This window comes from Anser brachyrhynchus (genome assembly GCF_964034855.1).
Source record: "Anser brachyrhynchus genome assembly, chromosome: 17".
Lineage (NCBI taxonomy): Eukaryota > Metazoa > Chordata > Aves > Anseriformes > Anatidae > Anser > Anser brachyrhynchus.
In genome coordinates this window covers 15,133,190-15,277,368 of record NC_137710.1, presented here as the reverse complement: position 1 = coordinate 15,277,368, position 144,179 = coordinate 15,133,190, and the positions used below count along the sequence as shown (strand labels likewise).

The 144,179-nt window shown below is 44.0% G+C and overlaps 1 long non-coding RNA gene across 8 annotated transcripts; it reads right to left on the bottom strand.

Moving 5' to 3' along the window:
• Nucleotides 1-76,535: 76,535 nt before the first annotated feature.
• LOC308179697 lies at nt 76,536-130,263 on the bottom strand. Of its 8 annotated transcripts, none has more exons than XR_013940496.1 (7): nt 122,389-122,524; nt 119,451-119,541; nt 113,725-119,084; nt 106,265-106,431; nt 97,837-104,824; nt 97,182-97,323; nt 76,571-91,581 (listed from the first exon to the last, which is right to left on the bottom strand). It is a non-coding gene; the product is annotated as an uncharacterized lncRNA (long non-coding RNA). The 8 variants fall into 8 exon arrangements; XR_013940498.1 differs by lacking the exon at nt 122,389-122,524 and having other exon boundaries at nt 76,572-91,581; nt 113,725-118,609; nt 118,962-119,084; nt 119,451-119,588; XR_013940491.1 differs by adding an exon at nt 129,604-130,263 and having other exon boundaries at nt 76,536-91,581; nt 113,725-125,104.
• Between the last annotated feature and the right edge of the window lie 13,916 nt (nt 130,264-144,179).

Genomic DNA, 144,179 nt, shown 5'->3' with positions numbered 1-144,179 from the left:
ATTCAGGTCACAACCCTGGAATTAATATTCCCAGAACCAGTGGGAAGTTGAGCATCTCACTCCTTCCTTGTACCATGTTGCACATGATAATTTTTCCAACCAAAAGCCAAACACCAAAAATGTAGACGATTTCTGCAAGGTCAAAGAGAAAAACAACACCAGAATGAAGGGAAAATGTCATGGTTCTGATCTCTTCATCAACATTTGTAGCCTTTGGTGTGTAATTTTTTCCCCATGATTTGTGCCCATCTTTGGGGACTCCTCTGGGAACCCCATTGTTGCCTACAAGATGCTGAGTCAGTCACAGGCTGGCTGATTGAAATTTTGCATTTGCCAAGAGAAAATAGATTGATACAATGGGATGGATGAGTTCTGCGTGATGTTAAATGATTCAGCCGAGAGGGAGAAAGACAAAGATGAGATAGGGCAGCTGGCTTAGTTGAGGGCTGCAGACAATGAGGGTCACATTTGTTTGGTCTGTTCTGATAGGTATTATTTCTGAATAATAGCAATGTATCTTTCCAGAACTTGAAGGCTCAGCCTTCACCTGAACCTTTAAAATGGCCTTTTAAAGTACAGGGAAGAAATAAAGATGACTGGAATGAAAATTTCAGTTCAGTTGTAAAGCAATTGCAGAAGATTTGTTTCATACTGGCCCCACTTTGCACAGTCTGCACAGCTGCTCTTAACTCATTAGAGCAGAGGAAGAAACTACCCCATCACCTTGTTTCCCACCAGTTTTGCCGTGGCTAAACCCCGTGGTGATGGACTGGGAAGGATCCACTCCTGTGTGCTGCTCTGAGCTCTCCAGCACACAGAGGCACATGACTGCATGCAAACAGGTTTGCAAAAACAGCCTGCACTGGCTGGATGGGCAAGTCTCCATGCCCCCAGGGCAGAAACCAGCTCAGACACCTAGCAGAGCTCTACAGAGGATGCAGAACTTGCAACTGGCATTTCCAAATGTGCTGGTGCTTAGCACATGGTGACAGACTGGAGGCAGAGCTGCTTCTTTCCGTCACTGATAGGGCATCAGCTGGCCTGTCTGCAGTACGAGTGTTCTTCCTCCTTTATTGTCCAGCTGTTTGGGAGCGATCTATCAGACTGGGATTACTTATCTGGGTCGAACAACCACCACCACATTCTGGTATTTATTGAACAGTTCACAGGCGGCGATAATTCAAGTTCAGGCTAGCTTTAAGAGCTCTTTGAGACAGACAGCTATCCCACCAGTCTGCAGCACACCAGTACTGGTTGTGTGACAGTGGGAGACATTACTGGAGCTCTGCAAACACTGTCAGTCAACAGATTGCCAAGGAAGAAAATGCAGGCAAAAGAGGTGATAGATATTTAATCCAGGCTAGGCTGTTCCCTGGTGACAAACTAGACCAGTCCAGTATAGACACATGTGGATTACCCCATCTTCCAAGCACTGCATTAGGGTTGTTCAGGTTAAAACAGTTTATGAGTCGCAAGGGCCTAGGCTTAGACTGACACATCTGAGGAATGAACAAGATGGAATTTCTGGCAGAGATGTTTTAAAGCAGAGATGAATTCCCCCTGTCCAGGGAGTCCCAGGCTAGATAAGGACAAATCCATGAATAGCCTGCAGAAGATGTCCTGGATGCATAAGCCTCAAGGAATCATGGTGATCATGGAGGGTGAATTTGGCTCACTCACCAAATCCACTTCACAGTTCCAGAATTTCATTCAATGTGTGATAAGGTAGAGTGCACAAATTTCACAAAGAATTGGAATCTTTCTTCAAAGGCTCCAGGCAATCAAGAAACTACTTCTCACTTCAACCCCTGATCTCCCTTACAGTTCCTTGCTAGCACCTTATTTCTGGTTTGATTCTGTCTGCTTCCAGCGTTTACTAACTGAAACTTAAGACTGTATTTGTTAGGTAGACCAAAAGCCCCCAGCTACCAGAAATCTTAGTCATCTGTAGGGACTTAGAGTCTATGATCAGTTTTCCTTTCAGGCTTTCTAAACAGATTCGAGACTTTCTGCATGCTTTCCTGAGTGCACCTTTCTAAATAGTTCTTTCCTGCACTGGGAATGTTAGTAGGGGAATGCTCTATTTATCCTGTAGGTGATCAGCAAGAAGATTTCATTGTTTTCAGGAAGAGCTCATCTGCTGAGGATTGTATAACTCCAGTAGCAAACACAATATTACACAGTCTATGTGCATCTGTGCAATCTAGGCAAGGCTATTTAAAATAAATCAGTAAATAAGCCAGAAAAAAAACAACCAACCAACCAAACAAAAAACCCTATTTTCCTTTCGTAATACTCCATAATGTGAGATGAGGAACTGGTTCTAAATATTCATGGAGAAGTACAGATTAACTACTCCTTCTCAAGTTAGCCTCTTTCTTTGTCCTTGCTTTTACCAAACCTTCACTTACTGTGCTTTGTCTTGGACTGATATTCTCATAATACAAGTATGTGGGCAGCTAACTAACATGCTTTCATGCGGAAAGCTTGGTTCAAGCACCTGTGGGGTGAAAGAAGGGCCAAAGGTGGAGCTGTTTCCTGAAGGTAAACTACAGAGTTGGTTCACTGCAATGTGACAGATTATGGTTTTGTTCACTCCAAAGCAGACATGATGTGCACAACTGATGCAGACTTAGATTAGAGGCACCGTGTTCAGCACAGGGGTTTCACGTGGGTATTTAGCCTTTCTATTGTTGTTTTTTGACCCTGGCTCTCTGAATCCAGGTAGGATGTAAACTCAAGCCCTTCCAGGACAGAGAAGGATGCTACTGCCCAGTAGGATGCTGTCACCTACATCAGCTATGACAATCTTCCAGCTCATCTCCAAAGCCTGGAGAACAACTCCATTGATAATTCTGCCTTTTTTCTTCCTTTGCAACAATGAGGAACTTCCCATTGCCTTTCCTGCCCTTCAGGTGCCTTCATTACCTCAAGACAGGACTGTGTCATGGTACATGACTGCGTCATGGTACATGACTGCATCAGCCACTGCACAGATTAAACAGAACAATCCTTGTCTAAACTGTCCAACCCTACCCAATTTACAACTGCCTCCTGACCACCATCAGTCTTCCAGAAATCTTGCTGTGAGCCTGACAAGTGCACTGATCCATGAGATGACATTGAGAAGGTTCCTACCACTTCCTCCTGCCGCGCAACGATTAATTTTGCCTTCAGTGTCCTGAGTTTATTCCTGACCTGCACCTCTCAGGCCCTGCTCTTTGAGTTTGCCCTGTCAGTTGTGCTCCCTGAAACTGTAGCATTTAGTGGCTCTCAGACTTCAAAAAACACGTGGTTTTTTGCAAGTTCTGAGCCCTTCGTCTGCAGTGGGATGTTAAGACCTCTAGTTTCTCTTCTTGCATATGTAGAGGTAGCAGTTAGACATACTCCCTCCAGCTATTAGCATATTTATACAATGAATGCTTTTGGAGGCACCTGTTAAAGAAAGATGAAATATTTATAAGCTGAGAGGTGCTTAAAATATCACTTGTAAGCCTGTTCTTCATGAGAATTGTCACTTGCACAGTAGTGAAGGGCTTCTTTGCTGATGAAGAAGGTGCTAACCCATTTGGGACTGTCCAGCAAGCAAATGTGTTTCTAAAGCATCTTTGCAGAGAATGCTGCACTTCATTACCAGGGCTGCTAGATCATCTTGATTAACTACTGAGGTTCAAATTTATGAGAAAATACAAGGGATATATACATATATATAAATATATTTGTACATATATATATGTATATATGCACATACTCTGGAATACCTGAGCCTACAGCTATAACATGCTGTTCTTTGCCCTAGGTAAAGTCATCTAATGGGGGAGACAATTCTCAGGGAAGATGGTTTGTCTCACATATAAGGCCCCAGACTCTCTCAAGCTGTGAAAATTAACCATGCTCCCAGATGAAACAGAAAACACTCGAATTAGAATAGAATAGCCTCGTCAAGTAGTAACTGAGGTGTATCATTGTGCTTATTTTTTAACACCTCCCTCCAAATCTAGAAGTTTGTTTTCTGGCTGTGCATTGTATTGAAATCAACTTTGTGTTTTCCTTAATAATCTCTGATATGAAAAGTGTTATCAATTTTTGTGATAGATAGCAATCACCCCATCTTCCAGGCAATGGCAAGACTACTTCAGTAGTTCTGAACGTTTTGGGGACTTCCACAAGCCTGAGACACCCATGAACCACACCACGAGGACCTGGATGTAAGCAGATAACTGTGGGTGCTCAACTGGTGCAGAAAGCACTTCTTTGGAAGTGTTAGCACCTGCTTGCAGGGGGCAAGAATGCCTAATGGGTTTCACTAGATGTTAACAAAGCATTCTTCTGCTCAAAAAGCAAAAGGAGAGCAAGCACCATGTCTGACAGACCTGGTATTGGCAACAAAACCATCTTCTTTTCTGTTGTTGTGAAGGAAAAAATATTCTACACATTTTATTAGAGTTTTTATGGCAAATCCAAATGTTCTCTGAGAATGACTGCTGTTTCTGAAGCATGGGAAGGCTGTTTCATCAAAGGAAATGTATCCAAAGAATAGGTGGGAGAGGCAAAAAGAGTGAGAAGGGCGCATCTGGAGCAAAGAGCATTATAGTGCAGATAAAGTCCTGTCCAAAGTTCAGAAGCTTGCTGCCCTGAGTAAAGGTTATGTACTATGGAGAAACTGATCCTGTGGACCCTGGAGCCCCAGACTTGGTGTCCTCTTTGCACACTGCATGTACATTTGCAGTTACTAGTTTGAATTAATATCATGGTGAGCACTGATTTTCCACTGACCTGCTTTTTGGGGATTTAGTCTTTCTGGGAACTTTGCATGGGACCCAGATCCTGGTGCTCTTCAGCAGAGAGAGATTCCAGGTGGGCCCCTGCACTGCTTTGAGGAGCTGAGCACACAGTATGTAGTGAGTAATGCTATTCAAACAGCTGGAATGCAGGCACTAAGCTGAGAGATTCCTATTGCTCTGCTGAAACAATACACTAAGAAAATGGCCATGCAGTCAAGAAAGAGCAATTAAATATTGAATGGTTTGCTAGTATGCAGAACTGTGTGAAGAGCTCTCAAACTCTCTAGGAGACGGGATCCTGTCTATCACTGGCAAATTTTTCTGAGCAAGCATAAGAAATGGTGTTTGAGGATGCAGAACTCATGCCTGTTGGGCAGGCATCAGTTAGCTTTAAGCTGAATGGGTAGTCCTAGAAACATCGGAGGCAGGGCTGAATATGCTTAAAGTACGGTGATTATATGCCTTACAGAGGCATTTTTTTAAGTGTGCCAAACTAGCCACTAGCACTTAGTGTGCAGTGGCTAGGTAATATTTTCAACTTGGTCTCCACCTCACTGAAGCAGTCTTTCCATCCTAGGTTCTAAAAACTTTCCTCTACTGAGCACTTCAGGACCGAAACCTAGGTCCTTCAGGATTCAGGTGTCCAGCTTTAAATGAAGTGTCAATTTGAGTGATGTGACTTAGAAGGAGATGCTGCTCAGGAGGTACTGCCAAGGTTGAGATGTTGTGCTAAGGGAGCCAACTAGGAAAGGTGCCCTCTTAGATCTCTTGCTGGAGAACAGAGAGAGTCTTGTGAAGGATGTGGCAATTAGTGGCTGTCTTGGTCATAGTGACCACGAAGTGTTTGAGTTTCAAAATTTTGGTGACAGGAGGAAATATGCCACCAAAACCTCAGCCTTGGATATGGGGAGAACAGAATTCAGGCTGCTCAGGGAACTAGCTAGTAAGGTCCCCTGGGAAACTGCTTTTGAAGGCATCAATCAGTGCTGGTCAGTCTTTAAGCACTGCCTCCTAAAAGCACAGGATCAGGCAATTCCAAAATATCACAAGTCAAGCATGCAGGCAGTAGGCGGGCTTGGCTGACCAGGGATCTTCTTCTGGAGTTAAGGCATAAAAAGAAAGTGTATGGAAAGCAAGGTCAGGCAACGTGGAAGGACTACAGGGACACTGTTCACCTTTGTACGGAGAAAAATTGTGTGGCCAAAGCCCAATTAGAGATGAAGCTGGCCAGGTCTGTGAGAGACAATAAAAAGGGCTTTTTTAAAATACGTGAATAGAAGAAGGAAGACCAGAGAAAACATAGGTCCGCTACTTGATGGGGAAGGTCACCTCACAGACAAGGACATAGGCAAAGCAGAGACGTTTAATGCCTTCATTGCCCCTGTCTTCATCGCTGATGATGGGCTTCAGGACCCTGGGTGCCCTGAGCTGAAGGACCATGACGGTGGGAATGACAAACTCCCAACCAACCCTGAACGTGTGCAGGATTTGCTGCTCCACTTGGATCCATACAAGTCCATGGGTCCGGATGGGATTCATCCCAGGATGCTCAGAGAGCTGGCTGAGGTCATCAAGGGACCTCTCTCAATTATTTTTCAATGGTCTTGGGAATCTGGAGAGGTCCCAGTTGACTGGAAGCTGGCAAACGTTGTACCAGTTTTCAAGAAGGGCAAGAAAGAAGACGCTGGCAACTACAGGCCTGGCAGTCTCACGTCAGTGCCTGGTAAAATTATGGAGAAGATTATCCTTGAGGTTATTGAAGCACACCTGGGGGACAATGAAGTCATTGGTCCCGGCCAACATGGGTTCACAAGGTGTAGGTCCTGTTTAACAAATTTGATTTCCTTTTATGATAACATCACCCATCTAGTCGATCAAGGGAAACCAGCTGATGTAATCTTTTGGGATTTCAGTAAAGCTTTCAATACAGTTTCTTATAGAATCCTACTGGACAAAATGTCCAGCATACAGCTAGAGAAAAACATCATACGATGGGTGAATAACTGGCTGATGGGTAGGGCTCAAAACATTGTGGTAAATGGGGCCACATCAGACTGGCAGCTAGTCACCAGTGGGGTCCCCCAAGGCTCCATTTTAGGGCCAGTTCTATTCAATGTTTTTATAAACGATTTGGATGTAGGACTAGGTGTTTTGAGCAAATTTGATTACGATACTGTGGTGGTTTTACCTTGCTAGGCAGCTGAACTCCACCACAACCGCCCTCTCAATCCCCCTCCTCAGAAGAGGAGGGGAGGGAGAAAAGGAAAGAAACAACTCCTGGGTTGAGATAAGGATAATTTAATTAAAGGAAAAATATTTATTAAGGGTAAATTATTATTATTATATAAATTATTATTATCATATAAATAATTTAACTAAAGGGAAAAGGGAAAGGGGGAAGGGGGAAAAACAGAGAAACAAAAAAAACCACCACAAGGCCATGTGGAAGTGCAGAGGAAAGAAATTACTCTCTGCTTCCCACAAATGGGAGATGGCTTGACCATGTCCTTGAAGTAGGGCCTCTACCTGCTTGTAGCCATTGTTCGGGCTACAAGAGCCCGCCCCTCCCCTCTTCTTCCTTTTTCCACCTTTTATTGCTGAGTGTGACACCATATGGCATGGAATATCCCTTTGGTTGGTTTAGGTCAGCTGCCCTGGCGATGTTCCTTCCTCACCTTTTGCCCACCCGGAGCCTGCTGGCCCTTGGGGGGCTGGAGGGAGTCCTGATGCTGTGCCAGTGTTGTTCAGCAGTAGACACAACACAGGTGTGATACCAGTGCTGTTCTAGCCACAAGTGCAGAGCACGGCACTGTATGGGCTGCTGCAGGGAACATTAAAGACATCCCAGCCAGACCCAGTACAGATACTAAACTGGGAGGAGTTATTGACTCTGTTGAGGGTGGAAAGGCCTTGCAGAGAGATCTGGACAGATTGCAGATCTGGGCAACCAGCAACCTCATGAAGTTTAACAAGAGCAAGTGCCGGGTCCTGCACTTGGGGTGGGGCAACCCTGGCTATACATACAGACTGGGCGACGAGATGCTGGAGAGCAGCCCTGCAGAGAGAGATCTGGGAGTTGTAGTTGATAGCAAGCTGAATATGAGCCAGCAGTGTGCCCTGGTAGCCAGGAGGGCCCACCGTACCCTGGGGTGCATCGAGCACGGCATTGCTAGTCAGTCGAGGGAAGTGGTTGTCCCGCTCTGGTCTGGGCTGTACAGCTTCACCTCAAGTACTGTGTGGAGTTCTGGGCACCACAGTACAAAAAGGACGTGAAACTGTTGGAGAGTGTCCAGAGAAGGGCTACAAAGATGGTGAAGGGCCTAGAGGGGAAGACGTATGAGGAGCGGCTGAGGTCATTTGGCCTGTTCAGCCTGGAAAAGAGGAGGCTGAGGGGAGACCTCATCAAGGCCTACAGCTTCCTCATGAAGGGGGAGCGGAGGGGTAGGCGCCGATCTATTCTCTTCAGTCACCAGTGATAGGACCCAAGGGAATGGAGTCAAGCTGCGACAGGGGAGGTTCAGGCTGGATATCAAGAAGAGGTTCTTCACTGAGAGGGTTGTCGTGCACTGGAACAGGTTCCCCAAGGACGTCTTCACAGCACCAAGCCTATTGGAGTTTAAGAAGCGTTTGGACTGTGCTCTTAGTCATATGGTCTGAATTTTTGGGTAGACCTGTGTCGTACCAGGAGTTGGACTCGATGATCCTTATGGGTCCCTTCCAACTCAGGATATTCTATGATTCTATAATTCTATGAGTCTGTGAGCTAGTGCCTAAAAGGTACTTGCTTGTTCCCTGAGTATCCTTCAGGACCTTCTCTGCAGGGCTAATTGCTCAAGCCCACAATTTTGCTGAGGTGACCCTAGTCCATCAAACTCTGGAAATGCCAAAGGGCTCCCTGTGTTGTCAAGTAGCTGAGTCAATGTTCCAAGAGGGCACTGGAGCCTTGGGTTATTTACAGAGTAGGAGACCTTGCTCTATGATAAAACAATCCCAAAGTTCTGGGGTTTAGCCCAAGGACCCGATGATCATGTCCCATCCAGCGGCCCAGCACATGGGGAGACATTATGGTCTAGTAGCTGAAGGTCAGCTTTGATTGCATTTAGTTGGTGGACACAAAACCTCCCACCAAACACAGCACCCACAATACTTGTGGGATTACCACAAAAGGAAGTTTAATCCCTCTCTCCACATGCTGTGCTCCAGATCCTATACTTTTAGAGCTATGTCTGGGAGATTCATGAGGCCAAGAGGAAATCAGGCAAGAAGAGAGAGGTCCTGTTGCTTGCTGAGTGGAAGTCCAACCAGGCTGTACAGACCCGTGGTTTAGCCTCTTTTCTTGGATTTATTTCTGTTTGTTCATTTGTTTGTATGTGTGTGTTCATACTGAGGACCACTGAATGCAAAATATGTGCAATAAGTGCATTATAAACCTGCAACCCACAATAGTCAGTGGAAGGATTCACACTGTGTAAGACCTTATCCAAGTACTCTTTTTAATATGATGTAATCAAATAAAGTATGTGCTAAACTATGAGCCTCTACCACCCCCTATGCTGAATGAAGATTCTTGCTGAATGTAAGATCCATGCCTCTCAGGATCAGATCTCTAGGAACGTTGACTCCTTCCTGACATTAAGAGATGGCTGGGGCTTTTTCAGAAAAACATCTACCACTAACAAAAATGGTATCTTAGTGCCCCAGTTTATCAGTACAAATGATTGTAACTACCCAGCTGACTGTCAGTGTCTCTGCAAGGGGAACAATAATTTGTCCCCATTAGTGTGCAGTCAGAACCTGTGAAAGAAGTCAATGCAATGAAATGAAGCCTGGGCTGCCAAAGAGCATGGGATCTGATGGGTCACGTCAAGGGAAAAGATAACATGCAAAGGGTTGGGGAAGTGGTTGGCTACAGGGGCCCTGCCCTTCTAGACTGGGGAAGAAGAACATGACAAAAGACCACTTCTTTCTTGGGACTCCAGACTGTACTGATCATGTTTGTGGAAAAGATAGAAAGTACTGGTTTGCCATGTCCTTCCAGAGGTCCTTTGCCCAAATCAAGTGGGATTGGGAAGAAGCTATTAATTTTCAATTTAAGTCCCAATGAGCAATTCATTAGACAATGCTCAAAACTGCAGCTCACCACTCCATAAAATCTCTCTCTAAATCATAATGCCAAAAAAAGATGGTTTATAGAAGCAGGAGATATGGGTGGGTTCTCAGTGCCTGGAGGATCTCTGCCAGCACTAGGGAATGCACTGAAATAAGAGTCTAAAAATTAACATTCAAAGTAATTTTAAGCTGTCATTTTCTCAGATTGAAACATTTGCTCTAGATCAATAATTTCTTCCACATTTTTTTTATCTCAGTAAAACCACATTTCTCATAATAATAAAATTAAGCTTTTTTTGTTCAAAGATTTTCAGCCAGCTCCACCTACTGCTGCTCATAGTTCTGATCCTATCTTCTGTAAAGCTTAATGAATCCGTGCTGTTTCCCTTCTTCTCAGTGGAGAATATGAGGGTACTTTACAACAGTAGGCCAGCACTGAATGCATCCTCACCCAAGCCAGGTCTGTGATAGTGTTCTGTAAAAGATGAAGGACCAGATTTGTCTTCTTCTTTTGCTTTGTGGACAGGAACAGAGGACTGGACAGACTGCTGGAGCTGTTCCTGCATGGAAGAGATCAACAGCAATAGTGAGGTTGTTGCTGTCACCACTTCCCAAATCACTTCCCAAATCACTTTGTAATTGTCAACATCCTCACCAGAGCAGCAGCAGACAACAATGATCCCTGTGCTTTCCACTCATCAGATCACAAAGGAGCAAAGGACAGCGTGGGCCACAGCTGCCCTTCCCACCACTTCAGTGCAGCACAGGCCTACCCCTCCCTGCCTTAGGACATGTTCTAGCTTGGCTCCATACTCCAGCCACAGATGGCCTGCCACCTACTGTTTAAGTCAGAAGCTGTCCTGTTCTAGCGGTTGCAAATGTTGGCAGGACTGCTTCACATCAGGGAAGAGTCCTCAGGACCATCCTCTCTGGGAATGATCTCTTGCCACATGGTTATTCTCCAGGGACTTTGGACATATTTCAGAGGGAACATTTCTGGCTGAGGTTGCATTGGATCTCTGCATGTGTCCCATGCTTCCTCCTGCAGCAAGAGTCAGGGTTTTATCTTTCTTTACAGACATCTTGCCATTTCTTTTGCCATCCACCAACTATGAAGTACTGGTAATCCAATACAGGGCACACTGGCACATGCCTTTCTCAATTTTCGCCTCTGTCTTCATATAAACCTCCATAACTGATACTATTACACCCCATAGAGCAGTCTCTTCCAAGCTGTCTATTACCCAACAGAGCACTTCAGAAAATTGAGTCTTTTTTTTTTTTTTTTTTTTTTTTTTTTTTTTTCCCCAAGGACCAGAGTAATGCAGCAGTTTGGGGAAGAGTGTCCTTCCGAGGCTCACTCTGCACAGACCCAATGTCCACTGGCAGACACCCTCAGCTCTCCAGAAATTGTTCCTGGCAGACATTACCAGTATTCGACACCTCTTGGACTGCCCTTAGTGAAACTGGGTGTGTTCCATGATGCTCGTATACCACAGAGGATGGCTCACATCTTGTACCTCTCTTGCAATTTGCTCCAGAAGATGAGGACTGCCTTACCTTTCTATCCTAGCTCACACAGATGCATGGAAAGGCAGTCCTTGCTCCACTGAATATGAATTCATTCTCCACCAACACCTCCACTGTCTCAGTCTTTCTGTCCAGCTTAAGTCCTGCCACCAACACAGAGTGAGGAACTCCTTTGTGACAGTCTCTACTCAAATGCCATGAGCAGGGCATACACCACTGTTGTTCTGCTGTCCTTCTCTGTACTTCTGTTGTTTGTATCTTCCTGTTTAAGAATTAGCAGCCCAAGTGTAAGGCTCTGATGGCTTTAACTATGAAAAATTGGCCATTTTCAGGCCTGAAATGAGTGCATGGGCAGCCAGATGCACAGGTGGTTCTTTTCCTTCCACTTTATTAAAGCAAGAGACTCAAAAGGCCAAAGTGCTGGATCCAGGTCTTGGAGGCCATAGTGTTTGATCTGCTCCTTAAGATCATGGAAAAGGGATTTGCTCATGGGGTAGCCTGCTCCTGTGCAAAATCATCCTAGTAGCTGGGTAATTTTCTAATTTCCAGATTAAATCTCCTCTGCTGTAAAGCAAGACAATTACCACAAGAGGAGATGGAGAGCAGTTACTCACTCCATGGTTCAGAACAACACAGTGCATATTTTACACATCCTTATTCGTGCAGCTTTATTCTTCTACAGGGAAAACAGACCAATAGAATTTCTTCAGTCTTCTTTCATATAACCTATTTTTTTCTTTCCCCATTTTCCATTTAAGCTCTTTTTTGTCTCCATCTCTCTTAAAGTGCAATGCTCCACGTGGGCATCATCTCCCCGATGAAGCCTGAGGATCCACTTGGCTCCTACAGCTAAGACAGGTCAGTGACAAAGCCTACCCATCTCCTTTGTGGGACACCTACTAATGCTGAGATCAGTCTCTGTAATGCTATTGCCACTCATTTAACCACACTTCAGTTTTCACTTTTGTTTTATCCTTCTGCGAAGTGTTGATTTCTCACTTGCCTTTATGGCATTTCATCTGGCTGGTTTTGCAAGCCCTTTCCAATGGAATCACTCCTCGCCCCCAGGTTTATCCACAAAGCTGATAGTAGATTTATTCAGTTGCCTCAAAGTGGTTGTATGGTGCCACTTCAGATGTGCTGGATATTTAAGAGAACCTGGAGCATCTGATAAACACAATGTGGGGCTCACAGGAGAGCAGCACCCTGCCACACTGGCAGCTGGAGGCCAGATGGGATATTCTGGGTTGTCTAAAATTGAACAGATGTCCAGATTTAGGCATTTAGCTGTGTCTGATCCATTTCATCATCTAAGCAGTTAATAAAAGGATTGAAAAAATTTGCTGTGTTTCTAGTACCTGTAAAAACGTAGCACTACAAAATGTTGTAAATTGTACAGTTGGTATAATCCTTTGTGAGGTCAGAGATCTGGAAAAGAAGTAGAAGTTTGAATAGCGTCAGGAAATACTGCATTTGTCCTTCAATTATGAGAACAGACATTTACCAGACAATAAACTTGTGTCCTCATTTTTACAATAGCAACGAGTAATTTTATTATTCATTAAAATTAAAATGGTGTCTTATATATGCAAATATAGGTATATATTTGAATGAGACAGAGAACGTGATTCTTTCTTGGTACAGATTTTTGTATATTTGCTATCTGTAAAGCAGTCTTGGCATCAATTCCACAAAATTCTTGTATATTCTCTGTGTGGGTTTTGGTCTGACTTTCTGTTTTAACTTGCCTGAATTGTCAGAATTTTTTGGAATGTACTGAGACCAGGACAGATGCCTGAGAGACTTAAATCACTTATTCTGTCTCAGAACAGATTCCTGATATTAAATTCAAAGTATATATTTTTTAAAAATGGTCCCATCTGCGATTTGCTTTCAGTCCTATTTCCCTGCTTGTAGGAGACTCATGACAGACTGTGTCAAAAGCCTTATGAAAGTCAAGGTATATCATATCTATCACTTTTTTTTCTGTCCATAGGCCAATGACCCCATTAAAGAAAGAGATTAGATTAGTTTGACATGATTTGTTCTTGACAAGTCCATGTTGACTGTTTCTTACTGTCTTTTATCCCCTAAGTGCTTATAAATTGATTGTTTAATAATTTCTTCCAGTATTTTTTTAGGAGATCAAAGTCAAGCTGACTGGTCTCTAGTTTTCCAACTCTTCCTCTTGCCAAATCTGACAGAAGAGACTTGTAGGTATGGGAAACTCCCCTGTGTGTTGGGAAAAATAGTGTCCATTTCTGTTTCATGATTTATGAATGGTAGAAGTGTTGTAACCCATTTTTGTAGCAGAAGAAAAGGTGGTTTTGGCTTAGAGCAGACATAGGGCACTGCTAGTAACAAGGGCAAGTAACCAGGGGACTTACATGCTGCTCAGTGACAAAATCAGTAACATTACATTACATTACATTACATTGCATAACATAAATAAAAATTCCTGGCTCATCTAGATACTCAGTTGTCATAGTGTCACTATGATGCGCAACTGGCATATAGATGTGTGGGAAGAGTTGCATCTGGGATTCACAGCTGCTATGGGATAACCATGGCAGAAGGTAGCACTAAGTGAGGGCTTAGTTTTGAAAAATCTTTTTCTCACCTGGGTCTTGAGTAATGATGAGCTGGGCTGTCTGCAACATTTGTCTCCAACCTGGAAACTAGCTTCTGTTCTCCCATGTCTATAGGACACTTAAGTAGCTGGGTGACCTTGCTCTCTGCTAAATCCCCAAAGAAGAAAGATGTAGAGTCCATTTTGTGCATGCTAGCTAGCTGCAGGAATCCTCATTTAGGAACAGGAACAATTGGGATCCAAGGTTCTCCTCCTCTACCAGAGACATGGTCCAGGAGCATTGTGCTAGACTGTATGCCCCTGGGAAGCTGAGGAACTGCCTATAAAAAGTAACTGTAAAGCCTCCCAGCCTACTGGCGTTTTCTGTTCATGTTGCAGGTTGAAGCTGTGCATCGGCAATGGTGAAATCTCCAGCATTTTGCAAACAGGAGAGCGATGAGAAGCAAACAGCATCTGCTATCAGCATTGATAGTTCAACTAACTTCATGCCAAAAGAACTCTTGCTTCCTAGCTTTAATTCAGTGTCATTGCCCCCAGGTCATTTTGGAACAGAAATGCCAATCCTGCAGGACATCCCTGCATGTTGATTTCAAGCTACAGGAAGAAATGGGTGACACACTGCAACAGCGTCCTTCACTTGGGGGAGCAGTGAGCAGCAGGCATTTCAGGATGGTGTTCTGTGTGGCTGTTTTCCTCCTCCACACATAGAGTAAGGGATGCTTTATGGCCAGATTTTCTCTCAGCTCTTCTTAATAGAGAAAAATAGCAGGTAGAGAGCATCTGCAGTTGCTGGCAGAGGTGGTAACTGATGAACAGATAATGAAGGCTTTATTCTCCATTTGTTTAGCTTTTTAGGAAGGAAAAAATGAGCAAAAGCTCATAGAGAATCAGTGACGTGCTTTTGGATGTATGATAAAATAGATGCTATCAAATTCCTTCTCAGAAGTTAATTTGCTGCAGCAGCCAATTGAAACAACAAAGCTTGGAGCACCCTTTTTTGAGTTATTTAGTCTCCAGGAAACACCTTGTGAGCCATATACAAATCTCACCCTTTTAATTGGAGTGCACAATAAGCCTATGAGCTACAAAGACATTTGACTGGTTCATGCTGTTATCAAGTTTAGTCATCATTATGCAAAACTAATTAGCAAGTCAGAATCCTTTTTTTGTCATCACTAAGCCATTGCTGCTTTTAGAAATAAGATCCCAAGACCTTCCCTTTCCCTGCCCTTTCCAACTGCTATTCTGGAATTAAACCTTCTCTTTCTATCACGACAAAGGATGTGGGGAATGTAAAAAATTCTTCAGCTCCTTCCTAAAATGTCAAAAACTGAAGAATACTTGGGTTTCTTTCTCAATTATTGTGTTCTTGGAATTCATTATTGCAGAAGAAGAAAAAAAATGTTTTGAGTAGTTTACATGACTTCTGAAAAAAAAGAAAAACTTATTTACCCCTGCAATCTTTGGCAAGCAGGGTTTCCAGTTTGCCAGAATTGTTTGCTTAATATTTCTGTTTCAAAAGTGGACTTTGTGAAACAAAGCAATGAAACAAGCAATGCTGTTTGTTTGTTTGTTTTTCAATTCCTATGAGTCAGAAGTATTGTGAAAACATTTTACAAAGAAAAAAAAATCCCTTTCAAAATAAGATATACCCTCAGTGCTGGCTCAGCAAATGTATCTTTCTAGTATGCCAGAGACAGCTGATAGCCTGAGGTTTTCAGGTTACCTGCTCCATGGCAGTGCTGTGCTCCAGTATCTTGAGTTGTGTATTGTGAAACTCCATGAAAGTCTGTTTGAATGACTAAATGCAAAGTGTTTCATGGGTCCCTAACTCTGGTATAACATGCCTTGCACGTGCACTGAAAACCTGGAAGTCTGGAAACCTCAGCTTCTTTATATCTAAGTTGTGAATCAACTTAGTTTCTTCAGACCCTGTAGTATGATATCTTCACAGGACAATCCTACTGCTTTTCTGCATGGAGATGGGAACTTGCTATGTCAGGCTCTGGAGACTCTTTTGGCTGGTGTGTCTTTCCACAGTGGGGTCTGTTGGTTCTACCCAATTTCCTCACCTCTTATTTTCTGGACTGCTTCAGGATTTGCAAGGATTTCTCCAGTTTTCTTCCTCTTAGAGGGTATGGTGGTAGAGACCTTGCTGCTGTCACTGTGGATTCACATACTGGAAACCATCACAGCAAACAAAGCAGAATGATCCAGCATCATCTGGAATTTCTCTAACAGCCAGCCTCTATCTGATGGCCTCAGTCTAGGTAACGGTGTGTGAAGCATAAACATCTTTCTAATCAACATTTTTTTTGGAGGGAGGCAGGAATATAGTGCAGATAAAGATCATAGGATGTCCAAAGTCAGGTTGAACAGGTCTGTGAGCAACCTGATTGTGATAGTTCAACACTGATGGGCAGCTCAGCACCACCATGCCACTCTCTCACTCTCCCTTCTCAACAAAACTGGGGGAGAAAGTAAGATGGAAAAAAACTTCACGGGTTGAGAAAAGAATGGGGAGATCACTCAAAAATTACCGTCATAGGCAAGATGGACATAGACTAAGGGAGATTAGTGTAATTCATTGCATATTGATAACAGACTACAGCAGTGAGAAATAAAAGCAAACTAAAAACTCCTTCCTGACCATCCATCTTCTTCTACCTCTTCCCCAGAAGCAGCACAGGGACTTTGGGAATGGGGATAGGATCAGTTCATGGCAATTCATCTCTGCTGCTTTTTCACCCTCACTCTTTTCCCCTGCTCCACGTTGGGTCCCTCCCACGGGACGCCGTCCTTTCTGAACTGATCCCTCATGGGCTGCCCACAGGCAGCAGCTCTTCAAGAACTGCTCCCACATGGCTCCGTACCATGGGGTCCATCCCCCAGGAGCAAACTGCTCCAGCACGGGTCCCCCACGGGCGGCAGCTCCCCCCAGGCCCCCTGCTCCTGCGTGGGCTCCTCTCCACGGGCTGCAGCTCCGGCCCGGGGCCTGCTCCTGCGGGGGCTCTCCGTGGGCCGCAGCCTCCTCCAGGCCACATCCACCTGCTCCACCGGGGGCTCCTCCACGGGCTGCAGCGTGGAGATCTGCTCCGTGTGGGACCCGTGGGTGCAGGGGGACAGCCTGCTCCACCAGGGGCCTCTCCACAGGCCACAGGGGAACTGCTGCTGCCTGCCTGGAGCACCTCCTGCCTCCTGCTGCACTCACCTTGGTGTCTGGCTGTCTGCAGGATTCTTTCTCTCTCAGTTCTCATTCCCCTCCCAGCTGCTGCTGTGCAGCATATTTTCCACTTCTCCAATGTGCCCTTCAAAGGAACAACCAATGTCACTCTCTGGCTCAGCCTTGGCCAGTGATGGGTCCCTTTGGAGCCAGCTGGAGTTGGCTCTGATCTGACATGGGGCAGCTGCTGGGCTCTGCTCACAGAGGCCACCCCTGCAGTCCCCACACTGCCAAAACCTTGCAATTTGAGCCCAATACACTGATCTTCTGAATGATATCCCAGCACATTGCAGAGGGTTTGGGTCTTTAAGGATCCATTCCAACCCAAACCATTCTATAGTTCTATGCTTCTATAACAGGATAACTGAAGTTCAAAGTGTTCACCGGAAATCACCAAGTCTACTTGCCCACTCAAAGTGAGATCAGTTCTGAGGTCAAACTGGGTTACTCAGGACTTTATTCATCCTGATCTTCAAAACCTCTAAGACCACACAGCTTCTCTGGGCAATCTGCTCCTATGCTTGACTGTCCTCATTATAAGGTTTCTCCTTGGCTGTCTTGAAATGAACTGGCTTGATACCAGAGACTTCCCACATACCTTAGGGTGTACAAGCTTAGAACTCACCTCATGTAGGAAAGGACCAACAGCTCTTTGAAGGACAGAGCTGAAATTCTGGGGGATCCTGAAAAATCAGAGGCATTATCTGGAAAACACTACACACAATTCAATAAAGACAAATAAGGAGCTTGCATTTAGATGCACCAAGCCAGAACAGGGAATGTCTGGCTACACAGTACTGCGGAAAAAGACTTGAGTGTCACGAGCTGAACATGCTAATGTAAAAAGATGTGAATACTGTTCTGGCTGTGTTGACAGCAGAGCCTCCAGAGGCATATGGCATCTGGTCTGGAGTGTTGCAGTTCAAGAAGGATGAATGAGGAAGCAGAGCAGTGAGAATGAGAATTATTAGAGGTAACCTGCAAAGAAAGGCTGAAATAATTGAAGTTATTTAGTCTAGAGAAGGCTTAGGGGAAACATAATAGTCTGCAGTTACAGAAAATTTTCTGCAAAGAGGAAGAGAATAATTTGTTCTACATGTTCATTCTGGTTAGGAGATCAGGTAATTAAATCACAGTTAGGGAAATTCGGGTTAGTTATTAAGAAAAATCTTTTAACATAAGGAGAGTTAAGCACTGCTATATATTTTTCCTGGGTTTGTTGTGGAGATTCCATTGCTGGAGGCTTCTAGGACAGGTTCATCTCTACAGACAGCTTTCCTGAATGCTGTTCTTTTCTTGGCTTTTCTTGGGCCAGGTAGCTGGAAGAGGTGATTTCTTCAGATCTGCTCTAGCCCTATTTTCTCTGGTTCTCTGATGCAGGTTAGTGAGTCCTTTACAAAAAGTGTTTACGCACTCAGTGAAACTCCGAAGATCTTAGTACCTTTTATAAATTGGATATTAAGTCCCTTCTGAAAAAAAAGATGCTTGGTCCTAAACTACACAGGTGCTACGGAGAGTGCTCTGCCTTGTTTTCACCAGCTTCCTCTCTGATCAGCTAGATCTCTGATACCAGTTTAGTAATTAAACTTTAAGGAAATGGGGTGCTCACAGGTTAAGAAGTCCTGCACTGTCCACTGTCCTGCACCACAGGCTGCACTGTTCCTTCACACTCACTGTTCTAGACACTTCAGTCTCATCCTGCCATACCCTTGGGTGCAGCCTCCTGCACAATCACAATTTGGATGACTCCAGCCTTGCCTGGCGCGTGTTCCTGACTGCATCCCTAATGTGGGGGGTGAAATGTGTCAACTTTCATCAGAGTCACAACCAGTACAGCCCAACTGTCAAACAAGTCTGCATATTCTGCAGAAGAGAAAAAGGATAGGAAATGTTTGTTCCCCCGTAAAATATATTTAATCTTCTTTTTCTGATGAATCTCTTCATACTCATTGCCTAATTTATCTTTGCACTGTTTGGGCAACTGACCACCATTTTCCTGTCATGAAACAATTATTATAGCATCACCATGAGAGCCAAAGACAGAGATGAATACATCTATAACTGTGGAAGAGAAGTAACCAAGGCAACTCATACAGCTCTGCAAAGTAATGAGGACTTTCAGTTCCCATTGCCTTTGCGTGGCAGTGGTAATAACCACGCTTTCTGGACTTGCTTTGGTGTCACACAAGATTTGATTCAACTAATTCCTTTTTCTCAGTGAGTGCCTCTCAAAAAACAGATGTAGGCCTGCACCAAACCCTCCATGCTCAGGCTGGATCCAGACCCAGGCCTCTTACATCTTTAATCAGCTGAAAATAGACCTGACAAATGGAGCAGCAAATGTGTTTCGTGTATCTTCCTTTGACTGTAAAATAAATGACCTGAGCCAGGGCTCATCACTCTTCTCTGCAATTCTGCCCGAGCAACAGAACGATATTGCTGCTCTGGCTCATGACACAGCACGTGTGGCACGTGTGGTCTGGTCAGGTTTTCACTAGAAATGGTGGGGTTTGGGTGTGTTTGGAGGGAGATTGATGTGGTTTTTTTTGTAGCTGGAGTCCCACATATGAAAAAAAGCCAAGGGCTGGCCTGGGATCTCATCAAAGGTCCACTTCAGTAAAGCTTGGCTGTGCTGCACTGGTGCTTGAAGACAAGGTTCCACCCACAGCTCCATGACCAAGCCTGAGGGAGGTGTGCAATAATGTGTCTGCTTTCTAGGTTATAAAAAGGAATCTTATGATTCAGTGTGAAAAGGCTCTGAATACAGATTTATCTCTAAATCTGCCCTTATTGCTGCAGTATCCACCAACCCACAAATTCCATAAGAACTGTAGCTTGGCCACTTATTTTAAACACTGAGTTTCACAGGTTGCCTATTTCCCAGCATGCATTGATGTCAAACTTTTGATGTGAGATATCTAACGTGGAGAAGAATGGCATGTGTGAGATTTGCTTATGGTGCATTTTTCAGACTGCCATTAAACTGATCTATTGCTGGAACAAACAATAAAAAACTGATTAAAACTCAGCCCTTCATAAATTAAACATTGTTGTCTCTAGCTGGCAAGCCTGCCACTTGGCAGAAAGCTGGAACAATTGAACTTGGTGCAATGTGTATCTACAGAGTGACAGGCTGGGGCGATTTATTCCCCTTCTATACTACATTACCAAATAAAAGGTACATTGGCTAAATCAGAAAACTCCTGAACCCTGCTTGGCTAATGGCATTTGCAAAATACTTGTCCCAGGTGAGCTACTTTTCAAGCAGATAAGCTATCAAACTGCCCATTTTTTTTTTTTATGAATATGGATATTTTAGTTAGGGTGATTTTTATTAACTGCAAATGTTCTGTTGGGTGAATACTATGATAAACCCTTCTGCCTGGGGCCTGGGGCCCTAAGAGACATCCAGAGCAGGAGTCTCTGTACTAAGCAGTGCAAGCACAGGACTAAAACATAGCTCCTTTTTAACATGGTTTTATTATAAGAAAAGGAAGAGCAGGGGCAGGGAAGGACTGAAAGGAGGTACGTAGATTTGTTCCTGTTCTGATGGGAATAGTGTACTGCATCCCCACCAGGAACATCACAGCTTCTGCTCTGCATTTGCATGTAGATTGAGCCTTGGGTAGCATGCAAGGACTGATTTAAACACAGCCCTTTCCCTCATTTTTCTGTTCTTCCACTCCCACTCTTGCTCCTACTCTGGGAAGCACCAAGAAGAGAACGAGGTATTTTTCAAAGCTGCCTTCTGTGCTTTTTCAGGCACCCAATGGCAGCCCAGCTCAGTGGTGTTGCAATCCTGACACCACAGAAGTCAACTTTGATGTTTCTTCCAAGGGCAGTGCATAAGGTATTCCTCTGCAGTGAAGATCCCCTGGGCTTCAGTGTTACTTTCTAATTGCCAGGGGCTTGATTCCCAGCTCAGCCTTTGTACCTGAATTTTCTTACAATGCCTTTTCTCATTCACTCATCCTTCTTCCTGCAGGTTGTGCCATCAGGATTGTCTGTTATCCTGCATCTCCCATAAACTGCTGCTTGTTTCATCCTCTGAATCCTTGTGCATTCAGTCAGAATCACTCTCTCTCCCTCTCTCCCTCTCCCCCTCTCTCTCCCTCCCTCCCTCTCTCTCTCTCTCTTCCAGGGGCTTTTTGGGCTTGTAATAGGCATAAAAATACAAAGGTATTGTAGTTAGCTGACAGGTGCTGCTGATGTGGTCAGCTGTGAGGAAATGAATAATTTGACTTGGGTCTGACCCTTGGACTCAAATATAGAAAGAGGGGAATATGATTTAAGATGTTCTTTTCCTGAACTAGACAGAGTATGAATTGTCCATAACTACCTTTCATGCAGTTGAGGGAGGACAGGGTACACACTTGGGAACACTGGCTCAGTCTCTCTATTCATCTCTCCCTTTCTTTACCTTGCTTGTCTGATGGATTGTATTGCTGCCCTCTATCAGCACCTGGACATCTTCCACATTTCATAAATGAACATGGGTTCAGCACTAGGCTTCTCTCCATTTTCAGGGTACAGAAAACTCTGCTTTCTCTGTGAGTGTGATGAGAACAGAGATCTTGAGCAGTTCTGCAGACTGCAGATCTGATGGTGGCTTGCAAGAAGGAGCTTCTGAGTAGTTTCCAAAATGCTCTGCTTCTGGATTGATGAGATCCTTTCTGACCAATATGACCAATAAAGACAGTTTTGTCTGAAGGCTTGCGAAGAACGTATTCTGGAAAAAAAAAAGAAAAAAGCAAAAAAAAAAAACAAACACCGACAACCAAACACACACACACATACACAAGTGCTTTGAAAGTATCTGGAAACAAATCCAGCACTGAAGAACAAACGTAATTTTCAGTGGGAGTAGCCCTGGCATCAGTGGAAAATGGATATGGGAGTGCTCTGTTTGTTGTCTTAAGAGTTCACAGGCTTTAAACTGATAGATGTTCATTATCAGTATCTTAACCTGTTTATTCAAGCTAAAGCTTGCTAAAGCAACAATTGCTACATTTATTTTTTTTCCAGCCTGTAGTGTGACATCATTAGCCATACAGACTCCATTTAGGAGAGCCCAGTGCTACTCTCTCCCCAGGGTGTTTTTCCAAGAGATTCAATAGCTGGAAACTAGAGCCACAGACATTCAGTTGGGTGCACTTTTAGAGAAAACTGTCATAGATATCATAGCCATCCTTTCAAACCAGCTGCCACCTCTCAAGTAGGATCATGATAAATACTGCAGTCTCACTCCTAAAATTTGAAACCTGTTAGTGTAGAATTGTATTTTGTGTTATTCTACAGTCACAGCATCTTGTGGATCTTTTTCCTGCTAAAGACGTGTTTCATGTTTCAGTGCTACCTATCTACAGCCAACTCATGGCTAAGTCACCTACTTCTTCTAATGTCCCAGCCATAAAGGACAAAGTCTTTGTTGTCTAGTCCACGTGACTTTCTATGTGCAGGCAAGTACATTAAGATGGGACAGTGGAGGAACCCTTTGTGAAACTCACCCTCTTCCAGCACCACCCTAAACAGCACTCATCATGGAACTAGCACTGGTGCCTCTACTGGACTTTTCCTCTCCTGAACTGTCTGCTGCTTCTCCAGGTACAACGCATACCTGTAGAAGTGTGTTGGATCTAAAAGAAGTAGATTCTCTATTGCAACCAGACATAACGTGGGAGAACACACAATTCCAGACCCAGCTGAGTGGAGCCACTCTAATGGGAATGATGGGAGAAGCCAGAAAATAAGGTACTACAAGAAGCAGTATCTTCTCTCCAGCCACTATTCAAGGAGAAAAATTATGCCTAGTTTAAAACACTTACTCCTATCCTGCCTGACAGCAAAGTGAACCTTAAAGACTAAAGAAAAACTTGGCACCTTTTTATCTGTCCCTGGACTCCTCTGCAGCACTGAAGCTGGACTGCAAATGTGTCCATCAGTTTACAATTAAAGCAAAGGATTCCCAGGATGGGCTTGACAAAGGACTTAGTGAAATGATTCTGCATGGTGGAACTAACAGCAGAGCTGAGGTGCCTAAACATAAAGAGTGAGACATGCTGTGGATTGCAATGGTTAGCCAAGACCTTGTTCTTATGATCTGTGAAAAGAACTGATTCTGACCTTGTGGACATGTTGAATCTGTCTCCTCACATAATGGCACAGGCAGGCCGTTGTGGAAGTCTGCCAGATGGAGAGTGCCTTGCAGCCTGTGCAGAGCTCCTCTGGGCACATGGACATACTCTCTCTACCCAGGAAAGGGGAGCCCTGCCTCTTGCTTCTCCCAGGCTCATCTCAGCATGGGAGCAAGGTGCATACATGGGGCCAGGCTCCACATCTAGGGCTGCTTGTCATTCCCTTTCCTCCTCTTGTCTGCCGTTGCACCTTCCGAGCAGAAACACACCGCTTGCCCTCCCCATGACATTGTTTATGCAGAGCACTGGCAGAGATTCAGTGTGGGGGTCATATGAGCAGCCACCGTCTAGCCATGGTATAAACTTACATTTGTGCTAATAAAGAGACCTTAAAATTCATGCCCTTGTGTCTTTTCCCTGCTTCTGTGCAATTTCTTTTTCAACCTTGATGCTATCTGGCTCAGTTAAATAGCTCCAGTCTAAAGGACACCTCCTCAATATTGATTCTGACTGCTTAAACTTTGTTATTTCATTCAATCTTTTGCTCAATACTGTACCACACATGGACACCCTGGGCTGCATATCTAGTCTTCAGCTATTATTGGTTTGGTATTAAATGGTCTGTTTCAACATAAAACACACACAATATTCATCTTCATTTTCAGAAGCTAAAAAAGTATATAAGGAGATGACATTTTCGATCAATTAGCTGGCTCCTCTTTCTTCTCCAAATTAACTTTCCACAAAGGATCTCTGCAGCACACAGAAAAGCAATGATGTCTTCAGGGGGAGAGGGGAGCTCAGAATAGAAACCATGTCACTGAACTGTAGGCAGCCCCAGCCTGACATCAGCAAGTGGCTGGTATCCAGAGCAGGACGAAACACAATGGCATGTGTGTTTGTACAGACACAAAAAGGCACATTCCTGCACGAGAGAGCTGTTTAGCCTCTCATCTTTGAGGCTCCAGGTAGGCACAATTTGGCCATAGCTTTCATGCTGAGAAACAGGAAGGTTTTGCAGAGCTTTTGCCCTGTGTCACAGGCTCTTTTTTCACTGAGTCACCAGTGGGTTTTTTTGGAGCAGCTGGTGAAAAAGCAATACTGATGGGGACAGCAGCACTGCAGAGATGCATTTGCAGCCACTTTTGTCCTCCCTCTGGGCCAAACAGTGGTGAAGCTCTGGTAAAAACGACAGATCTCCTATTGCTCAGATCTCAGGGTACAGGGGAAGGCTGTGCTGTGGTGTCCCGCTCTCCCTGTGGTTGTTACCCAAACTGGGTCACAGTGGCACTGCCTCACATGCCAAGGGCAGTGAAAGGCCTTCAAGGTGCACCACCAAGTGAAGTTCCTCATGCTCTCCTCTCCAAAGTCCTGACACTGAGCCCCAGTCCATGGGTATGCACCATCTTGCAGAGCAGCCTCTGTCAGCCAAGCAGTGTGGACCAGTCTTCGTGGGAGATGGCTTCCGGAGCCAATTAGGTATTTGCACTGAAACATCTAATTTTGATTGGAAGTACCTGGGCTTTCCCCAATGATAAAAACAAATAACCACCACAACAACAGAGCAAACACACACATATAAAAATGTAAATCTTCTTCCTTCCCTCATAAAATCAGTGTTTTTACACTGATTGGTGTTTTGAAATGGCCAGTTTTGTTAAGTTGTTTTTGTTTTTGTTTGTTTGTTTGTTTGTTTTTTCTGTTGCCTGTGCTCCAAATCTCTAGGGCAGAACAGGGCTTGTGCACAACTTGTAACAATTAACCCAGTGTTTGGGTGCCACCACTCTCCTGTGGTTGCTGTCTTGCATCTCTGCTCTTCATTAATTGTCCTCCCCTATTCTGAGACAAGTGGACATGTTTACCACCTAGTTCATTAGCCTGTGGCTTCCCGTGTAGGTGGGGTAAAGTGCAAGCCCAATGTTCACGTTATCATAGCTTCACTGTGCGGACAGCTTTCTTCACAGCTATAAGACAGTCAGCTGATGCAAATTCTAAATGTCAATAAATCTGCTCTGAATCACAACCGTGCATCCCCCCCCACCCACACCCTTTGATCAGTCAGGAAGGAAAGGAACTGCTTGGCATAAACCCCTCATCCTGAAAAGTCTTTGTATGTTACTTTGTGTCCCGGACACCTGTTTCTGCCACTCTTCTAAGTTCCTTCAGGTGATGGCAAATGTTCCAACCCTGTCCGTGCTCAAACCCTACAGATGCTTCATTTAGGTCCTCTGCCCACCCCATAGACCAAGGCTTTGGGGACCTTCCACTTCTATAGAGACCCCTGTAAGTCACATACCTGGTGACTAGAAGCAGGCAACACCAAGAGGGTCTTTCATCCCATCCCCAGACTGATGTCACCACCTATAGAAAGTGATGATGAGCTCAGATGTCTAAGGCTGGTGAGGTGTACATCACCCCTACATACATTGACACACTGTAGTGGCTCTAGTTTCAGATCAACTGAACAATATCACGTATGAGTTACAAACTCCTTAAAGAAGTCACTGTGCTGCACTAACATGGTCGGAGATCACTGTATCATGGCCTGAGCCACGGGTCTGCACCCCATCAGCATTCTGTATCAGTGAGACGTGACATCATGGGGTTTTATGGCTGAAGACCTTTCAGGGGCTATCTGATCATAGGAAGCCTGTTTGCTGGTCACAGTAAAGAATATAAAGGTTTTGCCTGTTTGTTTGCTTTTAATTAAAGAAAAACATTCTAGGACTTTTCCAGTTTTGGTAGGGAAACTAGTCTCAAAAAAAATATTTAATTTCTGTTGGATTGTTTTTTAAACAGATTTCAGACTCAGAAGAACATTCTCATGGATCAGTTTTAAAGTAAAATACTTGTCACTTAAGTAATGTAATGGTTTGGGGGAGATTATGCTTCCATAGCAGGTGGTAGACTTTAAAGAAGAGAGCAATGAACAGTACATAACAAGCTATTATAATGAACTTTTAAGCTAAGAAAATACTGCTGCTAAACTATGACATTTTGGATGGCACAAGTATTTTCAGCCAGACTCAAGAATTTTCTAGGAAATCTCTTGTTGATTCAAATGTATTGAAATAATATTTGAGAAATCCTGCAGAGATTGAGCTCTGAAGATATCTTGAATGCAGCTTCAGAACAGGGTCAGAAACTGACTGTTAAAAGCAAGGAGAGCTGAACATTTATCTTAATGCTTTAAAATCCATGCTGTCAGATGGAGAAATTCAAGAAACTGAGTTGGATGTGGGAATGCTTCAGTCTTGTCCCAAACACTGAACCTCACCTGGAACATTGAGGCACATCAGAAATTAAAGAAAGCAGCTAGATGTGAGTCTTAGAAAAGCTGTCATGTATGTTGGCATTCAAGCACTGCAGTTGCAAGTGGGGATTCAGTCCTGAAGCTTGAACCTGAAACAAAGACAAAAAGGAGTTATGAATTTGGTATTTCAGGCTGTGTTCTTGTCAACAAAATGTTTACCATGGATAGTGCCAAACAGAACTTCATGTTAAATCTTAAATATACTGAGTGGCAATTTCAAAGCTAACATTTTAATCATGTTTTATTGCTGTAATCTGTGCATAGTCTTTTGTACCGTAAGCTCAAAATGTCAGGCATCAGGACAGACCATGTGGAAATCTAAATTGTATGTATCTAGGCATTAATCAAAGCTAATTAAAGCAATATGACATCTGCAAAAGTCCTGTGTCTCAGGATGAAGGCATTTTCCTCAATCAGTTCGTACAGAGAATGGCTGCTCACTGCCTCTTTAAACGTAAGAAACTGTGTCTATCAATGAAACCGAGGAACGTATGTTAAAAATTCAGTGAAGGAGCTATTTTACCACATGCACACATACAATTTACCTGTGAACCTCGCTGCCACAGAGCATCCATGCTGAAGTCTACACTGGTTCAGAAGAGATTCAGCAAACTCTTGGAAGGAAATCCAGATAAGACTTTCAACACTATGGTACCAGGACTTTCCTATGCCACCAAGCCCATGGCACGTGGAGAGATTTTTCCGTGGGGAACTATCATTACATGATTTTCTTGTGTTCCTGTAATCTTTGGCTATTGGCTATGGTTCCTGATAGGAGACGCAGTCAAACGAGCCTGCGGCTGACTGAGTACCACCCCTTTTGTGAACTGAGCTTGCCAGACACTAGTACGTGACAGCCCAGAGAGAAAGAAGCTGTGCTGCTCAGTGCACTGTAAGTAAGGAACAATTTCAATGTAATGCCTGGAACTCTGCCTGCTGCTGAAATGCACGGATATAAATTAGAGTTAACTCCCCCGGCTACCCTGGATTTACACTAAAATGAGGTGTTAAGGTGAGAGACTGCTCCTGCTTGCTTAACTCAGGTTCCCATATTTCAACTAGATATGAACAAAAAGTGTAAAGTGTTCTTAATAGCTACTAGACATACTGACTACTTACCCTGCATATTTATTTTGCCTGCATGAATTCATTACACCAAAATTAAATATCTTTTCTAAATTATTAATATTCCTAAATGTTTATGAAAAGACAGAACAAATAAACATGACAAACACTGTGATTCAGATGAAAGAGAAGATAATGATAATCCTCACGTATTTGCATATGGAAAATGAAGAATTTTAAGTTAATAAGATTTATCCTTCTCTCTCACCATTTTAGTGGAATATTTTTAAAAAATCTATTAAACTTGAGATTTCCGCATAAAACAATACAGAATACTACAAGAAAAAGACATTAGAGTCAATCTATTCTTCATGCTGGTCACAAAATCAATTGCATTCATTGTTCAGAAAAATTAAAAACCATTCTACATTTTATTAAAGTGCACATCTCAACCATATAGGGAGATAAATAATTGATACATTCCAAATACATGACCTACAAAATATTTATTGGAAAAAAATAACTCTTCTATCACCCATTTCCTTCAATAGCAGTGCTATGCTTTTATGATGTTTACAACTTTAATGTGATTTTTACAAGAAAACATACCAGCTGCTTATTATTTCATTGTGCTTAACATTATTTTATAACAAACCATCAAATCTGCTGAAGATAAAACCCATTATCTGAGGAAAACAGTTTTACGCTAACAGGTAGGGCAATTTGGTTCTCTTAGTGAGACAGTATTTCAGCGTCTTCACACTGAGTAATGTATTTTTGCTGTGTTGAAGAGCCTATCGGTCCTTAAATCGTCACTGGATATCTGTATAGGTTCTATAGGAGAACTATGGGGCTCTGTGAGTTCCTTGCTGTGAAATGCAAAGGTGGGGCTGGGAGATCAGAGAGGTTCTGCGGGGGCAGTCCCAGCAGCCACCACAGCCTGTGGGCAAAAGAGGCAGAAGGATGCTCCTGCTCCCCAGATGTTCTCTGGTTTTCTGTGTCTGACTCCTCTCACGTGCAGCTTCCTGCCCTCTCCAAACACACACATCAGGCCTTGAGCAGGGTGGGACAGATGAACAGCCTTGCACTGTGGACATGAAAATCTTGTTATGTACTGCTAGGAGCCCAAGCAATATATCTCAGGCATATCTGAGGTTCTGTCTCACAGTTCTCTGCAGTCCTGCATCACTCAAGCCCCCCAACAGCCAGCCTACCGTTTATTTTCCTTTAGCTTTCTCCACTAACTAGCCTCTAATTCCTCTGCTGGGCAGACATGCCAGCTCTCCTGGAATCTGCAGCACCACTGCCCAGACTTTATCCCCATGCACAGTACCTATCAAGGTTATTACATGGTCTTCACACAGGATTCTTCCTCCTCCTGCTGCTTTCTCTATGGTTGAGGGGAAACTGATGTGACAGACTTAACAGCTTTTCAAGTTGACATGCTCTTCTTAGCACATCCATACCACCACACTTCATTATGTTACACACATTTATCCTTCCACCATCTCTTGGCCTGAGGCATTGCTATTGCTGATGGTTGATGGTGGGAAAGCAGACCGCAGAGAAATCATGGTATCCAGAAGAACATGAGCCTGAATAATTTGGCCAGGTCATTACTTATCTGAGGTCTTCCAAGTTATAATATTTCCTTGGTAATGTTCTTCACATAATTTTGTTAATATTTATTTTCTTAAGAGATCAAAAGGATTGGAAGGATTTCCCAGTCCCCGAGCCCAGCCCCTGGCTTTTGGAAGGTTGCCATTTCTCTTCTGGTTAGGAACTTCTTGTTTGCTAAACTGCTCATATTCATGACCAATTTGTTCACAATTGCTTTTATGTTTGTTCTGTTTAAAATTTCCAGCATTAAAGAACATGTTTGAGAAAGCAAAACTAAACTTATAATTTGCTGTGTCTCTGAAGGCTTTTATAACAGCAGATTTTAGACTCCTACATGTGCTTATTAAAAAGCTAAATCATGGACTGTAAGAAGCCATGGCATGTTTATTGAATGTAACAGACAATTTATAAGTAATTAATGGCTCAGCTAAGTTTACTATGTTGAAGTGAGTTTTGAGGAACAGGGAATAATGTTCTGGCATCAGAAAATGCAGGAACATGATGCAAATGTCAGTCAGAGTTGGACCTCTTGAAAAAGGTACTGGGGGCAAAGAGGCAAAGTTTCTCCTGTCTTTCAAACAAAATGAGAACAGGGAAAGATCTGTAGCTGTGATAATGGAGAAGTAGAAATGAGATTAAGGACAGGTTCAGGTAATATGCAAAATGAAACAAGTACTTGATGTTCAAATGTTGTAGAAATTGCTCACCGTGGGCTGGCTGAGGGGAACAAAGTCATGGGTGTGAAAAGAAGTCACAATTAGAGTGAGAGTAGATATCAGAGTAACTGAGATAATCAAGTCCAGAGAAGGGTATTCAGTAATCCAGCATATTGGAAAGACGTAGCATGCTAAACAGCACTTCTTGTAGCAAATGCAATCAGTAGATTTAGTAGGTTTGGGGTGACTGGGTATGACTGCAGTATAACAAGTGTAGTACCTATATCTGAAACAGAAAGAAAGTGTCTCTGGCTTGTTATTGTGACCTGAGTGTTAATAAAAACTGTACAATAAAGGTTGAATGAAAAATATCAAAAACGGGGAAGTGAATGGCAAATGAAATTACATGTATCATGATATACCACAGGTAAATTGTACCAGAATAACTCGATGTAGTTCTCTGAAAACTGTTTCTCTAGGTGAAAGAATTAAGGATGCCTCTCCAGACACATTACTGGGCATAGAAGCAAACTTTCTTCTGCAGTAGCAAGATGTGACACATTTACCTTTCTAAGTCAAAACAGACAGCTTTTATTTCACATGTTCACAGCTCCAAATAAAGGTAGACTGAGGCTGAGTTTAGAACTTTGTAGATCAAACAACTTCAGGTTCAGAAGGGTCACATTAATTCATTGCCTTCTTTACAGTAAGATTTTTTTTTTTCAATCCCAGATAAATAAGCAAATAATTAAAATGTATTCTTCTATTCAGAGAATTGCTTGATACACAAAAGGCTCTTAATTTCCTAAATGGTACAAATCCCTACCAACAATGAGAATCTCCCTTTGTTTTCTGCAGTGATGTTGAAAACATTTGCCAAGAACCTGGTAAAACAGCCTATATACACAGGCTTCAGCCAAATTAATTTATTATTTGTAGCTCTTATTATTTGGCTAGTATAAAACAAGCTACTGTATGCAGCAACAGGGAATCAGGACACCTTGGGTAACAAAATGCAAGGATGACACCAGCACACTGAGGACTTAGTGCAGAGGTACTGAGACATACAGGCCCCAGACTGCAGGGTCACATCAGTATATCTGCAGCATGTTCCCCACAACCTGTGGCTCCTGGAGCCCTTATATCCTTTACCGCTGTATCTGTGTGTTCACAGTGCACCAGAAATGCGCACCCAGAGACATGGGACATGTTTTAGAAAAACCAGTCACTGCTTCTCTGCACTGTGCAGAGAAACACATACAGTTCTCAGTGAAGCTGGATGCAGAAAAACACAACTATTTGGAAGAGAGTTGTGCCTGGAAGCACTGTGGCCAACCTAACACTTATAGCTGTATAACATAGAAAATCTGCTTATGGATAATAGATTTTATGTTTATAAAGTCAGTTTTAGAAATGCAGCCAAAACAAAGTGTTTAGATAGTGCTAAAATGAAATATTTAAGAGATTTTTTTTAAACTGCTTTGTAACTTAATTTATGGCAAAATAAAATTTTGGAATCTTGAAATTTCATGAACAATAGTGATTTAACTTTTATACCAGTTTTTAGTATAGTTTCCCCTCTGTGTTTTGTACCTCAACTTGGGGTTGATTTAAAGCAGACCTTTACAAAGGAGAGACACATTTTAGTTTTAAAGGCTCCCATTGATCCACCACGTGCTTCAGTGAGTTACTGTTGAAAATGTATACCTTATCTCTAACCATCATATCTCTGTCTGTATTAAAGGGTAATCCATGATCAGATAGACAGAGAATTTCTGTGTATGTCAAAGGAAACGATTTTGCTATGAAATAACATGATTTGGGAAAACAACTTTTGCTTCAAATGATTTTTGGTACACTTTTAAGTTCAAAAATGTCTTTTGGTTAAATCATCATTGACGGTGTCATTAATCTTGACTATTGTTAGTTATTGAGTGCTATTTCTTATGAAAGTTTTCCTTGCCTTAGAAGCTGTAGTTAGCTCCTTCCTAGAACCAAAATAATTACATGTGGGTTTAGAGTTCAGAGCAATGGTCTGTCATCATCCTACGTAGCTCTTGAATATCATTAACAAGTTATTTGATAATTACTTCTCAATACACTTTGAAACATTTGTTAAAATCATTTATTTAATGTTCATAAAACTGTCATACAATCCATGTCCTTTAATGACTTTGTTTCATTTTCATGAATAAAACATACACACATTTAAGAGTTCTCAAGTCTATACTTTAAAACAATTAGAAATTCAACAAGTTCATTAAAAATATGATCTAAGTAACTGTTCAGTTAAAGTGAGTTTGCTGCTACCAGCACTCCTGGATTTCTTCTTGATGTTTTCATGCATTGCATGGTAGTTTTCAGTGGATGACAAATATAAGCACCCTGTGAAGAGTGATGAGTAGTGTGTGTGTGCTAGTAGCCTGCATTTCAACTGCAAATCAAAACAGGCTCTACAACAGGAGAACTGGGCTGTGCCCACATATGTAAATGTAGCATACATGTATAGCATATCTGAAATAGCATGAGAAGATGGGTTTCTATTTGTACTGGCACGTTCAACAAAACAAAAACAGTAACAGGTTGATTTAAAATAGCCCTTTAAAAAGTAGATGCCTGTCCATAACACAACATAATCAAGAGAGAACATCAGGATGAAGTAGCCTACATTTAGCCTGAGTAGCAATGGGAGAAGTAGGTTTTCACAACCTGCCTATCATTCTTCATATCAAATTACTGAAGCTCTTCTCCTGCAAGTCATAAATGTTTCTGTCAGACAGAACAGACCTAATAAAAATAATGATGACTTTCATTAATGAACTATTGAAAACACATTCATTTATGTATGTGAGTCATTAGTTCAAATACTGCTCATTGCCATGATCTACAGAGAAAAAGTGGCAGGAATGTACAGGTTTCTAAGGAATGATATGGCTTTCACAGCAGTTTCTCTATCGCTCTCCCACCCAATGACCATCGAAGTAAATGGGCTCAGAACCAAGGCCCCTTCTGAGGTAACCAGTGGCTGAAAACTTAAGCTACCTGTATTCTAACAAACAGTGCACAGTTTACTAGGCATAAGTAGCCAAAAGAACTTCACCACTGAGAAATTCTTCCAAAACATGCAGTGAAAGGACCCCAGGGTTCATGCATAGAGTGCCAAAGGGACAAGACATGGCAGGCTTCCATGCAAATATTATTTCCACAACTAAGGTGGTACAACATCCTTTCAGAGATGCTTGTTCGTGAGCCTCAGCTCTAAGAGAAAAAGAGCTTTCTACTTTCCTGTCCACTGTACAATGTCCAAGTACACATGGACATGGTCTCCAACACCTTTCCTGCTCTTCTTTTAACAGGCCCAGAGGACACCTGATTGCATCATAGAAATGAGGGCTTTCTATCAGGGCTTTCTGCCTTAGTTTTAGAGCCTGAGATGATAAGGTGGTTGTAGTCCACCCATGCAGGATTGGCTTAGTCAGTGCAGTAGTATGTCATGGCAGGATGGTTGGTTCTAAGATTCACAGTGAGTCTGTTCCTTCGTTCCCCACATTAAACAGCCTGTATGCCAAGCTGTGATCTACAGGAGAAAGTGTCATGAGTGTACAGATTTCTAAGGAATGACAAGGCTTTCACAGCAGTTTTTGAGACATCTTCTCAGTCCCCAAAACGTGAAAGTTGGACTGCATATGAAAAAGAAACAGTGACCTGGTAGAAACATTTCACTAATTATTAACAAGATACCCCTAAAAGGCTGAGCTCGCTGTAAGCAAGGGGACAAAACATGTCTTCCTTGGAGTACTTTATATGGAGTATTTCTGGACAAAATGGAGAGCTGGGCAATCACCAGCAATATGAAGTTTAACGAGAGCAAGTGCTGGGTCCTGCACCTGGGACGGGGCAACCCTGGTTACACATACAGAGTAGGGGACGAGACGCTGGAGAGCAGCCCTGCAGAGCGGGATCTGGGAGTTGTAGTTGATAGCAAGCTGAACATGAGCCAGCAGTGTGCCCTGGTAGCCAGGAGGGCCAACCATACCCTGGGGTGCATTGAGCATGGCATTGCTAGTCAGTTGAGGGAAGTGATTGTCCCACTCTGCTCTGCGCTGGTGCGGCCTCACCTCGAGTACTGTGTGCAGTGCTGGGCACCACAGTACAAAAAGGACGTGAAACTGTTGGAGAGTGTCCAGAGGCTACAGAGATGGTGAAGGGCCTAGAGGGGAAGACGTACGAGGAGCGGCTGAGGTCATTTGGCCTGTTCAGCCTGGAAAAGAGGAGGCTGAGGGGAGACCTCATCAAGGCCTACAGCTTCCTCATGAAGGGGGAGCGGAGGGGTAGGCGCCGATCTATTCTCTTCAGTCACCAGTGATAGGACCCAAGGGAATGGAGTCAAGCTGCGACAGGGGAGGTTCAGGCTGGATATCAAGAAGAGGTTCTTCACTGAGAGGGTTGTCGTGCACTGGAACAGGTTCCCCAGGGATGTAGTCATGGCACCAAGCCTGTCAAAGTTTAAGAAGTGTTTGGACTGCGCTCTTAGTCATATGGTCTGAATTCTGACTTTTGGATGGACCTGCGTGGAGCCAGGGGTTGGAATCAGTGATACTTGTGGGTCCCTTCCAACTCGGGATATTCTATGATTCTGTGATTCTATGATATCCCTGAACTCAGCATCATTTCTTCTTTTACTTTTCCTGGGAAGCAGATCTCACCTTATTTATGTGACCACATTGTGGGTTAGTTTCCTTTTGACCATGACTCACAGAGAACAAACAAAGCTGTTCAGTATCTGCCTTGTGCAGATGCCACAGGTGTCAGCCCCACCATTTGCAGAGCCCTACATTGAAAAACTCCATACACAATTGCTGTATGTTGCCATAAGCAACTGTATGGGAGGCTGAGAGAATTGGAGAGCCTGAAGCCACATCAGATAAAAACCTTTGTTCCTGGAAGGTGTGTTTGTCTGTGGACTCCTTTGGATGAAGCCTGGTGATGTTTCACTTTACTGCCAGCTTGAACAGCTCTCCATGTTCAATGCATCCCACGCTCTGTTTTATTACACTTCAAACCCACTTTGTTTGCAAAGGAGGAAAAGCTGTCAGAGGCCATTAATCCAAACAGAATTTAATCTCTCAAACAGCATTTACTCAGGCAGAGCTGCTAAATCTATATATTAAAAAACTGTTGACAATTAATTAAAATGCTTCTCTGTTAAAGTGTGAATGGGGCTGCTCTGCAGGGCATTGTTGTGTGTATCAACATCCTCTCCCTGGGACACACACCTGTGCTTGGATTAGAAGCAATGCAACTGCCTTCACTCCAGGCATTTCTGTGCTGGCAGCTCTGCTGTGTCCTGGCAGCAGGATGACTGAAAGCACAGTCATGGGAAGACAAAACCAGGAATGAGACAGATGATGAAGAGCATCACAATACTTTGCAATGTTACAGGGTGGCTGCTTGGAAAAGATGAGACAGGAGCCCAGAGGCTTAAGACAGCCAGGCTAAGAGGTGTTGGAGGTACTGAGTAGTGGGAACTGAGAGCACTCAATTCTAGGGTAGCAGAAGGCTCTGTGTAGTTCTTAATAAGGTAAAGAAATGAGTTGTAAGATGGATTTTGGGGAGGTCGCTGAGAAAGGAAGAAGTAGTCTGCATGGCACATGCAGAACTGCCCTAAGAGTACATATGAACATGAAACAGAAATATGACATTTCCAGCTGGCCAAAGTTCATCTCCGTGGTTGTTCAGTTATCATCACGAGGATCAATTTTCTCACAGTGGCCTGAGGAATATGACATTTCTTATAAGTCCAGGTCAGAACTATTGTAGCTTTATTATGAGATGGAAGCAGCCATGGAATGATTACTGCCTGCATTGCTGCTGCTAACAAGATGTTGCTGTCTAAAAAGAGCAAAGCTGCAGAAATCAGAAACACTCCAGGGGCTGTGAACTGGAGTTGCAATGGTCAAAGCAGTGTCTGGAGAACAAGAGGGCCCAATACCTGACCCCCCCTCTACCTCCTTTCCCCATTCAGCTGCCTCCATAAGCACATAATGCTGGAATCATCTACAACCCACTGTGTATCACTCTTCTCACAACTGCTGCTGTGGCTTTCAGTGAGAGTACAGCAACACAGTCTCACACAAGACAACCCATTAATGTTCCACTTACTCCGCCATGGACTTGTTTTCTCAGCCGACACCAACAGCTTCAGCACCTTGCCTGAAGTCATCGCTTTATAGCACTGAAGTTCTGCACTTCAAAGTAACCTGTAATGGCCACAGGTAAGGAACTCAACTGATCTCATTGAGGAAGAGCTCTGCCACTCCTACTAAGAGCAGGCTGGTGATTAGGTTATATTCATACATTTAGTTACCATTAAAAACTGCAATAGAAAATGCTTTAAATAGATGGAAGACCTCAAAGTCATTGTGTCTGGACCTCTCCAACTTCTCCTTACAAAGCAACTTCCTTTGCACATATTATGGAAAACTATTCAGGTTTCCAGGGCCTCCCCAGTACTTGCTGCCTTGAGAAATCTATGACAAGCAATGGGTTTACGTTTCTTCCCTTCTTTGTTGATTGCAGTACCCTTGTAGGAGCTGAAAATGAATGCTTCTTCCTTTTTGGAAGTTTGCCCTTCAGCTGGCAAGTAGAGATTCATTTTGTTCCTGGGGGTTGTCAGAAACTGAAATGAAAACAGCTAATTCTAATATTAGCAAAAATTTCAATTCATTAACACCTTTCCCTGCCAAAACATCTGTGCTGACCAGCACCATGGTTTGCAAGAGCAGCCAGAGGAAATGTGAATTGGAGTTTTATTGCAACAACGCAATGAGCAATGTGGATGAGAAAGTTTCTTGTTGGGTCTACACAAATACCAGTGGTACTGAAGTTTTATCTTGGGAACAGAATAATTGGTCCTAAAATCTCCTCAAACTTGATCTTCATAGTCTAAAATATTTACCTCATCATGTTAAGCTTCTTCCAACTGTGTCTGTTTATAAACCTCACACAGCATAAGACATATGACTTAAATTTCATACTAATATTAAAAAGCTTCTTCAGCTTGGAAATCTGTTCCATTTCTGTTCATGCACATAGGGCCGTATCCAACATGTCAGGCAGGATTGTTTCATTTGGAGGGATTTTTATTTTTAAATTGTTGACCACTTTGATTATTATCGAATAACATACACCAAAAGCGATCTGTGGCTGGGTGCTTTTCTATCCTGCTGTCATACAATCTAAACTCTACACAGGGGAAAAAAAAAAAAAAAAGAGAGAGAAATAAGTGATGTTTCTGCAATGTTTCTGCAAAACCTCATTATAAATCCATCTTAAGCTCTCCTGAGGCTGGGCACATCTCACGAGTCTTCCTTCAGAAGTGCTGAATCCACACCTATGTTACTTTCCCTTCATCTTCTCTCACTGGGATAATCACTCTGTTGTTTCAGGGAGACAATTAAGCTCATTAACAATTTTTTCTTCTTAAAAAAGATCAAGAAGTACTCTCTGCTATGAGCAATTCAAGCAGACGCTGGCAGCCTATTACCCAAATAGACTTTATCCAGCCATATCACTGGCTGTGTTGTGCAGGCAGTGAGGTAACAGGAGCATGTGGTGACAATGATGCTCACCTGCTTAATGTCCTGCCATGTGAGGCATTTTTGTAGGCATGGGGCTGGCTGCAGGTGAGCCCAGAGCCTCTGGCTGAGGCCGGGACACTCAGAGGCCATATCCTTGCTTGCTGGGGCTGCACGCTGGGTGAGGAGCTCCATAACCAAGTTAGAGAGATGTGGGAGGAGGTGAGCAGACCACACAGTGTCAGGAAAGATGATTTATGGGTGCTTTATAGAGACACTGCAGAGCTGAGAGCCTGTGGTTTTCAGGAAGTACACATAGCCAAGTCATTGAAACTTGCCAGCACTGTGCAACATGAGCCTTGCACGATGGAAGTCATTTGCAGTTTTTTTCTTGGATCTACTTTCCGGTTTGTTCCTTCTGGTCTCTCCCACCAGATATACCATTACCTAATAGTTGACATTACACAATTCAACACTGCCAAACACAAATTTCCCATCAGTGCTGCAGACCTCTGGCAGCACCACACAGGCTTGTGAGATCCTCTTTCCCATCCATTTGTGACTTCTTCTGATGCTAAGACATATAATTCTTCTTGGTCTGCTCCTGTCCAAGATCTTCTCAAGAGACACAGATGACCAGCTAATGTCATCAGCTGTTGGCAGGGAAACTCTCACCTGGGACAGTATGGCTTCAATCTGCAGAACGCTCATACAACCCATTAAAATGGTTCTCCTAGGAAGCAAAATCCTATATTCCCCTCCCTGCTTACACATGATATATTGAAAGATCATGGTAAGATACACAAAGAGAGTCAGGAACACAGCTCAGAAGCATCCCACTTCCTAGGGTCTTCTCATCATCTGGAACTCTTTCTTCATTCTTTCTGTGGTACTATGATTCTCATTATACTATTTCACACTGAAGCCCAGCTTTGTCCAGGAGGTACTGAACTTTAGCCCCATCTCTATCTTGTTTGGGTCCTGGGAATTATGTAGGAATCCCATCGGATCTAAACCTGCATGCCTCCTTGCATAACCTTAGATTCTTTTGCAGAATATAGCTGACCCCTTCCCTTCCTTCACTCATCAGACAATAAATACAGTACTCAAAGTGGTTTCACAACTTAACTGCCAATGAGAACCACCTCAGTGTTGCCACATTGCCTAATTTTCACGTCCTAAATAGCTTGGAGTTTGGATACAGATACTAAACAGGCAGTTGAGCCACAAGGAATGGTTGCTGCTATATATACCAATGGACTTCAGTTCCCTATGTCATGTATCCATTCCAGCAGCACTGATAAAGCCTGCTGAATAATTTTCCCTGGACTGACTTCACTTGCACTAGCTGAACATAGAACTGTGCTGTCTTCTGTTAAGGCTGTTGCTGCAAAATCCTTCCGAAAGCCTTCCCAAGGTTTCAGCATCAGCCAAGGTGTCTCTTCAAGGCCCACTACCTCCTAGAAGTGCTGGCACAAGGCAATCTCATTCCCCAGCCATGCAACGGCTGCATGAAAGCAATGAACCTCCAAAGCTTTAACTGCTGATCCAGGGTGTCTGGAAAACTATCATTAATTAGGAACAGTGCTGATTATACCTTGTTCTTTCAAGGCACAAGAGGATCTGAGTAAAAAATTTTAAAACTAGTCATTCAAATAATTAATTATTTTCAGCACAGTTTATGCTATCCAAACGCAGCGGAAAGGTCAGACTGATGCCACATCCAAAATTATGCAGTTATGGTTTCAAGTTCTACAGTAACTTTATTATTCAAAGCAGGATTCAAGCCCTTATGCTTTGCTGGGACTGGTTACATAGCTGTGACCTTAGTGAAAGTGTTTTGGCTTTTTCACTTCTGGGATTTCTATTTTTACATTTTCAGTCTCCAAATGAATGCATTTATTTATTTATTTAGTTAGTTTGTATGTTTGTTTTTCTTCAAGATCCAAACCGAAATACAAATACACTTAGAGAATGAGTTTGTTGTTTTTGTTTTTGTTTTTGTTTTATTTCCAACATTCCAGTTTAGAACAATTTATCATTTATTTCCTACAGATTTGTGACCCACATCCCATGATCTCTTCTTTCTAGCATTCTCCTGATTTCCTGTTATTTTGCTGTATTCTCAGCTCTCTATCTTCCTCTTCTGTCAGTTTGTTATGGTTTGGTGTTTTAAGTAGGCAACTCCTTCTGGAAATTGGTAAAGGATGAATTTTAACAGTGTTTATGGATAACTGCTCTGGGTCCCTCTCAGCTTCTGATGTCTTTGAAAGCTCTGCTTCTGTCAAATGTGTTCAGTTGATGCATGTATTCTGCAATAATCAGGAAAAGGAAGTAAGAAACTGAGAAGTGAACAGACATCCCTCATACATAAAACTCATTTCCTCTGGAAACAAGGCTAAATGGTGAGGGTTTTCTCACTACAAGAAGTCCATATCTACCAAAGCAAATATTTGCTGACTTCCCTCCTGAATGAGTTTGCTGATCGTGTGATAAAGCGGTGGGAGCACACTGCTCACCAGCGTTAAATAACTAAGTGCAGTCTTCATATGGGGGAAGGTTTCTGCAGCTTCTGAATGCCCTTCCTATTTTACCCACAACCCTTGACAAACAAAGTGTGGCAACAGCTACTGTCAGCCTCCAGTATGGCATGGAAATCTGCTCTGCCCACAGTCATGCCTCAACAGTCTCAGTTTTCTGTAATTTGCTAGGGAAGCAGCACTCACTCTTGTTAAATCGTGTTGGAGATCTGGGTTTATATTCTCAGGTTTATTATTTTTTCTTCTAAGTGGGCTCTTACAGTATGAAGACAGTGGTGTTTGGGCATGCTCTAGGAATGCATTAAGCCGCATGATTAATAGTCAAGTGTTATTTATTTTCTCGCCTATGTGGATGGAAATGTGTGTACTTTGGAGTATATTATTTTTCATACAGTCTTGCTTTAGTCAATAATATGCATGCTTGGTGGGACTTTTAGTCTTCCAGAGCCTTGAAATGGAAATTCCCTATATTCTCCTTAAAGTCAGAAGACCAAAAATACCAAAAAGTCTTCGAGTCTCTAATGCCATTTTTTATTCAAACACAAACTCTAAAGTAACTTTTGAAATAGAGAGCATTCAGCTCTGCTGTGTGAGACAGAATTTTAATAAAGAGGCTTGAAAACAAATCTGTTCTTGTGTCATGCTGATAACCTGGGAAATCTGATCCCACCCCTGACTGGGAGGTAGAGACCCCATCAAGCTCTTTATTGACAGGCTTGTGACAGGGAAGCAACTACTCAAATTTTGGAGCTACCTCTGGGAACTGGTGTCCTCCTTCAGCTTTTTGCATGACTGTAGATGCTGGGAAAGGAGGAAGGAAATATCAGAGGGGGATATAAGTAAAAAAGAAAGCATAAAATTGAAGAAGATTTTAAAATAGGCTGGAGCAGTGGGACATGCAAGCACTTGGCAAGGGCCTGTGGACAGGAAAGCTAATGTCACTGTGTGACTGCAATGGTGCCCAGAGAATAGGAAACATATTTCTGTGATCAGCTTTCCAAATAATATTAAATTCCTTAATATATTTCCCCACAAGGGGTGAAACTAAGGCATGGGAGCCACACAGCTCTCTAAGGGGAGTCCAGAGCTATTATATCCTTAGGCAATTAGCACATAGGCTTCTGCTGGGACTGGCACCACTGCATTTAGGAAATGAGGGAGGAATTATAAGCTGATTTAAGGCAGTCCTCAGAGCCCAACTGGCATTGAAATTTTATTTTATTTTATTTTATTTTATTTTATTTTATTTTATTTTATTTTATTTTATTTTATTTTATTTTATTTTATTTTATTTTATTTTATTTTTTGGCAGGATGTTCTCAGGCATGACTGCTTGCAAGCAGGGGAAGGTGTTTCATTCTTGCTGAGGATGTCTTCTGGCAGGTCCCAGAATGAACTCCTTCTTCCTGGGACAGGAGTGCTGCGTGTGGGTCATAGCCAGCCCAGCACATGTTGCTTTGGGAGTTCATCTTGTGCAAAGGGCTTGCCAGCATGTCTCCTAGTCCTTCACCTCTGATAATAGCATTTTGAAGGTGTGGGGCAGTTTAGAAGGGCCTGCATCAAAATACTCATGCTACTGAAGTAAAGGGTCCTCATGGGCCAAGATTTCTCATGCGCTCAAGCTGATTGCCCCTCCATGCATGCAACCTGGTCTTGCCAAAACAACGTTGTTCTCTTGGTCTTATGTCTCTGGACCTTATTTTTGCACAGCTCAGTGCAACCCACATTTCTGTCTTGTTTCCCTGCTGTGTCCTGGGAAGCTGGAGCAGGGAAGGTTTTCATCTGCTCTGCTGGGAGCGTGCAGTATCAGCCAGACTGGATTGGCCAGTCCCAGAGTGGTGGCATAGGGTGTTTCTGAGAAAAGTGAAAGCAAAGAAAACATAGCATTGTTGCACTTACTGTAACTTTGATTTTGAGCCCTGGGAAATCAGGACTGTCTGGCTTGGTCCCACACTGCTGCCTCTGCCCCTTGCTGAAACTTTCAGTTACAAGATTTGAGAAGAGTAACAGGTAGCCAATATAAAACAGCTGCTATTCTTCCCACAGATTCTTTCTGATAAAAGTGAATATGGGCACTGAGCCAAAGCAAGCTCACTCCTGAGAGCTCATGCAGGAAAAGCTCCAGGCTCCTTGTGATTATAAAGAAGGAAAAATCAAAGAGATTACAAATGAGGTAAAAACAAATAATCTTTTAAAATTTAGATGAAAAGTCAAGATCTCTGGGCAAGATTTCATCAGCCCTTAGTTCTGTCTCATCAAACATTTCGAGAAGAGGGTCCAGACCAGCCATGTTCCAGGACAGCTTCTCCCATCACATGAGGGGCCTGTGAAGGAATGAGGAGTCCGGAAGATTTGTAACAATTACAGTCCCTAGTTCTCAACTTGCCATTCTCAAAAAGCCAGGAGGAAACTTCTGCTGTGGAGCCAACTTAAACATTTTGTCATACAAGTATGAGCACTGTTTTCCAGGACAACCTCTACCTCTCACTCTCACACAGTTACACAGGGCTAAAATATATTCTTTTCTTTCTTTTTTCTTTTCTTTTCTTTTCTTTTCTTTTCTTTTCTTTTCTTTTCTTTTCTTTTCTTTTCTTTTCTTTTCTTTTCTTTTCTTTTCTTTTCTTTTCTTTTCTTTTCTTTTCTTTTCTTTTCTTTTCTTTTCTTTTCTTTTCTTTTCTTTTCTTTTCTTTTCTTTTCTTTTCTTTTCTTTTCTTTTCTTTTCTCTTCTCTTCTCTTCTCTTCTCTTCTCTTCTCTTCTCTTTTCTTTTCTTTTCTTTTCTTTTCTTTTCTTTTCTTTTCTTTTCTTTTCTTTTCTTTTCTTTTCTTTTCTTTTCTTTTCTTTTCTTTTCTTTTCTTTTCTTTTCTTTTCTTTTCTTTTCTTTTCTTTTCTTTTCTTTTCTTTTCTTTTCTTTTCTTTTCTTTTCTTTTCCTTTCTTTTCTTTTCCTTTCTTTTCTTTTCCTTTCTTTTCTTTTCCTTTCTTTTCTTTTCCTTTCTTTTCCTTTCTTTTCCTTTCTTTTCCTTTCTTTTCCTTTCTTTTCCTTTCTTTTCCTTTCTTTTTTCTTTTCCTTTCTTTTCCTGTCTTTTCTTTTCCTTTCTTTTCCTGTCTTGTCTTGTCTTGTCTTGTCTTTTCTCTTTTCCTTTCCTTTCCTTTCCTTTCCTTTCCTTTCCTTTCCTTTCCTTTCCTTTCCTTTCCTTTCCTTTCCTTTCCTTTCCTTTCCTTTCCTTTCCTTTCCTTTCCTTTCCTTTCCTTTCCTTTCCTTTCCTTTCCTTTCCTTTCCTTTCCTTTCCTTTCCTTTCCTTTCCTTTCCTTTCCTTTCCTTTCCTTTCCTTTCCTTTCCTTTCCTTTCCTTTCCTTTCCTTTCCTTTCCTTTCCTTTCCTTTCCTTTCCTTTCCTTTCCTTTCCTTTCCTTTCCTTTCCTTTCCTTTCCTTTCCTTTCCTTTCCTTTCCTTTCCTTTCCTTTCCTTTCCTTTCCTTTCCTTTCCTTTCCTTTCCTTTCCTTTCCTTTCCTTTCCTTTCCTTTCCCTTCCCCTTTCCTTTCCCTTCCCCTTCCCTTCCCTTCCCTTCCCCTTCCCCTTCCCCTTCCCCTTCCCCTTTCCCTTTCCCTTTCCCTTTCCCTTTCCCTTTCCCTTTCCCTTTCCCTTTCCCTTTTCCACAGGACACATGATGAAATCTTTCAAAATCACTATATCAAAAAATGATGATATATAACACAGCAGCCCATTCCAGAAACAATAAAAATAGGTAAAATTCAATACACAGCACTTCCAAGTAATTTCAGAAGCAATTCCAAATTTATTGTCCTGTTTACTTACTCAATTGATGTCAATAAACATCACCATTTTCATTTGCTGACAAATCCCTCTCTGGAGTAGTGTTGTGTTCCTCCTCTCCAGAGACTTGCAGAATCTCCGGATGCCTGGTGGCACTCCACCAAATCCAGTATGTAGCAGTGTAGGAGCTGCCACACATTTATCTCTGCACCAGATCAAGAGATGTGCTAGATCTAGATCAATATGCAGTGTACAGCACAGCATATTGTCAAGATTCAGCATGCTGACTCTCTGACAGATGGGCAGGGGCCTATGCTAAAGCATTTGGTAGGATTCAGTCCAGTTATCTGTAGACATAAAATAAACTACTCAGCTCCCTTCTTTCTAATTGGAAGAGACCCCAGGGAAGGGCTGGATTAGAAAGGTGAGTTACCATGGCTGTTGTGATGCTGAGATGTCTGTGTGAACACTACCATGGTAGGCAGATCTCTGGGCTTGTCCAGAGCATTGTTAGGAGTTACAGCAGACTTCAATAAGCAGGCTAAGGGATGTTCACTGAGGAACAGTCTGGGCAACACTGAGGCTTACAAGGAGACATGAGCATGTCCAATCTCATCTAGAAAGGAGAAATTCTCACTAAATTCCTTTGCAGGACACTATCCAGTATTATCTGGGGCAACTCCCAACAAAAGTCAGAGAATCACAGTATCATGGAATCATGGAATGTCTTGGGTTGGAAGGAACCTTAAAGACCATCCAGTTCCAGCCCCCCTGCTAAGGGCAGGGATGCCAACCACTACAACAGGTTGCCCAGGGACACATCCAGCCTGGCCTTGAACACTTCCAGGGGTGGGGTACCCACAACTTGTCGGGGCAACCTGTTCCAGTGCCTCACCACCCTCATAATGAAGAATTTCCTCCTAACGTCTAATCTATATCTCCTCTCTTTTAGTTCAAAAACATTCCCTCCTTCTCCCACCACTGTCTACCTGTGTGAAAAGTCGCTCTCCATCTTATTCGTAAGCTGCCTTTAAGTATAGAAAAGTCACAATGAGGTCTCATTGGAGCCTTCTCTTCTCCAGGCTGAATGTCCCCAGCTCTCTCAGCCTTTCTTCATAGGAGAGGCGCTCCAGCCTTCTAAGCATCCTCATGGCCATCCTCTGGACCTGTTCTAACAGATCAACATCTTCTTGTGCTGGGGCCCCAGACCTGGACTCGATACTCCAGGTGGAGCCTCACAAAGGCAGAGCAGAGGGGGACAATCACCTCCCTCCACCTGCTGCCCACTCCTCTTTTAATACAGCCCAGGGTGCATTTGGCCTTCTGGGCTGCAAGTGCACACTGCTGGCTCACGTCAAGCTTCTCAGCCACCAGAACCCCCAAGTCCTTCTCTGCAGGGCTGCTCTCAGTTTCTTCTCCCAGTCTGTACTCATATCAGTGATTGCCCTGACCTAGGCGCAGCACCTTGCATTTAGACTTGTTGAACCTTATTAAGTTTGTGTGAGTCCAAATCTGAAGCTTGTCCAGGTCCCTTTGGATGGCATCCCTTCCTTCCATTGTCTCAAATGCACCACTCAGCTTGGTGTCTTCTGCAAACTTGCTGAGGGTGCACTTGATCCCCCTGTCTATGTCATTGATAAAGATATTAAACAGCACCAGTCCCAGGACAGACCCCTGAGGTACACCACTCATTACCAGCCTCCACCTGGACAAGAAGCCATTGATTGCAACTCTGGCTGTGGCCATCTAGCCAGTTCCTTATACACTTTATATGACAGTATGCCCTTCAAATCCATATCGCTCCAATTTGGAGATAAGGATGTTCTGTGGGACTGTGTCAAAGGCCTTGCAGACTCCCAGGTAGATGACATTGGTCGGTCTTCTCTTGTCAACTGATTCAGTCACTCCATCCTAGAAGGCCACCAGATTGGTCAGGCACAATTTGCCCTTGGTGAAGCCATGCTGGCTGTCCTGGATCACATCCTTTTCCTGCACGTGCCTCAACATGAAGTCACCGGGGACTTCACCTGACTGCCAGGACTTTTCAAATATGATGGAGGGAGGCTTGGAAACTCTATCAGCCAGTTCCTGCAGGACCCTGGGATGCATGCCATCAGGCCCCATAGACTTGTACATGTTTAGTTTCATCAGGTGGTCTCGAACCTGCTCTTCACTTACAGTGGGTGGGACTTTTCTTCCCAGCCTCCATCTATGGGTTCAGGGAAACAAGAGATGTGGGAAGCCTGAATGGCAGCGAAGACAGAGGCAAAGATGTTGTTGAGTGTCTCAGCCTTCTCCATGTCTGTTGTTACCAGTCCACCCTTCACATCCATCAGAGAGGGGACACTCTCCTTGGCCTTCTTTTTCTGAGCAACCTACCTATAGAATCCCTTCTTGTTATTCCTTGCATGCCTTGCCAGGCTCAGTTCCATCCATGCCTTGGTTTTCCTGATCCCATCCCTGCAAACCTGGAAAGCATCCCTGTACTCTTCCCAGGCCACGTGTCCCTGCTTCCACTGCCTGTGCATTTCCTTCTTGTGCCTCAGTTTGACCAACAGGTCCTTGTTTGGCCATGCTGTTTTCCTGCCTGCCCTGCTTGCTTTCTTACACATGGGTATGAAAGAGTTCTTGTGCTCTAAGAAAAGTGTCCTTAAAGAGTTACCAGCTCTGCTCAGCTCCTTTGTCCCTAAGGACAGGGCTCAAGGGGATCTCAGCTACTAGGTCTTTAAATAGCTTGAAGTTCGCTCTTTGGATGTTCAGGGTCCTGACTTTGCTCTTTGCCAGGCCCGTGTTCCTCGAGATCACAGACTCAGCCAGGGTGCACTGCAGCCCAGACTGCCTCTAGTCTTAACCTATTTGATGAGTTTGTCTGCATTGGTACGCACCTCTTCTCCTCTGGTTGGTTTGTCTAATACCCGGATCAGGAAGTTATCTTCAGTGCACTAGAGGAGTCCCCTGGATTGCTTACAGCCTGCTGTGTAGCTCTTCCAGCAGACATCTGGGTGGTTGAGTCCCTCTGAAAAGTTTTCACCAAGACTTGACATAGGGAATGCTGGAAAAACCTCAGCAGAACCTTGAGGTTGCTCTGGCAGTGACTGGTCCTGAAATAAGTATAATTCCATGTCCCTTGGCTTTTGGAAGTTTCCATGGAAGTCAAAGGGGCCAGGACCTCTTGCTGCGAGAGCTCATTTAGCTTCACTTTGGTTCTGCAAGAGCTCATTCATAGCAGAGCTTTTTTTTTTTTTTTTTTTTTTTTTGGTGCACATGAGAGAGAGGAGTCCAGAAAGATAAATGTTGTACATTACAAAGAGTGTTGGAATAAGAGGCAGCAGGACTGCTCCTGCATTGTCTGTAAACATCCATACTGGTAGGATGAATGCAATACACTGCCTATTTCTCTCCCACAGCACTAAGCCTTCAGACAGTAATTGTGGGTACCCCAGAGCCTGCACATATCGCAGTTACAGCCCAGAAACACTTAAATTTGCATCCTACTAGATAAAAAGATGGCAACTCAGCAGCTGATTCAGCTATAAAGTCATTCCCAATAAGTTATGAAAACAGGACTGGGGACCTACATTTTTCTCATTCCTTCCTTTTCTTTTCCTTTTTTTTCCTTTTTTTCCTTTTTTTTTTCTTTTTAATAAAACCATGTTTATGGTGGTGGATAAAACATTTCTGTCATCCTTACTAAAAGCCTTTACTACCAATCAAAAAATGAGTGGTGAATGGATAAGCTGTATGTCAAAGCATAGCATGGAAACTGGGCATTTTAGCAAAGTAGCATTTATGAGAGCTGATGATGAGAGGAGATTACATTTTATATCAGAACATATTTAAATTTAGCTGGAATTAACCCTACATCTTCACTTTAAAATCTTCCAAAGCTATCAAGGCTATCTGATAGCTATCAAAGGAAGGATTTGATATTTTCCATCAGCAGAAGAGAAGTGATAGGAAAAAAATAACTGAAGGAAGCAAATTTTAGCTGAGTCTTTCCTATGGAAACAAGCTGCAAGAATTTTTACTGCATTAGGATTAGGATCTGATTTTTTCCTGTTATTTCTTGGTCTCAGGAAGATGAAATGCCAGTATTTTAGGAATCACACAAGCTGTTTATTGCTATAATGAAAACACTACATTTATTTAAATATTTTTGAGTATGTCATAAGAATATCATTCTACATCTTGCCTTTTAGACACAGCCATGAGCTGAAAACTGTTTGTGTAAAACTGCACTCCACCCTGCACAGAATTACACAGGCTCCAATGGGAAGGGAACTGATTTATTATCTTTTTTATCGTGAGGTTGCAAAATATTCCTGTGAAGCCAGACAAAGTTTGACACCCAGAAACAACTGGATAATTTATGCACCTTACAGTCGAGACAGGAGAAAAGGCTAAGGGCTATGTTTGAAATCCACAACCAACAATTTGCAAAGTGTCCTTTTCATAAAGGACTAATTCTTCAACCCATGCTCCATCAGAGTCTTGTGTATCTAACTCCGATGAACAAAAGCAACAGTGAGCACAGATTAGCATGACCCTTTGTACAGTTGTGTTGTTGGACAGGTTTGCAGGTCGAAGGCTGCAGGGACACATCCAAAAAAGAGACACCCCCCCCCCCCCCCCCATTCTGGGGTGTCAGGGTTGGGCCATGAGTCATCTGCAGAGGACATTTGGTCTGAAATAATTTGTAGCTCATTGATTTTCCTGATCACTCACAAATCATCTCTCCTTCCTTCAGGTCAATAACCCTTTTAAGCCCTGATTGTTGCTTAGGGAGCACTTGCAGGCAAAGTTCATTTCCCATCACCAGCCCTGGCATTTCATGAATATTTCTGCTTTCACTGGAAAAGTGCTGAGATCCGGGCAAGATCCTGGCAGGCCTTGTTAAGCTCAGACGAACCAGAAGATTAACCTCATCCTCCTTTAATGACTCTGGGATTCCGTGCCTGATAATTAAGCCCAGTGCTTCCTTCTGCCTCTGCAATCCTATCACTGCCATTGGCACTTGCATGCAAGAGGCAGCATCTCTGTTCATCCTTTTGATGTGTTTTAGCTGCAGCAGGAGAGCCGGAGTGTGAGTCAGAGGGGCCATCTCCACTCTCCTTCATTACACCACAGCCCTTATCAATAATTCATTCCCCTCTCCTGCGCCTACTCTGTCCAAGGCACAGACGAGTCTATTTGTAACTCAATAGTGCCCCAGTCAATAAGCACCTGTGGTTATGTATTATTCTCCTTGCAAGGATGTACAAGCCTGTAACTACAGAAGTGAAACCTCAGAAGGAGACAAAACACATACTCAGCTGAAAAATTACCTCCTCTTGAAGCAGCACAATCCATTGCCTGTGCCACAAGTGGGTGCAGGAGAAAGCTTCACCTACTACTCTGACTTCGGACTGTCCAGCCAGAAAAATGCATCCTCAAATGAAGAAACAGAAAGGATCATCCTGTCTGAGCACTCATGTATCACAGCCCTTCGACCACATATTTCAGTCCTCCGCTATTTCCTTGAATAATATCAATGCAGAGCAGGGTGTGCAAAGCCCCAGTGCTACCCCTGCACCATCAGGGAGCTGATTACATGCAGAGAAAGTGAAACCCACTGCTAGACAGATTCTAGAGACACTGATTGCGGCAGAGCTTCTCACATAAATAAGGGTTGAAAGATCAAGCACCTGCTGAAGATTAAGTTTTGCATCTTGAGTGTGAGCAATTTAAATAATTCTAAGAAGACAGTAAAGGGGTAGATAAAGATAATTAAGTGCTACTGTTGTGATCCATTAGACATGCAGAGAATAAGAAACCAGAGTTATTTTTTAATAAAAATAGAACTCCTTCTGGATTCGATCTCACTACCTTCAAAACCTTAAGACAAATATTGTTGGCACTAAATTAAGCTACAAAGTCTTTCATTAAGCACTGCCCATGGGAATGTAAAGATGTTCTTGGAGAGGTGAAGGAAAAAGCCTTGTTCTATGAATGCAATAGAAACAGTAGTGAAAATATGGAGAAATATGCTCAGGATATATAATCCATAAAACAACAAAGACACTCTCAGCGGGTCCAAAAAACAATCACAGGCAAAGTATCACATAACAAACTCAGTGCTGCAACATTCTGATGTAAAGACAGTGATTGTCTTCATTAAGGAGAATATATGTGCAGGTAAGAAAGGAACAAAGCCGTGTAAACAATGAAATTCACTGCAGTAGCAGCAGATATGAAGATTTTTTTAAAAGAAATCAGGCCTAATGAAGATGACTGTCTAGGCATTAGAAAGCACTGCTGTCAGGGTTCAGTTAGCCACCACAGCCTTCAGGAAACTTCCCCAAGTATCTGAAATTTGCAAGAGGAAAACGCCAGTCATAAGACATCTGCAAAGTAGGGCGGGGGGAAATCTAGTGGTTAGACAATGAGATTGTGTGCCTGGCTGTAAGTCAGTGATTCATATCTGTTCTCCATGGTGAGAATAATATCCAGAGAAATGCCACACAACTGGTGGCCACTTGCAGCAAGGTACTTTCACATCCATCCTACTTTGATGCCTCATTAGGACACAACATTGTGGCTCAAATTATCTAGATTTGCCTAAGGAAATTCTCCAGGCTAAGCAGAAATGCAAGAATGTATATATTTTTTTCATTTTTCTGATAGAGGAGGAGAAGAAAAAAGTGATTTTTGCTGCATGCATTTTTGAAAATAGATAGAGTGGCACTTCTGAAAAGTGTCCTGTGTCCTGTTTAATGAACCCAAGTGTGCAGAAGAGGAATGGTACTGTTTCGTAAAAAAAAAAAAAAAAAAAAAGAAAAGTGTGTCTTTTAGTGTCTTTTAGTTTTCCTGCTGACAGTGGGTCTTGCTCTGTTTTGAGCTGCCTTCAAGAAAGTTCCAGCCCATAAAGCCAGAGAGCTTGTTACTGAAACCTGACAATAAAACCAGATAACTTGTTTGGGTCTGAAAAGAAAGCTGGTCAACAAGCACTTCTGACCTAAGGAGCTGACCAAAAAGGTCTCAACAGAGCCCAGGACTGGGCTCAGTTGTGGCAGTAGCTTAAAGTGCTTTCCAGTAATGGTCAACACCTTCTTCCTCCTTTTCTACTCCCAAGAAGACCAGAATAAATAAGCAAAACTGCTTGCAAATAGCACAATTCCACATCAGCTGAACCCACACTTAGTGCTGAAGGTTACAAGGTGGCTATTGTACAATATGTCATATGCATTTGTATGTATTTGATCTCCTCATTTTAAAGATTATCAAGAAAGACTTATCAGCAACTATAGTAGAGATAGAAGTAGGAGGGCTGTTAATCCTCAGGTAACATCTGTTTGAAGAGTTTTAGTGTGCAGTAGGATGTGTCTTCTTGATTCAAACCTGTGGTACACAAGCCCAACACAGCATGGAAGAAGCCATCTAAAACCACAACCATAGCCCAGCTGGGGCAAGTTCAGCTTTTGGTGCAGATAACACAAGACAGAGCTCTTTATACTAGGTGTGTAAAGGGATGAGGACACTGTGGTGGCCAGCACGGTGCCCCACTAGTGTGCTGGGTTAAGGCAGGTGAACACTGCAGAGACCTTCACCTGCAGTGCTTCCCTGCTCTTTGCTGTTGCCACCTGGAAGGTGTAAAGAACCGAGCTGCCCAGAGACAACAACCTTTCTCTGTTGCAGATGTTATCAATAGAGAGGTGTGTGGAAAGCTGAAGGGAAGGCTGAGTGTGGAAAATATTTCAGACCAGTACCTCAAATGTGGAAACACTGAGAAAGTATCAGACCAGATATGGGGTGTCATTTCAGATGGGCTGCCTGGGTGTATTTGCTAAAAATTAGATGATCCTGCTGGAAATGTTCCCACTGATGGATGCTTCCCTGCTACTGATTCTGCTTTCAGTCTGTTCCCAGGGCTGCCTGTGTCCCTCTGATCCCCAGCACACACACAAACAGAGCAGCACTTGCAACTCATTTGCATTGTCTTGCACACCACCATGCAGAGGACATCAAAAATTGGCAGCCTTTATTTTTGTATTCAGCATTCCAAATAATAGTCTGACTACTCTGGATCCACCTGCCATCACTTGCCTGATAAACATCAAAAAAGCATTTCATCCAAGAAATATGAAATGATAACTCTGTTTCCATTTTGCAGGGTTCAAAAGAGACCTCGTTGCTCTGCTCATCACATGTGCCACCTTATTTTTACATCAATCTTATCATGATTATTGCACAAAATTGTGAAAAATCCTATTTTCTGCTTCAAAGTAAGAAGCGTAGATGTTTTGTTACAAGACAGCAAACTGGAATAAAAAAGACTGATAAATTTCTAAAAATATACAAATTTGAATAGTGTTTAAAATTCCCTGAAAAACATATTTTCAGAAAGTGATTCCTAACAAAAAGCTCTTCTTTGCAATGGTTCAGTATTCTCTCCTAGAAAATTAAGAAAAAATGAGGTTTGGTCTCTGCCCTTTTTGCAGACTTCGGCAGGATTTTCTGACAAGACTTGAAGTTCATCAGACTTCCCCAGTCACTACCTTAGCACAGAGGAGAAAAGGCTGTGATACACCAGCTAAGAAAGACAGAGTACTGCTTTCTGAGATGCTGAAGAAGTTAATGTTTAGAAGCTGATGTTCATACCCAGAATCAAAGAACTGATTTAGCATTGTTATCCAGTGCCCAGAAAGAAGGAAATGCCTAATTATGTCCTCTAGTAGAGAAGCAAAGAGGATTGAGCTTGGGCTCTCCTTTCTGACCAGCAGCTGCTGTTGACACCAGGCAAGCTGGCATTGAAACTTGTTTGTTTGTCCTCTGCTGAAAGCACGTGTCTTTGCTATTAACTGAGATTTAAGCAATCAAAAGGAAAATGAGAACGGAGGCAGGATATGCAGCTCTGTGGTTCAGAAAGATGTGCAGAGTTGAGCTACATGGATGTCCTTTTTGCTCTGTTGGATGAACAGGAAAGGAATGACTTTCAGAACTGGCTGGCAAAGCTGGCTGCCTTGATCAGCTCATGCCTCCTCCAGCAGGCAGCAGCATCCCTTCTGTGCATGCTTCTGTTTTCACAACACATTTGTGGGTCTTTTTCTCCAACTCCACAGAAGCAGGTTGGTGATCTTATGAAAAATGCAGCAAAAATTTTGCCTCTAGTGCTATAGTGGGATGCCTTGCTGTATGGTGTGATTTTTGCTTTTCATAAAAATCACAGAATAATTCATGTTAGAAGGGACTTCTGGAGGTTGCCTGGTCCAACCTGCCACTCAGAGAATGGCCGTCTTCAAAGTCACCTTGTGTTGCTCAGGGTCTTGTCCAGTCAGTATTGTCACCAAGGATGGAGACTCCCACAGCTTCTCTGGGCCCCTGCTCCAGTCTCTAGCCAACTTGCTCTTCCTTTTCTCTTCATTTTCCATTAGATGCAGTGTCTTTTACAGTACAGCTTTTTAAGCAACTCTTTTTGTGAGAAGACAGAAGATTTAGGGTGGACTAACCATAATGTTCCTTAACTTACCAGCATTCTACAGGACAGCAGGTGCTTAAACCAGCCTGTGCATCAGCTGCAGGAAGTCTGTGTTATTGTAATATCCATCAGTCCAGGCATGAGCAATGCACAGCACTATAACCAGTACTCTTTAGCTTTCTGAACTACATGGTTTTGGAGAGCTCCCTTCATCCAAAATTAATAGTCTTCCCCTCTGGGTTTTCTTGGTGAGAGCAAGTGTTATGCCTGCAAGATGTTGACAGGTATCTTCTGGGGTGCAAAGCAGATACTTCAACAAAAGTTCTTGAAGCTCAAAAAATTAAAAAAAAAAAAAAAAAGCGCAAAGCAAACCAGCCAACCAACAAAAAACAAACCACCCACAGCTTAACCAGGATGTTCTGTTGCTGATGATCTCTGCTAGGTAGTTTTCTGGTTTATGGAGACTTTTAAGGTTACAGGAACTTCCCCATGTAGCTACTTCTTCAGGCATCTACAGCCCTTTGAAATTCTTCAAAAGATGGAGGATGAGGCCCTGAACTGGTTGGCCCCAAGACAGCTAATTTCACAAGGTGCATCTGGAAATTTGCAAGTCTTGCTATTTGTAATAAAAAGCCTTGGGACATTTGAGCTCTTGGTCATCCCCTCCCTTGACTTTTTCTGAGAAATTTGCCAGAAACGGACCTAACTATATTATTTCATGCATCATTCTGATGCATGTTCAGTATTGAACATAATAGCTAGAAGTTCCCTTGCTCAAGGGCAAATTTATTTCCCAGCTAACATCTGGCTACAGACTAATCTTTCCTGCAATTTGCCAGTTGCTGGCATGAGTGAAAAAGAGAATTATTGAGCTCTTTACCTGCTTGTATCCAATTAGGCAAAGGAAAGTTGCTGCAAGTAAAAAGAGATGCACAAATGAAAGATGCAAATACCTTCCTCTGTGCTGTCTCTTTTTGGCCAGGGCTTAGTAAAAATGTTGGCCCTCATATGAGCAGCAGATAGTCACTAAGATGACCTAAGATAACCCAGTCCAGAATCTTATTTCCCTAAGCAAGAACTCAAAGAAGTACAAGAAGCACAACAAGCACAGATCACAGTCATTTGTGATACCCTCTCTGTTTCTGACAACCAACAGCTGGGGGATTTCTGAACCAGAGGTTCGATTAGATATCGAAGCCTCCTCCTACAATAAAATAGAAGGCATAAAGTAATGCTATGGAACTACTGAAAACAAACAAACAAAATAACACAAAACAAAACAAAAACCAAAACTCTTATTACGTGTTATGCACAGCACAAGGACAAGATCATGGGACAAGCACACATTGACCCAGCGTAACTGAGCAGAGGTGAAAACAGTATGACAACTCAACAAAGTATGCTATCTCTGTAAGACCGTATTATGATCTTACGGAGTATAAAACTGATTTCCTTCTAAACAGAAACAGACAGCAGCATTCACAGCCAGGCAGACCCATTTACACCAGCTCCCCTCTGGCTCAGACACATGGATTTGTTGTCCCTGCCCGCTCATGGACAGGCAGGCCCTGGGTCACATGGCACAGCCACAAAGCACCTTGGAAGATAAGGAACAAGTCTTCAGACTTGTAAGTCCTGCATGCATTGCCTTCTTGCCCCTCTTAATGTCCATCTGCCCATAGGTTTATTAGGAATTTTTACTGTCCAAGAAAGAGCTTAGGAAAGAAAGACGCTGAAGCTCAGGGAACAAACACAGCTGGTGCTCAGTAATGCAGGTATATTGCTACAGTGTGCATGTTTTATAACTTCCTTCTGAGCCCTGCTCCCCATAATCAGATTATGAAACCTTAGAATCAAGTTAATGCAAACAAACAGATCATGCGGAGAGCAATAAAAATAAAATATCATAATAAAAAAACTAAATAGAGAACATATTCGGTAAACAGAATGCTGTAAACAAACTAATGTGTCTCTCTGCGACAATATTCGTCGAGATATGGAAGAGCCCCAAGAGATGGCATGAAAACACAGCTGTTCTCTCGTTGCATGAGTTGAAGAGAGGGAGGAGGGACACAACTGCAGCGCAGAGGGGTCACGCAAGGGACAGCTCTGCCCATACTAGTGGATCAGGAAGGTGGTTTCTCTTGGTGCCTCCTCCAAGTGATGCTCCGACGCCCCTTCCAGCTGAGACCCACGGTGACATGATCAGCTGGACAAAATGGAGTCCAACAGCCAGGATGCTCTTTGTGCCAACTATATGTCCACGCTGTGGACACAGCATGGTGAGGGGCACAGCCAGTCAAATTATTGCAGGCAGAGGCTTCAGCAGCCTTTATGGATTTGAAAGGGCTCTACTGATGGTTTGGTGTGTTCCTGGAAATCAGTATTAACTCCCTTTCCTAGCCAGGCAGTATGAAAGCTTTAAAGCCCACAGCTGGCATGAATTAAACCACTGGAGGCATATCTGGTGCCTGCATAGCTGGAGACAAGTGCACCCATCTTTGTCAGTCCCTGTAGTCCTGCTCCCTCTGCTGAGCACCAGATCAGGCTGAGTGCCAGCTCCAGGACCGCACAGGGGTGACCATTTGTGCAGCACAGTCAAGAAGCTCAGCAGGAATGGGAGAGAAACAGACATTGCATCTCTCATAGCGTCTCTGAAATTTTTCTTCTCCATGACATTGTCACTCTCACGACAGTGTCAAGCATTTGACACTCTCCCCCATGATATCCTTGTCTAAATTGGAAAGACATGGATTTGATGGATGGACCACTCACTGGATAAGGAGTCAGCTGGATGGTTGCACTCAAAGGGTTGTGGTCAACGGCTCAATGTCCTGGTGAAAATCAGCAATGAGTGGTGTTCCTCAGGGGTCAGGATTGGGACCAGCACTGTTTAATATTTTTGTTGGTGACATGGACAGTGAGATCGAGTGCACCCTCAGCAAGTCTGCCAATGACACCAAGCTGTGTGGTGCAGTTGACATGCTGGAGGGAAGGGATGCCATCCAGAGGGACCCAGACAGGCTGGAGAGGTGGGCCTGTGTGAACCTCATGAGGTTCAACAAGGCCAAGTGCAAGGCCCTGCATCTGGGCCAGGGCAATCCCAAGCACAAATACAGGCTGGGTGAAGAAAGGATTGAGAGCAGCTCAGAGGAGAAGGACCTGGAGGTGTTGGTGGATGGGAAGCTCAACATGAGCCAGCAATGTGTGCTTGCAGATCAAAAAGCCAACCGTATCCTGGTCTGGACCAAAAGCAGCGTGGCCAGCAGGGCAAGGGAAGTGATTGTCTCCCTCTGCTCTGCTCTCATGAGACCCCACCTGGAGCCCTGTGTTCAGCTCTGGGGCCCCCAGCACAAGAAGGGCATGGACCTGTCAGAGCAAGTCCAGAGGATGCCATGAGTGTGATCAAAGGAGCACCTCTCCTATGAAGACGGGCTGAGGGAGTTGGAGATGTTCAGCCTGCAGAAGAGAAGGCTCCAGGGAGACCTTATAGAGGCCTTCCAATACCTAAAGGGGGCTACAAGAAAGCAGAAGAGGGACTCTTCTATGAGGGAGTGCAGGGATAGAACAAGGCATAATGGCTTTAAGCTAAAAGACGGTAGATTTAGATTAGATATTTGGAAGAAATTCTTCATGATGAGGGTGGTGAGATACTGGAAGAGGTTGCGCAGAGAAGCTGTGGATGCCCCATCCCTGGAGGTGTTCAAGACCAGGCTAGATGAGGCCCTGGGCAACCTGATCTAGTGGGTGGCATCTCTGCCCATGGCAGGGGGGTTGGAACTAGATGGGCTTTGAGGTCCCTTCCAACTCAAACACAAAATCTGTGATTCTGTGATTCTGTGAGCCACATGGATGGACTGTGAAACTCAGCTGGGTACTGAGCTTTGTCTCTGCATAAATGGGGACAGCACTGAGTCACCACCCTGGGCTGGGACATGATCAGAACTGGGTAGGCAAAGCATGTATTGCAGCACCTCTTAGAAAAAAATGTAGGTTTTAAAATGACTAAAAGCAGAATCATCTTTATTGTCATGACTGCATGAATACAAGCCTGCCAAAGTAGCCTCTTTCCTCCAGTCATGCTCCAGGCCTTAGGGGTTACCTCTCTTCCTTTGCTCTCATTATAAGGAAATCACATGCTGAAAACCAACTTAGACAAAGTGTGGCATTCTGATAAACTTCTGCTGTAGAAACGCCTGAGGTCACAGACTGTTTGGGGCAATGCATTTAGCTGCAAATCTACTGATTTGAAAGATCCACAAGAATTCATGGCAGTTTCCTATTCCACAGATCTTTTTCTTCTACTCTGGCACTCCAAATCCTGTTCCCTTTTTTTTTTTTTCTTTTCTTTTGGCTGCTCCAGTGGAGCTGCTGTCTGTACCAGCAGCGGGTACCAACTACTTAATTATTATAGTAGAACACAAAACTTCTTCCCAAAATTGTTTGCTTGGCCTAGGGTCTCCTCAATGCTTCCCTGCTCCTGAAAGTAGGCCTCTGGCTCTGAGTCTCCTGGAGCACATCCTGTCCTCCCAGATAAGTGCTGTGCCTAGACAGTATCCATATGGATCAACAGAGATCAGACCAACTGGGGGTTGATTCAGGTTTAATGCTTACCCATGTGTTGTTTATTCAATTAATTTGCCCCTCTAGCTCTTTTCAAATCATCTCTCTAAGAGCTCCATGAGTTTTACAAATGTGTTCATGATTCAGAGTTGCTTGACAATTCAGTTGTGCTTCCCAACAGTCAGCCTTAAGGATGCGTGATAATTTTCCAGATTGAGTATTAGTCTAATCACTCACTAAAAGTTCATTCATTATCTGCCTGTGTTACAGAACGCTGCCACATTTCACTGTATTTCTGCTGGTAGGGCAGCCCTCCAAGTCACTACCATATGTCATGTCCAGGCCTCTTTACAATCCTGACTGCTGTAAAGACTTCTGCAAACATAATATATATGCTTCCGTTGGGGTCATCAGGCTGGTGTGGTGTTCAGTGATTAAGCTATGGGGCATCCTTTCTGCAAACAGTTTTACCTTTTTGCTAGAAAGTCCAGCCACAGCAGTCACTCCTGGAACGGACTCCTGCCTCTCCTAACACTGATGTATGTGAAGACCGCCACAGTGTCCAGTCTCAGGTTTCCTTTTAGGATTCGATGGCCCCAGCTCTTCAGTCCTCCCTTGCAGGCTGTGTTGCCCAGACCTTTAATGATTCTTGATGCTTTCCTTTGTATTTAGTCTGGCTGATCCACATTTCCACAGTATGGTGCTGAGTGACAACACTAACAATGGGCTGTGATTCAAAACTCCCTGGAGTCACTTGGTCTTTCTGGTGGTACTGAATAATTTATTTTATTTTGTAGGGTTGTGGGTCTGGGGTTTAGGGGTATTTTTGGCTTGTTTATTTTCTTTCTTTTTTTCTTTTTCATTTTTTCATTTTTTTTTTCTGAAAGAATCTGTATTTTTATACGGAACAAGGGATTTCTGTGATCACTGATGTCCTATGTTCCCATGTAGGGGAACTTCTGTGGATAAAAGAATTAAATGCTGCTGAACTACTGGATCCTGGAACAGCCTGTTCTGCACAGGAGCAAAGAAGAACAAGGTTTGTAAAGTATATAAACAGCATTACCCCAGTCGAAGATGAGGTGGAGGCAGACACCCAGAAACTTCAACCATCTTCAATCATCTTGGGTCTGCCAGAAGGGTGGAAGAGGCTGGGACTTGGAACATGTCACTGACTTCCCGCCATGCCAGGAAACCTCCTGCATTGCCCGCTGCTCATTATCAGTTAAGCCTTGATATTTAGGGCAGAGGAAACCATCCACTTCCAGCACTTTTGATTGGCACTTATAAAGACAGTATTTTTATAGATGAGCCTTTACCAAACCTGTGATCGTGTGTCAGTTCATTTCAAGCCTCTCTACAAGCTAGGGTTTTGCTCTAAAAATGTTCACTTTACTTAGCCTACTATTACTGTTTATGCTCTTAAACTTTTATTGAAAAGCAGTTTACCACCTCCTGTAAGGGCTTTGCATGCCCTAACAGGCACTACAAACACAATTTGCATGTGAGCTGGGTACTAGGTTCCCACCAGGCATCTGATGTATGACAGGGAAATTTGTATTTCTGTGCCTGATGCACATCTGATGCTTCTGCTAAAATGAAGCTAAGAAAACTTATATAAAAAACCTACTTACAAACATCATTTTAGAGCTGACCAATTTTCTGTAAATTCTAGTTTGATTAGGAAAAAGGGAGAAGTTAAATGAGCAACCCTGCTAGCAGCTGGTCTTGGGAGCAGTACGAAGCAAGTCTGCCGAGCAGAGCAGGGAAGGCTGGAAGGGAGGCATCAGGCACCCAGGGCTGTGCTGCTCCCACTGTGATGCGCTTACCCTCAGTGTTTATGCTGAGCATTTCCAAAACAACGCTGCAAAGAGTGTGCGTTCCTCAGTCAGAGCTTTTCCAGAGGAGACTTCAAATGTGGGTCAGGTTGACAATGGGGTCCCAGCTCTGTGAAGAGCTGTCTTTGGGGCCATGCACAAGCCACTGTCAGGAGACTCAGAAGTACCCTGAGCTTTGAATTAGGAAATTTCTACCGCACAGAAAGGGCTTGGGGCTTTGTGGAAAATGCTATCTAAGGACAGCTTGGATAGTGCATGGCAAGATCCTCCCACATGTACAGGACATTTCTGTTCTCGGGAAGGCTTGTTCTGCTCTATGAGCACTGTTCTGAGAGAAACCTCTTCTCTTCCCGGATGCTCTGAGTTCAGATGAGTAAGTAAGTAAGTGCCATTCCTGGTAAGTGGTGTGCTGTAAGGACAGAACTGTGAGGGGCCAGGAGTGAGTGAAGTATGGAGTTGGCAATTCTCACTCAGAAGATTGCGCATACGTACAAAGCATGTAATCCATCTGTCAAAGCTCAGGAACTGGGGAACTCCAGCCATGAGTTGCATGCTAAGGCCTATTTCTAATTTAGTTATTCAGAGCTTAATGTGGCCATGTAAAACACGTCAATAGTGTAGGCCAATACAGCTGAAAAAAAATAAAAAATGAGGTTGCTAAAAATGTTTTCCAGGGGCTTTGTTGCTGGAGTGCTCTAGTTGGTTGTCCTTGCTGTACTCATCACAAGTTGAGGACTGCACACACCTCAAAGAAATCAATATGAAACCTGAGTGAGCAATGCTTTGAGCAGGCCCTCAAGTGCCAAGTGGATCAATGTAGGGCGTACAGTTAACTAGTCACTCCAGGTGTCTGCTTGCTGTCAGGAGGAAGAACCAGGGTGGATAGCAAAGAATATGTCATTTTCTGTGATTTTCTTCAAGTAGAATCTCAAGACTAAGAGCAAAAGCAAATTCTGATTTCAGTTGGGTTCTTGATTTCCCTTTACTTCCAGAAATCAAGATCCTAGAAACTGGGCTTATACTTTGGAAAATAGAAAAAAAAAAAAAGAGAGAGAGAGAGAAAATATTATTTTTAGTGGTTTTTTTTTCATCTAGAGATTATAAAAAAGTGGAGAATGAGAACAAGTACATAACAGATGTTGCCTCATAATTGGTTCTGAACTGGAGAAAATTTTGAACTGGAAAGGTGGTGCTACTTTAAAGTAGGAAAAATATATTTTGTAAATATGAAAATAATATTTTTTCCCTCCCACTTTGTATTATCAAAGCAATATATTTTTTTTTTTCATACAGGAAAGGGTGCAATTTTAATTCCTTTCATTATTTCTCTGGAAACTATATAGTTTTTTTTTTAAGTGTTTTTCTGGGAAACTTTTCATGCTGGAGAGGAAAGAGAGCTTGAATCCTTTCTCCCAGTGCTTCTCTGAGCACAACCATTTGAGCTCGTAACTTGGAAAGAGGATGGAAAACACTGGTTTTACCTCAGCTACCAGCTGGGCTCCCCACACGTACATAGGCAAAGAGACTGCTCCTGCAACAAGGACTGTATTTCAGGGTGAAGCAACTGAACCTGAGGTGGAGGCCAAGGTGTCTCACCCTTTCACCCCTCTTAGTATCTGCATTTGGGGCTCCCTTTGTAGGCACCTGAGACTGACAGGCAGACCCAAGGAGCTGAGCTGCTCTCTGGATGTGCCTGCTCCTTCCTTTGGTTGCACAAGAGGACAGCTCAGAAGTGGATGTCCAGCTGTGTGAAGTGGTGGGCCGGAGGAGATTGCTTTCACCATGTCTCCTTATGCATAAATCTCAAATCTCTTCTAGTAGGCTGATGATGTTCTGCTTAAAACATCCTATCTTCTCCCATCCCCTGGGGCATTACAAGAAAAAGGAGCAAGAGGTGCTCGTAGATGCTTCCCAGCCGTTAACCATCACAGGCTCCACTGCCTCTCTGGGAGCTGGCAGGGTAGGGATGCTTAGATCTTTTCCACCATCTAGGAGTGACTCTCACACACAAGTTTTGTTAGTCTTATAACTAAATATGATCTGGCATTGTTGTAATTCTTTCTCATGAGGATGAATAAGAAAGCGGCATATAAGATGATGGCAGATTTATTCAAAGGGAAACATTTCAACAGCGACATTGTTGCTGTAGAAGTATCAAAAAATATATGTGGCTTTTTTTTCCCTAAATGCAAGAATTTTTCCTAATAAGACCAAATTCTGTCTGTTCTACTCAGAGAGAAATGTAAAAAAGACTACAGAGAAAGGAAGCCTCTGAAATATCAATTTGTGGAGTAGGTTTGTGTGGTATTCTAAAGCTTTTAGTATTTCTAAAGGAAGATCAAATTTCTGTTCAAGCAGCTTTTCCAACAATGAAAATAATTTGCTACAAAAATCAACCCCTTCTGAACTTTCTCTCAGTTCTGGAGTTCTGTGATGACATGACTCAATGCTATTTTCAATTATCTCCCTTTGACAATGAAGCACAGCATTGTCCTTTATATCAAGGTTTTGACAAGAGCCTTCACGCTTTCATGCAGCAGTTGCAATTCAGATGTTTTCTTTTGCTCCTAATGTTTTAATAGACCCTTCCACTGAGCCCATCTCAAAATGAAATGAATTTAATTTAGATTAAAAGGAATCAAAATGGGACTTTAAAGTCTTTTTTTCTGAAGAAATATAGTATCAAGAGAATCTTTGAACACAAAGGAATCCCCAGGTGAGGAGATAATTTGGGCAACAGATTGCACCGTGCTCAGAGGACAAGGCCCTGGGGATGGGACAATCTAATGCTTCACTCTCTGCTGATTGACGTTGTGGAAATATCCAAAGCAACTGTCATTCTTTTGATCTAGGAATAATCACCTTTTTTTTCCAAGAAGGCCTTCAAGTGAGATAGACCAGGAATTTGTGTCTCTGATTCCCAGTTCCAGCTGAGTGAGCCATATGCTGAGTCCTCAGCTAACCTGGGGAGAGGTCATTCTGATGAGAAATTCAAAATACCTCCGCTTTACATGATCCAGACCAGGGTTGCATTGTTATTACTGCAGCTTGCAAATACTTGAAAAACAGTTACAAATATGATGCAGCAGACCTATTCCCAGGAGTGGCAGATCATTAAAAAAAAAAAAAAAAGATGTGAAACAGCCACAGCCTGGGAGCTTCAGTTTGGACATTAGGAAAACCTTCTTTAACAGGACTGTGGTGCAGCACTGGGAGAGTGCTTCGAAGGGGCAGAAGAGTCTCAGTCCTTGAACATCTCTAATTACCTCTGATCTTTGGCAATACTCCCAGTTAGAGTGAGAAGCTGGGCTAGAGATCCCCAATGTTTTTTCCCAACAAGCCTTTCCATGCTTCTGCAACACCTGACAAGCCACTGGCAGAGACAAGCTGAGAGAGCTCAGCATAAGGTAAGGGAGAAATGTCATGCGGAGGCACTCTCAGAATTCTTCATGCATGAAGACCTGTGGGCCCTAATTGTTGGAGAAACACCAGAAAGCCAGTCCAGGTGGAAGCTTGGCTCTCAAATGGTTAGAGAAAGGCTATTTCTAAAGCGATACACCAGTGTAAGCCATGGAGCAGCAATGTTTCCCAGGATAATTACATTATGTCATCCAAGAACTTTTACTGAGCACCAAATGTAACTGCAGGGTGCAATCTGCCACGACTCTCTGCAGATAAATGCTTTGTAAATGCCAACCACAAATATCCCACTTGTTTGGGCTGTGGATGTGATTTCAAAGGCTTCCCACAAGTGAGAGAGTAGCAGCTTGCTCAGGAGAATCCTGGAGTGCTGCAGAGGTGACAAGGAACATGAGCTGGTCTTCTGCTCAGCCTGTCACCTCTGACAGACACAAATACCCCCAGAAAATGCAGATTCCCAAACACAGAAGCTAACTAGGAGCTACTTCATGCCTCTTCTTCTGTTGCTGGGGCAAACTGCTGACACTGCAATTAATTCTGTGTAAAGAACGTAGGTTGAGGTAGGAGACCAGAGACTTCCACAGCTATTCCTCCACGGTATGCTTTGCCTGCTGAGCACACACAAAAGTTTTGCTTGGCCACCCAGGCTGTGCCATGGTCCTCACCTGCTCATTTATTGGGCATGTGTCAATCACAGCATGTTATGTCACTGGGAATGGCATCAGAAATAGCTTCTGGTTGCTCCATGATTCAAACACGACGCTGGTGGCATCCCATTGTGTCATAGGTGGTGGTGACAGCATATGCAGGAGATGGCAGCTTTGGGAGGTATGCCTGGCCATGCCAGCACTTGGCAGCATGTTTCTTTAAGAGCTGAGACAAGCTCATGGGCAGAGACATGGAGTCTCTGAATGCTCTTGAGACCCTTTGTAGTAAGAGAAAAGGTGATTTATTATGAAATGTGAAACCCAGTAAGGTTTGGGATTTCTCACCAAAGACGTTTGTTGTCCAAACTGTCTTGTGCTCTGTGCACACACAGCTTGCTTGAGCCCTTGCTACTATCCTCCTCTCTCCCCTTCTCCCTTCCAGTTTTAGGGTCTCCCTATCTTTGTGAGCATTGCTATTATCTTCACGCTTCATAATTGGCACTTTAAATGCAGATGAATAGCAGCAGAGAATTGCATCACAGGTCTCTGAGAGCAGGCAGCATTTGATGCATCTTAGCTCAGCAGAACTTTGTCATCACTGTAGGAGCAAAGCTGAAATCATCTGCTAAAGGATGGGTACAAATGCCTTATGCAACAGAATCTTCTCCACTATCCTTTACAGGTAAAAATGGCTTGAAACTCACTCACTTGCCTGTTTATTCTTCCAAGGATCTTTGTTCTGCAAGGGACCTTAAAATGATCTGCTATTGGCAAAGTCATCAGAAGAAAATTTTAACTTTTCTAATAAAGAATCAGCAGTTATGGAAATTGACTGTTTTCAGTGACAAAGTGCTGATGACAAATATAATTTTGCAAATAATTATCACATTGAGGCTTGATGTGTTATGATGAAAATCTTCCACATTGCAGAGAAAGGGACCTGTCAGGTGCATTTCAATTTGACCACATTAAAAAAATAGAAATATTGTCTGTAAAATGGTTACTTACATTTAATGACCTTTGGTTATCCATTTAGGGTCTATGACACCCAGTGAAGTATTTGTAGTCCATGCAGTAACAGAATCATAGCAACACATTAAGAGGGAGCAGAAATAATTGAGGTCTGGAGGGGCTGGATGCAAGGAATGATTAAAAGAGATGCTTATGCATAATGACTCGAGAGGGAACATAATAAGTTTCTTGGAGGGTGAACGTGACAAAAAGATGGGATTTGTTTAGCACTGCACGCTGGGGCATAATTAGAAGTAATAGGATTAAATTTATGCATGGAAAAATAATCTGATTATCAAGAATCATTTGTAACTGTGAGAAAGAAGTTGCATCTGCAAAGGGTTAAGTGATACTAACAAGTCTGCAGCACCTTCCCTCCAGGCATACTCCTGCTTCAGTGGCTTTAGGACTGGAGCACTTCCAGCAGGTTGTTACAGGCCTCCTACAGCACATCCCTTGGGCAGAGATGCTCAAGAGGCTCCCTCTTTGCCAGTGCTATTTAAACTAGTCCCTTTCCTAGGAACATAACTGTTCCAGTGGAGAGAGGATGCTGTTCCAATGGGCCTCTTCCTCCACAGTCTCCAGGGATCGCAGGCTTCATCAGCAGGGGTGTCCTGGGAGTGGGGATGGGCACAGGAAATGAGGAGGCACCAGCCTCGCTCAGGAGAACAGGGGCCAGAGCACTAGTGAGGCTGCAGAGCTTGGTAGGATGAATCCATAACTGGATTCAATCCATAACAGTACAATGAATCCATAACTCAAGGCACACAACATGTTTCTATTAGGAGGTGGATCAAAGCTCTTTCTCCTACTGAAAGACCTTGTGGAAGAAGGGAAGACAGTTGAAACTAAATGTAATGGTCTCATTAAAGTGCTGAATGATTTTTATTCACCTAAGAATTATGTCCTTACTGAAAGACATGATTATTTCCAAGACCGCAGGCAACATCCAGATGAAGAGATGTCTGAATCTATAACAAGCCTGAAAGGCTTAACTTCCACGCACACATCCAGCCTGACAGCAGAACAATAGCTGACTGTTTGGTGTGTGCGTGCATGCATTAGTAGCGAAATGGCAGCAAATCATGCTGTGCAGCCAAAAAGGGAATGAAAATGGACATCCAGTGAAATTTAGAGAAATGTGGACATAGCAGGAAAAGAACAATCTGGTCTACACATCAGATCTTGAGACCGTAACCACTGAATAGCCAGAATGCATCCTGCAGGTGTAATGCTTTGGTAGTCTGAACCTCCAAACTGGGAGCCCCACTGGAGTGCACCAGACTTTTTGCTGTGTGAAGGCAGGCAGGTAAGAGGAGGAGGGATGGTGTACTCCAGAGCTCTCACCCTGTTACGAAACTGGGATGTCACACATCTGAACCTGTGAACTGGAAAAACTCACCAGTTCGGGATTGGCATGGGGGATTCTGTTCCTGAGAAGCTGAATCCAAACCGCCAGAGGCTCCAGGATACTGAACAACCTGGAATGACCATCTGGATCCCTGGTCTATTCATTGCAAAAGAACCTACCTCTCGGACCTGGAATCATTCCCTCAGTTCACCAATGTTTGCACCACCACTGACCTTGTGATCATGTCTGAATGATGTTCACAAAGTGCCTGCAGCTGTACTCCAGAGTTTGTAGTTTTCAACACAGCATATGCCTCATGCTAGGCTTTTATAGCCCATGCTAAATTCTCTGCCAGCAAACTCCCCACTGTTGATGCTTGAACTAGCTCTGTTGGTGATGTCTTTCCTTACTAGATGGAAAAAAAATGCAACCCAAGGTCATCTGTCTTCTATAATCACATCACCTCCTTGTCCTCCTCCTAATGAGCCAAACAGATTGAGCTCTGAAATCACTCTGTGTAAGGCATTTTCTTTAGTCTTCAAATCACTGTTTCCTACAACCTTCCCCATCTTTTTACAGACATTCAGAAGGTCAAGGCTGGAACTGAGGTGCCTCATAAGACCCCTTCTCTCCCTTGTGGAAGGGGAGATGCTCTGGAGCTGTGGTGACACTCATGTTGCAACAGGAATATACTAGGTTAATAGTAGTAACACTAATGATCTACATAACTGGAATAATTGCGTATCTTCAGCTTACAGATGTCAACAGGAACAAAGTAAAACAAAATGAGAATGTCCATTGGAGAATATTGTCTTTTTCATGAATATGCGCATATAAGTGTTTGATGCTCGGATGGATGTGGTTCCAGCAGGCAGCCTTACAGTAAGGAATAAGCAAAAGTGACATGAAGTCTGAAAGTGTAAAATTAAGTTCTTAATGACAAGACAACTTCTTGCCTACGGTATGCCTGAGAGGCCACCGGGCTACTGTTCCCACAGAAGCCATATTAGAATTTTATAATCACAAATGATGACTACGTAAGAGACAGCTACCTATTTTTGTTATCTTTCAATCTTACATGTTTCTCTATGGCAAGGATGTCCCATATTTTATTAAATCAATATCCCAGAGTGGGGAGTATGGATTTTGCTGGCTTCAAGCAATAAGAGCCTAGAAGCAATCAAAAGAAAACAAACAGGGGGATTTACCTTCTCTTGTGGGGATTCATTTTTAACTCCTAGCAGCATGTTGGATACATTCTGTTGAATGTTATGAGTAATATTTTTTGATCTATTGTTTCACCTTCTCTAAGGCATATTTTATTTCAGAACAACCTTCTTCTGATGCTTTAGAGGTCCTTCTGGAAGATTCCTGAGCTGAATCACATTTTTGTCTAACTAACCCTTTAAGGACAAAAAATACCCATACTTTTCTTGGGTGAAATAGCACCATGATAATCTGGGGGTAATATTTAATTCATTGACATGCTGGGGAGAAAGCCTTCTGTTTTGTGTCCCAGTTTTAGTATTCTCATGTACAAGGATATAAAATAGCTTTCAGTGTCTTTGTTGTTTGTTTTTAACATGGGATCTGACCACTTCTTCCAGGAATTACACAACAACCATGGCTAGCTCCTCAAGAACAACTCAATCTTCTGAATTTTCCACATTGTAATTCCTGGGCAGAGAGCAAACTCTTCCACCACCCAATATAGTCTCCACATACTAATTGCCTCTAAACAAAACCTTCTCTCTACAAAACAATTCCCACTACAGGGCATATCTGTTCAACACTGAACATTTGCTCATACACAAAATGAAAACAAACAGAAAAAGAATAAGGAAGAATAGATGTAAGAGTGCCATCTGGTGACACCTGCCATAACCTTAGACCAGAGACAGCTTCTTCTCTGCAGTGCAGAGTGGAAAAATTTAGGGACAAGATCCAGAACACCAGAGGAACCAGTTTTACAAAACCGATCCATTTTCTCCAAGAAATCAGTCAACTTATGTAGGCAACACAAATTGGTAGCTGAGGTCTAAACTCTTCAGAAATCTAGCCCCAGATGTGTAAATATGACTGCACAGTGCATGTGTAATAATCACGGCCATGCATACAAATTGAGTAATTGTCCTTGTAAATGGCTAATTAGATACATTGGACATGGAATTGGGAAAACTGTGCACACAGATTAAGCCTGCACTTTTGTGCTGAAGTGGGTTGAAAAGCTGTCTCTGGGTTTCTTACCCTAATTTACTTAGATATTAACATCTTGTATTTATGCAAATGCTTGTCATGCCTGAATGTTTTGAAATGCAATCATGATAATTTGAACATGACCTAATGTCATAGTATGACATGGAACTGGCTCTTCTTGTCCAAAGGAGGTTAATTTCTATCGTTGCCCAAATTAATCCTTTTTTCTATTGGGAATCTGCTCTATTTAAGAATACAGAAGTCCAGGTCCAGGGCATATTTGAGAGAGAAGCTGCTTGGAGTTGTCTCTCATTTGATGCATATCTTCACATTGTCCCCACCCAGCTGTAGGGACAGCTCAGGATGAAAATTCTCATTTAAAAAGGGCTTGAGTGGAACATCATCTCTGCTTGCTGCACTAGAACTTCACTGGAGCAGATAAGACCTTGTGACTATTATGCTGGAAACGGTCTGGTAGCCATAAGGAATAGCACCACTTGTTAAGGGTAAATTATAAACCCCTGCAAGAAGAAACTTGGGAAAATTAAACCAGGGGTTAGGCGTGAAGGGCTTTTTAGGGGTTAGGGCTTTTGTGTGTGTGTGTGTGTGTGTGTGTGTCTGTGTGCGCACGCACGCGTGCCCGTGCGTGACTGCTTTTGTCCTTTACATATTCTCCTCTTTAGAAAAGATGAGACAGAGCTCACAGAGCTATGCTCCCTGGCATGGCTTTGATATGGGCCAAATGACACTGGCCCAAACCAGTTTGGGCATGGTTTGGGAGTAGAACTGGTCCAGGGACCATTCCCAAAAGGTTTTCAGCATGCAACCACTCTGTTCAAGAGGGAAGGAGACTTTGTTAGCAAAAGCACAACTCCTCTGCTCCAGCTCAGCTGCTGGGCACGTGCTGGGGTGCTTGCAAAGTCCAGGACATCGAGAGCCACTGGACTGAGCTGCTGAGATGCTCTCCTGGGCACCAGTTCAGGTTGCTGCCTTCCTGAAAACACAATCTGGGGCTTTGGGAAGTTATTCAAGGTGAGGGCCAGGGCTCCCATTCTGGGTATCCAGAGCAGGTATCACAATCTCTAAGGTACCGGAGGATAAAAGGTGACAAAGAGGCTATGACTATTTCAGTCCCTAGAAAGTCAATAGGTAAAAATGCTATCTAAATCAAACTGCCAGATAGTCCTGTAGCAAGCCAAGGAGCAACCTCCCATGACCCATGAGCGCTCACATACATGACTCATACACAAAGTGTACCAGCCATCCCAATGCAGAACACAGTACTCACCTGAGAATACACCCCTCCAGGATGGTGATACACTTGTTTCAAAATACAGCCCATGGAGAGGAAGATGGTTTAGCAAGACTTAGTGCACCTCCCTCTCCCTCCTTGCTCCAGCACATAGTTATGCCTCCTCCTTGCTGTGCTGTCATATTTAGGACAGCAAAAGGGCTTAATGGAGAAGTGTGATACTACCCAGACTTGCCCATTTTATCTGTGTCTATCCATATTTTTAGGCAACTCAGTGACTCCATGAGTAGTAACAAATCCTGCTCAGTCCCCCCAGAACTACAGAAAGCTCATTGCTGCCAGATGTGAGTCCTCATGCACAGCTGTGCATTCCTGACAGTCTGTCCTTCTGCCAGGCAAACAGAAACCTTCTTACCAAGCCTGATCCCTGCTTTTCTGCCAAGAGGAGCATAGTGTATAACCCAAGGACAGACAGTGCTGGGGACGCTGCCCACTGCACAAAGCATCCCACTTGCACTATATTGCACACCAGTCTGACTTTACCTTTAATGCACCAACTCCAGTTATTCACTGCCAGTGTCACTCACCTCCCATTTGCCACACATGATTTTGACAGAGATCTTGGCTGTTATCTCTGGGCATTTTCCTCTGGACTAATTTAGCCTTTCTATCACTAAGTTTTGTTAATGATGATAAACAACATGGTGTGCTGGCTGAAATGGTTTTCTGTCACTCTGGAAAATTTAGGACACAGGGATCTGCAAAATATGACCTCAATTTAAGTCCATCATTTTCTCCTCCTGGAATTGCTCAGCTGGAATAAATATCATTACCCAGACCAGAGCAACTGGCTGAGCGAGTGGTTTGCAGCACACGTACCTGGAGTGGAAGAAATGCAGCAAAAAATCCTACCTCTACGATAGGAACTGTGAAAAATTGAGCTGGTGTTCCCAGAGGCCCACTGAGGACCCTGAACAGTGGCTAGCTGAAATTCAACCTTCTTTTCTCTCAGTTCAGGAAAAAATTTCATGGTTGGCCTGACAAATGACACTGACAAAGCATTTGGTGAAATAGATTATTTCCAGAGAAAATAAACACAACCAGTCATTGCCCCGTCCACTATCCCCCCTCCCCCAAAAAATCCACGTTAGCTTTAATATAAATGCTTTTGCAAGTTCACCAAGTGGTTCTTGGGTATAAGTGTATAAGGACATGGCTTCGTGTTTCCTGAGAATAAAGCTTTTAATGTAGTGAGGAGGAGGGAGGGAGTAACATGGTCACAGAGAGAAACAGGGTGCAAAGAATAATTAAAAAAAAAAAGCATTTAAAAGGGTTTTCTGATTGTGGTGGTTTTACTCAGGTGGGCAGCTGAACTCCACCACAACTGCTCTCTCACTCCCCCTCCTCAAAGAGAAAGGGGGAGAAAATACGATGCAAAGAGCTTAAGGTTTGAGATAAGGATGGGGAGATCACTCAGCAATTATCATGACGGGCAAAACAGACTCAGAGTAGGGAGATTAGTAAAATGTATTGCCTATTACTAACAAGCTAGAGTACTGAGAAACAAAGGAAAGAAACCAAAAACACTTTCCCTCCACCCACCCTCTTCTACATACCCCCCCAAATGGCACAGGAGAACAGGGGAATGGGGGCTGCGGTCAGTCTATAGCACTTCACCACATCTTCACGGTCACTCTCTGCCCCTGCTCCACGTGGGGTCCCTCCCATGCGATGCCGTCCTTCCCGAACAGATCCTATGGGGGCTGCCCACAGGCAGCAGCTCTTCAAGAACTGCTCCCACACGGCTCCGTACCATGGGGTCCATCCCCCAGGAGAAAACTGCTCCAGCACGGGTCCCCCACGGGCGGCAGCTCCCCCCAGACCCCTGCTCCTGCGTGGGCTCCTCTCCATGGCTGCAGCTCCGGCCCGGGGCCTGCTCCTGCGGGGGCTCTCCGTGGGCCGCAGCCTCCTCCAGGCCACATCCACCTGCTCCACCGGGGGCTCCTCCACGGGCTGCAGCGTGGAGATCTGCTCCGTGTGGGACCCGTGGGTGCAGGGGGACAGCCTGCTCCACCAGGGGCCTCTCTGCAGGCCTCAGGGGAACTGCTGCTGTGAGCCTGGAGCACCTCCTGCCTCCTGCTGCACTGACCTTGGTGTCTGCAGGGCTGGTTCTCACTCCTCCCTCTCCCAGCTGCTATTGCACAGCAGTTTCTTTTCCTTTCACAGAGGCACAAACAACATCACTTACTGGCTCGGCACTGGCCAGTAGCGAGGCCCTTATCCAACATGGGGCAGCTTCTGGATTCTTCGTGCAGAAGCCAACCCTTTGGCCTCCCGCTACCAAAACCTTGCCATGTAAACCCACTACACCGTTTTTCAAAAGGCTTCAACAGCACGATGGGTGTCAGTGGAGGCACACATGGACTAAGCCCAGCACCAACAGCTGCTCCCCAGGGAAGCAGGTAATGCAATGAACAGAAAGCATTGCTGCTAGGGCAGGATTGTGCACATCTGGAAAGAAAAATTGAGCAGTCTGTGGCAGGGATTTAGTGCTTAATTTGTAACAAAGGGTGGGAGGGAAGCTGATGCAGGTACCTGCAGAGAGCTATTGCATAGGTCTGGTCCTGCAAAGTGCTGTGGGCACTGCAGGGGATGCAGTGGGAAACCCTTGGAGGATGGACAGAGTTCAAGAAGGTGAGGTGGGGGTGTGCATTCAGATACAGGTGGGAAATGGGAAGAGTTTAGGAAACATAATCACCTGCTATAGGTGTCTTTAGCAGGAAAAAGTTTTGAAAGTGCTGAGACAGAAGGGTAGGCAACCCCTCCAGAGGGAGAAAGAGGTTCACTGGGAAAAATGTCACAGGCTATTAGCCTCTGCAGAGCAGAGACAGAAAAGTGTCATTGGCATTTGTATTACAGGAAAGGGTCAATAGGAACAAGCTGAAAATGCAGTGTCTCCACTGCGTCTGTGATTTTCAATCACCAGTAGAGTTATGAAATTTTAGTTCCTACATTCTCCTTGTGAAGGTTTCAGTCTCTTCTGAAGACTGGGACAGAAAGGTCAAGGATGAAGTAGTCATTCTGTGAAAAACTGTTCTCTCAGTAGTAACTGTTTTTACCTTGACTTTATAGATTGTTTGTATGAGTTCATTCTGGTAGGTGCTGGTTGTATGACCTCAGCCTAAGGGCTTATGGGAGAGCATCTTGTATGCAAGATAACACGCATCACTTTTGGCAATGGCATATGTAGGTTCCTTGGGTTTTGATCTGCTTTGCATACATGGATCACAGTAATTGTGGGGAGAGATATTGATGGCTTTTATGTATTTCTATGTTTACTGCATTATCAAACTTGGTTCCATTTTCTATTTCTTGGTATACAGAAAATTTGCTCCTAGAAAAAGGGGAGAACAGGAAATAATTTTGTAGCATAATATTCTCTTGGCGTAGGCTGTAACTGTTCACAGCCATATACAGCTGCCTCAGACCATTATTTTCGATCATGGACTCCAGTACAGGACTGTGTGAGTGAGAGAGCTGTGTGCAGTTGGAGGGGTGGGAGCTTCCTTTTCTATTGTAATAAGCTCCCCTGAAGTGTCTCGGTAACTTGCACATAAACATGATGTATTTCCTGGGAGACTGTCTTATGCACTGAAAATCATCTTCACTTTGGTGAGGTCTTGTTAATTCTTCTCTGAGCAGATGTGGTGATGTCTGAAGGCCTGGCTGTACATCACTGTTCTGGGTGATGTTTGCAGAGTTATAGGTTTTACGAAGCATGTAAATGGACTTTTTGTAAAAAATAAGTTGCAAGACAACATTTTCATACATCACTTTTGTATAAGGATATGTTAGAAAAGCATTTCCTAGGAGCGCAGTAGCTGTTGGATCTGTCCTGGAGAAGGGTGAGAAACCAGATCCTTGGACCAAGGAATGTATGGGCTCTCGTGTATGGGCTGTAAGCAAAACATCCATCTGGTGCATGGAGATCTCATGATGAATACAGTCCAAAAGTACAGGCTGAAAACTCAGCATTAAGTTTCGCAGTCCCAGTTTTGGTTTTACAGCTGACATGTGGCTACACAAGTTGTCCCAGTCTAGTTTGGGGGAAAAATAATTATACAAGAAATAATCCCAGTTTTGGTGAGGTATTTCACATGGCCAACATTACTTTGTCTCTTGACCGTGATATCAGGGACTACCCATGAGGTTCTTCCAGTCCTCTTCCCTCTGGTAATTATCCCCCTGATTGTGTCAGGGTAGAAATTACACCTGGCTGCATGGGGGACGCACTAATGCTAGTGGAACTTGGGTGGGTAACAGAGGAAATAACTCCCTGAACAGTGACACCGAACATTGCTGCAACACATGCAGGGGCTACAGAAGCCTGAAGATATTCTTGTGTGTTCAGATCCCAAAGGGATTATTGAAAGATCAGAGCTGGTAGATCATTCTTATAATGAAGAGCTGATGTTGATATCTATGGCTAAGAAATAGTCAAACAAGCTGCTTTTTATTTGCAAAGCTCCACATTCATCTACTGGTTTCACATTCACTTAAGGGCTTTTCACTCTTTAAATTACTGTATGGAGGGTATTCTTTCCTGTCAGAAGCACTCGCAGGAAGAGGGGAACAAAAGTCGGAGTATGATCTAGTGGGTGATAAAAGCAAGGAGAAACAACCCTTTTGCAGGTGAAACGGAACACACAATATACATGGAGCTAAGAATACACTGGTAGTCTAATTAATGTTTTGCCAGACTAATAGTTCAAATTATCTAATTATTACAGAATAGTCTCATAAATAATATAGTCAAAATCGTTAATATATTAACTTCCTGATACATTCCCCTTCTGTCTGGCACTGTGGCCTTACTTATTATGCCTCCCTTATTATGCCTCCCTGGGCCCAGCCTTCCTTGAGACCAATGTGGCGGCTGTGACACATTATTAGTGTCCTGAGTCCTCTACTGGGACAAGTCTGATATTCATGGTGGCATTTCTTTCTCCGCCAATATGGACTCCAGTTACTGAATCACAGCTAAAATTTGAAAGCTGCAAAACAAACCTACTTAACATAAAGCGCTATTGTTGACTGTCTGGATTATGTCTTTTACAGATGTGATATTGCTCAAAATATTATTATATTTGGTATTCGCATGAGTTATGCAACCGTCACTTTTCCCCTAGGCAATTGTAATCACAGCTAAAACTAAAACCAGTTCAGGTCACAGCAATCCCTTGGATGTCTTCTCTATCTAGATCCTATTACTTCATCTGGTTTTAGGATCTCAGAAAGGGCACAACAGACACAGAACAAATATTTGGGGAAAATCCTTCCTCAGAAACACAAATAAAGCCTAAGAAGCTCACTAAAAGTTTGCAGATGCACTTGCAGCTGTAGAAAATTCATCTTACAGATCATGACATCTCCCTAAAAACTGTAGTACTGTTTGGAACAGTTGCTCTTGCATACCCAGAGTAAATTGCTTTGATACACCCCATGGCTTATCACAGTTTTGGATCTTCTCTCGGACTATATGAAATCTGTCAATTTTTAAAAAACATGTGGATGAACAAGATACAAGGTTCAAGGCTGCATTTGTTGAAGGCATTGTGGACTGTATTATACGAACCACCTTGACGAGATGTCCTTGGCTACATTGGGATGATGGTTTTACCTGCTAACCTGCTTAAGAGATGGAGCACTGTGACCAAGTATTTAAGGTACAACTAAGGAATGCCAAACCCTTAAAGGCAAGGTAAGACTGTAGTACTCTATCTCTGACACCAAAAGACAAGTTAAAAACTTGTTTGAGACTAACCAGTGATGCTAGGGTTTCCTACCCTGTACAGTGCAACAAGGCAGTCCAGAGAGAGGCTGGTGGGCTCACCTGCTTGTAGCTGTCAGGATAAAGCGCGTCCTTTGTCCTGTTACTTACATGTTTGATGTTGGCAAGGACTCGATATAACTACCTTTCTGGACAGGCTCTTGATGGAGATGTGAAGGCTGGAGATGATCTGACTGAGATCATGAGGCTCCTTGCACCCAGGCAGGATTACTGCCGGGGCCCCGAGTGCACCACTGGGCTCTGCAGCCACTTCGCCTCCTCCCCGGCTCTTGGTGGCCCCTTCCGTGGATGCAGCAGGGATGAGGCTGTGGGAAAGGCCTGGGAGAAGCCCAGTTAATGGCTCCAGAGCCATGCTTAACCTCAGGCTGTTGCCCCTGGACTTCAGACAAGCTATGTTGTAGGCATACCTATGCCCACCGATCCTGCCCTGATGACTTGAATCAGCATTGACCATGGGCTTGTGTGTCACGTCTCACCACTGCAGGCATTCCTGGCCATCCCTGGACTGTTGGCTGACCCTTCTGTCATGGGACCTGCCCTGCTCTGCTTGCACGGGTGCTATGGGAGTGCAACGCTTGCCAGGAAAGCCCTTGTCTTCCACAACCTTGGATCCCGGCTCACCTCCCTGTGCAGAACATCCCACTCTTGCAGTGATACTATCCCTACCAAGCAGATAGGCATGTGAAGCTTTTAGGTACTGGTTTCTTGGAGCTTATTAACACTTGGGCTCATTTGTGCCCTGGTTAAATAGCTGCAAGCTATCCAATAAACAAATCGCAGTCCAACCTGCTGAAAACTTGCATTTTAGCTTGTGCTATTTACAACACGACTGGTCCAGGACCATTATTTTTCTCATAAACATGTACAGATTTAATGTATGATGAGAGCATCTGTGCCTCCATTTCTGGGAGGCAAAAAGCAATAGGAAATACATGACTTCCCAGGGGCCATTAAAAGTTGGGAAATCAGGCACATTGCTCCATAAGGAAGCAGCATGCTGGGAGTCAGCTAGGAATCATGAGTCCCAGGGGTGGGATGCAAACAGGAGTGCAGGATAGCACAGGATAGCAGTAGGGGTTGAAATGAGAAGGGGGGGAGGGGCACAACACAAGAGACAAAGAGCTCTGCAGGCTGGGAGAAGGGGTGTACACTTTATTTGGTTCAGAATAAAATGTAATGAAGGTTTGAGCAGACCTACTCCACCTGATCAAAGTAGAAGCAGTGATCTTGTTTAAAAATGTATGCATACATAAGCTTATCTAAATGTGAGAGGGAGATTTTTGAGCGCTGAAAATAAAACCAGATTAGCAGATAGGTCAGGATGGGTCAACTTATTTGCCTGTGCTGGATGACAAAACAGCAGCAGTGGTGAGCAGCCTGACTGTGCTGCTGGACGAGGCAGATTTAGGGCCTGGAGGCCTCAGGATCTCCACTTGGTAGCTCTCAGACAGAGGAAGGCAGAGCATCTTTCTTTGTGAGACTGCTCAGAAATAGCAGAGCTCTGCCTCAGTTCCTGCTCTTGAAAACCTGCAAGGCTAGAAATACAATTTACTAAAAATGTTACATGCTGCAATAAGCAATGGGTTGGTGTGGAGAGCACAGAATCTGTCCCACGGAGCAATACATCACTGTGAACTTGGCATCCCGCTGCACTGAGGGGAATAGATTTGTGGAAGAGATGTTTAAGGGACTCTTAATATGTTTCATGAATCACAGAAAGGGGAATTTATATCTTTTGGGGATCATGACAATTTAACAAGGTTTTGGCTGAGATTCTAATGGCTTATAGCTGATGTGTAACTATTATAACATAAAATTTAAAGGTCTTGTCCAGGTGAAGTGGCTGAATTTAGCAGTACTCTAGAACCATGGATCTGAAGGTAAAAGCTGCTCTCATGTGCCCTGGCGTGAGTCTGGAGTCGCTGTGCCAGGCTGGGTGTTAGGGGATGCAAGAGCTGCTCCGCAGCTGCTCTCCTGCCCAAGCAGGGCTGCAGCCTAGCGAACTGAGCACAACTTTGCCATCCACTTGACCTCCCAGGTCACACAGCATCCACTCCACCACCTCTCCTGCATTTTGCGAAGCTTTCCCATTGTATAGGATAGCTTTTGTGCCTTACAGAGAAAGCCTAAGGAAAGAGATGGGTTCTTGGCCACACAGCTTTCAGATGAAGGATTCATGGGAGGTCAGAGCAGCATTTTTTAAAGAGCTTTTTCTTGGAAGAACTACTGCCTCCCTAGACTAAGCACATTTATTTTTTCAACAGAAAGGGAGATTAGTTCCTGGTAAAGGGAGTTCTTTCATATGTGCAGGGCTGCACCGTGGATATATGCATGTCTCTCTGTAGATTTTACTGTGGGTACACTGCTTTTCTTTACGTGCCTCTTTGCCTATGATGCTACTCATGCTGGAGGTATTAAGCATGCAGCAGTGATAGTCCAGGCACCTGAACCTGAATGTCCTGAACACCAAGACAATGATCAACATTTCTTCTGGGAGCTACTTCATTGGGTAACCAGTTCTGTATGGATTTCATTCATTTTGTAGCTGTACTACAGGCCTGGCACAATTTTGCATTATTTATCAGTTGGCCATGTCTCAGGTGCAAGTTTATCAGAATATTCTGGAGTGTGCCCAATTCTACCAGCTGGCTGTGAGGACGTGTAGTAGGAACTAAGTCTTTTAAGTGCTGATATAGAAAAATCGTCATTTTCTAGGGCATGGTTTGTTTTATCTTAAGATAGATCTCCAGAACAAGTCAGATGAATGGCTCCAGCAATGCCCGTTTCTCTCACTGCTTGCAGTCAGGAGCCTAAATGATGAGCTGAGGTGAAGACCTCTCTACTGCAGACATCTCAAGTTAAGTTATTCCTACTCAGCACCTGCCTTTGGTTTTTAGAATCTGATTTGAGAAATACAGTTCAGGGAGATGTCTGGGTGCCTGATGCTGGCATGGGTCAGTCAGGGAAACACAACTAAGGGTGGGTGGGGAAACAGGGTGTCTGGCAGCTGTGGGCTTGCCTGTGGGACCAGAGCTGCACCCAGATACAAAGAGGAGGAAAATCAGTCATTCAGGGCTTGGGAATCTACTGGGCATGACTGATGAGCACCTCTCTCAGCTTCTCCAACACAGAACCAATTCAAACTAAAGTATTATTATTGTTATTATTATTGTTGTTGTTGCTCTAAAATATCCTTTTCTCTCTGTCTCTGGGCTGAGACAACCTAATCAAATCCAGGAGTAGTGCAGAAAGGGAATTGCTGAGGGGTCAGGGTATGGGAAAATGAAACCCTGTATCCCTGATGGAGCAGCACAGTACAGCTGACAGCTAACAAGAAATTAATTTAGAATGCTTTTACTGCTTATTTGCTTGCTTGTCATCCTCACTGTTGCTGTAGTTGGTTTAATTTTTCATATTTCTCCTGCTCATGATATAATTTATGTGATGTTTTGCCTTTTGTTGCTGCAAGACCCAGGTCCTGGATTCAGGCGTGCAGCTTCCATCAAGGCAGAAAAAGAGAGCAGGGAGGGGGGAGCCCCCAAGATAGTACGCCTTGAGATGTGCTTGGAAAGGGAAAAAAAAAACTCAGAATGTGACCCTAGTATATCTTGAAGGGACAGAAAAGAGAAGGTAAGGAAAATGAAACTAAAAAGTATTATTAAAGAAAAAAAAAATCTTGAAATGAGTCTGGGCTTCTCTCTGAATTCTAAATGCTGGCGACACTTGAGCAGTCTCTTCAGGAAAAGTACCATCTCCTCTTATCTCTGCCAAGTGTTGTTATCAATAAATAGAGGAAATCTGAGCTGGGCTTGTAGTGGATCCTACAACTGAGCTTGTGCAGAGTGTCCCAGGAAAGCCTTTTGCTACATCTTGCTAGGAAAATGGTCAGAGAAAGTCAGTACGAGGCAACCCCATGCTAGCAGAATTACTGCTGACATATCACAGCCTAAAGACACTCACCTGCAGCAGCACAAAGCTGCAACCACACCATGTCTCACTGGGATTATATTCCCAGCACACACTGCAAAGGGGTTGTGAGGGTATTTCTGAGTGCTTGTGCCTGACAGAGATCAACCCAGTAAAAACTGGAGTTACAAAATAAGAGAGACAGTTAGTAGATCTATCTGAGCCAAGCAAGCTGCTTGCACAATTTTAGCATGAATTACCCCCTTGGATAGAGTAAAGCCTGGAGCAAGTGTGCTGGGGTGAGAGGAGAGGTTCATGGGGCTGAGACGTGCATGCAACAGGGTGCATCAGGAGTAGGGGGCCGTGTCTGCATAGCAGAACACACCCGTGGGGGCAAAGACCCTCTCTCCTCTCGGGCGTGTGTCTCTGTGCGAGCAACAGCCTCATCCCCTCTGTCCACTTGGATAGGATCTCCCAGTCCTGGATAACACCGCAAGGTTTTCACCTGGATCAGTGAAATGCTGTCACCCAAAAGCGAACTTTTTCCTTTCCACTCAGTTCAGCAAAGCCTCAAGTGAGTTGATAGTAGCAAAGGTTGAACCTCCCAGTCCTTGCTGCATTCCCGAGCCATGCAGCCCTCCAGCACAGGCTGCATCCTCACGCCATCCCAGGCCTGGGGAAAGGACACCCCTCTCATTAAACAAGTGCACTTTCCTTTCAGCTCTTCTGAAAACCTATTGATCAGCACCGCTGAGCCCTGGCTAAAGGTCAGGTCAGATGCAAAGGCATTTCTGGAGCAGGCACCAACCTGCCCTTGCTGTGCCCACAGCGCTGCAGGGCCCCCACCCCCAATCCCACACCACCTCCATCAGACTCAAGAAAACCTTTCATCTTCCTGCTCCGCAGCTCACAGCCACCTCTGCTCTTCTTGTGGGCTTGTGGGTTTGGAGGGGCACACCACTGCCCCTGTAGCCAGGCCATGTGCTTTGCATGTGCTACTGTATGGGGGAACAAGATAAAAAATGGTTTGTGTCTTATCATAGCAGTCCCAGGAGCAGGGAACACTTGGGGAACCCCTGGGTCCCATCGGGGCACCACACAGTGCAGCTGCTCTGTGGGCTCATCCCTTCTAAGCTCATCCAACCCTGCCCCTTCCTTACCAGAGCCAGAAGATGCTTCTGTCAAAACAAACAAACAAACAAACAAAAGAAACACCTCAAAATCATGTGGGCTTCATACCTCAGTACCCTTTACTAGAAGGTTATTCCAGGAGCTCATATTCACATCTTTCTAGCAGTTAGAAAATTCCTTCTGACAAACCTCAGGCTGGATTCCCTGGTCCCAGGGGGTGCAACTTCCAGGTCTTTTCCCACTCAGGCAGGTCCCAGCCCCACAAGTCTCAACACCAAAAGCTTTCTCTAGTATTTACCTTATTTTTCCTTTCTTAATATTAGACGGTTCCTATTTAGTTCCCTGATACTACCATATTGACTGGTCTTCCTATTTGAAGCAGGACTTCATCTCCAAGCCATCTTCCCTCATGCATCTTCAAATCTATTTAACAAGCATTGACAAAAGCAGAAATGTCAGCACCACAGTATTGGGATGATGCTGTTCTTCCCTTCTGAGGCCTCCAGTTGTCTGACAGGAGTATTCTGAGTTATAAATCAATTTGCAAAAAGTCACTGTTTTCTTCCCCTGGCTTGGGAGAAGAGCCCACTGGCTTGGTCTCTATCCAGGACTTCATTTCCTTGCTCTGTCACAAAATACATGCGTCCCTTTCTCCTACCAAATTTGCAAAAGATAATTCCTGGTCTTCCCTGTACATGGGCCAGGCTCACCCCTCTGCAGGGCTCACCACAGGCACATCCTGTGCTTCCTCCCAGAAAACCTTTGTGCATGCATCTGTGTCTGAAATCTTTTTTAACTCTATACACACACACACACACACACACACACACACAGACACACAGACACACAGACACACACACACCAGTGAAATCCAGCAGGGAATTAAAGTTCTTTGTATATGGAAACATCACACTACGCTCTAACTCTAAAGTGCTTTGGGGATCCTCTAGGATAAAAGGTAGCAGAGAAATGTAAATGTAAATGCATTCTTTGGATGAGCCCTCTGGATTAGCAAGTGAATTTTCAGTTGCATCTCCCTGGCAAAGCTGTGAGCTGCAAGGGTGTCTGCTTACACTAATTCACTGTAATCTCCCCGACCTCCTCTGGTACGAGGGTGGGGAATCCCACGTGCTCCCCCTGTGAGCCCAGACCTTTGCATCAAGGCGGGGGCTTGTGGCTGGCAGGGCACCCGCTCTTGCACGCTGCCCTCAGACTATTTCAGAAAGCAAAAAATGAGAGAACCATTTTACGTTTGTTCTCAAATGTAATACACGCTCAAGTTTAAGCAAATAAACAAAGCTGGCTATTATGTAATCTGCTTTTTCTCAGCATCTGCGTTTCAGAATGCAAATCTTGGGAAGGCTTTGATTACAGAAACTAGGGCACTCGCAACCTTGACAACAATTTCATACGTGAGCTGAATGCAGTGCACATGAATGTGAGCAGAAAACGGATCCCAGAGGACTCTTTGACAGCCCCTCCGGGTTCCCAAGCTCCTAGGGTTATTTCTGGGTACAAGACCTCTTGAGACATCTGCTTGAGTCATGTTATACACTTATAATTTTATGAATAGAAGAGTTTAAACCAAAGCTCCTGTTCTGCCTGCACAGAACATGGTCAGAGCAAATACCCAGCCTGGGCTTCCACCTTTAGCAGGATTACCACATATAAAAGTATAAAACTGATCTTGCAGCCCGGGTGATACAATGCAAATATACATCCCTCCCATTCTCAGTGACCAAAGGCACTGGGTCAGCTTGGGCAAGCTTTCAGGAGAGCCCTGATGAGGACAGAGCCCTGCCCTGTCCAATTTTGTGTTTTCCACCTCTGGACCAGAACACTATCAACTTGCAAAGTAACTTTGTTTACTTTTTACCAGCACCATTTCCCAATTTCCCCTGTAATCATATAATTACCATACTTCATCCATCACCTTTACACCCATCATCCATCATTGTTTAGCTTGAAGAAGGCCTCACACAGAAGCATTGCACACATTAGCAAATGCTGATCAAGGGGAAACGTGTCCAAGTGTGAGAAGTCACCGCAGACAAAGCCAGGTTACGTGGAGTAGCCGTGGGGCTGTTTCACACGCAACATTTTCCATGGACATAAATGTACCTCATTTCCCAAACAGGTGAGCTGAGCTGTGCCCCAGAAATGTCTAGGTCTACTCCAGAGACGAGTCCAGTTTCTACACGTGAAAATTAATTGATGTGCAGAGCACTTAAATGACCTTCAGTCTGCCCTGTTGTGATATCAAGCCATACATCTAGAGCCACGATTAGGCTATTTCAGTGCCTGTGGTACCAAAAGAAACAAATGAAACTTTTTTTTCTTTTTTTATCCTGTGGTGCACAATCAGGACAAAAAAGCCTTCCTGGGCTGTATAGAAACCAGTCATAGTATCTTTCCTTGCAAAACGCTGTTCTTACTGCAGCCACAAACATATTTCATGTTTTCTTCTTCTTCTGATTATTTCCCCTCTGGCCCCAAACTGTCTCTGACCACTAACACAGCTTGATTAGGATTCACCTCACTAATTACTTGCTCACGCTATTTTCTCACCTTGAACACCCCTTCCCAAATGTGGGTCTGTGTGTTTCGTCACCTGCCAGTGCAAAGCAGCCCCACTGCCCCGGCTGTTCTTCCAGGAGCAACCAAAGCCCAGTGCCCCGCGACGGCCACGAGCCCCTCTGATCCTCGGGACCTGTTAGATGTGGGTGCTGCCTCATTGCACCCATCACTTCTCTTTTGCAGCACCTTCATTTTGCTCTCATACCTTCTGTGGTCCTTTCCCAGGTGCTGTCATTTCAGCAACTTCTTGAAGCTGCTGCTTCGTTGTGGCAGCTCCTTTGCTTGCCCGCTCTGGCTTCCAGCATCTCCGTCCCAGCCACGTGCCTGCAGCACTGAGCTCCCCAGCCTGCTCTGCTGGGAAGGCTGTCAAGGGCTCTTCATTCCTTTTGAGAGACCGTGAGCTGTCTTCCTATCAGGGAGGTGCACACTTCTCCCACAGAGTCCCTGTTATAACCCGCTCGGTAAATGAGGGAGGAATACTACAGCTCTTTTATATTCATGCCCTGATTTATTTTGCTAGAGCTTTCCTGTGTAGAAAATTCTGCATCTCCCTCACCCATAAGACATCTTTGTTCCTGTCACCCAGCATCAGAAATGTGTAGAGGCAAGCAGGAAAAGGATGTTTGCTTGGTTCTTTCTGTACACCTTTCCCTCGGTATTTCTGGGATAAATTGTCTTCTTCACAACCTGAAAGCAAGAGGGCAGTGGTGGGCTTCAGGGCTGCATCTGCAGAGATGCTTCCTCTTCTCCAGGCTCCTGCCCCAGTCCAGTCCTGGGGGGCTGCTGAGTGAGACCCAACACCAGGTATGGGGCTGGAGGTGGCTGGTGGGGAGCATCCCCTGCAGGGAAGGGGAGCAAGGAGAGATGAGAGACACCTTTCCCTGCACAGGGAGCTGGTGGGCCTGTGATCTGCTGCATGCACAAAGGCTTGCTACAAATGTTCAGCTGAGTCCAATTAAAAGGAAGAAAAACAGATGCAATGGGGCTGAAGGAGAGAGGAAGAAGCCAGCCCAGGTGTACCAATGGGCTCCATCAGAGGGAGAGGAGAAGTGCCCACAGAAAAACAGGAGGACTGGAGAGGAAAAGAAAGGAAGAAGAGGCGTATGCTTACACATGCTCCTTGTGTGCAGCAGGTGAGGCTGCCCTGGGGCAGAGGAGGTTACACACAAAGGATGAAGCACTCCAAGCAGGAGGTGGAGAGGAGACCGAGACATTCCTCAGAGCCACACTGCAGCACACCAGGAATGAAACCAGAGGATCTCTGACTGTTCCCACAGACATCAGCCTTGGCCCTATGAATGTTTGCTGTGAAGGCAGCAGTCTCCTCTGCACTGTCCCTTGCAGCTTAACAGAGGCTCTGCTTGGGGCTTGGGGAAGCAGCAATATTCTGCAGCCCACAGCCCCTCTTCCCAGGGGAAGGGAAGGTGTAGGGGAGGTGGAGAGTCCTCTCCCCTCTGCTCAAGCTGTGTGGAGACCCTGGTTGCAGCCTGGGCATGTGATACCACATGTAACTGAAATGTAAAAAAAATACAAACCAAAAAAAAAAAAAAAAGAAACTTAAAATAAGCGAAGGTGAATATTTCATGGAAGTCTGGATTGTGGCTGTGTTTAACAATTTGTTTGATATGGGGACAATGATAACATTAATATTACAAATTAAGAACCCTGTAAATCCCTGAGGTTGAATACTAAAGCCTGCTTGAGAAACCTTTAGATAGGCAGTATCGTTCCTTTGCCTATTGCTACCTCATTTGATTCACCAGCTCAACCCACACAACAGCATGTGGGCTCCCAACCAGTCACCCACCCAGCTGACAAGGGTAGGTTCCCTTCCAAAGATGATGGTGATGGAGATTCCTCTGGTTGTCACGTCTCCTCGCAGAGGACTGAAAACTCCTCCGGTGCTGCTGGGGCTTTGAGACTCTTACAAAGTGACCAGGAGGGGAGATGTAATTACAGGTGCACAGACTGTGAGCAACTGTACAGGCTTACTGCTTTGCTATTCTCTGTCTTCTTTGTTGTTCTGGCACCAGTCTGCTGTCATGCATCTTTATTTCAAATGGAAGTGTTTGGAAAAAGGATGTGTTTTTTGAAACGTCTCTTGAGTCCTTAATATGTTTTCATGTGCTCTAAAGTGAATAATCTTAATAATGGAAATGATGCCCTGTTACAAAGAGTGTGAGTAGTAAAAGCGTCATCAGAGCTGCTTGAATAAATCACTAGAAAGCTGTAATATGGACCTATGACATGCATGGTTTTGATTATTACAAAGTGCCACTGCACTGTTATGCATAAGAAGTATGTGCATGGAAGGCAGATCAGAGAGGAGCATCCATCCCCATGCCTGCTCACAGAGCTGCCCTGGCAGAAAGAGATACAGAGACAGGACTGGAGGCTGACTGCCATCTCTGGGACAAAGAGCATGGGGTGAGGACAGGCAGAAGATCCTGGGTGGACTCATGCCCACTACAGTTCATGGATTTAAGAGTGAGACAGTGTGTCTGAGCCCATTGCCAGGTGCTCCATTTAAAGTCCATGGAAGAAAACAGGCTCCTCTGGGCAGGAGTCTGTGTGAGCTGGTTGCTGATGGGATAAATGACCTTCCACTTTAGTACAGAGGAAACAAGTAAGTTTTGTGGACAGAGCTGTCTAACTTTAGTTCCCCAAAAGGGGCAAAGGCATTCTCTGACTTGAGCCTATGTGGACAGTGCAAAGCTGTCAGGCTTTGTGTGTCCCCTCCTGAGCCCTCAGAGAATTGCCCATTTATCACCAGCCCCCTCAGGCCTTTACAGCTGGACTGAGGATGGGTTGTTTCCCATGTTAGATGTGTCTCTGTGCCTGGATGGCTATGTCACCATTCTTGGTAATTTCAGGGGCAGCTGCTGCGAACTGGGGGAGCCCGAGCATCAGTGCACCCTCTGAGGGCAGCGTCCCTACCCGCAGGTACGCAGTGTAGTTCCATATGCCCATTGATGTGACTATTTAATTAAAGACCAGGGATCTCTAGATCTTCCAGATTTCTTCACCATATATACTTCATGCATGTAGAAAAACTATTTTAGGAGCAGGACTGTGTAGTATTTTCCATCCACAAAGAGCAAGACGTGACTGTCTCTGTTATTTTAGAATACGGGAAAATACCACCAAAAGAGCCTGGAACATGAACATTTTGGTTATAGCTGTGTGTGTGTGTGCATGCACGAGCATGTGTGTGTTGCTATATTGAACCAGACACAAGATGGCAACCAGTGCCATCTTCAGCCCAGTCGAAGATACTCAGCTTGCAGCGTGGAGTGAAGGACTGACACCAAGCAGGCGGCTGCACAGGCTGCGTGACACACGGGGAACGACAGCCAAATGGCTCAGCCTGTCCTGTTCCTTGGGGCTGCTCGTGGCTTTCAGTGCTGGGTTCCCCACAGTCCAGATACAGCTCAGTCCTGCAGTTTGCTTCTCTGCTGACAGCGATCCTTGCTGCAGCAAGATGAAAAAAAAATGTGGGTGAAGGAAAAGAGAGATTGATGGAGATCCCTCTATAGACAGACGTTTGCCCAGAGCTGTGCTGTTAATTGAACTGGACTGTTTTCAGAAGTACTTAATGCACAGATTCGAAATTAATGCACAATATTCGAAATATGAAGGCAGTTCATACACTGGATGTGAGCACCAGAGCCTAACGAGATCAACTTTAAGAAATGCACCTACCAAGCCCCCAGACAGGCTGTACAGACAGACTCAGAGCACAGCCGCTGGATTTGCAGACAGAAGACCTTGCTGAAGCGTGTTGATAATAGAAACAAGAAAAGAGTGTGATAAGGAGAAGCTGAGAAGGGATAAAAATGAGACAGCAAAAGTAAGGCTTTTGTTATATTGTCAAGGAACAAAAACTAGAGGGAGTGAGAAAACTCTGTGAGGAATAATAGCAAAGTCACTAGACAAGGTAATAAATATGTCTGATTAACAACATAGCTGCAGCCAGGAAGAGACAGGAGAAGGATACCATTCTCAGTTTAAAACAAAACAAAAGCAGGAATAGAGGTATAGGTAGTTACATCGGAGTGCAAAACTCTTGGCATCCACATCTAACACTGGAAGTGGAAAAGCTTCCTTATTTAAAGATGAGATAATTGTTGGACATGTAATCTTGCCTTTAAAGTGGAAGTGGTTTGGGGAAGCAAATATAACTCCGGGTAAGTGCACCTGATTGCAAACTACAGCAAGACAGCAGTGGTTTGCCTGGGTGTCCTCCAGTGCAGGACAAAAGTACAGGCTGCAACAGCACAGGAGTTGGTCACAATCTGTCCCTGTAAGCATCAAGGGCACAGCAGGTATTGCAGAAAGTATTACAAACGGAAGGAGGACACGCACCCTATTTCATGCCACTCAATTCTGAGATGACAAAGCCACACAGGAATCTGGGTTTCTGTTGGAAGAGTTTTTCAGAGCGAGTTCAGCAGATCCAGAGACAGTCTCCACAAGGCACCTGCCAACCACGCATTTCTCAGCTTTGCTACTAACTGATGACAAGTCCTGTACCCGCCGGGGTGCCGAACCAACTGGGATATAATTCCCGCAACATTGGCAGATGGGAGAAATGTGAAGTACCTCAAGCATATTTCTAAAGACCAAATCTGTGCATTGAGTATTTTTTCCATGAAGAAGCCACAAAATAAGATGTGATCTTGCCTACGAGGTCTTTGGACAAGAGAAAACCCATCCTTGGACAGGAAGCTGTTGGTAGCCAGTGCTCTTATTGCAATGCAGGGTAATAGAAACATACAGAAGGGACCTGGCAGTATGCAAACCAAATCTATGGCAGTATTCTAGAGGTGGGTGTCCAGAAGACAAGCAGAAGGTGGAAATAGACCTCAGTGCAGCCTACAAGGCAGCTGGAATGCATCACTCCATGAGTGCTGGTGGAGCAGGAACTGGTGAGTCTTCAGCTGGAGTCCTCATTCCTGACAGGGAAACTGTGCAGTCCGCAGCAGCTGAAGGGCAGTGAGAAAATGTCAGGTGAGCTGGGGATCTGGTCGATTAGAAATTACTGAACTTTACAGAAAGCTGCTCTTCATCTCCTGTGCCTGGAGACCTGTTTCACAGGGGTCTGCTTCCAAGCAAAAATTTCAAAGTGGCCTAGGAGGAATCCTGTCAAGCGTGATCTAGGATTGTGTTTTATTGCTTTCATCGCATGTCTGGTCTTCATTTCACTTATCTATTTCAGCTGTCTATAAATTAGCTGTCCGAGTCTGATTTTGTTTCCCTCAGGCCCCTTCAACGGGGAGAGGCAGACATCTTTGCAGGGTAACTCATCTGAGCCACCCATTGCCCCTGACTGTAGAAGCCTGTCTCTTAAGTCTGGATCCATTTTCTGGGGACACAGGAAACACAAGAAAACCAGCACCAGCAGCATGGCATTCCCAAGCGGGCAGTTAGCTCTGCTGCTCTGATGCTGACACAAGAGCTGAGCTTGTGCTGGGGCCAGGTGGGGGCTACGTATGGACAGTGCAAACATACCAGCAGCTGAAGCACTCAGGCTGGCGGCTCCCCAGGGCAGCTCAGCCTGTGCCTGAACTCCAAGCTGTGCCCCAAACTGCTCCTTTTCACCAGGGAATGTGGCCAACTTGCCCCTGGCTTGGATCTGGCACTCGTGTACTGGCTGTTTGGGATCCACGCAGCCCTGCAGCCCTGGCACTATTTCCTTCAAGAGAGACAGGGTTTGATTCATGAACAGCATCTTCTCACCAGAGTTTCCATATGCAAAAGACTGCCAGCAAATAGCTTCTGCCATTTTGTCTCTTGGCAGCTGTGGATCAAAGCACATTGCTTGGCTCCCAGTGTGCTAAGCTGTAGTGAAGCCTCAGCTGCCCATACCATGGGCATGGAGCCCGCAGACAGCACCAGCACAGGGATGGCATCTCTTGCCTGGATGAAAGCACAAACTCCAGGCATAAAATCATGGTATGTCAGCCCAAAGACCTTGCCTTGAAAATCAGGACTTGAAGTCACGTCCTTGTCAGCCTGACCACTGGGCCTGTGGTCAAGGAAAGAAAGATTTCAAAGTTACACATTTTAAAAAAGCAAGACATAAGAAACCACAAGACTTTTGAGCTATTAGGCTGCCAGGCAAGTCAGAGAGATAGCCCTTAAGATTTATTAACATTATCTGCTACGCAACTCCTGATACAGCTTCAGAACTTGTGGGAAGTCTTATTTATCAACCAGAGGGAAAGGACAAATGTAAGAACAGGCCATGACAGATAATAATTCAATGTGCTGGGTGAACCTACAGAGACTGGCATTTTTCATTTCACTTCTCTGTTTGCAAAGAACTTGGCACTGGCGTTGTTTTCATTTAATTTCTCTGTTTGTAAGAGATTTGGCCATTCATTTTGGCTGAAGATCTGATAAGCAAAGCTAAGGAAACACAAGGCACATGTTGTTCTTGAGAGGAACAGAGTTAGGGAAGCCGAAAACAGCTTTTTATTAACAACTCAAATATTGACTGGATGTTGCAAGGAGGGAGGGAGTAAAAACTTGCTCCGTAAGTAACCTCAGAAGAATCCCAGACTGTTGGTGGGAAGTCTTTATTTTCTGGTTTCTTACCTTCATAAAGATAGTGTCACACTGGAAAATCAGGTCTCGCATTGTGCAAATGTCAGTAGTCAGTGTCTGTGTGTGGGGAGGATGCACAGGCACATGGACATTGGCATAGATCTGCAGGAGCTGTCATGTACGGAGCTGTATGGACTGGTCGGGTGTAATTGGATGGGGACACACCAGTGCAGCAGCAGTGCACCAAGACAGATGCAAGAGCAGATGCAGAGGTGTGAGAGCAGTAAAATGGTTGTGCCAGAGGGGCTTGAGCTTGTGTGGAAAAGCAGTGCCATCTGGTGTGAAACAGTAAGGGGCTGGCCATGCCAGCATACCATTAAGCTGGAAACTCTTCCTTCTTTTGGAAGTGATAGGAAACTAGAGCTGAGGAGAGAAGACACAGCCTGTGAGGCACTGCCAGATACACTTCTGGGCTGATGCCTGACAGTGTTCAACAGAAATACCTGATCTCTCAGCTCAGCCCTCCGGGAGCAGTAGCTGGTGATTGACAGGGTGGGGAATAAGGATGGGATGTTCTGGTGTGGAGACTGATGGAAAGCGAAGTGCCCTGAAGATGGGAACTGGCAGGCTTTGAGAGACAGAAACAGGGAAAGCAAAGGTATCTTCTGTGGGAACAGCCACACCAGGATAAAAAAACTGGCCATCCGGCTTATCTCATTCCCATAAGATCTGCTTATGCATCCTGCAGAAAATTCAGAAGATGCTCGTCTTTTGGGAGAAAAAAAAATATGGTCTATGAGTCAAAACACACGAGACACAGTCCATCAAAAGCACTTTTCTGCCCTCCATTTCCACTGATGTGTGATGGGAGTGGGGTGGAACAGCCCCTGCAGAGAGCTCAGCGGGGAGCGATGCCCTGGGGAGAAGGCTCTGCTGGGAACGCAAGACGAAGGGAAGTCCTGAAACACCTGCAGATTACGTGTTCTTTTTTTGTTGTTGTTTGCTTGATTTTTGCTTGTTTGTTTCTTTCTGCTCTGTGGGGAAAGTTTCTGTTAAAAAACTGGGCCTCACAACTGGGAATGCAATGACATGGAAATCTGGCATGGGAAATTCTGCCCATGGGTGCTAGAGGTCCCTTAATGGTAATGCCTTCCCTGGGGTGCAGAAATCACTAAATTAGGCAAGGACAGGAGATACAGTTAAGCCTCCTGAGTGGAAATGCTGCACAGCTGTAATTGGTCCTGAGGTAACCACACAGTTTGCCATGGCCATGCTTTAGCCTTTTCTAACAAGGACACTCTCCTTAAAAAGGAGTGAGTAAGTTTAGAAAGGTAGGTTTCATATGAACAGAAACTGGAAGAGGTGTCTTTTTAAAGGAGAGACGAGATAAGGCAGAATAAGAGTGAAAAGAGGATGGAAATAGATTTGTCTCCTGCCACTGTGCCCCCACGTGTACCTCCAGCACCTTCCTCCAGGTGTCCACACCAGCTCCAGGCAGGCTGATAGGACCCCAGGAAGAGCTGCTGCTTCTGCCACCTCAGAGGGTGGCCACCACGTGTGCTCTCCAGCCACCGGTCACAGCTGTCCCTGGGCTACTGCCACTCACAAGGGCAGCTCGGGGACCCCAGCAGCTGCTGGTGCAGAAGTGGCTTCTCCTTCTTCCCCAGCTCATGTCTGATCCCCATTTCCCAAGGAGCCCATCCAACCAGGGAGGGGTGTTCAGTTTGTGCATCAACACCCTGCTTATCCTCCTGTCATCTTCCTTCGCTTACAGCCATGGTGGAGTGTCTGTAGCTCCAGCTGACAACCACTGCTGGGTCCCTGCACTGCTGAGCCAGTGTCTGAATGTCCCATTCCCTCTGACCAGGCCTCCAGGTGGGGGCTTACTCCTTTACAATTGCAGCCAGGTCCTGGCAACACTTCTGAAAAAGTAAAAGCAAACAGAAAAGCACAAAGATGACCGTAAGAACAGCCACAGTTTGCTCAGTTTTGCTGGACTGAATTTATTGATATGTTAGGTTTCATCAGAAATGTGTTTTCTGTATATTTTATTTAAAACATTTGTTCAGCTGCTTGGAAAAATGAAAGTGTTTTAGTCTCCCCCCCCCACCCCTCAGAGATAATAAGTTCTTAAAGGTAACAGAAAGGAAAAGCAAAAAGCAAATGGAAGAAAATGAAGCATACTTCTGCCGTTTCTGTTGGTTGCAAAGCCATTTCCCACTGGAAAAACATATAAAAAGAATATTCCACATGAACTACAACAAAATAAATTATTCTCAGCTGCTATTCTAGGGATAGGTATGGGCTAAGGTGGTCAACTCCTATAAAACCTTTTTTAAAAAAATTCTTTGCAACTTTCCCATTTTGTCTTACATAAAAATACTGTTAATCCTTTTCTCAGACTGAATACTTTATTTTCTCTTGCCTAAAAAAATAAAAATTACAGCCTTCCTTTGAGTGTCCCTACAACCCTCCTGGTTTTCAGCCAAACCTAGTGATTTGCAAAGGTGTTATTCTACTGTCTAGCAGGCACTCTGCAGCATCCGTGGACAAATATGCCCCTTTTTGGTCAAGTTAGAGCCTGCTGACGGGATTAAAGCGTTCTGGAAATTGCAAAAAGATGGGACATGTTTCATGAAAAGCTTGCTACCTGGGAGCCTTGTGACTTGGTTTTACAGAATGATGCCTGTAATTTTTTGACACCAATGCATTTGAAGACATTAGGCTTTTGTTAATTGGATACTTAGACAATAAAGCCTTGGAATGTGTTAATTTGTTGGACTGGATATGATTAGACTCTGTGATGAGGCTATTTTGCTAAGATATATCTGCTATTGGCTAGCCTGACATCATGGATTCTGCTGAAATACAGAGTTTAGTGGTGTTTTGAACGTGGTAGTTATGTCAGTACACATTAATTCATGATGGACTACAGGAATATGGTACTCCAAATGTATTGCATGATTTATAGTCATGTAGTGCTCAGAGTAAATGTGGGAATAAAATGTGCCGGGTTGTGAAGGGACAAGTAAGGAAATGGGTCTTTGGAGACTCCTCCACAATGATAACTTCACTCTGTAAGTTTTATTCTGCTGGGCCAAGGCAGCAGTGAGCGTGGAAGAGACACAAGCTGTTCACAAAGTTTTGCTTTATACCACGACCTCATTGAGTTGATTAGTAAACAACACCAGTTCTCCTCTTGTTTTCTGCTGGGTTAAATGTACCCAGGATAACCACAATCGATTCAACAGCCAGTAAATCTTCACTCCTGCACACTTGGTGGAGATGTTAGTGCTTGTTCTTTGAATTCCCCACAAGCCCCACTGCATTCAACGTGGGCAGATGCACTCTCCCACATGAGCAGGTGCTGTCCCTTGAGAGGCTCTCAGGGCCACCAGGTGTTCCCCAGGGAATCTGTCCCTGGCAGGTGGTCCCCACCATGGTGACAGCAGGCTGTCCATCTCTCCTGCATGCAAATGCATCTGTTCTCCCTTCCCTGCAAGGAGGAGGGGAAGGAAATTGGAAGGAATACAGAGGTGGGAGCTGGGTCTGTCTGGGTGTCAGCATGAGGCTCCCCAGGAAGGGACAGGCAGGTGTTCTGCATAGTTCTTGCAGTTCCTTTGTTCCCCTTCTTCACCGGAAGGATCCGCCTTTGGGGCTCCCTTTACTGGCCACATCCCAGCAAAAGCAATGAAGCAGATTCCTCCTACATCCACGTACGGCTGAGATTCCAACTCTTTTTTTTTTTTTTTTTTTTTCCCTTCAGTTATCCATTTGCCATCTGATTGCCTCATTTCCACCGTCCTGGAAATGCAGACAGTTTCTGCCAGCTGGTTAATTTATGCCCTGGGCAACCACACGCAGATCAGATCACAGTGGCCTATTAGCATTTGGCAATACACGATTTTGGAGCTGTCTTATCAATATGGATTATACATAATAAAAACAGGAGGTAAAGCAATCAATAGCAACACTTTATAAGAGGAAACAGAACTGTTTGGACAAGAATGTACATGTGTTCTATGCTTTTTAATGTCTGTGTCACCAGCGATGCAAGATGTCCTATCTGCACAGCACCCAGCTGAATGGAAAAAAAGGCGTTCAAGTGTGTAATTGTTCCAAAGCTTGTGGAGCATTAGAGGGATGTTTGGTGTAGGCAGATACTTCACTTGTTTGTGTGTGAGATTCTACAGCGTAAACTTTCACAGCTTCACCACTGGAATAAAAATGACATCCAGGATGACTCACTTTTATTTATTGGGAAAAGGTAAAGATGATGCCACTGTGGGAAGCAGGTTTGTCTTGCTTCTGCTTTGGAAACAAACTTCCCAGCCATTTCCAGTCAACAACTGTGATCCAAGCAGTCAAAGCTGGTCCTTCATTAATCAGCCTCCAGCTTTGCTTGGGGCTTGTTCTAATTGATTTAGTGCAGAGCTTATCTTCTCCAGAAATGAAAAATAAAATTAATTTCCCAAGTTTAACTCCAGTGTGTCAATCCAATTTCCAATGGTTTTACGGTTTAATTTCCTTGGACAGTTTTCTGACTCCCTCAGCTTGGTAGTGGAGGAGCACATTCCTAAAACAGTACTCCTGAACCTCCTAATGTGTGCAGAAATGCAGGCAGGTCTCGATTTACCCACTTCACTCTGGTCTAACTATTTGTGGGACGATAGCTTTTTATAAGTTACACCTTCAATTAACGGTATGATCTAGTTCCTAGATCAGATCACTTGTTAGGCCATTATAGGTTGTTCTCAAGGTTCTGAATGAATCATTCTCAGACCCTGTCTGGCTTAGGAGTGCTGCAAGCTCATTTGTAATTTAGTTTTTGTGGGCTGCGAGATTCTAAAGTTCCTTGCACATTAAACTCCCTGGCAGATATGTGAGAAGGATGGTCCTCTGAGCCCACCTAAGGAGAAGGATAGGAAAGGCAGTGGAGATCCTTGCTCACCTCTTTGCTCATGCCCTGTTATGCAGATATGGGCAGGTTATGTAGGGGAGCTCTCAGAGTGAGCGCAGCTGGGACTCCTTCTCATCTGCACTGTTTGCAGAAATCCCCGCAGACTCTGTTATTGCATTGCCCACTACATCGCCACTGCTGCAAGGCTGGCTGGGGTACTTGCTGATGTGAATCTGGGTGGGAAGTCATGGGGACCAGCGTATTATCGAGGTAGGTGGAGCAAAAACAAAGCATGAATAACGGACACTGCTCTTCTACAGTTCATCAAAGGTATGGATGCTTGTGCAAGTTATTCAGGAGCTGGGAGGTTGGAGGGGAAAGTTACACAAATGTTATTAAATATGTTATGATTTAAGAGAAGCATCAGTTCAGAGTAAAAGTGCATGTTGGGGATCAGAGCTTTGAAACATCCATTCAGCTGCTCTGAAATGTAACTTTTGATAATGTGACCCATAAAGATTTCCTTAAAGTTCACATCTCTTTTTTTCCCCCCACTATTTTTTTAATGCTGCAGCCTCTGAACATAAAATTCATCTGTTCATTTCTTTTTTGTAATAAATGTCATCTCATTCATGCAAGAAGCAGAATTTCTCACTGTCCCTGATTCTGCAACAAGAGCAGCAATTCTCATACTAACTCATGATATAGGATCATTTACAATGAGGCATTCCTAGTTTGCCTTCTGAATCTCAGAACACTGGGTAAAATTGAAAGTGCTGGGTAAGAATGAAGTGTTATCAGTGAGGACTAAGACCATCTATAATCCTTCTAATCCAAATTGGATTAATTATTTGCAAAAAGTGCTAGAAGTACGTGTATTAGATCGAGGGCTAAGTGGGTTGAAGTGGGTCATACAATTTCATGGAGGAGTAGGTTAAGCAAAAAGGGGATTTGTCAATGAGAAAAACTTTATTAAACAGCTGCTAATTGAAAGCAAACTTGCTAAAAAGGTGTCTATACACATTTAAAATCTGTATAAATCACAATTTAATAGAGTCCCTTGGAACTCCTGACTGACAGTACATAAAAAGCGACATCATATACAGTCTGTCCTCCTGCAGCGTGGGTGGACAAGGAAGGATCTGACAGACAGAAAGATCACTTGGGATCCTATGCTGCTGTTCCACAAATAGCATGGATGCAGATGCTGAGATACTGGCAATTAGGCAGTAAGATGGAGAAGTCCATCTGGAAGACTTCCAGCCATACAGCTTCATTCACATAGGGTTTGTTGCAAGGCAAACATCATGCAAGTTATCAAGGAGACATGCAAGCAGCCTGGGACATTTATATGACCCACAGTAGTCCAGTTTAACCCTGAGTTTCCTTCATGGTAAGAACTGTCTGCTGTGACATTAGCAGGAGCTGTCACTACAGGGGATTGGCTGTTGTCATTCAATCCCCACAGACTTTGTTTAGGGTGCTTTTAAAAGGGTAACGCTGGTAGGAACACAACCATTAGGAAGAAGATCATACAACATTACAAAGAGCTAGATTTGACCCATCACTTTCGTGTACTACTCCCTATCCCACTTCAAACCCCAACCCTCATACACTGTTCTTCATTTCTCCACCCTATAAATATCTGCTTTACCTGTAGTGCACTTGCAGCAGAGCACACCAAAGGCCTTTCAGTTTCTCGATGCTCCCTATTGATGCAGTGAAAGTTTTAGTTGCCAGGTCTTCTTAGAGCATCTTCTCTTCACCCTTTTCTCCTTTCCTCAGCTTTACCAATTTTCCCTGTATTCACTCCTCATTCCAGTTCCTCCTCATGTACTCTGTTCTTGACTCTTTTCTCATGTAATTTCATTTCTATTTACTACAGCTGTAACGTAAACCTACCCTTCTTTTTTCCCCTCTCCCAGTGAGGTAGACCTTCCTCTAAATCTTCCAGGAGCACAGCAGCTGCAGTCATCACAAAGCACATGCCAGCTGTCCTGCCAGGTCATCTCGACTTCTCCGACCTCTCTGGTCCTGAAGATACATTGCTCTACTTTCCCAACTAGCTGACCAGTGCCATCCTCTTCTATCTCCTTCCTCACCAGCAGCCATTGGTATAAATATCAGTAATGATGAATTATGAATTGGCTTACTGCTACTTAATAATTTACTCAATAAAGTTCTTCCAGCAGACTGTTAGAGCCCAATGCTTAGGTAAAGAATTTAGCTTCAGAATTTCTGAATATTCTCCACTGTGTTAAAACAAACAAACAAACAAACAAACAAAAAAAACAAAAGAATGGAAAACTTCCAAAAATAATCTAACATTGTTCTGTGGAAGAAGTAACTGCATTTAAGAAGTGTGACTTAAAGTTTTATCTGGGAGAAATAATAGAATGTAATAGATTTCACAGACAATAATCAGGGACTTATCTCAAAGTGCCAATCTTACCTCATTTGCTATTCTGGGAGAATGACTATTATCAGTAATGAAATGAATTGGTTCCTTCATTTAGACTCTTGCTAATACCACGTAGACTCTTCTGTGTCCATCTCTGCAGTAGTCTTAACTAAAAATTAATTCCTTGGATAAAACTAGTAATTTCCTTAAACATCAGTTACCTCAAACATTGTCTTTGGGGCAACAAGCAGCATCCTGTTCTTCCCTTGCTAACACGCTCTTCAGAGTGCGTCAAAGGAAAGGAGTCCTTTGGGACTGCAGTCCATCAGGTCCAGGGCCAAATGCAGGAGTCTTGGGGGAAAGCTGTCAACCAAGAGAAGAAACTATGTCCCCTTTCCAGGTAAAAACAGCTTATGCCTAAAGCAGGAAACTTCCCTTTTGTATAATTTAACCATACCCCACATAATGATGGGAGAAAAACATCATCAAAATTTTCGATTCTCCTTTTGAAAACCACTCAGCACTTTGGCTAGGTGACTTCCTGGCTCCATACTAATTCATCAAAATTGTGACACGTAATTGCATTGTCCTACATTCAACTGTATAGTGGTTTTACTCAGTTGAGCAGCTGAGCTCCACCACAACTGCTCTCTCACTCCCCCTCCTCAAAGAGAAAGGGGGAGAATATATAATGAAAAGGGCTCAAGGGTTGAAATAAGGACAGGGAGATCACTCAACAATCATCGTGATGGGCAAAACAGACTCAGAGTAGGGAGATTAGTAAAATGTATTGCCTATTACTAACAAGCTAGAGAAGTGAGAAATAAAGAAAATAAACTAAAAACACTTTCCCCCCATCCACCCTCTTCTACATACTCCCCCTGAGCAGCACAGGGGAATGGGGGCTGCGGTCAGTCCCTGATGCTTTGCCTCGGCCGCTCCTTCACGGTCACTCCCTGCCCCTGCTCCACGTGGGGTCCCTCCCATGCGATGCCGTCCTTCCCGAACAGATCCTGCGGGGGCTGCCCACAGGCAGCAGCTCTTCAGGAACCGCTCCAAAACAGGTCTGTACCACAGGGTCCATCCCCCAGGAGCAAACTGCTCCAGCACGGGTCCCCCACGGGCGGCAGCTCCCCCCAGACCCCTGCTCCTGCGTGGGCTCCTCTCCACGGGCTGCAGCTCCGGCCCGGGGCCTGCTCCTGCGGGGGCTCTCCATGGGCCGCAGCCTCCTCCAGGCCACATCCACCTGCTCCACCGGGGGCTCCTCCACGGGCTGCAGCATGGAGATCTGCTCCGTGTGGGACCCATGGGCTGCAGGGGGACAGCCTGCTCCACCAGGGGCCTCTCTGCAGGCCTCAGGGGAACTTCTGCTGCATGCCTGGAGCACCTCCTGCCCTCCTGCTGCACTGACCTTGGTGTCTGCAGGGCTGGTTCTCACTCCTCACTGTCCCAGCTGCTGTTATGCAGCAGTTTTTTGTTTGTTTGTTTTTTCCCTTTCTTAAATCTGTTCTCACAGAGGCACAAATAACATTGCTTATTAGCTTGACTCTGGGCAGTGGCGGATCCCTTTGGAGCTGGCTGAAACTGGCCCTTATCTAACATGGGGCAGCTTCTGGACTCGTCTCACAGAAGCCACCACTGTGGCCCCTCCACTACCAAAACCTTGCCATGTAAAGCCAATACAAACTGCAAGCTATTGCATTTTGTCACAGCGATAGCCTGTTCTTAACCTCCTCTAGGTTACCTAGCACAGGTTGGCATTTGGCACTCAGAGATGTCCATTCCGAGGACCTCTTAGCCATTCATGGGTCAGAGCCCCAGCAGCTACTCAGAAAGGCCAGAGAAAGTTTTCCTGTTCATTGTTATTAAACAGAGTTCTCTAATCTGCATTAAGAATGATTACACTGCATGTAGGGTCAGACATCCATGTGTTTGAAGGACTGAGGACAAGTAAGATTCTTGCCAACGTGCTGCATTGCTCCCTCCAAAGGGGCCTGAGGCAAGAGGCTGGATCAGACCTCCGTGGTCACTGGCTCGTGTCTTCCACAGCAACAAACATACCATAAAGCCTCTTCTGTAAGGTGGCCAAGCTTCTCATGGAATCAGCTGGATATCCCCTCCCATTACCCTTGGCCACCAATGCAGCCTGCAGGTAGGTGTGAAGAGGTAAGCAGCATGGGAGGGAAGCTATATGAATCAGCAGTTTTCAGCGTCTTGGAAATGTCCACTTTGAATAAGCTGATATAGCAACTCAGTTCATCAGATGAGCAGATCCTCCCCTCTCTGTATCTTTCCAGTAAGAGATGCTTATTTTCACCATAATTGCAAGCACACGCTCAGACTGCTCATTAATCACCAGCTAGGAATACGATATGGCACCAAGCAGATGTAGTGCCTAAACAGGAGCGCATCCTGAAGCAGAAGAGTGAGGATGCGGTGAGGAGACAGAGCAGCTCAGCAGATCAAGGACTGGAGCATTCCAGAAATGAAAAGACAACTAGGAGAGATTCAAAGAAGTTTGTTTTTTATCAGTCAAGTGAGCTACAAACGTGAAGAGGAACTACTTTTCATTTTGGAAGATCAAAAGCACAGGATTTGTTTAGAAGTGTACACTTGACTGAAAAAGAGAAAGCTGGTTATCAGATGGTGAGCAGCTGAAAAAGAACTAAGTACAGATATTCTGCACAGTAAAAATAAAATATTTTTCTTGAAAGTACCAAAAGTCATTTAGTGACTTTCACATCACCTTCAGTGTAGATAGGCCCAGGTGTGCACAGTAATGTAATATCCAAGTTACAGCAGTAGATTTAAGAGAAAAACTTGTCTATTAAACACAAGCTCATAACACTCATCTTTCCTATATTTGCTTTTTTTTTTTTCCTTCTCTGTGATGCAAAACAACACAAACACTAGATCTTGGTATAGGAGGACAGGATTCCCCAGAAATAAACTGAAAGCAGAGCTAAATGAAAGTGTAGAAATAACAAATGGAAACAAACAACAACAAAACACCAAACAACCAAGCCCTATGTAAGAGACAAAAAACATAAGCAACTAGGATTATTTCTTTTTTAAAGAAAGAAAAAAGCCCATTCACAACCAACTCCAAAACTCAATGCTGGCATATAAGCAAACTAAAGGAAACAGTTTCAATTAAAGGTTGCTGGATTCTGGCTTATACCTGACAAGACTCACTGCACTGCAGCCTCTAAACCAATAAGCCTCACATATAAAACAAACACTTGTTACACTACCTCAATGACAGACAACAGAAGCACAAATTAAGCATGGAAAGATTCAATAGTTTATATAAGGTTACCATTTAAACTAACCTGAATCCAGGAATTAAATAGTCATGTAGAATAGAGTGCCAAAGAACGATGTCAGAAATAGGAAAGACAAAGAGCAACAATTCAGTCTTTCTATGGGGAAGCCAGTTTACTCTACAGCACCCTTGAAACATGAGTGGTCTCCAGACAAAACGGTACGCAATACAGAGTTCCATGTAGGACCTGCTGATTGTCACAGCAGTGAGTGGCTTCCTGGAAAGAACAGGAATCCTGAGGGTGGGATTCACCTGCTGTGACTCAGACACATCCAGGTTAATTGTCTGTGCCGACACTGCTTGCTGCAGGTTCCCTTTACAACCAATAGAGAAAAAAAGATGGTGTTGGAACATCTGCAGAGGCTCAAGGCTCTCCAGTGGTTTTAGAGGGCAAGACTAGCTGTGGCTCAGATTTTTCAATCTGAGTTCAGAGCTAACGTCTTGACATCTAAAGCCTAAGGTTAAACCCTTCTTCAATCCAACACTTCCGGAGGAAATTAAGGCTGAAAGAGCTGAAGTATTAGCAGTGATGTATAATTTCTCCCTTTTAAACTGCCTCAGTAGTAAGAGTACTGGAAAACAGGAAGTATGATCCAGATTTTAAAAAAAGTGTTCCTGAATTGTCAGAGAAGCACACACCAATGGGGCCTGGTTGAAACTATTCTAAAAAACAGACATACGGAGAATTATGATATGTGGGTGAATCAAAGAAAAAAAATATGCCTTGCAGGTCTATTAGGATTTTGGGGAAAAATATGGGGGATGGGGTGCGGGGGTGGCAAAGATCCCCTAATACTCTCCTTGCATTTCCATAGCTCTCCCAGGAGGGCTCCTCACCAGAGACAATTGAAGAAATGAAGCCACCTCGGGATGGAAGGGCTGTCCTGACATAAACAGGTAGATGCTTAAAAGATGGGAAAATAACATACCAGATGCTAGAAGTCAGCAGTGGCTTGGGATACGTGTAAATGATCGGAAAGGACCATGAATGGCAAGACAATAGCGCTGCTGGTATTAACTGATTCAGAGTTTTAAAGAGACCATCACAGAGAACTCTGCAAACCCTGACTAGATGAGAAAATGATAGTTGAAATTTGGCATAGTAAACATAGAATTATGCAACATGAGGAGAAAAACCCCACATTTACATCCATAATGATAGGTTTTCAGATAGCTATTACTGCTCAGGAAAGAGTTCTTGAAGACACAGTGGATGAAGAGATTTGGTGTTTTATAACACATGGTCTCATGAAAATATCAACTCAGAGAGAAAGGAAATTGATGTTGGAACGTATTAAGGAAGGAAAAAAGAGCAAAACTGAAAAGAGAGTTATGTCACTGCATACATCACTGGTGTATCTGCATCCCATCCTTAACACTGAGTCAGCATCTCAAAAAGGATGGAGTAGTGCTGGAAAAGGGTCAGGGACAAGGCAACGTATATGATCAGAAGTCTGGAATAAGAAGCACAGTAGATCTCTTCATTTATATAAAAAAAAAGTGAGGGGAAAATAATGAGATTTGGGAGTGGACTAGAGAGGGTAAATAACTCATACAGTACAGGAAACAAGGGGCGTTGGACTAGCATAGATGGTGGCAAACTAAACCAACAGAAGATAATTCACCATCACCAAATGCAGCAAAGGCTAAAATTGGACGCGAATCCTCAAAAAAATCCACTGATGAAAAAACTATCCAAAACTATTAAACACAGGGATACCATCTTCTCTCATGGGGTCCTTGTGCTGCAAGTCACTGGAAGCTACAAGGAGATATTGGGGAAGTATCATTATGTTTCCTCTCTTTTTAGACTCTTCTGCATCTGCGGCGGCTACTACTCTGAGCAGAACCATCTTGTGGTCATGCCTTGTCTCCAGGAAAGCCATTCAAACATAAAGCCAAAGTCAGAGACTGCTGCAGGTAGTGAGCAAAAATAATTGTAAATCATATCATTTCAAAGAAGCTGAATCCATCATCTGCAAGGATTGCATATTTTATTTTCTTCTTTTGAGAAGGGCTTGTTTTATTAAACTATTTTGTACATATTTGATCTCTTCTACTACTTCAAGGGGCTACTAGACTCACTTAACAGTTATTTATTGCAGAGACGGAAATGGAAGGAAAGCTGATTTTTAACACTAGAGTATCATTTACTGTCTGGATGTGCATAACCATAAGAAATTATTAGGTATGGACATAAGGCTGTAGAGTTCGAGCCCAGGGATCATTGAAAGATGCCTATACAAAAACAGCCCCAGTATGTACGCCATGAAGGCAGCCTGCACAGAAGATGAAGTATACCTTTTGGCAACTATTCCTCCAATTACTCACTGAGATGGAAACATACCTTCAGAATAAAATCCAGATCCTGGGTAAATGTTGCTTTTGTATACCATTGGACATTCACATTCCATATGTTTCCATCAGACTCCCAAGTCCTTTTCATACTTAATATTTTACAAGTTCCCCCTTTTTCCTTCCCCTGCTCCTGCCTATCTGCTCATCATGACCTGCACTTGTCGTTTCTAAATGAATAGTCTCAAATTGTCAGATCTTTGTTCAGCCAGGTCATTAATCAGTGTACTAATTCACATAACAATCTCGGCACTAACAAATATTTTTCAAATAACAATTTTATGAAATATTCACAGACAATTGAACCATTAACTGTGTACTTTGTGACTCACATTTATTAAGCATGCATACTTTCGCAAAAACTCCGAACAAAGCTATGCCACACTTCCCATGCTACCACTCTTCCTACATCCCAAAGAGTCATGTTGGGTTTGGGGTTTGGTTTGTTTTTAATATACTCATACAAATGTCTAGGGATATTCATTTCCAATTTAAGATGAGCTGCAGGCAGAGATCAAACCTACTTTATCATTGTGGCCTAGGAACAAACATATTTTGTACAGGAAGTTGCCTGCTTTTACTTTGGCAAATATCCTTTTTAGGACTTCCTCTTGCTTTGTTTTGCACTGGTTTCTCTCCCCAGGGAGTGTAGATCCTACTGTGAAGCATGTCACATTCAACCTCAGAGGCTTTCAGTATGTTTTCGTACTGCTTTATGCCAAAAATTTACCTCCATGAAAACAAGAGGAAGATTTTGTTTTTAACGTGTACCTGTAAGAAACTGTATGATGCTGAGAGTGATAGGCTATAATTTTCTGAAGAACCCAGTTTGTACCTTCTTTTGATCCCTTTACTACTACCAGAAAATTGGTCCAGGATCTCAAGCTGCTGCAAAGCAAGCAGAATTACAAAGCTGCAGTGCTGCTTGTCAGAGCACAAACCTCCTCATCACAGATTTGTGCATCAATTAGGTGGGACAGGTGGTGTGTTTAGGCTGACGGCTCTCAAATTAGGGAGAAGCAGAGGAATTCTCATTCTGGAGAGCTGAATCACATTCTGGTATTTGATACTTCTCCATATATAATTCATCACCAGATTTCATTGCTTTCCCTGCAGTGTCTCCAGTGGCAGCATCTTCTACATTCTCTCAGATTGTCAAGTGAGGTTGGGTCTGTGATGAAGTAAAGAGGTGGTCCACAGGCTTAAAAGGGCACTGATGCTTGTATAGAAGCTCAAAACCCTCAGAGCAGACAGTTAAGCACGATGTGGGAAAGATCCACCAGCTTCTAGCTTTTCATGAGCAAGCTGTATGTACAGAAGGAAGAGCTTCCAAGAAGGGAGGACTAGAGAGTTTATAATGACACCTCTGCCATTTCAGGCAGGATTTGACTGTCATTAAGCAAATATTAGATACTGAATAACTTTGCTGCTTGGGTGACTGGCAGGAAATCTTTTCTTCCATTCTTTCTTGCACACTGCTGGCCTCTTCTGGGTCTCAGCTAGAAGCCATGGAAGGACCTGAATCATTTTAACGTTCAAGGTAATGAACCATCTCCACCTCTTCAGTTCCTTGAAAGACGGTGTTGCACTATGCAATGAGAGTCATCCAGAGATTTGGGAAAGGAGAACCTCCAAAAGTAGTCTGAAGGCACAAAGTAATTTAGTAACTGAAGATCTGGAGCCCAAGCAGCACTTTGGCAAGCAGAAGGACTGTCCAACCACATGTAGGACAAGTCTATTGATACATCAGTACTGAATGCTAGGAGTGAAAATCGTGATGTTTGCTAAAGACATTGTGATGTGTAGTTAAAAAGAAACAGCTCCCCAGTGGCCAGAAAGGCTGTCAGTTTTAGAAAGGGGCTGGGCTGTTTACAGTCACGTTCTGCTCACCAGCAGACCATAAATCACTTGGCACAGAGAGAACAGGGATGGGGAAGGCAGATTCCCAAGGCCTCCCTGTAGAGTTGGAGTGAAAAAAGATCCAGGCTTTGCTCATTTTTAGCCCAGAGCCTGCTGTAGTGTGGGGTGAGGATGGCAGGGCACAGTCCCAGCCTGCAGGACCGAAGGTAACACACCTCAGACCTGGTGAAAAAAAGAGACTTCTCGGAGGTCCTTGCTGGCAACTGTGATTTTTACACTTGGAGAAGTTTCTGGAGTGGTAGCAGGGCTGGAGGAAGGACCCATCTGCAACATACAGAGTAAGAGGCAGTTTGGTTTGCAAAGCTCTTCACTTCCATCTGTGTAGGTTACTCCTTACGAACATTTGTCATTCTAAATTGTTTTCAAAGAACATTCACACGGGATATTTTAGATTCTTCCGGATGATTTTCTGGATACTAATATTATCCTTAACCCTTTAAAAGCCCCTTGTGAATGGAAAGTCCAAGAAGCAAACTCAAGAAACTTAGAAAATATGATTTAATGGGAAAAAAGCATAAGAGAAAAAGGAATGAAAGATACCTAATAATGAGTTTTAAAAGTACAATGAAAAACAACCCTAATGCGGGAGATAAACAGTAATTGTACTAGGAGAAGCTTTTGGTTGAATTGTGTAACTTTCAGTGACTTGGAAACAATAAAGGGAACATAACACAAGTAGAAACTAAATGTGAGAATATATTAGAAGAAGGTCAGTATGTGAGAGAAGTGAATGAGAAAGGGACAAAAAAAGTAGCAAGAAGATAAATATTTAAGAATGAGGAAAATTAAATAAATTCTTGGATAGTTTCACAGAGTGTAAATAATGCATGATACTGAGAAAGCTTAAGTATTCAGTGCATCCTTCACTTAAAAATATATATATTTTTAGCAATTATTAATGCAATTAATTTTGAGAAAGGAAGAAAGAAAAGGGGATTTCATCCTGCTCCATGAAAGGAGCAGCCTCAGCAGTTACCAAGTCATTTGCCTTTGCCTGTGAAAGCACATGGAGGAAGAGAGGCATCTTGGAAAATTAGAGAGGAACCTTTGCCATTAAAAAGGCGGTAATTGAGGAACCTAGGGAAATACAGACAGGTCAGTCTAACCTCAGTACCTGGAAAACTACTGGAACAAGCTGTTAAGCAGCAGTTTATAAGCATCTGGAGGATAATAAGGTAATAAGAAAGAGCCCACATGGATTTGACAAAAACAATTCATGTCGAACCAATCTAATTTCCTCTCCTTGGCAGGGTAAGTGGTCTAGAGGATAGGGAAAAGTGGTAGATGTGATATTTCTTGGCTCTATGAAGGCTTATGACACAGTCCCACAGGGCAGTCTTGTAAGTGTACTAGGGAAATACAGTCTGCAGGAAATGACTATGGTGGCTAAACAACCCTAAAAATATTACTTGGGCAATTGCTGTAGGCAGTTCACAGCTCACTTCAGAGGCTTTTTCAAACAGGGCTCTGTCTTGTGCTGCATGCTAGTTGATGTTTTCTTTCTTACCTTTTATACTACAACAGAATAAAATTAACACAACATATTCTGGCAATGCAGGCAGTTCCCTGGCAGGTGAGATAAACGCCTGATGCCTGCTCATTGGAAATACAGTTGACTTGTGCTTGTGTCATCCACAAAACAGGCAATTATCAGCCCAGACCTTGTCCTGACCTTCTACGGATAGCCAAAATACACCTCCTCACCCTGCAGCGCTATGACCTCTTCCTCACAGCCATCTCTTCAGAGTGTCTGTACCTTTCGCAGTGCCCTGGGTTTCCAGTTCAGCAGCAGCAGTGTCACTGGTCAGATGGGCTCCTAACAGTAAACATATCTAACTTCAGGGGGAGGTTCAGAGGAGTATTTATCAATTCTGGAAAACAGCAAAAAAGACTCGTGAAATAAAACACAAAGCACAATCAAATTTGTATCACATTACAAGAGGAACATCTAATTTATCTCCCACATAGTTCAGTCATGATGAACACTGGAGTTACCACCATAGGAAACTGGTAGATGGCAATATTCTCCAGCTGGCCCATCCCTATGATAATGCTCTCTTTCCTCCCCCCACCTTGGATGCTTCAATAAATTTTCTTCCTCCACTCTTTATCAAAGGTATTTCCTAGAAAAAATAGTCCCGGGAAGGAGCTGGAGGAGTTGTGTGCATACCCTTGTCCCAGAGCAGGACGAGCCACTCCTGGCACTGTTCTCCCAGACCTCCTGTGATAGAATTCCCTCAGCCTGCATCTCCTGTGAGCACCTCCGTCACATCGGGGTACCACCTCTATTCATATTCTTAGCAGGAAGATTTGTATTTCAGGATAAACTGTTCCCTGTCTGCTTCTGCAGATGATTTGTAACCTTAACACCTTCTAAGCTTTGTAAATATACAAAACATTTTACAGTATAAAAATACGAATTGCACAACTTTTTTCCACGTTGCGATTTCTGTCGTGGTCTCAGCTTTCATCAGAGTGCACTCACAGCCTCTCTCAATAGCTCATAAGGGAAGTAACAAACAGGAACTGTGGGATTCTGAGACACAAACCCTGGGAAGTTTTTTAAGGACTCGAGGATGGGATCGGAACCGAACATGATCTTGATGAATTGGAGACATGAACCAAAATAAATGCAATCAAATTCTCTAGAGACAAATGCAGACACCTTAGATTGGGATTGAGGCAAGTGAAATTACCCTTGCCAGCAAAGCTGGTCTGAGAATTTTCTATCCCTTTCCTCATCTCTCATCTACTCACTTCTGCCTTAGCAGAATAAAAATATCTATTCCTTATTTGCAGGGTGTTACATCTAACCTAGTTCACTTCTCTGTTCTGGTTCAGAGCACAGCCCTATAAACAGTAACTAACATCATACCTGTGGGGGAAACGATCTGCAGTAGGGAGAAACAAATGAGCTGCCCAGACTGCAGAAGCGGAAAAACTCCATTGCTGAACTCAAGTTTCATGCACATACATTTTGAGTAAGGAGAAATCAATCCATGAATACAATAGCAAGTTCGTAGCAATGCAGCACAATCTAAACTTACTTTGGTTGAGTCAATGGTGGGATACTTTTGCAAAAATCAACAACAATAAAACAAAACAAATGAACAGCAGCCAGCAACCTAAACTTGATCTTGGAATGTAGTAACAACAGGCATGTACCAAAAGGAGATGGGAGGCCAGCAGCTTAATGCTGTGGCTTTTCTTGGTAATGCACTTTAGTAATCATGCTGGTAGCTTAGAGGGAAAACAGGAAGAGAGGTCCGATGCCTGAAATGGGAGAAATTCTCCAGAAAAGAAGGGAAGTGAGGGAAGACAAAGCAGTCCTCCACAAGGTAAGAACAGTTTCAAAGACAGCAGCAGCAATTTGCTCTCTATCTTGCATAGGGTGAAAGAGCAAAAAATGAATACCTGATTGTGCATCAAAAAGATTTCAGCAAGGTAAGAAAAAAAAAAGAAAAAAAGAAAGAAAACACACACACCACTGCCCATCGAGAGAGAAGCAAACAGGCTAGGGACAGCTGTACCGGTACAACAGCAGCAGAGAACCCCACTAAACATCTATTAAGGGCTGATCCTTGGCTCTGCTTCAGTTCAAGTGGTAGATTAAATTATCTCCTGAGGCTCCTTTAAGTCTTGCGTCCTATGATCTGTGCAATTTTTTTTAGCATCATACAACGTTGTTGCCAAAAAAAACCAAAAAAAAACACAAACAAAAGTAAGTAATACTTCAGCAATGACAACGCATCTACAAGCAAGGCGACCTTATCCTGACCTCTGCTTGAAAGTGAACTTTTATAAAAGAGAGAGTAAGAATAAGAGAGACTGTAGGAACAGCTAACAGAACGATTAGAGACTTGGAAAACAGCAACGAGATTTTCATGACATGGCTTAAAAGATGAAATCTGGGGAATAAGAGCACATTAGGCAAACTGGAGGACAATTGGGTGTACTCAGAGTCTTGACTTCCGCTCGTCCAGAATTACACTTTATTGACACACATCAGATTGAAGACTAATGAGGAAAGCTGGGCAGAAGCTGCAACAGGATTTTGTTTGTTTTATTGTAATTGGTTTCCACAATAGATAATTAACTGTGAAACTCATTGCTATAAGACATGTCAGTGACTGAGAACTTATCAAGAAGAGAGAGAAAGGGAGCGGTGTTAACAAGAACATGAGATAGAATATGTATTTAGGAGGAAAGAATTGTTCCTGCTCACAAATTATATCAGACATTAAGTCCCATGGAGAGAAACGATGTAGTTTTGTAGCATGCCATTGAACATTTGCTCAATATGGACATCACCTATTCCATATGGTGCTGTTCACCATGGCTGGCAGAAAAAGTCACCAGGTAGATCTACGTTGTCTTAGCTGTAGCTGTGTCCTCAGAGCAGAAATAAAACACCTGTGTGGGTATCTATAGGCTGGAGGTTGGCACTGGCACTGCCGGGCACAAAAGAAAAGATCTTCAGATTTTAATAGTATCAGTCAGGGGCCAAACTTGAATTATATTTGGGAATTTGGCCCCTGAAGGAGAGTTAAGACAGACTGAAGTTCCCCTGACACTTGCAGCACCTAGCAGTCTCTTGCAGATGTCCCAACCAATTCAGGGCCTCACTGAAGTCCTCCGTGGATCAGCAGAAAGAGACTAGGGTATATGATGCAGAGTTAAGACCTGCTACATAAAAGCTGTGCATAAAGGCTGTTTAACAATGCCTTTTTTGCAGGACAGTTAATGACAGCATTGGAGGAACTGTGGGGGAACATTGATTTTCAAGGTTGTGTGAAAAAGAAACATATTGCTTAATGCTTAAGTACACTACCTACAATAAATCTCTCTTCATGTGAAAAAGTACACCCACCACCTGCTTCCTAACTTAGCTTTATCACCATGAAATTGAAGCAGAGATCAGCTCCATCGAGATGGGTCTTTTATGAATTGGTGGTTTGAATATGATGATAATAAGTAGCCATGTGACAGCAAAGAAGCTTCTCAATTGAATAAATATGTGTCTTAAAATTGCATCCAGCAAAACAGTGGGCAGGAAAAACAATAAGATCCCAAACCTTTCTTTCCAATACATGTATTTTATTTTTGTTTTAGGTCTTCGTGCCCCTCTAGCAAAGGTCATAAATTATTTAACTGCTGCAGCTCAGACTTCTCTTTTTTACTGTCTAATAAAATCTGAGAAACATAAATCTATTTTAGGTTCTTTTTTAAAATAATTGAGAATGGTGACAACCAAAACAGGAATTGAAGCAACAATTCAAGGCAGGGTGTCAGTGAGTTGCGAACACACCAGGAGATTTCAGCAGAAGGCTTATTAGGAGGCATTTTGCTTATTTCTGGCCAGAGATGTTTCTTTCCTTTTTTAAATTTAATAATTTATAGATCTGATGCTTGTTTTTTGTCTCCTGGCTGCATGCTTGCTATTAAACACATAAGTCAGGTGTTACATTATTATATGCTGAACTGCTTACATTTCAGCCCAATGATGGCTCAAAGAGGCAGTGATAACTCTGAGGGTATGTATCATGCTTTGGAATTATTAAAGATGGGATCAGATCATCATCTGATTTCATTGGTGCTCTTTCACCGCAAGATTTTAAATAAGTGGCAATTTCTTGGATATGGGTCAGCGATCGTTTGCCACCTGGAATTACTAACATTTAAGTTCAGCTATTGCAGAAATAAAAGGAAGAATCAAGGTCAAGGAAAATGTAGGCAAAGGTACAAAATGAGAGCAAACACGGAGAGGACAGAGGGGGAGCAGCTGGATGCTTACGGGGCAGAGGAAGGCAGATGTATGGATGGTGCTGGGTCCCAGCTGAGCTGTAGGAGGCTGGGAAGTCCTGACACCTCTCAGGGTTGTACTTGTGTACCAGTGCCAGGAGAAATGGCTGTGCCAGTCTGCCTTTATCAGCCCCACTTCGTCTCCTGGGTCCTCCTCTACACAGACATGCTTCAGGAATCTCCACAAGAATAACGCTAACTTTTCAGACCACAAACCTGCTGGAGTTTCTGCCCAACTCTCTCACCCAGTACTGATCTTTTTCATGTAAGAAAACATGAATGGTAAGAGGTTAGTTTAAGCGCACAGTAATAGATTATTTCTATACAAAAATAGATTGCCTCCTTACGGATGAATTGCTTCAGCTTCCTCATCATTTCTAGCTGAGCAACATTAATGACTCCCATACACAGCCCTACCAGATCTCTGACACTTCCACATCCCTTCTACAGGGGAGGATGCTGAATCCAGAGGTCACAGAGGGCCCTTCTTCCACTTTTTCCACCATCTTTCACAACTCTATCTGAGCTGGAAACAAGGCAAAAGGATTTTAAAGGAGCAGGTAAAAGGTTAAGTGGGATACAACTGACATGAAACCTGCCTTAAGGTAGCAGATGAGAGACATGGGCAGAATGGATGCATAGATCTGGAAGGAAGAAAAAAAAAAAAGACAAAAAGACCTTTACAGCAGTGTAAAGGGGGCTGTGCCATCTAAAAAGAGTAGCATTAAAAAACAGAAATTCTATCTGTGATGGCAGGGGCTCCAAAACTGACAGAAGGTAGCTGAGGGTGGAAGGGAAAATGTACTTTGATGCCAAGATTATACTTTGTGTTAATTGCTGGGTTAGGTAATAAAAGCTCATCTGCACCCCCACAAAGGGCACAGAGATATGATGAGGGGGGAGCCCAAATCACCTGCCCCAGCTGCTCCCAGGCCATCACAGGGGCCACCAGCACATGCAAGGCCCATTTCCACAAGCCCAGAGGAGCCTATGGGGTGACAAAGTCAGATGGGAACCCAAATTATGGACTCAAGGGATGGGACCCCCTGTCCAGGCCCCCCCCTCCTTGGGCTGTTCCAGGCCAGCCTCAGCCACACCGCCCAGGTGTGAAAGCCATCACGATGAGTAATGCCAGAGAACCTTTGGGCCTGAGGGCACGGGGGCCTGAGGGTATGGGGCACATTAACGGGATACCACGGAAGAGCATTTGGAAACTGTGTGGGACTTACATTGGGTGTTTAGAGAGGAATCAAAGGCAGGGAAAAGGGGGATCTAGGTGTTCTAGGGAGGAATAACTGTGGGAAAATAGAGGAATAAGGGGATAAAAAGGACTGGTCTAGGAATCTACACTCGGCCTCGCCGCTGGTTGGACCTGCAACACAGAGCTAAAGCAGCCTTGCCTTGTTCATGCTTGTCAGATCTGGTGTGATACCCCTAATGTTAATAGTGTTTCAAGTGGGAACCTTTTGTGGAAGAGTTCATGGGCAGTTTATGCTTTGTTTTTCACATGACTTACGAAGTTTCTTAACAGCCATGGAAATGTTGTAAGTCTCAGGAAAGGCTAGTTAATGTAAAAGGGAATGCACTGATCGTGTAGCAGAGTAAAAGTATCAAATCCACAAAGGACCAGGAAGAGCATAACACTCATTTGCTGTATTTCTGTTTCATAACTAAGCTCCATGAAACATGGAAAGAGGAGGAATTCCAAACCCAGACAGCAAAGGGTAGAAGAATATTCAGTTATTAAAGCTCTATTTGATAAAATACATGCACTCCTGGCAAATATAATAAATAGTGAAAGAGCTGAGAGGTGACAGACTCCATCTTGATCAGAGGCACAGGGTAGATGGGGGCCTTGCAGGAGGCCAGGACTCAGGGCACACTCCATCCCCACCTCCACCATGGCTGAAGCAGCCATGGGGGAACAAACTCACACCCCATTTCCTCTGTTTGGTTTTGAGTGAGATTGATTTCACCATCTCAATTGGATTCATTTTCACTACATGTCTCATCTGAGCTGCCCAGATCCCCTCTATACACAATGGAGAGAGAAGTGTCTCCAGAGCAGCCTACCCTATCCTAAGACTGGTACCCAAGGATGAGTACACTGCCTTCTGGAGGGTCTCTCCTCTCTCTGCAGATGGTAAAGGAGCCCAGACACCAAACTGAGCCAGTCTAACTATGATTTAGGCCACCAGAGGACTCTGTATTTCCAATTTTGCAATCAAGAACTGAATTCTTTACCGGGACAAATACTGTTCTTTAAGCTCGCCTGGTGCTGAGAGATGGCAGATAACCAGCAGGAGAATACTCTTCTGGAAATGATTTGGACAGGAAACGTTTCCATTCCTGCAGTTTGGAGTGAGTTTGGGGCCCTGAGGTGCAAGGGAGCAGCTCTCAGGACCTGGAAAGACAACTTCCCAGGGGCTGTGATACTGCTGGCAGGCGCAGTAGTGGGCCACAGACAGCCACATCAAGACACCTTCCCTTCTTCCACCCTTGGAGCTGGGTGGCAGATGGAAAGACCTTCCCAGCAAAGCCATCTTGACAATCCTCAATGCTAGTGGCAAGCCCACCCTGTAACTGTGCCCACCATATTTACAGTTCCTCTTCTAAGTGTGCTTGTCTGTATTTGTGTTTTACATCTATCCATCAAATCAAACCTAATTGTTCTGTATCTATGATCTGCCATCTTCACTGTAAATTATTATTACAATCACTGTGTTAACTATAAATTTATTAACTATAATTTTACAGTTGTCATCCCAAATCAGTGCTGAATAAGACCAACAAAAAACTGGAGGACTAGAAAGAGGATCATTGCATGAGTATTCCTGCTGACTGCTATTTTGTCAGCCAGCTGACCATTAATCCATGCAAGAAATGCTCTAAAGATGATGTGGTGCTCACTTTCAAAGAAGAGGTCTACCTCACAAAAGCTAAGATAACATCTACAACACTTCTCCCTGGCCCTGATACTTTACATACAGCTTTTTTGTTTAAAAAAAATCATTGTCCTAAAATTGCATCCACTGCCAGCCACTCCTTGTGAACAGATAAATTGTAGGATGAAAATCAGCCCCAAAGAAAGGCAGCTACATTTCCTCTTCTGTCAAGGGTCACTGCTTGAGGGTCAATGCAGTCATTGCCAGTGGTGTTTTAGGCTACAGACAAGCAAGGGACAGGCTCCTTTAATGACTGCCACTCTTGTTAATCTCTCCCTCTAAAAGAAGTGCTAACACAAAGCCTACTGATACCAAGAGAGCTCTTCGTTAAGGATTTAAAATGAATCCCAAATTTAAGAAAGAGGTTTTCTGGCTAGAACAGCAATCATCCAAAGTAAAAAAAAAAAAAAAAAATACCTGACAAGGTTACAGCCCATTCTCAGTTGAACACAGCATTAGGACACTCTGATTTGCAGTGAGATGGGAGCAAAGTCCTCTGTGAGACAACACTTCCCGCTGAGGCGATCAGCTCCGGTGCAGACGCGTTCTGCAGCAGAGCGGGGGGTGGGGGGGTCGAGGCAGGCAGGGCTTTTTTCCCGGCATCGAGGCCACTTGAGGCAGCCGCGGGAGCCGCCAAGCCCCGGCAGCCCTCACGAAGGAGGCTGCCGAGCTGTAAGCGGAGCCAGGAGCGGCAGCGACGGGCCGTTTTTACGTCGGGCGTCGCCGCCATTTTGCAGCCACTCGCCGGGGCGGGTGAGTACTCCGCGAGTGTATAAAAGCGGGCCCTAGGGAGCGGCGCGAGCAAGGAGCGCCGCAACCAGGATGTGTGGGGCAGGGAGGAGCGCAGGGAGGATCCTCTCACTCTGCTTTGGGAACTCTGTCTCCTATAACGTGTAATTCACTATGGTGGGTACCCGTTGCGGTGGCTGGGCCAAGGCAGCAACCCAAAGTGAGGAGACACAGCTTCTCTGGGCTCATGGGGGCATCCAGGTGGATCCCCTTTGGGGTGACATGGCAGTCCAGACTGGTGACTGTGGGGAGCTCTGGAATCTGGAGGCCACCCTGGGTCCTGAGGGAAGAAAGAGCTGTCATGGGTGCAGGTGTGTCCTGCTCAAGGAACTGCTTGAGCAGATGGCTGGGTTGCAGTGAGAAATTGGCAGCCTGAGGGGCTCCTGGAAGTCTCTGAGGGAGACAGACAGGAGGTGTGAATCTATCCCTACTGAAGCCCAGCAGCCCCCTCCTAAGTCCCTGCAAAGGGTAGTAGCTGATCCAGCTGCTCACCTGTGGGACAGAGGGCTGTATCCAGTTCTGGGCTCCCCGGTACAAAAAAGACAGGTCTCCTGGAAAGAGTACAGTGGAGGGCCACAAAGATGATACAGGGCCTGGAGCATCTCCCCTGGGATAAAAGGCTGAGAGACCTGGGTCTGTTCAGCCTTGAGAAAACAAGGCTGAGAGGGGATCTTATCAATATTTACAAATACCTGAAGTGTGGGAGACAAAAGGATATGGCCAACCTCTCTTCAGTGGTTTGTGGGGAACAGTACAAGGGGCAATGGCCACAAAATGGAGCACAGGAAGTTCCGCACCAATATGAGAAAGAACTTCTTCATAGTGAGGGTGATGGAGCACTGCAACAGGCTGCCCAGGGAGGTTGTGGAGTCTCCTTCTCTGGAGATACTCAAGAGCCGTCTGGACGCCTACCTGTGCAATTTGCTCTAGGGAACCTGCTTTGGCAGGGGGGTTGGACCCGATGATCTCTGGAGGTCCCTTCCAACCCCTACAATTCTGTGATTCTGTGATTCTTTGATTTCAGTTTTACAGCGGATTTCACTGTTTCCCCCACCAGGTGTTACCTGCTGCTCTCCAGGTGAACAACACAATGAACAGCTGCAGTCCCATGGAGTACATGGCAGCATATTGGACAGCGCTTCTGACTGCATGGGGCCAGCTGCATGTGCCCCACAGAAAGTCACTGTGATTCTTCTCATCACTTTCTAGCCCTCTTTCCTTGAGCTCTTTGCCAGGAAACCCAAATATTAGCATAAAAAACTGCATCATGAGCAAAGCAGAAGTACAGCTAGCTGGTGCAGTGAGATGCCACCCCCCCAGCCGCCCCAAGACAGTCAAAACATGGGACAGATTAGCATGGTTGTCTCCTCAAGGCACAGTGATGAAGGACACTGTGGGTTATTCTGCACATCATCTTTTCCAGACAAGTCTGCAGTGAGAATAGGCAAGGGGAAGTGAGCATTATATCACCCTCCTGGTTGAGATGAGAAATTAGATATAGACTTGTCTGTCCCTCACCCCCATCCCCTGTCTCAAAGCATCTCCTACCCAGTGGCCTTCCATGCTGCCTGCCCCTTGGAACACCCTGGGACAATAACCACTCTGGTTTGGCCACACAGGGCCATCTTACCTCCATGTGCACAAGCACCCACACATAGCTGACAGTCTCAGCCTTGCAGATCTATCTGTGCTCTTTCCCTTCTCCCCATTTGCCTGTGGGAATCTCACACCGGAGAGATCCATCTATCTCCTTCCAGCCCACCCTGCCAGCCTGACATGTACAGCTCCTGCAGCCGTGACCTCAACAGGCTAATGCATGCCCTGGCACCACTGCCAGCATCTCTATTACACACTTCCACATGCTATTATCTCAGTACTTGATTTCAGTTTCCAAGCCAAGTGCAACCCAATTGTGTCATAGCTATCTTGCTTTCAATTCTTAAATGCACGGAAGTAGGGTAAATATTTACAACTGAGAGCTTAATCAACCACCAGAGAGATACACAGATTGCTTTCCTGGCAGAATAAGTTTGTTCACATACATCATCCTGTATTATTTCTCTTGAGTTTCTGAGTCCCAGACCCCAATTCACGACATGCTTCCTGGATTAATCTGTCTGTACCTGCACCTGTCTTTATTCTTTCTGTCTTCCTGCACAGCCTCTATGGAGTTCAGGAGCCTCAAAACGTGACCACCATCACTTGACTCAATTTTTCTGGCACATCATACAAATACAGATTCTATCCCCATCTCAGTGTCACATGAAGCTTATCCCTGAACCATCTGAGTTAAATAAGTTGACCAGTTGCACAATCAAAGTACAGTTTTTTTTTGTTTTTTTTTTTTTTTCCCTTAGAAAATGTGTTACATAAAACTGGCTGATCAAACTTTTCAGCAGAAAAATAACTAGCTCCCACAGAAGTAGAAGTGTCATCTGTGGCAGTTTGTGTGGGTCTCCAGGATGGGTAAGCCTTGCGAAGCCTTGGTTAAAACTAGGGGTCTCACGGTTTTCAAGCTCTCTTCACACTGTTTCTGAACATGCTCTGTAGAAGACTGGTCTTTCTTTACCTAGGCATGGGTCCCCAGGCACAGTAAATGAAAAGCATGTTTCACAAAGGTTCAGTAATTTGTGCTGGATGCAGAGCCTCACTGCTGACATTTCCTCACTGCTGTTTGGATGCTGCTCACTCTGCAAAATTTCCACAGGAGAAAGGAGGACTCTAGTGAAAGATTCACCAGTCCTTCCTCCACCAGGACTAATGGAGCAGTGTGTTCCAGCTGTCACGTAGGCTGCATCAGTGTCTACGTCTAACTTCTTGCATGCTGCCTAAACCTCAGCATAGCTTCTGCCCCTATTTCTTTACATGGGGAATGCCACAGTACTGCTTGGCCTCATTGCCCTGCTGAGTACTAGCTCCCTTGTTCCCTAGGCAATAACACCTTCTGCTTCATAGCTTCTTTACCAATGGCCTAATTATGCCCAGTGTTGTTAGGATGGCTTGACAGTCCTTGTACAGGGACGCCTTTCTTCAGTCTAACATTGCTGCTTACCATTATTACTGAGTTTGTATTTCCACGTGTTCAGCAACTCAGTGGTAATAGAGTTGGTGACAGCTTTGCAGAATTAGAAAGTGAATGTCTGGCAGATGCCTTCTGTACTGCAGGCATCCTGACAGCCGGGATCAAAGGAGTTCACACTGTGGATTCTTCACTGGACATTCCTGGACACCTCCAGTCCCTGCCTGCACTGATGAGTTTCATTTTTTATGAAGGCTGTGGGCAGCTGCACAACCAGAACATTTACAGCTCTCCCTTCCACTATTCCCTTGTCCTACTTTTGAGAGAGCAAACATTGTTCGTTCTACCTTTTGTATTTATTGTTTTCCGCACAAAAGTAACTGAATCATTATGCTTGCATTTTCCCTTATCCATCTGTAAATTTACTTCCTGCATCCCTTTAGATTGAGCCTTTATCATGGTTCTGCTCTAGTGGGTGCACAAAGGGACCCAGGGTAGCCACGCTTTCCCTGCTGTTAATCCTGTGCAAGGAAAGTTCATCTGTCCTTGCTATTTGGAGGCATTTCCTTAGGGAAAGATCTGTTGCTCTGAAAAAAACTCTCTGGTAATTAGGAGTCACATGCCTCATTCATCCCAGTCGTCTCTCTTCTTCCCCACAGTGAAATTATAAAAAAAGGCTATATTGTTTGGAAATCCACCATTATCAGCCACTTACATCTGTCCACATTCCCTGCTTGTTCTTTTTGTAGGTGATACTTTGTTTTCTTCCCTGCTGTGGGTTTCATTAGGCTTAACAGCTGCCGCCATGTGCATTTCATAATGCGCTGGGAACATAAAAAAAAAAAAAAGTGTTCCTAAAATTAAACTGGTTCTTCAGTAAGAAAAACATCTATAGAGACTCCAAAACCATGACTAGGAGCTGCAGGATAGAACTGGCCATTTGCAGAACGACTGCAGCATTCAGCTCCTGCAAGCTGTTGCCCCTCTCCAGCTGGATGTGAGGTCTGAGTCCTGCTGACCTGCTCCGCACACCATCACAGGGCCACGGGAGCTCACTGCTGACTGGGGAATCACTGATGCCCCCTCAAACCATGTATACTGAAGATGCCTTGCTGGAACAAATTCTCCAACTTCTTATCCGTTAATTTGACTCTCTCTTCAATGATATATTTGGAGCTAATTATTCGTGACAGCTAAACTTGAAATGATTTTCCAACTCAGCTAAGAGTGGGGAGTTGATCTTTGGTCACTGAAATATTTCCCTTAGCTAGAAAAACAGGCTTCCTTGTTTTTGATTCTCCCTTATCATCACCACCACAGTGCTTTACCTACTGTTGCTGTTGTTACTACTAAATTATTATGGATTGCTGTTAGTACCAATGAGTTGGAAATTTTTCATCTTGAGAGAGATTTTTGGCTCTCCAGATACAGATGCAAGTGGCCAGCCACAGAGTCAGCTCTGCAGGGGAGCTTGGAGGATTCTCCAGGATGCATCTAATAACAAACGGAGACAGTTAAATGGCCTTCAGGAGTCTGTTGTTGCCCTTGCTTGAGTGTAAGAAACCACCAAACATTTATAAAAATATCTCAAAGTACTTGAAGTGTCCTCCATATATTATCTATCTCAGCATTTAACCAGGAAAATAACTCCTTCTCCAAAGGAAACAGGAAAAATGTTACTTGATGTCAGATATGTCTAGACTGCCGCTATTAGATCCACCCATGGCCTTAGGGGCTCCACCAGTTACCAGCATACTGGGCTTCATCTGGCACACACAGGGGTGCAAGCACTAAACCACAACCCACTCCATCCTCCCGCTCCAGGCCCTTCCCACATGCATGTCACCTTGTTCATGCCAACCATCACTCCAGCACACTTTGTGTAAAGGGCCACGTCACAGCAGACATTCAGCTTTTCCATATATTCACCAGGCATCCAGGCTGCTGTTGGAAGGCCTTAGGAATAAACCTGTAACCAGAAGACCAAATTCAGGCCCTCCCTGCTCTTCATGATTGAGCAAAGGGCTTACGGTGTTCCAGTCCCTCCAGAACAGACGCTGGAACAGCGCAGGAAGGCTGTCCCTACCCTTTCTTTTCTGAATCCTCCCCCAGCAAGGGTTTGCAATGATTTATTCTCATTCCCTTGGCTGATATGCATTTGTCCTACCAAAGCAAGATGCATCTGGAAAGGTATGCTGGTTCCAGAGCAGTGGGGCACTACAGGAGCAAAGTTTCCCAGACACAAAGAACTGGTCTGACAGAGGGGACACTATCCACAGCTGGCAGCCCAGAGGTTCTCCTCTAACCCTTCAGAGATGCTCTCTGAGAGCTGTACCTGCTCCCTCTGCTCCCAGAGATGCAGCCTTGCTGGCACAAAACTGTAGGCCATGAGAACAAAAACAAAGTGTCACAAGCCTTGAATATCCCTGAAAAAGAGAGAAAACATAGACATTGAGCAGTTCAAACATCTTCCTATTAGCTCACCCTACTGAAAGGCCAGTCTGTCTTCAAATGGAAACAGTGCATGTAAAAATAACAATATGGGGCAGAAACATGAAGAAAAGAAATCATGAATCAGAGGTTTGATCACACATAACTTTCCTGCCTCCACAGAACTGATGAACCACTAATCACCACAGGGCATAGCTCAGCTCAGTGCACAGCTGCACATACATTTTTATTCAGATGAATCTCACCAAAACTTAGAAAAATCAGCTGCACTGACAATGCCTTACAAACACTTGCAAGTCAGGTCAACAACCCCAACTTCAAATATTCCATCTTGGCCTGGGTTTGTTTGTTTATGCAATGTTTTATCAGCATGTTCTTCATGAAACAGAAAAAAAAAACTTTGTGCTTTCACTTCTTCACAGGCAGCAGTCTGCAGAAGACTGAATTTAAGAAGTTCAAAATACCTTTCAATTGCTTTTCAGCTCTTCACTGAAGTCCTCAAAGGACCTCTTTAGAGACAAGAGCATACTAAGCTGGAGCAACTTCTTCACTCCATTGAATTTTGGTATTGCCCCATGTTTTGGGCAGCTGACAGATATTCTAGAAAGTAGTCCTGGATTTATTAATGGTTCTCAAAACTTGCCACTGAAAAATAATTTCCATGGTATGATCAGCATGGTAATAGATCTGAAGGTAAATGCAGGTTTTGGACCTTATTGGTTTCTAATATTCAGCTTTAAGAATCAGATTACATGTTTGTTCAATAGCAATAAACTTCCAGAGTTTTATAGACTCATAAAAACACTACAACTGCTTCCATTTATGGCCTGTATATAATTTACTTGGGTAGGTTTCCTCTCTAATGGTGCAGTGCAAGTGATTTGAGTTCTATTAGCTGGAAACAGTACATCTACATTTGCAGAACTCTCATAAATAATTCTGCCTGATGGACAGCATCCCATCCAGACTGTTGCAAGGGGAGGAAGGGTGGGCAGAGGAGTAGGGGAAAGAGAGGAGGAAGAGATGGTAGGAATAAAAAAGGGATGCTAGGACACCACAGAAATTGGGAATTCAAGGATCCTCCTTGTGCTGGTAGTATCAAAATCCCATTTTCCTTCTTAATTTGTGTGATGCTTTGAGCTTGAAATGTATTCACAGTTCATGCCAGACTGCAGGCTGAACTCATTCTGAGCCTTGCAAAGGCTCATTTGAAATGGAATCTCCCAGGACACAAAGAATTCCTGAGCACTCAGAGGTGCACTCATCTCCCAGGAAGCTTTACAGCAAGAAATGAATTGTTAGACTGACTTACAGCTAAATGAATTATTTGGTCTCAGGTACAAGAACAGGAGAGCAGTATCTCAGCTTTAAGACCCTTCAGCCATAGCAGAAGGGTCAGCCTGCAGTGGCAGAGGGAGGATGTATAACTGTGCAAACACCCAAGGCAGAGGCAATGCCATCTTTTATGTCTGTACAGCACCTAATGGTTAAATTACTGTGTCAAGATACTGATTGTAAGCAGGGCTGTCTGCCATCTATCACTATAAATGACATTAAAGGTAATGACACTTGATTTTCACAGGAAAACAAATCAATTAAATAACATCAAGTCCTTTTTGATAGAATTATAAAACAAAGGGTTAGCAATTGTGGGTCCCATTTTTTAATGCATAACTGGAGGACACTCAAGGATAATAAAAGAACCAGTATAGAATTGCTATTATTTAGACGGTCAGCCATGTGACTCCTATATGAAGTTCAATGGTCTGATACCACTTCTGTGACATACAGCAGAATAAAAATCCCACTGGCTTTTAGACATTGCTGTGTTGGCTCTGGCTCCAATGACTTCACAAGTTCCTAGACCTATTTAACCTAGCAAAACAATGGCTCAGGGTTGATATGATTCTTTAAAATATACTGGGTAAGTAAATAACAAGGACCAAAAGGAATATGTAAGCTAGAGAATAATAAGATTGAAGTTGTCATAAATAAATTTAGACTGTAAGGCAGAAACAAACTAAAACATCTAAGGAATTATCTCATGGAATGGCTTTCCAAACAGTACAGGGAGGGCAAGGAGCTTAAAGTAAAAAAAAAAATTAAAAATAATAAAAAAAAAAATTAGGAAAGCTTGTAAAGCGGTATATGGGTCAGCCTAGAGTAATAAATGAAATGGGCAATATGAGTTCTTACATGACTCACTTGCCACTCTACTAGAGGAAAGTGGAGTATGGAAGCTCTCTTGCTTGTTGTTTTTACTTTGCTGATTGTATTTATTTGTTTCATATTGATTCTGCACTGAGCTGTCCTGACAGATATTTTTGTAACCCCACCTACTCTTTTCATAACAGTCAAGCTTGTGTAATGGAAAAAGGATTTATTTCAAAGGAATTTTATGTCAAAAATGGAATCAGACAAGGACTTGTGGACTTGTAACTATTTTGTTCAGCTTTCAATCCTCAGGAATGCTGGCCATAGCTGTCCTGGATCGTGAAAAAGAAGTACCTGTTTGCTAATGGCAATTGTTACATGCTAGAAGGCCCTATTTTTTTCACAGCCACAAGCATGTCTTATTATCAGAAGCCAGAGGTCATTTTCTTCTTATTCTAAGCTAGCCTCACAGTGAATGGCATTAGACTCATAGAAACCAATAAACTGATATTGGTACTGTTCTCTTTCAGCTTTATTCACTCAAGTGTATTGGATAAATGTCACATTACAGCACGATGCCATGTCAAACAGAAAAATTACTCAAAGAATCTGCAAGAGTAAAACCAATTCTTAACTTGGTTGCATCCAGCACAACCAATGCACAGTACCTGACTGAAATGTTATTGTAGAAAGTCATCTGTAATAGTTGTCATGAAGTGCTCATATTCAGCACCTATGTTGGACTTTCAGAAACAAGAAAAAAAAAAAAAGAAATTTACTGCAGTATGTTTAGCTTCAAAAAGGGGCACTAAATTAAAATTCTTCTTTATTATCTCTCCTGTTTAAAGAGAGAATAAAAGAAGGTTAGAAAAGTAAAATCCTTGGGTATGGTGTAAAAACTCAAGATACCACACTGGGGCTTTGAACAAATGCATATCACTAGCCAAAAGCATTTCAGAAAGACCAAGGGAAGCCAGCATGACTAAACACAGAGGCAAAAAGAGTACTAAAAATACAAAGGGACAATCAAGGTTTAGAAAAATAAGTGCACTGCAGAAAAAATCATACAATTTTTGCAGCTGTTTTTACTATGGAAGAAGTCGAGAGACTCCAGCACAGGATCTCTCTTATATTGAAGGAGGTCATAAAGTATATCAAAAGGTATTATAAGAAATCACCAAGACCAAAGGATATTCTCCCAAGAGCACCTAAGAAACTCCACTGTGAAACTGCTGAATTAACAATTGGTGTGCAAGCTGAAATGTAAAAATGTCTCAATGTCAAGACACTTGAAGATAGCTAATGTGGTCTCATTTTTTTAAAGAGGATACCATGCTAAATTCAGAAACTACAGGCTGGTAGCACATCTGTACTAGGCTAATTGATAGAAATTGTAATAGAAAAGAGAATCCATGGATAAATAAAATATAATGGGAAAGAGTCCATGACATTTTGTAAAGGGAAATCATACTTTACAGCCTAGTATAGTTCTTTGAAGGCGTCAATAGAAAGAGGGGTAAGGTGGATCCAGCTGATAGTGTATTTTCGTTTCTAAAGGTGTTTTAAAAAGTTACAAAAAAAAAAAATTAAGACATCGTGGAAACAGGGGGAAGGTCCTCATAAAAATTGTTTAAAGTATACAAAACGTGTTGGTAATTAAATGACCAACTTTTATAGGTGATTGTGATTTCTAGTGAAATTAACAGTGAAAAAAAAAAAAACAAACAGAAATTATGATAACAAAAGACAGAGTGTCACTGTGTCAACAAGCATGATGCAATTACCAGTGGACCTCTGTAATCCTCAACTCAAAAAGGATAAACCTGAACTTGGAAAAAAAAAAAAAAAAAAAAGGCAGTAAATGTGATGAAATGTTCAAAGTGATTTCTATTCACAGAACAGCTACATACACTATAATTCTTCATCCTGAAAGATATCTGGACAGGAGGAGGCAGAAGGGAGAGATGAGATAGATATCTATAAAAGCATGAGAGGAAGGGAATGGCCACCTAAGGAATAGTTTCTCAGCTATCAGATGGCAGATTCAAAACAAACAAAAGGTTTGAGGGAGGTTCTCAGTGTAACACAGAGGTACCTTGTGGAATCTGCCACAGGCAATTGTGCAAGACAGAAAGTCTACTTGTATTCAAAATGAGACTGGGCAGGTTCATGCTCCAATGAGGTCTGCAAAATACTCGGTACCTCTTTGGTCTCAGTAGTTCTAGAGCCACAGGTAAGGAGAGGCTTGCTCCACTCATACCTGTTCCTTAGCATCAATCGTAACCCCACTTGGAAAGTATGCACTCACCATTCAGACCATTCTGAAACACTCACATCTTTGTGTTAGGTGATTATCAGCAGCAATAGGTGCTTTTCAGAGCAGATTTATCTGTCATGACTGTCAAAATTGTCTGCAACCAGGTATTTGTACTGCTGTTATCTATTTGCTGTCTTTTGTGGGTCAAGGCTTTGGATATTACCTATTATTATCCAACCAGCTGAGGAGTTCAAGCAGTTTTGTCCACACTGGAGAGGGGGGTGCCTAGCAGTGTAAACATTTAGCAAAACTCTGAGAAAATGTCTTGCAACAGCCTTGCTGACCACACCTTTCTGCAACAGTCTCATCATCACAAAGATTCATAGAATCATAGAATCATTAAGGTTGGAAGAGACCTTCAAGATCATCTGGTCCAACCATCACCCTACTATAAATGTCACCCACTAAACCACGTCCCTAAGCACCACATCCAACCTTTCCTTGCATGGGGTTGTTGTGACCAAAGTGCAGGACCCAGCACTGAGCCATGTTGAACCTCACACCACTGGTCTCTGCTCATCGATCCAACCTGTCCAGGTCCCTCTGCAGGGACTTCCTACCCTCTGGCAGATCAACACTTCCCCCAACTTGGTGTCACCTGCAAACTTACTGAGGGTGCACTCAGTTCCCTCATCCAAGTCATCAATAAACATATTAAAGGAACTCCAGAAAGTCCTTTACAGACTTGCAGTAAAATTCTGCTTGGAGACAAATCCTCCAAATGGTTATTAGTTTAACAACATACTGTAAACCTTCATTAATGTCTTCCACAATAAGGAGGAGAAAAAGCTTTAGATCAAGACATTTGAGTCGAATTTATTTATGATGCTCTCAACTCCTCTAAGGTAAAATTACCCATACCATCTGGGAGTCCACAGAGAGTAAATGGCTACATTACATCACAGAAATCTCCATCAGCTGTGACGGACTAACTTTATTGTATGAATCTTCTACTTCAGAACTTCCTTTGGTTGCCTGCCAATTTCAGGAAGGAGTGATCTCTTCATTCATAACCTGGCTCCTGAGAATGTATGCTTTTCTCCTCCCTTCTTCTGAAGCACTGAAGGCTAGGCAGAGAGAGACACGCAAGTACATAAGGGATCACATTAAGAGTAGCATTAACATCTTTAGATTCAAGTTCAGTGTTTCTCTCTCTTAGGTTCAGGGTTAAAATCATCATCATATATGGAGCTTTTGGGAATTTTCCTTAAGATTTTAATTCTGGACACTTTTTTTTTTTTTTCTCCTCTTTGTCCTGATCTGTAGGCTGCAGTCCAAATTTAAGGATCATATAAAAACAGTTCATAAGAGTTTCCAAGCTGCAGCAGGGGACTAATTAGCTGTGGCTTGTGTTTCCCTGCTTTGAAGTACTGGACAATGTTACATGGTGTTTGAAGGACTATGCGACAGAAGCATGCTGAGGATCATTCTGAACCACCACATGGATGCCTGAGCTGGCCCTTTGAACCAGGTTTCAGCCAACCCTGGTTTCAGCCAACAAAGAGAGCAATACCAAAGAGAGCAGACCAATGGAAGCTCTTGTTCTGAGTTATGTGATCATTAAAGACATATTAGTATCTGCTGATCATTTTATCCGTTTAACTCCTACAAGAATTACTAATGAAGAAGAATTTATAAATCAAGAGATTAAAATACAATACAAATTGCATATTAAAACCCTACAAACAATACTGGTAATCTTGACTGGGATTTTTCTGTTGAGACTGGGACATTTCTGGCAATTGCTGCCACTGTAGCAGCCCTAGCGTGTCCCAGTGGTAGATGTCTTATTTCATCATTAAGTATTTCAGTATTTCAGCACGATGAAAAATGGAAAGGTATGAAAAAAAAAAAAAAAGAAGATACACCACAGTTTTTGGCAAACATGAAGTGAAATCAGGCACCTGTGACAAACCTCTGTACAACATAACAACAAACCATCACAGTGGCCCATCAGCATTGCTGCTACCCTACCAGCAAGGGGTGCAGTTTTGTGAGGTTACACTGGAGCCCTTGCCAAGGAGTACAACTCTCTGTGCTAGCTGCTGAATGAGTACTCGATGCAAAAAAATACCCTTTCCCCACTTAACAGAGAGCATTTTGACACAGTCTACCCAGTGCAATGATAAAATGATTTGTGTGTGATCTGCAGATAGATAAACAAGGGATTAGTGAGTTATTGTACATCTATACAAGGCATACAAGGCATTGGTGGGACTAATGTAGGAACAGTACATTTAGTCAAGTGAAAAATTGAAGATAGCAAAATGAACAGTGATACTATTATCTGAAGGCTGGAAAATGACTTTTCATGAAACACTGAATGTGTTCAATACCTTCTGACTACCAAAAAAATATTGCTTGTTTGCTATATGCTTGTTTGCTATATGGTGTGAAAATAGCGTCTTAAAGGAGAGAACACAGGAAATTAAAATATGAAAATATGAAAAGCACCAGAGGAAGTGACCATCAGTCAGAAGGTAAAGCTGAACAAATTCCAGTTAGAAATAACAGTATTAGCAACTGGGAGAGCCTCCTGATGGGTCAGAATTACAGACTCCACTGAATAAAACCTGGATGCTGTTCTGGATGATGGTTTGGTTAAACATAAGCTATCATGCTCATTCCACAGCCAACTGGACCAAAATCTTTCAATACAAAAAAATCAGACTATTATAAGGGTTCTTTCAATCCCATTGCTTGCAAGGTAAAAGCTATGCATTTTAGATCCAAATGTTATCCTGAAGGAATACTAATACAGCTACTTCAAGCATAGAGCATTTAGAAAATGCCAGAAATGGAAAAATATTCTCTGCAACATCACCTCAGTCCTCCTGAGCACATGCATGAGCTTTAGCAACATGACCGCTCTGTTGTTTCTTTCCCATACTCTTGCTTTTTTCCCCAAACATTTTACTTTCTTTGAGGGCAGTGACAGGTTTGCTGCCCTTGGAGTGAGTCAGGGCCAGACAGCTTAAAGCCTGCCACTGCCTGTTCCTCTGGCAGCATCTTCAGTTTCTGCCCAGTGGGAAATTCTAGTATTTCATCTTCTGTTTTGTCTCACTTGGGGATGAAGTTTTAAAAGGAAAGTTTGTGTTGAATGAAACACTGCAGAATCACATGAACCTTAAATGCAGAAACATATTGGATGTGTCTGATGAAAGTAAACTTTCCAGCACACCTGCTGCAGACTATTTTTTTTCCATTTGGTTGAACTATATATATTAAAAAAATGTCATTATCCAGTTCAACATTAACTTAAATTTTCTGTCTTGTGGAGGCTGTATTGTCCTCTGTGCAGCACACCTTAAGGGGCAGAATAAAGAACTGCACACTATACCACCATAAGAACCTGTAGTATAAAAGGGAAATATAAATTCGTATTAAATGAGTCAAAAGCAGTTCTTTGGGAAATAAACATTTCTTTCAGCCAAAAATATCTTCTCCTGCCATATACTTTGACTTTGTGGAAATATCCCTTGATCATCTTACATAAAAGGGAGCAAAGACTAGTACAGTCTAAAGCCAGAATGTATATAGAATTAGCTAAATGAATCCGTCACTGGCTGTGAAGGGAGCCTGTGGTGATCAAGACTCAGCTGATCTACAGATGTTTAAAGCAAGAGGCAAATTTCATAGAAAGTGGGCACTGAAAGAAAGCATAATAAAAGGTTAAGGCATGTTCCCTGAGCACTGCCTGGGAATTCTGAAGGACCTAAAATTGTCCACTGTTTGTCTCATTGACTCTCCCAGCTTTGAGCTTCTGCAAATATAAGGCTGTAGAATTGCTTGGGATTTTTTGTTTATTTATTTTACAGAAGTATGGAATTCACCTGTAAGAGTGAACCTAAAATTAGTTGCCAAACTCTCAGCTATTTGTTTTGGGCTCCCTTATTCCACATGAAGAAGGCATGTTAAGGGAAAGATAGTAGGATCTGGTTTTGATATCTATTTTGTGTTAAGATGAATCCTACCCTAAACTCCACTGACTCTATTAACTAGCTCTCTGCTGACTTAAAAGCGCTTCAAAGTAAGATTAATAAGATGTAGGTTGGTACTTCTGGATGCGGAGAAGCAGTGACCACACAGCTATGAAAAACATTAGCGTGACCTTCTCTGGAAGCACACACATAACTAAAAACATCAAAGTGCTCAGGAAAGTCAGGTCAAAGAATCAAAATGTAAACCAAAAACGATTTGAAAATTTGGCTTATTTTGACTTCAATAATTTTCTGTGCATCATTTACCCCTGGGTAAAATGAAGGCATTACCGTCAAGTTCAACCATCAGCTATACTTTGAAAATATATTCATTAAACTTTGTAAAGAAAGAAGATTTTATGGTGAAGCACCAGAGAAAAGCCCCGTAAGAAATTAATAATTCTGTATTCAGTGCTGTATGCAGTAAATAATGCATTGAGCCACACGCTGAACGATGAGACTAAATGAAATATTGAAGAGTTGCTCTTTCAGCAAGCAAGTCCATTCTGTGCGGCAGGGATTCTGTCTAAAGAGAAGAAGTGATCGCATATTTAGGACTGTATTACAGTGCATGCACACTGGGACACTAAATTAAAACTTTGCAGGTATCCTTAAGTCTGACATTTCCTAATTTTTGAGTACTTGACTTTGTGACCTTGAAAATGGGTTATTAAAATGATGCTAGTCTTTTTTTAATGCTATTTCCCTGTTTTGTTTTGTTTATTTTTTATTTTTTCAATAGGCATCAGACACCTGTTTTACAGATGGTAGAAAAGACAGGTAATCCCTAGCTGGGACCTGAAGGGCAGCTCAAAAACTTGAGCTGGCTGGGGAGTATATAAAATTGGACAAGAGAGTGACATAGGTCACACAGAGGGGTGATCTTATTCTCTGTATTACATATGGATAACTTATCTGACCATCCTAGTCCAGCATCAGTGAAAAACAGAGGCTTGAAAGCCAACAGAATCATAGCACAGAACCACCAAAATTCTCAATCACAAACAAATTTGCTTTTTGTCTTAAACATATATAAAGTCCAGTCTTCCAAGAGTACACAAAGCCTGACAGGCTATAAAGACTGATTTTTTTTTTCCTCTGAAGCTCTGTAGGCATCACAGCTTCAGGATATGCTCATTTTTAAAACAAGTGCAAGCCTAGTGCTTGTTTGGATTGTAGAACTAAGACATTAGGTATGCTCAGTACTAATCTGAATGCAATTTACACGAATAACCAGCCAGAGAACTGCACACTCTCCTGCCTTTCCCTTCCAAGGTGATAAATGTTCTTACATGTCTCAGGGATTGCTCTTCATTTTTTAAGATAAATAAAGGTTTATGAAGAAACATCAGTTTTACATGAAAAACTCTATTTTGCCTATAACTTTTGTCATTATTGTATTTGCACTTCAACTTTGCATTAAGCCCCTGCATTACCACACCATGGCACATTACTCATCCTCCTACATGTCTAACGTGCAGTTAGAAAAGCAAGAATCCTCTCTGCCTTCTGCATTTCCCCTCCTCTCTCCTTTCTGTCTTTTCCCGTGTTCTCCATTGTGTGCTTGCGGATCTCCCAGTTCTTACCCCATTCTTCATCGCCTTCCTCCTTTCCCTTCTGATCCTCTGCAGTTACCATTCAAGCCCACACTGCTGAATCCACTTCTTCCTGACTGCCACCTGATCCCATCTGGAAATCTCTGTGATGGAGCGGCATTGATGGTAGGGTCCTTGGCTGCATTAAAGACGTAGGAAGAGACCCTGGTATTAAGCACAAATAAAGAGGCAAGGTGATTCTTCCTCCCAATCCTTTGAAGGCCTTAGGTGTATACAGATCTCCTGCCCTTCCTCCCTCCAGATGTTCTGCCAACCCACTTCTACCTGCCTTTCCTTGCTGAGCTTCTAGGCCCATGCCCTCTGCCCGATGGCCTCCTCCTGTGGATTCCACCAGAAGGCTTCCAGCAGCAACTGTCTAGACTTGGGTGTGGCAGGTGGATCCTGCAGGTGGCTTTGCTAATCAAAACACAAGAGCCTTCTGTTGTGGTTTAACCCGGCTGGCAGCTAAACACCACGCAGCCGTTTGCTCACCCTCCCCCCTCCCTCTCTGGGATGGGGGAGAGAAACGGGAAAGTGAAGCCTGTGAGTTGGGATAAAGACAGTCTATTAAGACAGGAAAATAATAATAATAATAATAATAATAATAATAATAATAATAATAATAATAATAATAATAATAATAATAATAATGTGTACGAAACAAGTGATGCACAATGCAATTGTTCACCACCCGATGAATGATGCCCAGCCTATCCCCAAGCAGCCGGCCCCCCACCCCGGCCAGCCACCCCTATATATTGTTTAGCATGACGTCAGATGGTATGGAATACCCCTTTGGCCAGTTTGGGTCAGCTGTCCTGGGTCTGTCCCCTCCCAGCTCCTGCTGCACCCCCAGCCTGCTCGCTGGCAGGACAGAGTGAGAAGCCGAAAAGTCCTTGGCTTGGTGTAAGCACTGCTCTGCAACAATTAAAACATAAGCATGTTATCAGCCCTCTTCTCATCCTAATCCAAAACATAGCACCCTACCAGCTACTAGGAGGAAAATTAACTCTGTCCTAACTGAAACTAGGACACCTTCACAAGGTATTACTCTGCCAGGACGGCTTGAAGTCAGGCTCAGGGGCCTGCCTGCAGAGCCTTCCCACAGGCCACAGAGGTGGCAGCAAAAGCCATCGGGTGGATGCCCTCAGCAGCCCAGCCCCTCCACCTCTCCTGTTTCAGTGACAAGCCAGCAGGCCACCTCAACACTGTCAGCTTGGTGTTCTTTGCATTTGGCTCCTCAGACCAGGTTCCCCAAACATCCACATCCTGGTTCACGTCAGCTTGGCACTGCCCTGTCGCCCTCAGCCCCACGTCTCCACCTACCAGCACAGAGACATGTCCGCAGCTGCCTGTTACAGAAACACACCTCTACAGGGGCTCGTTTTCCTTGATGTGATGTGTGGGGGAAGATGTTCCTGTGGTTACAAAATTAGTATCATAGTCAGCAGCCAGAGTGTGCTTCTTGTCCGTGTCAAAAATATTTCCTATAACCCTGGAGAGGGAGATTCAAGCAGGACTCATTATAAGAACCTTATCATTTCCAGAGACCAGAGAGGAGTGTGAGCAAATAGTCTGACCTAGCTGCCAAGTTGCTAAATGTGTAAAATGAAGTAAAAGGGGTACAGCCCTTAACATTACTGTGGCTCAGCTTCCTGTTCCACGGAAACAAGCTTTATAGCTTTGCCATGGTTGAGCAGTGGAAGTTTCACTGTTAGGTACCAGCTCCTGCACCCAGTAGGCCAGACTCAAATAGATGATCTTTATCTAGATCCACACTGAAATCCATAACCATTAATCTAAAAAAGAAAAATATCACATATTCATTATTTTTCCTGTCATGTTTCTCTTCCAATACACATTCATAAATAGAAATGAAAGAACAACTAATGTGCCTTTAGTTGCTGTGCTTGTCTGTTTTCCAATCATAATTCCTGACCTGCTTCAACAAACAGGAGAACAAACATATTTGCTTTTGATAAATTAAAATGGTTTGGTGTGTTTCTTTATTACAATCTTTTTTATTTTTATTTATTTATTTTTAAAGTGTTTTCCTTACACTGATTCTCTTTGTTTGTGGCTCAGTGGTGATCTAATCTGGTGCAAGAGTAACTGCCCTACAGAGGATTCAAACTGTGATTGTAATCTGGTGTTTAGCATCTGAAAGTGAGTATAGACTTTATAAACCCAAGCACAACTGGCAGAGAAGAACAGGAGCCTGCAGTGATCCAAGGGGAGAAGGTAAGGAAGCTCTCCAGTGGTGATGTTGGCAGGCTGGACAGAGGGATGCAGTTCTTCCAACACACCTACCAGGAACTGATGGGCAGGAACCACCCAGCAGCATGCCTCAGCAGAGTGGTTCAGACTAACAGGATGCATATTGCAGGTGAGTAGCTGGGTCTCCAGTACTCAGAGGCTTTGTTTATGAGATGTGGAAAAGCCTGGGATCATCAATATTTGATGTGGAAAGAGAACATATAAGAGATTTCATGTTCGATAGAGACAGAGGAAATAATCTGTATCATGGGCATTCAAAATGGAATTAATTTCTACTAATTTGTCTACTATGAAGACACCTACAGCTAAACTGGTCTTTATTGAATGCTTTGAGATCCAAGGAGGGAAATAGGCATTTTTAGGATGTGAGGCAACTGCTTCGTATGCCTCCTCTAGGATGAGTTCCAGAGCCCACAGTTCTGACCACATCCATTGGCCAGAGTGAATCCCTTGGAGTCAGCTGCGCTCAGTGGGGTCTTGATTCAAAGTCTGTTTTACCCCTCACACTAGTGCTCCACCAAGGCTAGAGCAGAAGCTTATAGAAAAAACAGTATCTACAGAATTGCAAGAGAGAAAACTGGACACTGGACACCTTTCCATGCCAAAAAAAAATCTGTTAGACTCTTCTCCTTGCATCAGGGAGTGGTTCTTTTTTTTTTTTTTTTTTTTTTTTCAAATTAAGCAGGCATAATTCCAGAACCATTTCTAGCATTTCTTCAGTAAAATTAATCTTGCAGATAAAGATGAAAGATGTCTTCTCTACTTTGTCCCAGAGAAAAAAAACTTAACTGGAGCTCATATTGGTTGCAGCTATCACCAGTGCCAAAAATAAAATGAAAGCAAGGAATTACAGGACGAAGGTTTAAGAAAGCCATGTGGCTAGGGCGGTCACTTCCTACCTGGTAATGCTGGAGTGCTGAGCTCATCTTGCACAGTGCAGGTCTGCAGCAGTGGGACTGATGTCGAAGAGCTGTACTGCAGGAACAGCAATGCACATAAGTGCCACCCAAGGCTGAGTCAAAAGTGTAACAATGCCAGGACTAGTAACTGGACTGGGACATCAGGCTGGGTGCAGGTAGACTGAAAGTGCATTAATACACCTAAGCTTTCTTAAAAGTTAAAAACTGCTGACAAAATGCCTAAAGCAAGAGCACACAGACATCCCAACAATATGTGTGGTCCATTCCCCAGGCTCTGTACATATGTTCTGATGTTTGTGAGATCTTAACAGTCAGCATCCAAGACACTTCACAAGATGGACAAAAGCCCATGTATAGTAAAGAAAACCCCACTTGGGACAACTCCTCTTGGGACAACATCCCTAAATACAGGCCTGGGGAGCAGTGCCAGCTACATAGTATCTCAGCAGAAGCCAGCATGGCAGCACTGAGGCAGGCTGCATCATTTGCTCCTTAAGCAAACTCAAAAGAAGGCTGTGCTCTGCTAGGCAAGGAAACCTCTCCCCCTCCTTGGAGCAGATCTATTTCCTGAGTTGCCTTTGGGAAAAGCACTGATTATAAGTCAGTAGGAAACACCATGGAGAGGAAATTGCTAAGTGCACCCAAGTGACTGCAGCACATTACTGAAACTGCAGCACTGTGCTGTGAGACTGAGACAGACAGGGAAGTCACCATGCAGAGGGGGATTCCCAGCAGAAGCACAGGCTAAACAGGTAATGAACGCTGCAGTGCGTGCAAACTTGGAAAGATACTGTTTGGCATGAGAGACTTTGCAGTCCATGAACTGTCAGCTGGGCACATGGAAATCACCTGAGCAGACTTGTCCAGTCCTAGAAGTGGGAACCACTTGGGCATGACCCTGGATCTGGGAGCTGTGGTCTGGAGGACACTCAGTGATAACAACTGCAGGTGATCAGCTGCAATAGGGCAGCAGTAGGTCTGATGTGCAGGGTGTGAATATGCTGCCCTGAAGTGCATACATAAAAATGGATGTTGGAACATTCCTCCACTGGATAATGCTCATTTCTTTAAATTAACATTTTTGGAGGTTCATAGAATCGTAGAATATCCTGAGTTGAAAGGGACCCACAAGGATCATTGAGTCCAACTCCAGGTTGGAGGTTTATTAGCTTCAGAAGAAATTGTTTTCTCAAGTCTAGGATGGCATTTTTGCACTGGGAGAAGTTTCTATTGTGGAATTACTAATGACACAGTAGTGAGGGCATTCATGCAGATTAGAAAGCCTGCAAGGCCAGATCCTCACAATTACTTTGGTCATCGGCCTGGGACTCAAAGAGAGCTCGTGAGTCTCTGAAGCAGAAACAAAACAACTAGGTCCAAAGTAGGAATCAGCATAAGATGCTGCTCCTTGGTATCACAAACCATCAGGAGCAAGTCAGCAGGGCAGAAAGCAAAGAACCTTTTATGAAGTAAAGTGACTGGAAGCAATCCCTTCCTGCCAGATCTGGACTCACCTTTGCAGAGGATAAGTGGAAGATACAAACAGGGACTGAAGGGTTTGACAGGCGAGGCTGGACTTACTGTGCAACAGAGAGCCACTGGCATCACCCCACAGTCAGGAGACCCCAGGAAGTTTTGCATTGAGCAGTGCAAATCCCAGCATGAACAGTTCTCAGCAGAGTGAGAATGATGAGTGAGCATTGTTTTCAGCAAGCTTACCTGGCCAACCACAGCTTGCCAACATGGCTCAGAGCAGCAAGTAGTCTGGAAGACTGCTGCAGATAGGACTTAGGAGGTGAGGAATCTGTGGAATAATTTTCAGTAATGGGCACATCTGAAGGACACCGTTGTCCAGGAGCCATCATCATCTTGCCAAACACCAGTGAGACTCCCACTACTGATCATCAACTTAGACAGAATAGAAAAAAAATCTTTTTTTTGTGTGTGTGTGTGAAAAAGAGAAAAATAAATCGTAACAGCAACAAACACACTCCCATCTAACATATGATTACATTTCAAATGTAATTGCAGATGCTTCCAGAGTATGCAGATGTATTTAGTCTCAAAAAGCAGAGCTAATTTATTCATAAGCAGATCTGCAAGGCTGCACAGGCAGAATCCACTCCATATTCAAGGGGATTATTAAACTGGTGGGTGTAGAGGGTTTCTCTGCAAGAGCCTCCAGTGCACAGATACAGCAGGCAGCTGAATGAGAGAGACAGGAATGACAGGCAGGCAAGGGGACCTATTTGCATGATGAAGAAATTGTCACAATGACAGCCCCAAGCTGGCAGCATTTCAGAGGGGAGAATGGCTGCACAACAGTGCAAGGGAAACATCTCTAGACACAGGGAGGCAGCCCTGCAGAGATTTACACCATGACAGAGTACATCTGTGCTCTCCGTCAGGCTGTGGTCTCAAATCTGTGGGATGTCTGGCAGGTCTTCCTGTTGGAGCCCTTCCGGTACATCTGGAAGCCACCCAGGAACATACAAACAGCGGAGAGTCAGAACCTCCAGGCAAGTTGGTGCTGCCACCTCTATGCTGCTTGGGCAGCCAGCAAAAAAAAGAGCTGTGAGGTGATAAGGAGCTTTTTTAACTGCATCTCAGCAGTTCCTGACCCCATGCATGTTCCTAATCTGCTCCAGTCATCAGTGATTTCAGGCGACTTGGTTGATTTTGTATTGGAGCAGAATAATGGAGACGTTTGAAGGTGTAGGGGAAATAAATGCAGAGTGGAAATAAGTGCAGAGAATAAATGGCTGATTGGCCCCGCTGACTCTGTTTGCTCACTGGGTCAGGGCTAGCTGCAGGGAGATGAGAAGCTGCTTCTTTCCTCCTTCCAGCTCTGGGCTGCTGCTTCCCTGCTGAGTGCCAGTGGTACATTGATCTGAGCGCAGCAGCAGCAAGTAGCAATAAAGGCTAAGGGAGCTGGCCAAGGTGAAATGTAACCTCAGCAGCCCCAGATCAGGTGTTCAGAAGGGCTTCTCTCCCACCAACCTCAAACATCGAGTTGTGCCGAGACAGGCAGATTTCCTTTTCTTGTCTTTACAGATGAATACAAGAAAAAACGGTATTTTTTCTTTTCTCTTCCATTTCCCTCTTTTTTTAAACCTGAAGATTCTCGAAACTTTCTCAACTTTGGAAAAGTGATGGAGCTGAAAAATAAAAGTGAATTTGTCACAGTGTCACTTTCATGAATTGAAAAAATTTGTAAAGTTACAGAGTAGAAAAGGTGCAAAAAGGGCAAAAACCATGCTTAACATTCTTCATGAAACAGAAGGAAAAAAAGAAGAAAAATCTTAAACCAATGTGGTACATATTGAAAGTATGTCCTGTTGAAAAAGGTGACAGAGTGAAAAAATGGATCTAGCCCAAATTTCTCAAGGGAGAAACAACTGCTGATTCCTGCTTTCTTACAAACCTGTTCTTGCATTCCCCAGAGCTCTCTGGCCAGCCAGGAGCAAGAGTTGTTCTGCATGGTTCCCATTCCCCCTAGTAGGGAAGGGGAAGGAAAATCAGATTCTGCCGATGGCTACAGTGCTGTGGTGAAGCCAGGCAGATCTGCGGCTCAAAAACATGACTTTGACCGCCCAGGTGGACATAAGAGGAGTTTTCCTGCTACCTGGTGGAGGGCAGATGGGAACATTTGCACACAACGTGAGATGCATTTTGGAAGTCTCATCTTTTGATGAAATACTGCTAAAAGTTGGTCCAGAGGGACTTAACACATGTAGCCATGAGTGGCTGAAGAGCTGCTTAAGGTGTATGAGATGATGAACCCCTCAGGCAGCAGGGATGGGGAAAGGGCCATCAAGAATAGGAGAAAGGAAAGAGATATCACCGTGTTTTTCTCTCTTTCAGTGAATAGAAGGCAATGGTTTTATGTTTGCTGAGTGACTCTGTGAACATGGACTGCTGGAAGGACAAGCTTTGCAGGACAGCCAGCAGCAGTGGATTCACAACAATGCTGCAGCTGGTGAAGGCTGGCTGTGTTAAGACTGCTGTGAGCAAGGGCTGGAGCCAGCCCTGCTGTGCCTGATGATGGGTGGTGCTTCAGGCTGACCCTCAGCAAAGACAGGTTGGAAAGCCCTTGGGAACATCCTGTAAGGAGAAGAAACCTAGAGCCTAACTCCCCAGGGGTCTGCAAAGAGCTAGCAAAGCACAGCAGGGTAGGAGGGCATGGACTGGTCCCTCTGCAAAGTGCACATAGACAAGGGAGTAGGGCTGGATGACTGGTGCTAGGGCAGCACTGTTAGCCACTGCTGATCCATCAGGCATGCAGGTATTTGATTGTTGCCACCCTTTCTGAAGAAATAATTTATTGATTTTGATCAATCTTGATTTAAAACTTGTTTGAACTCTTGATTTAAATCCCCCTTAGTTTAAATACCCTTGTTGGAGAGGGGAAGAATTGAATGGTCTTGACCGCATGCTGGCTGGCTTCCTTCCTTCGCCAGGCTTCACAATTTCAGTTGAAAGGTTACAAGCACAAGGTTACATGGCAATGGGTGTCACGGTGCTGGATACGCACGGACAGGAGGCTGTCTTGCTCCCCATGGTCCTCCCAACATCTTCTGGGGACACGCTCGCCCAGCTCCTCTGCCACCGATGCCTGAATTAGCCACATGTTTACTTTGCCAAGCTACTGAGCAAAGGTTCTTGGGGAAAACTCTGCTCTCTCTGAAGTAATTATACGAACTAGAATGATAATTTGCATACTCTCCACTTTGACTGAACAATGGAACTAAGTCTATGTCTTAATTTGCCCTTTCCAAGTAACACAAGAAAGCAGTCTGGAAAAGCATAGCCCCTTTCTGGCACACACTGCAGCACCGTGATCCTAAAACACAAACATGGACCTGAAATTTCCCCTCAGTGTGGGGTATTTCTGGTTCAAGTCAATTTATGAGTAGTGGCCAGGGGCTGAAAAGCTCAAAGGGCTGCATCTTCCTGGTAGGTCCTGGGTCCTGATGGGTCTTCATTCCTTGCAATGGAGATTTTTTTGTAGTAGGAGCAAGCCCCCAGGATGGCAAGGAGAGAGGTGCACAAAGCATTGAGACCCAAGAGTCCCAGAATGCCTTCACCTGCCATCCTTGAACTAAGAAGATATGTGAAGCTATTGCCGAGCATTTCTGCAGGTAATTCCAGTACTGGGAAGTGTGCTGAGTACTGCTGTTTGCTTTTCAAGAAGGTTCAGATGAGGTTCAGACTGCTGCAGATAGGACTTAAGAGGAGGTGAGGAATCTGTGGAATAATTTTCACTAACGGACACATCTGAAGGATTTACCACCTTTTTTCTTATATTCCCAAAGCAAAAAAGCCACTGTGTTTTTCACTATTAATCATTCAGACTTAATTCAGCTACATGCATTGAAATGGGTAAAGCTTGCCCTGCACTTTCAAAAAGTTATTTGCCTTTCCTGGCTCCAGTTTGCAGGAGTGACTTAGGATTTCTGAAACGTCTGCAGTTGAACAGGGAACATGCAACACTGCCTGGTTTGCAGAGATATGGGCTGGCTTTTGCCAAACATTGGCTCTGTCAAGGTCTATCTAACGGAGCTCTGATTCATGCAAGGCTCTAGTCACAATTGATAATCTGGTGAATTTTTTTCCATAACTTTTTGCCCATAGTTTCTGCCTACCACCCTCATTCTGTCTGGAATTACAGCAAGGAAACTATAAGTACAGGAGACACGCAACTGCCTGCATACCCCCAGAAATACCATTGCTTTGCTCACTGAAGTATTGTCTGTTGTGCTGCCTTCTCGTGCTGCAGAGGTATAGCTCAGCAGCCACGCATCAGCAGCCTTCAGTGATGTTCACTGCATCCTGCTGAGCTAGTACTGTCATCAGAGAAGTGTCCAAAATAACTGCAGTTTTCCTTGCTTTCATTTTGTAAGCTGTCAGCCGATCCCAAATGCAAGCCCAAAAATGTCAGGATCTTTTTGACAAAGAGAGGAGACAATAATTTGACTTGCAGCTCTCAGCCTTGAAGTAATTGTGTACGACAGGGAGACCCTGCCTTGCCCAGGCCCAACTCCTAGGAAGGAGAAGGCAATAATATTACTTACCAATTTGATCTAGATGTTAATTGATTTGAGAGTTCTGTCCCTTCTCTCTGCTGGAGCAGCTAACAAGCCCGATCAAGCTCTGCCTGCTGGTTACAGATGACTTGGTGGGGATAATTACATTGATGAAACTCTCAGACTCTAAAGGGAGGAGGCCCAACCTCAGAAATAGTTGAAAGGCTTCTAAATACCAGACATTGGAGCCCAAACTCAAAGCAAGCGCATGAGCTGTAAACACTTTTCCTTACATTTGGCCAAATCCATTTTAAACAAAGTTGCTGCTGGATTGGAGTCTGAGCTGTCCCATGGTAATGAGAAATGGAAGGGTGGAAATGAACAGGAAAAATCCTCAGGAAATAGTAATCATCCTCATTTCGAGATGCTCAGAGGCCAGGGTTTCAGGCATACTTCAGTTTGTATTTATCACATGGGAAACCAGAGAGAAAAGTAGGGCAGGAAAATACGTCCAAGATTGCTGCAGCTACAACTTAAGGGCATCGTGTTAACAGGCATCCAGGGTACATGTGCTTCCCAACACCACAGTTGAAAAGCAAGGACAGAAACTCAAGGACCACAAAGCCTTGTGTCCCCTACAGAAAGAAAGGGCAGGTCAAAAGGTATTTCCAACATCTTAATCCCAGACGCAGAAAGTCAATCAAATAGATAAACAAAACCAGCAAGGCTCTCCATCAGTCACAGAGGAAGATTACTCCCTAAACAGAAGTCTGATCAGCAAAGTCTTGAATAGGGGACCCAGATCCATCACAGACATTTCCAAGATTCCTCAGTTCCCTGGGAGCACCAGGGTACCACGCCCATCTTTCCATCCTTTGTTCTTGCCCATCTCCAATGCTCCCGCTCTACAAGTCGGTTTTAATATTTGTTACAGTAATGGCAGCCCTTAATCACTCTTTCAAGTCTCTCACAGAGGTGTAGAAGCAAAAATCAGCATCCTTACCTCTGTTTTACAAGTGAGCAAAACGAGCAAAAAAAAAAATCAGCCAGAAGCAAGAGAAGCCTCTTGGCATGCACCTCCCTCAAAAATTGGCCCAAGTTCTCAGGTACCTAGCCTGAAGGGTTCTGCGGACTGAATCCACAAGTCCCTCTCTCTCTGGAAGAGGCCAAAAAATTTCAGAAAGTATGCCTGGGAGGAGGAACGGGTAGCTACTGGGCTTGCACATAATTCCCAATTTGGCCAAAATTCAGGTAGCCAAAAGACAAGGGGCAATGTCCATAAAATGGTGCACAGTGAGTTCCACACCAATATGCGAAAGAACTTCTTCATAATGAGGGTGATGGAGCACTGCAACAGGCTGCCCACGGAGGTCGTGGAGTCTCCTTCTCTGGAGATATTCAAGAGCTGTCTGGATGCCTACCTGTGCAACCTGCTCTAAGGAACCTACCTTGGCAGGCGGGTTGGACCCGATAATCTCTGGAGGTCCCTTCCAACCCCTACAATTCTGTGATTCTATAAGCAGCTGGTGGAAGTCGCACAATCGCCAGCACTTGTTGTGGGTGAAGTCAACTTTCCGGACACATGCTGGAAATTTGATACAGCCCCGAGGAAGCAGTCTAGGAGGTTCCTGGACTGTGTGGAAGACAGCTTCCTGACTCAGCTGGTTAGTGAGCCTACTGGGGGGATACCCCACTAGACCTGCTGTTCATGAACAAAGAAGAGATGTTGTGGGAGATATGACATTTGAGACCCTGCTGTAGCCAAGGCTGTACAATCCAGGTCATTATATTTCTTGTAGAATTTTGGTTTGAACTCTGGCTTGGGCTCAGTGGTCTGGAGCTGGCAAAGCCATTGGGGAGGCTTGGGTGGTTTCCTAGTGGTCGATTCTGACCCAGCCCATACAAGACCCATAATTCACTATATCTTGCACAAAGTCACCCCAAGTAGTTACAGGGACCTGCTTCTGTGGAAGCCAAGTGCCATCCAGGGCAGCATTCCTAGCACAGGCAGTTTGTATGTGGTCTTGGACACTAGCTACGTGTGTCTTTATGCTGTCTGGGAGGCCACAGATAAGGGGGAGTTAACCTTGCCAGCTGAATCCTGGCTAGCTTTGGGGATCTCCGTGAGATCCTTCTCCTGCATCGCTTGTATGCAGGCTGGTTTTTGAACAGATGCAGCCAAATGGGAGAACCCTGAAGTCTTCATGAGAAGGGATTGTCCTCTTTCTTGTGGGTCTATTCCACTGACCCAATAGGCAGGTAAAATGAATCTATGCCCCTAACCCAATAGGCAGTTAATATGTTTATTTAACGTATAAATGCTATCGCAGGTATTCCTCACCAAAGTGAAGGTGAAGGTGCAGAGCTTACCAAGGAGGTGTCCCTGTCTTGGTGGAGAAGGAGCACAGAACATCGACTGCCTCTTCTAGGTTTTCAATTTTTCTTCTCCCCCCCAACCCCCCAGCTCTCCCTTTTTTCCTCACTCTAGGGTTTTGCTGTCATTAACTTCTTTACCACTACCTCCTAACACTTTTATATCCTAAGCTTATCTGTCCCACCCTGGGATGACAATGAGCATATTTTGGGCAAAAAGTTGCGTATTATAGTCTTCTATGTTTAGCATGTACTTCCTTAATCTCATTATCTTATTAAGAGATAACTTTAATGTTTATTTTATAAGGAGTGAAGAAAAAGGTTTCACTTTGGGCACCGCAGACTTCAAGATTCTGTTCTGATGCCCAAAGAGGGTTTGTCACAGCCTGGGTATGCTGCTTTTGTTCAGAACTAAGGCATGTAGGCCCAACTTTTCCAGTGTGCTCCAGGCACCTGTCAGGACCCCCTGGGGCAGGACAGCCCAGCCGTGAGCTTGAGAGAGCTGGGCCATGGACGTCCTGGCTGCGGAGCTTCTCAGGGGCACAGGTATGGTGGAACCAAAAGAGAGTGTTCAGCTCCAGGGGAAAGAGAGAGAAGTCCGCCCTGTGGCACTTGGGGGCTCATGGACTCGCACATGCAGCACCTCACTCAGGACCAAGCATGGGGACGCAGCTCCTTGGGAAGCCAAGGACAGGGACCGTGACCACATGGCAGCCCTGTGCTGTGAGGTGCAGTGCATATTGTGACCCGGAGTGGTGCTAGGCAACCGCCATGTCCCAGTGCAGGGCTGACAGGCACAGCCTCAGTCACCCCCAAGGCAGAGCTGGCCCCAGCCCAGACGTGCGGCTCCCAACAGGGTCCTGGGGCACCAGTGCAGGTGGGCTCGAGCTGGATGGTCTTTAAGGTCCCTTCCAAGCCCAGGCATTGTAGGATTCTATGAGGGAGGCAGTGCACAGGGAAAACGGGGTGGGGTGCTGATGTCTGAAGAAAGCAAAGAAACAACAAAACTAAGAGGAGGATTCAAACTAACAAAAGTGGTAGGATTGAAGGAAAGACCAAAGAAAGAAAAGGTCATAATGAAAAGAAACAACCAGACAAAACAAAAATCAAACAAAAACTGTCTATTCCATTGTTGCAGGGTTGGGAACGTACACCGATGGACACAAAGGAATTAGAGCAACAGCCTTGGAGGAGTTTGAGGCAGCAAGCCGAGGTTTCAGCTGTGTTCAGAGAATGCCAAAAGGAAAGGCTGAAAGAGATGCTTGGAAAGAGCTTTATGGGGCAAACAGGACCAGACCTCAACAGCTGGAGAAAAACCTGGGGAACCTCCGTGCAATTTGAGGTAATTCGTGAGAGCTATAGGACATGCAGACACAGGCAGGTAACAAATACCAGACAGGTATTCTGCTTTTGCCGAAACTTAGTCCGAGGGAGCTGCTAGGACCCGGCAGCCCTCTTGAGGGAGGCTGACGAGGCGTAGGCAGAGCCAGCAACGCCCCCTTCCGGCCGTTCAAAGGCAGCCCTTAGGGAGCGCGGCGAACAGGGCTGGTAAAGACGGCGAGGCGCGTCATTTTGCGTCAGTTTGCGCCGGCAGGGCGCGCTCAGGCAGGGCAGAGCGTTCCGCCCCGCTCACAAGAGCAGCTCATCTACCGGCTGGCTGTGTATAGGTAAAGCGCCATGGTCATCACGAGGCAGAGAGCTCTTTTTCGATAGTCTGTGGCCATCCAGAGTGAGTGCCCGCTCAAAAATGCGGCATTTCAGGTCTCTGGATGCACGGAGTGCCTGGGCCTGTTGCTGCCCTCCGCGGGCGGCAGAGACACCGTGTGTGTGAGGTGTGAGCAGGTGGACGGCCTGCTCAGCCTGGTGGCGGAGCTCAAGGAGGAGGTGGAGAGGTTGAGGGCCCTCAGGGAGTGCGAGCAGGAGACAGACCTGTGGAGCAACTCCCTGCAAGGCCTGAAGGAAAGGCACCGGGGTGAGACACCCCAAGCAGTGGTGGACCCCCTGCCCTGCAGAGCAGAGGGAGGGGACCTAGGAGATGAGGAGGAATGGAAACAGGTCCCTGCTCGACATCGCAGGCAACCCCCCTCCCTACCGGCCCAGCCTTCCCAGGTGCCCTTACACAACAGGTTTGAGGCCCTGGAACTTGAGAGACTGGTGGGTGAGGATGAGGTGAACAGCCTACCCAAGAGGATGCCTAAGGCGAGGAAGTCAACTCCACGCCTCAGGACTGCCTCCACTAAGAAAGAAAGAAGGGTGATCATTGCAGGTGACTCCCTTCTCAGGGGAACAGAGGGCCCTATTTGTCGACCTGACCCTACTCATAAGGAAGTCTGCTGCCTCCCTGGGCCAGGGTCAGGGACATTGCCAGAAAGCTTCCTAACCTGGTTCACCCTTCTGACTACTATCCTCTTTTGGTAGTCCAGGCTGTCAGAGATGATACTGAAGAGAGAAGCCTGAAGGTTATCAATGGGACTTTAGAGGACTGGGACGATTGGTAGATGGAGCGGGAGTACAGGTCGTGCTTTCCTCCATCCCTACAGTGGCAGGGAGGGGTTCAGAGAGGACTCAGCCCACCTGATAAACAGGTGGTGCAGAGGCTGGTGCCTACACAGAAATTTTGTTTTTTTTTTTTGACCATGGGGTGCTTTACTCAGCACCTGGCCTGCTAACTGCAGATGGGTCCCACCTGTCTCAAAGGGGAAAACAGACACCAGCACAGGAGCTGGCAGGGCTCATTGAGAGGGCTTTTAACTAGGTAGAAAGGGGGACAGGGACCAGGGGAGGGAGTAAGGCTCGTTAGAGGTGTGCCAGGGGGAACAGTGTCAGGGCTGGGGGAGCAGGCGATGGCCCAGCTGAAGTGCATCTACACTAATGCATGCAGCATGGGCAACAAACAGGAGGAGTTGGAAACCATCATGCAGCAGGCTAGCTATGACTTGGTTGCCATCACTGAAATGTGGTGGGACCAATC